A 142,242-nucleotide genomic window follows, 5' to 3' on the forward strand; every position below is an offset into this window, starting at 1 on the left:
GCAGCTGTGGCTTCAGGCACCAGGATGGAGAGAACAGGATCAACAAAGGATTTTGAAATTTTGATGGTGATTCCTGGCAAGGGGAGGGGTAGTTGACAGCTCTCTTTGTGATTCTGGAGAACAGGACTGTGGGGGTTGGGAAACTATATTTTGGGTTTTTTTGTGTGCAACATTTAGAAAAATTAAAACGTATTAAAGTCTAGAAATCCCCTCTACTCTACATTTTCTCTCTACCCAAGAAAAGGGCATGGTTTAACCTTTAGGTGGTTCATGGGTCATGTAGTTTTTATTTCTTCTCTTGTGTTCTGGACCTAAAGCTATTTTGGTATTCTGCTGAGCCCCTGAGTCATCTGGAAACAGGGTGATGCTTGTGACCTCAGCTGTCTGTCGTCCTGGCTCCCATGGAGGACTTGGGTACTCATCTGTGAATTTCCAGCGCCTGGCATTTGTCACTGGCTGGAGGCATGCCCCTCCAACACCAGAGGGGGCCTTAGCGTTCTGTTGGGAGTGTTGGGATGTGAACTAGTTATAAAAGGCTGTTTAGGTTGAGGGTTTTTATCCGCAGTAGTCTGCCTAGTACACTCCCAAACATAATTCTTTCACTGGTACTGGGCAAGTGGTTTTGAACTTCAATGAATTGTGACATTTGTTAGCTTTCTTGACCTTGAACATCAGGAGAAAAGGAGGGAGGGAGGGAGGAAGGGGAGGAAGGAACCTCTTAGATCTGATAGACAATTTTAGCAACATATCGGTGTTCAAAATCAACATACAAAACCCAGCAACTTTTCTATTTACCAGTAACAACTATTCTGAGAAAGAAATCAGGAAAACAGCCTCATTCACAACAGCCTCAATTCAAAGAGAAGGCACCTAGGGCCAAAATTTATTAAAACAGCAGATGTAGGTGTGAAATTGTTAAAAAAAAAAAAAAAGACTAAATACTGGCTCCTGCCTGAAATTCCAGTACTTGAGAGCGGGAGGCCTGATGAGTGTTAGAGGATTTCTGCTGGTTGGCTCTGGAGAGGGTCCCTGTTTCGAAAACCAAAACGAACAAACAGAAATGACTAGAAGAAAACAGGGAGAAGAGGCAAACACAGCGCTTCTGACCAGGACCCCGTAACTCAGGACCCCAGTGCTGAGAATGGACGGATGGGATGGCCTCTGACCAGGACCCCGTAACTCAGGACCCCAGTGCTGAGAATGGACGGATGGGATGGCCTCTGACCAGGACCCCGTAACTCAGGACCCCAGTGCTGAGAACGGACCGATGGGATGGTCTCTGACCAGGACCCCGTAACTCAGGACCCCAGTGCTGAGAACGGACCGATGGGATGGTCTCCACCACAAGCTTCTGTGAAGCAAGTTGATCATCCACACAAGGCCAGATTGCAGCTGGAGTTCATTCCCACAGCTTCATGCCTTGTCTTCTCAGAGGCTCCCTACAGACTTGTGTAACTCAAATTACTGAAGAGTCTTATAAATAGAAAAACCTGGAGCCAGATATTGGGGTGAATTCTGAAAGATCAGAGAGGCAGAGAGCAAGCCACTCGTTCTTACCCCTATGAAATCCTCCGCTGCCGAAAGAGAGCAAGCTCCTGTTTCCAGGAATCCTCAGACTGAAAGCCTGAGTCTTTACCCTGAGGGTCTCAGTTGAACTGCTGCTTAGTTCCTGTCTCCTCACGCCTTATATACTGTTCTCCACCCAGCCATGTCACTTCCTGGGATTAAAGGTGTGTGTGCTTTCCAAGCAGAGACATGAGATCTCAAGTGCTGGGATTAAAGGTGTGTGCCACCACTGCCTGACACTCTTCCCCACTGCCTGACACTCTTCCCGGTGTGGCCTTGAACTCACAGAGATCCAGACAGATCTCTGCCTCCCAAGTGATAGAATTAAGGGTGTGTGCCACCACTGTCTGGCCTCTATGTCTAATTTAGTGGCTGGCTCTGTCCTCTGATCCCCAGATTTAGGGCGTACAATATATTGGGGTACACAATATATCACCACAGACTTAGGACTCTGTTCCACACTGGCTGGCATCACCACAGGCTTCCACTAAACATCTGGATGCAGGGGCTGCAAAAATGGCTCAGCAGTTGAGAGCACTTGCTGCTTGTGTGAGTTCAGTTCCCAGCACCCTTGTCAGTGGCCCACAACCACCTGTAACTTCTGTTCCAGGTGTCTGGAGCCCTCTTCTGGCCTGTCAGGGCACTCACACACATGCGGCACATAGCCATACATAAATAAAACAATTAAAAATATTTTTAAAAGTCTGGATGCAAGTGCTCATGACCCTGTAAGTCATGCATTCTTTATGGCTGTGGAAAGAGCGCCACGGGGCAAAGCCAAGCACAACCTCTGCTTGGCTTGTGTAGAGTCAGGACTCCTGGACCATAGCTGCTGCGGCCAGTAATGTCTGGAGGAGAGTCAGGGAAAATACTTCCCTGGCAGCCTTGCTCAAACAGCCTGCCTTTTCAGCAATCTTTTAAAATAGAAATCTTTCAAATGCTTATGCAATTTTACACCTTGTGCCGGCGATAAGTGGAGGTCTGTTAATTTCTTAAATGCACTCAAGGGACCCTTTCTATTGTACCAGTTTGCTTGACCTTTCCTTTTTTTCTTCAGGTTTTATTTTATGTGTATAGGTGCTTTGCCTGCATGTGTGTATGTGCACCATTGTGTGCAGTGCCCACAGAGGCCACAAGAGGGTGTCAGATCCCCTGGAACTGGAGTTACAGATGGTTGTGAGTTGCCACGTGGATGCTGGGAATGAACCAGGCTGAGCTATTCCTCCAGACCACTTGGCTTTTTCTTTTTTCTTATGTGCATTGGTGTTTTGCCTGCATATATATCTGTGTGAGGATGTCAGATCCCCTGGAACTGGAGTTACAGACAGCTGCCATGTGAGTGCTGGGAATTGAACCCAGGTCCTCTGGAAGAACAGCCAATGTTCTTAACCACTGAGCCATCCCTCCGGCTCACCTGGCTTCTTGTTCATGGCGGCAAACTCTTTAACACTGAAGTCTTCTTTGTCCACCACTTCAAACAGTTCCCTTTCTGGCTGAATTAAACCTTCCCACTTCTTTCTGCATCACAGTTTGCTGCTGACCATCTCTCTAGAATGCGGCTAAAGGACACTGGTCGCCTTGCCACAGCCTGTGCTGTGTGCTTGAAGTTTCCCCCATCAGATTAATCTACTACCTTTGAGTCACCTTAACTCAGGATCTCAGGACACAGGCAAAACAGAGGCTGTAAGCTGGGACTCAATAAAACAAAACAAAACAAAGCGAAAATCCGTCCATCCATCCATCCATCCATCCATCCATCCATCCATATGTACACACACACACACACATGTACATACGTACACACACACATACACACATACACATACATACACACATATGTACATACAAAGCAGAGCACCAGCATTCACTGCTCTCTGCTTCCTGACTGAGCACACACGGTGACCACCTGCCTCACACTCCTCCTACCATCCTTTCCTATCCTCTTGCCTTCTTTTCCTGATGCTGTGGTAAAATATTCTGACAGAAGCCACTCAAAGGACAGAGGGCTGATTCTGCTCGGGGTTCCCAGGTCCATCATAGCAAGGAAGTTGAGGTGGCAGGGGTTTGGTCTCACCATATCCACAACCAGGATCAAGGAGCACACACCGCTGCCCAGCCCCTTTCGCCACCTACACAGTCCAGGATCCCAACCAGGGAATGGTGGTCCCACTGGCCCCACGGTGAGCAGGTGAGCATGTCTTCCCATTTCCACAATCAAGCTAACCCCTACAGCCGTGTTTGGGGGCTCCTCCCCCACGTGGTGCCTGTTCCTGTCAAGCTGACAACACTGAAACTCACAGCCACCGTGCTGGATTGTGCCCACACTGGGAACCAAGCTCCTTCCTTACCATTGCATTTGTCTGTAGATGTAACCAACCGTCTTATCAAATAAGATACACAGAGCCGATTCAGAGAAGAAAGCCAAGAGGTCAGAGCTAAGACCCTCACCCTTTCTGCTTCAGTGATCCTCTTCAGTCAAGAGAGCTCTCCGAAAAAAGACCTACTTCCTGTGTGTATGTCTTTATATAGTCTAGCTGTTCTGCCTTCTCATTGGTTGTAAACCTAAACACGTGACTGCCTTGTCACTGCCTGTATGTACCGCCCTCCAGGTCCTTAAAGGCATGCGCCACCACCACCACCACGCACTTGCTATGGCTCTAATAGCTCTGACCCCCAGGCAACTTTATTTATTAACATACAATTAAAATCACATTTCAGTACAAGTAAAATACCACCACATTTCCCCTTTTCTATTTTAATAAAAAGGAAAAAAAAGAAAAAGGTTATAACTAACAAAAGAAAAACTATATACAAAAGTACAATAACTATATACAATATATACAAATAATAAATGTCTAAACAATGTCTAGTCCATTTGTATTTGACAAATTCGGAGATAATTTTATTATCCTATTTTGTTAAGTCCAAAATGTATCTAATTCACTTTCTATCCTAATTAATCTTCAACTATAACTAACTAACCTTCAACTATAACTAACTAATCTTCAACTCCCTCAGAGACCCAAGAAGGAAATAATATTAGCTAACAAAAATAAAAACAGAAAGTGCATGCAAGCAGCTTCCAAAAAATTTGTGAGTTGACAGAAACAGCCAGCTGCCTGGACAGTCACCTGAGGTTTCTCCGCAATGCTGGGGCATCATCTTCAGTCTATAGGCTTAGCATATCTGACAGACTCATTTGTGAAGTAGGATGTACACAGGGTCAACAGTTCAACCTCCCATTGGGTGAGAGCAGTCCATATACCAGAAACACCTGAATTCCACTAGTGTCATGTCATGATTCAGGATTTTAAATTCTGGAAATTGTTGATGGTTTTTTAATTCAGCTTGGCTGTGTACATATGGCTTCATCTCAGCATCCCGTTCTTCTCCACATCCCTCTATCAAATGCCAGTCTACTATTGAGAGGTGTGAGCTTAGTTACTCTTCAAGAATAACTGTTTCAGCTGCTGTTCCATTGCACATCAGAAGCCATCGGCCCACTGCCTGGTCAGCTGCCTTCGAAGAAAAGGGCACTGTACCTTTTCTGAGTTGTGAAGGCCATGTCAGGGATGGTGCCATATTGTCCTGGCCTCAGAAGATGCCTTTTGATAAAGCCATAACCACGCTTGTTTAGGCAAGAATCAGTAGTCCTTTGTTTCATTTCCTGTCTGTCCATTTTGTCAGCAGTTGATTCGAGGATACTTTGTTGTCCAGTGGCTAACTTTTGCCATAATGAAAGCTAACTCCATACGCAGTTTCTTCAATGCCCATATTTTCTCTGAAGTAGATTGGTACTGCCAGGAGCCGACATGTCTCATAGTCATAACAAAAAAGAAAATTTTTCTAAGTTATTAAAACATTTTAAATGCCATATTCTGTAGTTCTCTGAAGGGCTTGAAGATGACCTATCTAAAATATATCTGCTCAATTTTTAAAACATATCTAATATGACTACAAGTTCTATTGTAATGTCTAACTACTAACTATCATTTCTTTATATCCTAATAGTTGGTAATAATAACATTCAAGGATCAGAAAATTGCATTGTTAAATGAACGGTATAAGTACAATTAGAAATATACATATAGCATTTTCTAACAATATCAATTTCAATATATATAATTTGTATACAATATAAAACAATCCAATCCAATGTAAAGTATTTAAAACTAGTAATTGTCTTTTTCTTCTTTTCTTTTCTTTTCTTTTCTTTTCTTTTCTTTTCTTTCTTTCTCTTTTTTTTAAAACAAGAACCTTAAATCTAATCTGCTTAGCCTTTTTCCTAACCCTTGACAACAACTTGTAACCAACCCCCCTAAACAATGAAAATTATCCCAGACCCAAAACCCATTAAAAAGACCAAAAAACCACCCGCCCCACACAACCTCTTTGGGAATATGGGCGTCATATTTTTAAAATTGCTTCCTGCTGGGTATGGGCGAAGTTATCTTTATCTTGAAAGAAAAATTTTAGGTTAATTGTCAAATTCTAGGAAAGGTAACTATATCCTTCATTATCCAGTCTGTGTATAATGCCAAAGTTCAGGGTTTATCTCAAGTCCTTATTCAAGTAGTCTTTGAGACTGGATCATCTCAAAATTGCTCTGAGCACCTTGTAGTTCAAAGCTGATCTGTAGATGATGTTTGTCAGCTTAGTGATGTTATTATTGTCCACGTGGAATTGTTGTTGTGGGGCCCCAACTTCTTCCTGGAGACTTCAGTTGATGTTAGGCCTGGCCGTGATTTCCTGCAGAAAACCATACGCCGTTTCACTCTGCTTCCTGGGATAGATGATTTGTCCCTTTTCTTCAGTTGTCTCATGTGTCCAGTGTTCTTCAGATTCCTTAACCTTCATTCTCCTAAAAGACAAAAACAAAAACCTTTCCCCAAGACTAATTTTGGGGATGTTCCTTTTTGACAAGTTATTATCTGATTAAATGAAAAGACGTGTTACTGGTATAAGTTAGTTTAAATTGGATGTTCATGCTGGTTGAAGAACTATCACCTCCTCTAATTAAGAAGTTTCTCTTGTTCAAATCGAACCTTTATCAATTTTGATGGTACCCACAACTTATCTTCTCCTGTAGAAACAAAAGCAAAACCTCATCCCCAACGTAACACATACTCTGGTTTCCATTCTGAGGTCAGCACATCCTTAAAGTATATAGGCTGATTTAATTCTGTAGTTTTTTCTATTATCCAATGTGTCTCTCTGCAGCTGTTGTTCCTTTCTCATTGGCATTAAGAAAATTCAAAGTTAATAGAGCATTATGCAGTCTGTTTCTGGGGGTTTTTGTTACCCCTTTCTGTTTATTTAGCATATCTTTTAGAGTTCTGTTTGATCTTTCTATAACTGCTTGACCTGTAGGATTATGTGGTATGCCTGTAATATGCTTTATATTGTAATAAGCAAAAAACTGTTTCATTTTAACAGAGACATATGATGGAGCATTATCAGTTTTGATTTGTGCAGGTATACCCATGATGGCCATAACTTCTAGCAAATGAGTGATTACAGAATCAGCTTTTTCAGAACTCAAAGCAGTTGCCCACTGAAATCCTGAATAAGTATCGATAGTGTAGTGTACATATTTCAGTTTTCCAAATTCTGCAAAGGGAAACACGTCCATCTGCCAGATTTCATTCCTTTGAGTACCCTTTGGGTTACATCCTGCTGGTAATGGCATTTGATTGTAGAAGGAACAAGTAGGACATTTCTTTACTATTTCTTTGGCTTGTTGCCAGGTTATGGAAAAATCCTTTTTTAAACCTTTACTATTGACATGATGTTTTTTATGAAATTCTGAGGCCTCCAGCACATTTCCTATTAATAACTGTTTCACCTGAGATAATGTCCCAATTCCTAACAGTTGAACGTTTACCTCCTGAAGAGGCCAAGTTGGATGCCAAAATTCTGGTGCAATTATGGTAACATCCGCACCTGTGTCTACCAGACCAGACAACAAAACACCATTTATTTTTATCGATAATTTTGGTCTTTGTTCATTAATAGAAGTTTGCCAAAAAATTTTCTTTATGTTTTCTCCTGAATTTTCTATTCTCTCTGTTTCATCATCCTGACCAGCATGACTTATTCCAATAGGCATTTGATTATTTAATTGCTCTGAGTAGGGGTTTCCTCTACGACTGCAGGAAAGGTTTGAACTGGATTTGCTATTGGGGCCTGCATGAGGCCCCTCTGGGAGTTTCCCGAAGACTGAGGCAAAGGATTACCCTGTCTGTCCCTTGTTGATCTACATTTGTTGGTCCAGTGTTTTCCCTTACCACACCTTTTGCATACTCCAGAAGGAAGGGGCATTCTGTTGCCATTGTTCCTTGAAGAAACATTGTTTCTAGGAATGACCTGTTTACAGTCCCTTTTCAAATGTCCTTGCTTTCCACATCCAAAACATCTAACATTCCTCAAACCTTTTGAAATTGCTTCTCCTACCCATGTATCATCATGCTCATGAGCTTCAACATTAACCGTGTCTCTAATCCAATCTTCCAAAGGTGCAGATCTTGCCATTAATGGCCTGATTATTGTTTTGCATGCTGCATTCGCATTCTCAAAGGCCAAAGATTCAATTATTATCTTACTAGCTTCTGAATCCGGGACCATTCTCTTTACTGCTGAAGCCAGTCTTTGTAAAAAATCTGTGAAAGATTCTTTTGGGCCTTGTACAGCCTTTGTAAATGACTCAGTTTTTTTTCCTGGTTCCTCAACTCTGTCCCATGCATTCAAGGCTGCTGTTCGACATAAAATTAGGGTTTGGACATCATATAAACATTGTGTTTGTGCTGAAGCATATTGACCTTCTCCAATAAGCTGATCCTGGCAGACTTGTATTCCTTTATCCCTCCACTGTTTTTCTATGTTTTTTAGCTTCATCCTTGAACCAAGTTAGCCACTGAAGCCTTTGACTGGGTTCAAGAACAGCTTGTGCCAGCTCCCGCCAGTCCTGTGGTACAATCCTATTATATGTTGACCAAGAGTTTAACATTTGCTTTACATATGGGGAATGCATGCCATAAGATACTATTGCCTCCTTAAACCTTTGTAAATCTAACATTTCAATTGGAGCCCAAATATTTTGTGTAGTCATTTGATCAGGCAACTGCTGTACGGTTACTGGACAAACTAAGGGTGACTGTGTGAAAACAGGCTTTCTTTCTGTAACCCTATGATCCAATCTTGAAGCAACTTCACTGTTAGTTTCTTCTGTCTGAGTTTTTACAGGTTTAACAGGTTTTTTTAAAGCTGTCACCCTGGCACTTAAATTGACTATCTTTTAAATAGTAAAATGAGGATAAGCATAGTAATAAAATGCATAATTTGATCAACATTAATCTTCTCATATAGCTGTTCCATTGTCAGACTGTCTAAAATTGCAAACAAAGCCCAATTTTCTTCCAATGTACACAGAAAACCCATTTTTTTTTAATGTGGAAAAAAATTTTTCTTTTAAATAGTTTCCTTTAAAATATCTGATATGTTAAGTGACTTACCAAGTCCTTGTAGAACAGTACCAATCCGAGGGAATTTCAAAACAGCCACCTAGTGTCCGAGGTGTGAGTCCAGAGAGAGAGAGAGAGAGAGAGAGAGAGAGAGAGAGAGAGAGAGAGAGCAAGCGTAGCCACAAGTTCTGCCTAAGAGCTTGAATCCAGCCACGTGTTCCCGCTTGAGCTTAGTCAAGCCTTGGCTCTGGCTACCTTAAGCTCCAACCACGTGCGTTGGCTTTACAGGCAGGAGCCCTGTTCGGCAGGGCAGGCCTGAGTTGTTTGTAGCACTGGCTTTAAGCAAGTAGCTCAAGGTTAGTCCGGCCTGAGGCCAAGCCGACGTGGGCCTGGGCTAGGGAGCTGGCCGCCCTGGCGGGAAACCGGACCTGCCGCCAAGCCAAGTTAAGCGGTTTTTAATGGATTCTTGTCACGTTGGGCGCCAAATGTAGATGTAACCAACCGTCTTATTAAATAAGATACACAGAGCCGATTCAGAGAAGAAAGCCAAGAGGTCAGAGCTAAGACCCTCACCCTTTCTGCTTCAGTGATCCTCTTCAGTCAAGAGAGCTCTCTGAAAAGAGACCTACTTCCTGTGTGTATGTCTTTATATAGTCTAGCTGTTCTGCCTTCTCATTGGTTGTAAACCTAAACACGTGACTGCCTTGTCACTGCCTGTATGTACCGCCCTCCAGGTCCTTAAAGGCATGCGCCACCACCACCACCACGCACTTGCTATGGCTCTAATAGCTCTGACCCCCAGGCAACTTTATTTATTAACATACAATTAAAATCACATTTCAGTACAAGTAAAATACCACCACATTTGTCAGTATTTTATCACAGAGATGATAAAGGAGCTAAAGCCAGGAGGACTCACCCAGCACTGCGCACAGAGGCATTAAGATCACTATCACTGAGTTTCAGCAGAAGCTGTTGTGTGGGTGCAGGCGGGGAACAGGCAGAGCGCGGTTTTAGGGGAGTGGGGGAGTGAGATGGCAGGAAGTGTGGAGTTCCCTGAATCTCTTGTGTCTCTTCTCTGCTCTCCCCAGTCCTTTGTCAATTGATGGCTCTCAGTGGAGCATGCCTTCCCTTTTATCAGCTCCTCTTCATCTCACCCACTCAGTCACCACTCTGGGCCTCAGCCTCCCTCCTCCTCTCTCCCTTCCGCCTCTTCCTCCAGTTTCTCGGCTTGCCCACAAGACAGTCCAGACAGACAAAGCTAGTCTTGGAACTTCAAAAGGTGCCATCTTTGTGGCTTTCTCTTTTGAAAATGATTCTGCCTGCATGGTGAGGCTTGGGATGGCTTTCTTGAGATGCAGGCTTGATCATCAGACTTCAGTGGCACCAGCAATGGAGAGTGAGCACAGAGTGGGGAAATGGAGTTGTTGAGGGTTATTACAAATTCTTCTTCTCCTCAGCTCTTCCACCTGCTGCCTAACAGGGTGTGGTAACTCAGAGCTACAACCCCAGCGCCGGGAAGGCTGAGGTGGAAGGGGCTCTGGGGCTCGCTGGCCAGTTCTAGGTTCAACGAGATATTCTGTCTCAAAAAATAAGGTAGAGATTGAGGAAGACACTGGACCTCTGTCCTCCACACGTGCGCGCGCGCGCGCACACACACACACACACACACACACGGAGGTATGTGCTTGCATACACACATACACACATACACACACACATGCACACACATGTTGTTCCAATCTAGATGGTCTTTCAATAAAAAAAAAAACCTGGTACCAGATATCAGGGTGAAAGCTTAAAGATCAGAGAAGCAGAGCAGCAGCCACTAGTTCTTAACTCTAAGAAATCCTCAGCCTTCCTGTTTCCTCATGCCTTGTATAACTTTCTCTGCCCAGATACCACTTCCTGGGATTAAAGGTGTGTACCACCACTGCCTGACCTCTATGTCTAATCTAGTGGCTGGCTCTGTCCTCTGATCCTCAGACAAATTTATTAGGGTACACAATATGTCACCACAAACATGTACATGCACACACACATGCATACGATTCCAGAGAAGCTCAGAGATTCAGACTCCATCCATCTGGAGGAGGGGACCTCAGCACCAACATTTTTAACATTCTTCATGATCCTAGAAATGGATAAAATTAAGAAACCTTGAGAACATGTTTGAGTCATAATTGTTATATATGTGTAGAATATAAATCATGAACAAAGCCATTGGATTCTCTACACATGCAATGAAGAAAAGCCATTGGCTTAGTACCACTTCCCATCTGCAACCCTGTACCTCACACCTCTTGATAAAAGCATCCTTCCACCCTAACCACCACCATCCAGCTGTGAGACCGCTGAGCCAACATAAAGGCCAGGACAGACCTTACAGAGTGTTGTGTGGCTGTTTTGAAGTATCTGCAGACAGGGAAGGTTTGTGTGCAAGGTGCATGCACGAGAAGCAGCTGTGCATTGTGGTGGAGAGCCTGGGTGGACCCTCTCCTGAGACACTCACAGACAACGAGACCAAAATCCCCTAAAGTCTCACAGCTTCTTCCCTTTGGTATAATCAACAGTGGCGAGAACTTGAGACCAAGCCTCCGAAAGCTCCCCGCTGTAATTATTAATGAACATTAACTGCACAAAACAACAGGCTCTCCGAGTCTCATTCCTCGTCCTTGGTAGTCCCTTCTTATCCTTGCTGGCTCTTGACATTTTTATTTTTATTTTATTTATCTTTTGTTTTATTGAGACAACGCCTCACTATGCAGCCTCTGCAGTCCTGGAACTCCCTCTGTAGACCAGGTTGGGCTCCAACTCCCAGAGACCCACCTGCTTCTGCCACCTGAGTGCCAGGATTAAAGATGTGCACTGCCATGCTCGGCCCTTTTTTGTTTTAAAGTTTCCATATGTGACAGGAAATGCACATTGCATGTAGTTCTGTGTTTGGTTTTATTTTTGAACTGTGATAGAATCCTGTTGCCTTCATTTTCTTCCAATTGAGATAATACAATTCTATCTGTATGCATAATATTCCTATTGTGGTTTGGGCAATGCTTAGACACAAAGAAAGGTGGGAGCGTAGTTTCCAGCAAAAAATCAAATAAAGGTACTCTGTTATGGGCAGCTGGTAACCCTAAATTGAATGCCGAGAAAACAAAAAAAGACATTACCAAAACAATTGGTAAAGGGATGAAGGAACATGGAGGAGGTACCTGTTATTTTTCTCAAATGACTCAGAAAAATCTCTATAGCACAGAGAGAAAATAATGAAGCAAGATCATGAAAATGTTACTACTCGGTCAGTCTGGAAGCTGAGGTTACAGCTCTTTGTGTGAGCATTCCAGTGTTTCTTTGTGTGTCCTTCTAGAAGCATAAGACTTTCACCTACAGGAATTCGGAAGGTCACCTCGGGGTAAGATTTAATGCGCAATTACTGACACATACTCAGTTCTACATCTCTTGAGAGGAGATGGCTCATCTTCTAAACAATCCTTTGGCGTGGAAATTAGCACACTCCATGATTCCTGACCATTTCACCCTGGGATGTGCAACAACACACCCATGCCTGGTACAGACACAACCGTAGTACTCATGACACCTTAATCTGAAATTTTTGTTTGTTTGTTTGTTTAAGATAGCATCGAGCTACACAGTGTAGGTGGAGAGGTGGAGAGCCCAAGCTCCTCCGAACTTGAAAGCACTCGTCCCAGCTTCCGAGTGCAGGGATTATAGGCATGTGTCACCATGCCTGGTTTTAATTAGGTATTTTTTACAATAAATATTTTTCTGGGCTTTGAAATGGTCTTCCCTCTTTTATTCATTACTCTTCCTTCTATGATAAGAAACTGCTTAAGGGCTAACTATACAATTTCATCTCTTTTACTCTCTGATCATAAGCGTTAGGGAAAAGAGGGGTTGTGTGGTGGCTAGCTTTATTGTCAACTTGATACAACCTGGAATCACCTGGACAAAGTCTCTGTGAGTATTTGTCCAGACCAGGTAGGCCTGTGAGCATGTCTCTGGGGAATTGTCTTTTTTTTTTTTTTTTTTTTTTTGGTTTTTTGAGACAGGGTTTCTCTGTGTAGTTTTGGTGCCTGTCCTGGATCTCACTCTGTTGACCAGGCCATGAACTCACAGAGATCCATCTGGCTCTGCCTCCCGAGTGCTGAGACTAAAGGCATGTGCTACCACTGCCCAGGGGAATTGTCTTGATTGCCTTAACTGATATGGAAAGACACAGCCCACTGTGGGTGGCACCATTCCCTGGGCTGAACAAGAGAAGAACGCTAGCTGAGCACAAGGCAGCAGCATGCATGCACCCGTTTCTCTCTCCTCCTGGTTGTGATGTGACTAGTTGCTTTAAGCCCATCACTGTGACTTCCCCACAGGGATGGACTATGGCTGGAACTGTGAGGCAAGCAGAGCTCTTGGTCCTGTGGTGGTCTGAAGGACAATGGCCTCCGTAGGCTCATATATCTCAGTGCTTGGCTCTCAGCTGATGGAACTGTTTAGGAAGGATTAGAAGGCTTGGCCTTGTTGGAGGAGGTATGTCACTAGAGGTAGTCTCTGAAGCTTCAAAAGCCCATGCCAGGTCCAGTCTCTGTCTCTGTCTTTCTCTCTCTTTCTCATAAAGCTCTCAAATACTTTCTCCAGCACCATGCCTGCCATGTTGTAAACTAATCCTCTGAAGCTGTAAGCAAGCCCCCAACTAAATTCTTTCCTTCCTAAGAGTTGCTGTTGTCATGGTGTCTCTTCACAGCCATAGAACACTGACTATGACAGTCCCCTAGGCTGCTTTGTGTCGGTGTATTATGTCATGGTGACAGAAATAAAACTGAATCAGAGTGTTAGGAGATGAATCTTGGGAATAAGTGAGTGTCAAAATCTCCCCTCCTCAGTTTCTATCCAGGCCCCATGAAGGACGGGCACCAGGTACCATAGTAAAGTCCACTATGCTCCACCTCAAAGGTGAGAGATGTAATCAGTATTGTTATAAAGCTCTTGAAACAGTACCTAAAAATATAAATATCCTGCCATTAATCGCGTTTTTCCCCATTCAATCTTGTAATTTTGTGGTCGTGTCTTCAATGGTTAGTGGCAATGCCCCTGTAGACGGTAGTTTCTCAGGCTGTGGCTGTAGAGCCTCTATAACTTTTGTGGAAAATTAAGGCAAAGACTCTCCTGATAGGTTGGTTTTACTACTGACAACACATGAGCTTTTCATTGTATTTTATTTTTCTCCGTAAGAGCTTTTGTTAAATAAAGGTTTTTGTCTGCAAATTCTGGTAGGCAAATGCTAATGAATTTATAGTTGGAAGGTGGAGTGTCATTGTAAATAGCAAACAGAGAGGCATACGCCAAAGAAAAAGAGTGCTTATCTGAGAAGAGCAGACTGTCACAATGTGGGGCATGATCCATGTCAACCACCACTTTATACAACAAGGTTGAAGCATGGAACATTCTGAAACACAAAAATGAAGTTATGTAAGATACTTTAAACAGTAATCCCTGGCTCCAAGGATTAATCCTAATGATGGTGCCAGTCTGAGGCCGAACCCATAGTTGATGGGCAGGTGTCCTGGTGGATGTTTTCTATGTAAGGTTTGGGGGGCATTATGTGAAATGTGATTTGGGCAGAAGTTTATTGTTAAGGTTCATTTTATTTAGAGCTGAAGAGATCAGTCAGCCATTAAAAAGGCTTGCCGCCCTCTCAGAGGACCCGAGTTCAGTTCCCAGCACTCACTTCATAAGAGTCTGTAATTCCAGCTCCAGGAGACCCTATGCCCTCTTCTGGCTTCTGTGTATACTACACATATGTGGTAGTCACTCTTAGGTATGAATAGATAAAAATAAAAATAAATCCCTTTTAAAAATAGTTTATTTGCGTACGTGTGGTGTGTGGTGTGTATGTATGTGTGTGATGTGTATGTATGTGGTGTGTGCATGTGTGTGGTGTGTGTGTGTGTGTGTGTTATGTGGTGTATGGTGTGTGTGTGTGTGTGTGTGTGTGTGTGTGTGTGTGTGTGTGGTATGTGGTGTATGGCGTGTGGGGTGTGTGTGTGTGGTATGTGGTGTGTGTTGTGTGTGACTGTACGTGTGTTTGCTAGTTTGAGTATTGATTGTGTAGAGGTCATACAAGTGTATCAGGTGACTTCTATCACTCTCCACCTCCTCCTCTGAGGCAGGGTCTCTTCCAGAACCTGGGACTTGTGATCTCTGTGGTGGGCTGACATCAGTCCTCTCAGGGCTACAAGCTGTTTCAGGAACATCAGCTTGTTACTTGGGAGCTGGGATCCAAACCCTGGTCCTCATGATTTTGGAGAGAGCACGCTTACCTGCTGAGACATTTCTTCAATCTGTGGCAGAAGTTCTGTGTCAGTGGTTTGGGGATAGTCAGATGTAGTGAGAATGCTTCCTCCACAGCCTCGTGGCTCATTCATTCATTCATTCATTCATCTTTCCCAGATGGTCCCCAATGTTTATATGAATGGATGTTCGGTCTGCATGTCTGTCTGTGCACCACATGCGTGCCTGGTGCTGGAGAAGGCTGGAAGAGGGTGTCACATCTCCTGGCCTGGAATTGAAGACAATTGTGAGCTGCCATGTGGGTGCTGGGAATTGAACCCAGGTCCTTTGGAAGAGCAGCCTATGCTCTTAGCTGTTGAGCCATATCTAGCCCTTTATTTTTCATCAGGATTGGCATAAGTCACTCCATTTCAATTCTGAGAATTTTCATTACAGAAAATTCTAAAGGATTTTCCCAGTGTCATCTGTGTCTTTTCTTGATGTTTACCACATGACGGGTTTGAACCCAGAACTTGCTGCTTCTGCCAGAATGTCTGGCTGCAGGACTCCATGGATCCTCTAGCTCTGCCTCCTCCACAGACTGGGATCACAGGCAGATGCTCTGTGCTAGTCCTTTTATGTGGATTACGGAAATCTAAGCTGAGGACCCCACACTTGCTCAGCATGCATTTTGCCTCCTAGCCCTCGCCTCAACCTACTGTGTTATTGGAGTGATTCATTTCATTTCTGTGGACTTAAACACTCAGAATGAGGGAGTTAGTCTTTTCCGACTTACGGGTTTATCTTTTAGAAGCATCTTCTGGCACTTGAATTCATACCTATATAATTCTCCTCACCAAGAGGTTTTAACCAAGCTTGGGGAAAGCCCCAGCCTTTAAGACAGCATCAATTATGATGAGAAAGAATCAGTGTTGAGCTGACTGGGAACTCAGGACTCACTGCTGCTGCTGATACTTGTCTTGACAGGTGGAAACTACGAGTCCAACCTCATCAGTGATGTGCCAGGGTGAAGACAACTGGGTCCCCTCCCTAGCCCAGCAGGACCTTGTACAAATCTGTCCGTTAGTTGGAGAATTAGATTCACGAGTCATGAAACAGAAGCCGAGAGGACGGCCTGTCACCTGAAGTGGCATCTAAGTCCTGAGGCCAGAGAGAGAGAGATGTGGTAGAATGCCTGCCATGCAAATACAAGGACCTGCATTTGGTCCCCAGAACTCATGTTCAAAAACAAAAATCCAGGCATGGGAGCACATGCCTGCAATCCTAGCTCTCTGGGAGGCAGAGTTAAGTGGACCCCTGGGGTCACTGGCCAGCCAGCTTACCCAAATGAGGGGGTTCCAGGCCAGGGAGAGACCACCTCAAAACAACGGAAACAAATGGTAGAAGACACATTAAGAACAAGAGTAGTCAGGTATGGTGGCGCACGCCTTTAATCTCATCACTCAGGAGGCAGAGGCAGGATGATCTCTGTGAGTTCGAGGCCAGCCTGGTCTACAGAGTGAGTTCCAGGACAGCCAGAGCTACACAGAGAAACCCTGTCTCAAACAAACAAACAAACAAACAAACAAACAAACAAACAAACAAGAACAAGAGTAGATGGAGCTGGAGAGATTGCTCAGTGGTTAGAGCACTGGCTGCTCTTCCAGGAGACTGGGGTTTGATTCCCAGCACCCACATGACAGCTCATAATGGTCTGTAACTCCAGTCCCAGGGGATCCGATACCCTCCACTGGCATAAATGTGATGCATAGACATACAAACAGACAAAACATGCATACACACAAAATAAATAAGTTTAAAAATACCTAATAAAAACAGAACAGTAAAGGTTGTCCTCCTGCCTCCTCACGCACATGCGCATACACATAGGCACATGCACACATGCACACAGACACACACACACAGACACACACAGGCACATGCACACAGACACACAGACACAGACACACACACAGACACACACAGGCACATGCACATATGCACACAGACACAGACACACACACAGACACACAGACACAGACACACACACAGGCACATGCACACAGACACACACACACACAGACACACACACACACAGACGCACACAGGCACATGCACACAGACACACACACAGACACATGCACACATGCACACAAACACACACACAGACACACACACAGGCACATGCACACAGACACACACAGACACACACAGACACATGCACACATGCACACAGACACACACACAGGCACATGCACACAGACACATACACAAAGACACACACACAGACACACAGACACACAGACACAGACACATGCACACACACAGACACACACACACACACACACACACACACACACACACACACAGGCACAGTGTGACCCATCCGAGGGAACATCTTACCTTCCTTGTTACTGGTATTTATTAGCTGCTTTCCTCTTTGCTATGGCAAAACAACTTTAGGAAGTGTGGAGGGGCTGGGGATTTAGCTCAGTGGTAGAGCGCTTGCCTAGCAAGCGCAAGGCCCTGGGTTCAGTCCTCAGCTCAGGAAGAAAAGAAAGTGTGGTGGTTCATCTCCATCGTTAACTTGTGAGATCTGGAATTACCTTGATTAGGCTAATCCAGATGAGAAGACACCCACACTGTGGGAGGCATCATTCCCGGACTGGGATCCTGGACTGGATAAAAAGGAGAAAGTGACTTAGCCCAGCATGCATTGCTTTCGGCTTCCTGACAGTGAACACAGCCACCACCGGTTTTCTGACCTCTCTATAGAACTGACTGAACCAGGGCTGTGAGCCCAGTGAACACTGTCTCCCTCAAGTTGCCTTTGTTAGGGTATTTAACCACAGCAACAGAAAGGTAAGGTCCCTAAGACGGGAAGAAAGGGTTTGTTTTTGGTTTTGTCTGTTTCATTTGGTCCAGGATCCCAGGACACTTAGGATGAGTTCCCACTTCAATTGATATTACCTAGAAAATCTTTCAGAGACAGGTCCAGAAGCACTGTCTCCTCAGCGATTCTGATCCTGCCAAGTGGGCTGTTAGAACCACCCCTACTCCCACCTCCACTCCGTGAGTCCAGCGCCTCTCTTCGCCTTCCCTGCTGCTCCTCATCTGTGATTGGCAGGATGGGGAGAGCTTATCATTTGTTATCTGTTATAGCAAGTCAGCTAGAGGGATGGGCAAGGCTTCTGTGGCCTTCTTGGGTCACCTGCCTATCTCTGGGGTAGGTTGATCGACGGTCTGGTTTTTTTGTTTGTTTGGTTTTTGGTTTTTCTCTCTGTAGCCCTGGCTGTCCTGGATCTCACTCTGCAGACCAGGCTGTCCTCGAACTCACAGAGATTCGCCTGCCTCTGCCTCCTGAGTGCTGGGATTAAAGGCATGTGCCACCACTGCTTGGCTGATCAAGGATCTGTTTATGTCCCTGGCTCTTGATGGCCAGGCAAGACATTGTCGTCCATGCTGGTGGCTGTTACCCCACTGGCCTGGGTACATGTTCTGTCCCTGAAGAGCCAGCGATTGTTGCTTCATAGAAGAGAGCTCAGGGGTTAGGACGGATGTTGACTATTCAGATGCCACTGTGGAATTAAGCAGCCTAGGGGCATAGTAGCATACATTTATAATTCCAGCTATTTGGGTTGTCTGGGACTAGAGGGCCACAATGCTTTAAAAACATTATGTGTGCCGGGAGGCAGAGGCAGGCGGATCTCTGTGAGTTCGAGACCAACGTGGGCTACAGAGCGAGTTCCAGGAAAGGTGCAAAGCTACACAGAGAAACCCTGTCTTGAAAAAAAAAAAAGATTGTGTGTGTGTGTGTGTGTGTGTGTGTGTGTGTGTGTGTGTGGTGTGTGTGTGTACATGGAGGCCAGAGGCTGACATCAGTGTCGTTCTTGTTTGCTCTCTACCTTCCATTTTTCTGAGGCAGGAGCTGAACAATTCAGCTAAACTGGCTGAGCAGCAAATCTCAGGGCTCCTGCTGTGTCTGTACCAATGCTGGGATTACAGATATATATCACCACACTTGATGTTTTTAACCTGGGTCCTGGGGAACAAAGCTGGGTCTCCATGCTTACACAGCAAACATTTTACCAATTGAGCGATGTCCCAATGCTGTGGGATGGTCTGTATGTCAAGTGTGTTGCTGATTGGTCAATAAATAAACCACTGATTGGCCAGTGGCTAGGCAGGAAGTATAGGCGGGACAAGGAGGAGAATAAAGCTGGGAAGTGGAAGGCTGAGTCAGAGACACTGCTAGCCACCATGATGACAAACAGCATGTGAAGATGCCGGTAAGCCACGAGCCACGTGGCAAGGTATAGATTTATAGAAATGGATTAATTTAAGCTGTAAGAACAGTTAGCAAGAAGCCTGCCACGGCCATACAGTTTGTAAGCAATATAAGTCTCTGTGTTTACTTGGTTGGGTCTGAGTGGCTTCAGGACTGGCAGGTGAGAGAGATTTGTCCTGACTATGGGCCAGGCAGGAAAACTCTAGCTACATCCCAGCTTTTGTATTTTTTAATTTAAAGTCTGTAACTGCTTTCTGAATAGTCTATTATAAATGATATGGTGTGGTAGTTTTTTTGTTTGTTTGTTTTTGGTGGTGGTGGTTGAATGAAAAAAAAAAGAAATAAAAAAGGAAAGGACAAGGGTGTTCCTAGGTATGGAGAAGGACAGAGTTTGTTGTTGACAAAAGGGAGAACCTAGCAGAGAAAGGGACAGAGTGGACATGACCCTGAGCTGGGCCATGTGAGGAGAAGGAGGAAGGGACGGGGGGTGGGGTGGGGGGTGGGGTGGGGGGTGGGGTGGGGGGTGGGGGGGTGGGGGGGGTGGGGTGGGGGGTGGGGGGGTGGGGGGGGTGGGGTGGGGGGGATGGGGTGAAGGGAGATCAGCTGCCCACTAAGAGCAGAGGCCTGGGCAAAGAGACTGGCCTAGAGAGTAGATGGAAAAAGACCAGGTAACCAAATGGCTGGATTATATAGGGAAGGTAACTGGGGAAGGGCAGCCCAGCCCCTGGGCTGGAGAGTTAAGGTAGAGGGTGGGGTATGCCAGCCAAACCCTGTAACAGGTAGGGAGTGAGGGATGCTGGGAGAACACCCAGGTCTGCTTTGATATGTTACATAGGCACCCCAGCGTTTGTCCCAGGGTTTGAGATCTAACAGTGGTGGCTTTTCTTTCCTGCTTTATTCTAGAGAACAGCCTTAGGGCTTTTTCACTTTTACAGGTGTTATTTTAATCATCTGTTCTGGACAGATCCCTCCCCCCACCCCACCCTCCACCCCCACATCACCGTTCTGAGGAGTCTGATGACCTCTGTTTGTCTCTGCCCCGGATCTGAGGTAGAATCAACCGAAGCTTGAAAGTAGAAGAGCACCTGCAGCCTAGCACACTGCAGCAGCACCCTGGCACACTGCAGCAGCATCCTTGCAATGCCACCACTCTGAAGGCTGGACAGAACTGTCCCAAAAACCAGAGATAGTTCTGACTCTCACCCTTCAGACTGGCTGAAGCAAGACATACAGGTGAGCCAATGAGACAGAGGAGTCGACACATGGCAGACACGCAGCCTACGGAGAGTGGGCAGCTCTGAAACCTCAGAACCGTCCTGGGGTGAGGGCACAGAGGCAGTGCAGGGGTGCTTTTACCTCCTTAGAGAGAGGTCAGGAGAAGGCTAATATTTTCCAGATCATTTTTAAAAAATTTGAATGTTTCCAAAGACTGAGCCCATACTCTGGTGTATGTTTTGGTGGCTGAGAGGAGCATGCATACCCCTTGCTCTCTCCAGGACACAAGAGGAAGAGAAAGCTCGCCTTTAATCCCAGGACTTGGGAGGCAGAGCCAGGCAGATCTCTGTGAGTTCAAGGCCAGCCTGGTCTACAGAGCGAGATCCAGGACAGGCACCAAAACTATGCAGAGAAACCCCGTCTTGAAAAACAAAACAACAACAATAAAAAGGGTGGAAAGTCAGGCAAGACAAGATCTGGGGGTCAGCCCTTCTACATAGAAGGCTTCCTTTCAATCACACTTTCTTCCAGTGAAGTTTTCAGATTTGTGTGTAGTGGTGTTGGGGATGGAACCCAGGGCCTTGTGCTTGTTAAGCGTCTGTTCTGCCAGTGAGGTACACCCCAGGCCCTATAATTTTATTCTATATTGTTTTGTTTTGTGTGTGCCTGAATATGTGCATACGTATGCATGTGTGCCCATATCAGTGAGAGGTCAACCTTGGTGCCATCCCTCAGGTTTCTTGAGATAGAATCTCTTGTTGGCTTTGTGCTCACCAAGCAGGCCAGGCTGGCCAGCGCCTCAGAGACCTGCCTGTCTCTGTCTCCAGAACGGGGATCACAGGGACCCACCACAACACGTAAGTTTTGGTTGAACTGAGCTCTCCACGCTTGCCCAGCAAGCACCTTAAAGAACTGGCTCTTCCCCAGCCCTGGTTTGGGTTAGGGATGAATTGTAGCCTTTATTAGGTTTACTTCTGGCAAACCTGATGCTTTTCATTTTTAGTGTAGCTGGGATCATTTTTCCTGTTGCATTTTAAGTTGTTTCTGGGGTCAATGAAAGAATGAACTAAATTCATGGATACCATGGGATACATCTAAAGTGAAATATAAAACCATTTATGTAACTTATGAATTAATACACAAATATTATATTTGTATATATATATATATATATATATATATATATATATATATATATATATATGTTTGAGACAGGGTTTCTCTATGTAGTCCTGGCTGTCCTGGAACTCGCTATGTAGACCAGGCTGGCCTTGAACTCATAGATTCACTTGCCTCTGCCTCCCAAGTGCTGGGACTAAAGACATGTATCACCACATCCTGCCTGTATATTGTTTATGGATATATAACATGAAAGAGAAGCCAGGCATAGTGGCACATCGCAGCACTTGGAAAGCAGAGGCAGGTGGAGCTCTGTGAGTTGAGGTCAGCTTGGTCTACAGAGTGAGTTCTAAGGCAGCCAAGGCTACATAGTGAGACTCTATCTCAAAATTATAAAAATAAATAAATAAATAAGTTAAAATAAGGGAGAAGGGAGTGAGGGAGGGGGGAGAGGAGGGAGAGGGGAGGGAGGAAGGGAGGGAAGGAGAGAGGAGCCAAGCAAGGTGGTACATGGTACAGACCTGTAATACCAGCACCAGGGAGGCTGAGGCTGGAGGCCAGCCTGGGCTATGTAGCAAGTTGCCCTGTCTAAAGGAAGCAGGTCTAGGGAGAATACAGCTTGGTGGTAGAGCATGTGTGCCTCATTAACACCCTGATATTGAGCCCCAGAGAGGGGAGAGGGGGGTGCTAAGGGCTTCAGCGTATGAACACACTCCTCAGCATCCCTCCTATTCCTCTTTGGTCAGGTCTTCCTGCCGCGATGGATTACACCCTGGAACCCAATGTCACCATGACCGACTACTACCCTGACGTCTTCACCATGCCCTGTGACACAGAGTTCCTCCTCCGAGGCAGCAGGTTGCATCTTGCCATCTTCTACTGCATCTTGTTTGTGCTGGGCCTTCTGGGAAACAGCCTGGTCATCCTGGTCCTTGTGGCCTGCAAGAAGCTGAGGAGTATTACAGACATCTACCTCCTGAACCTGGCCATTTCTGACCTGCTTTTTGTCTTCTCGTTCCCCTTTCAGACTCACTACCTGCTGGACCAGTGGGTGTTTGGGACTGTCATGTGTAAAGTGGTCTCTGGCTTTTATTATATTGGCTTTTTCAGTAGCATGTTCTTCATCACCCTCATGAGCGTGGACAGGTACCTGGCTATCGTCCATGCCGTCTATGCCATCAAAGTGAGGACGGCCAGAGTGGGCACAGCCCTGAGCCTGGTGGTGTGGCTGATTGCCATCACGGCCACCATTCCATTGCTGGTATTTTATCAAGTGGCCTCTGACGATGGTATTCTACAATGTTTCCCATTTTATGACAATCAGTCTTTGAGGTGGAAGCTCTCTGCTCACTTTGAAGTAAACACCTTGGGCCTGCTGCTCCCCTTTGCCATCCTTCTGTTCTGCTACACCAAGATCCTGCACCAGCTGCGCGGATGCCAGAACCACAACAGCACCAGGGCCGTCAAGCTGGTGCTCACCGTCGTCATTGCCTCTTTGCTCTTCTGGGTCCCGTTCAACGTGGTTCTCTTCCTCACGTCCCTGCACGACATGCATGTCTTGGACGGATGTGCCCTGAGCCAGAGGCTGGCTCTGGCCACCCATGTCACGGAAGTCATCTCCTTCACACACTGCTGTGTGAACCCTGTCATCTACGCCTTCATAGGAGAAAAGTTCAAGAAGAACCTTGAAGATGTGTTTCAAAAGAGTTGCAGCCACATCTTCCTCTACATAGGGAGGCAAATGCCAGCGGGGGCATGGGAAAGGCAGCTGTCCTCACATCCGCGCTCTTCTCACTCCTCTACCCTGGACTACATCTTGTAGGAGGGTGTGCACAGGTGCAAACTCCATCACTCTTCCCAATCTCCCTCCCCCGCCCCTGCTTCTCCTCCTCCCTCTCCTGGTTTACCGAGGCAGAATCTGGCTGGCTTTGAACTCTCAATCCTTTTGCCTCAGCCTCCTAAATGCTAGAGCACCACCCTTTGTTTGTTTGGTTTTTGGTTTTTCGAGACAGGGTTTCTCTGTGTACCCTTGGCTGTCCTGGAACTTGTCTTGTAGACCAAGCTGGCCTCAAATTCTGAGATCCGCCTGCCTCTGCCTCCCGAGTGCTGGAATCAAAGGCGTGCACCACCATATCCGGATAGCACCATCCTTCTTTAAAAGAGATAAAGTACTTTTGTTTTCCTTGAAAAAAGTAACCTCTTAGTTTTGGGATCTTTGTGCTTGTGTTCATGAGAAACAATGTTTTGTAATTTTTCTCACTTTATAATGGTCTGGCCAGGTTTGGTTTCTCAAAATGTATTGAGAAATATTCCCTTTAAAATCTATTCTCTGAGCCGGGCGGTGGTGGCGCACGCCTTTAATCCCAGCACTTGGGAGGCAGAGCCAGGCGGATCTCTGTGAGTTCGAGGCCAGCCTGGGCTACCAAGTGAGTTCCAGGAAAGGCGCAAAGCTACACAGAGAAACCCTGTCTCGAAAAACCAAAAAACAAAAACAAACAAACAAAAAAAACTATTCTCTGAAACAGTTTCTGTTTAAAAAAAAAAAAAGGCATCACTTCCTCTTTGAAGGTTTGATTTTTGTACAAAGATTTGCATTTGATATACCAGACAGAGACATTCAGCTTTTCTACTTGCTTGTGATTTGTAAGGAATTTTGTTGTTCTGTTTAAGTTCACAAATACATTAGCATGAAATCTTCATAATTAATATTGTTGAACATCTTTTTAGTATGAGGATGTCCTTTTCCGGTCCTGATATGATCGTTTGTGGGTTTGTCTCTCTCCTAGGTGAGTTTTAGGGGACACACCAGTTGGTTAGTCTTTGCAGGGAGCCAGCCTTTGGCCACAGCGACTTCCGCTCACTTCCTGCCCACTGATCTCTATTTTATTTTCATCTGTTTCCTTTGGGCTTTATTTTCTGTGGGCTCCCTGGGGTGCAGTTTTCTATTACCTAAATATTCACTTAATGCTACAAAGCTCCCTCTGAGCACTTTGTTTTTTGGGGTGCATTTTATGCATTTTAAATTTGATCTTAGCCAGAAATCTGAGCAGCTGTCTCACTGTTCTGTTGCTGTAAAGAGATGCCATGGCCAAAGCACTCATAAAAGAAAGCCTTTAGTTGGGGTTGCTTATAGTTTCAGAGGGTGAATCATGACCATCACAGAGGGGAGCTGGGGAGCAGGAAGGGAGGCTCGGTGCTGGAAAAGTAGCTGGGAGCTTTAGATCCTGCTCTGAAGGCAGCAGGCAGAAAGAGAGAAAGAAGTGGGCCTGGCATGGGCTTTTAAAACCTCAGTGACACACCTCCTCCAACAAGGCCACACCTCCTAGTCTTTTCCACACAGTCCACCAACTGGGGACTAAACATGCAGACATATGAGCTTTTGGGGGCCATTCTCGTTTAAATCACAACATTCATACAGTATCTACTTCAACTGTTCCCAGAGAACATGCATCTAAGATTTCATTTCTTTGAAATTTTTGGAGAATTATTTTATGATGCAAGATCTGGTTTTCATTCACACATGAAGATAACAGGTAGCTAACACACTGCTCAAGGCTTCTGTGAAGATAACAGTGACTGATCACACTGCTCAAGGCTTCTGTGAAGATAACAGTGACTGATCACACTGCTCAAGGCTTCTGTATTCTCTCTCTACTTTGGTCTACTTCCTTCTGGTTGCTTTTATGAATCAGTGAACTTACAGGGATATGGGTCTTCTTTGCAGAAGCATGGGCAGCTAGCTACCAGTGGCCACATTAATGAAGAAAATGTCAGTCCACCAAGAGTTGCATGAATCTTTTTTTTTCATTCAAATATATATATATATTTAATTTTAAATGCCGAATGTCATTTATTGAAGGAGGGAGGAGGTCTTAAATACAGGCTTACAGCACAATGGGAGAACCCCCGGAGGGCAGAAGTTCACTACCAATGTTTACAATCTTGCATCTAAGCTGTTAACACCCATTATTCAGGATACACAGACAAGGAATTTCCCTTAAGCATTCAGGAGGGTGGAACCTGGCAGGGAATTAGCATAGGGAGGATATCAAGGTCAAGATCCAAAAGCAAGGCAACAGTTACCCAAAACGGGGGCCAGGGACTTACAAGCCCTCCTTTTATTAAATAATGAGCTTCTGTCTTGGGTTGCATGTCACATCAGCAGGTCACCTTACCTGTCATGGAGATGCCTGCCCAGGCCCCACAGGTGCTCTGTCTTAGGTTGGTGAGTACCCCCCAGGAATTACCCGTCTCTGAATACTCATTATCATACAGGCTCAGTCGTGTGTGAGCTGCAGAGTTAACTGCTGCCAAAGATCTCAAAGTGGCACTGGGCTTGAAATCTGTGTGTTCGACACAGAAAAGACCAATAGAGGTCCTATCTCACCCATAGCCAGTAGGCTAAAGGCAACTGAGCCATTCCCTTCCTTAATGAGCCATACTGTATGTTGGAGTCCTTGTAAGATAGTATCCCAAAAGCAACTGAAACTTGAGTTTATAAATTTATAATTTTCAAAGCCAATCTAGATGTATATAACTACTGAATTAAATTTATCATGCCCAATAGAATGGAAGATTAACTAACTGTGGTAGCTACTTTTGTTGCCAGGGTCTCCACTGTGCTAGCTGTAGTAAGCAATTATGAAATGGTAATCCCAGACACAGTAGCAGCAGTGGCCGCCATTGCTATAACAGCAACAGCGGCAGCAGCAATGTCAAATTCTCTTCTGGAGCGTGTAGACATCCACTGGCATGGATACAACTCCAGTAACACGAACCGCCAAGGCCCATTTTTCTTGATCCCAGCACGACTTTAGCTGGCAGCTCTTCTGGAGAATCCAATCTCATGGCTACAGTTCCTAGGCTTACATTAATGCTTGCCAGAGCTGGCGATATTGGGCTCTTAATCTCCATTGGCATCAGAAGGGTAGATTTTTTTCATGAAGACCCATTAGGTCTCTGTCATGTTGGACTTCAGCAGCAGCCACAGGGCGAGTTCAGTGCTCAGGAATCCAAAGAGGAACCTCATTGTCCTGAGGAAAGACATAAACAGAACCCCGGGGCCACACCAACACTAGATCGGGTCTCCTCCACGTACTAGTAGAAAGATCCTTCCATCGCTCTAGAGGGTGATTTGCAACAGGAGTCCTCCAGTGCTTATCTGCATCGGATACTCCAGCAGAATCTACTGATAAACTCCAGCAGAATCTACTGATAAAAAATTTAAAATATATAAAACAAGGGAAAGAATAGAATGTGGAGAGGAATGATGAGTCCCTAGTTCTCCCTTTTTTTTACTTTAGTAAAATGTTTGTTTGTTTGTTTAATATTTCAAATTTTTATTTTATTTTTTTATTGTTTAAAATTAATTAATTTATTTATTTTTCTATTATCAGCTTGATACAGTATGTATTCTTATCTTAATAGTGAGATGTTTCATTGAGGCTTGCTCAGTAATTGAGTAAAACCAAAATTATAAGCCACAGTCGTCCTAGGGACCTCCATGCTATATATATAGCCTCCATGGTTCTGTGGGTTGTAGTCTGATTGATCTTTATTTTATATCTAGACTCAACTTATGAGTGAGTACATACCATGTTTGTCTTTCTGGGTTTGGGTTACCTCACTCAGGATGATTTTTTTTCTAGTTCCATACATTTGCCTGCAAATTTCATGCTTTCATTGTTTTTCTCTGCTGAGTAGTACTCCATTGTGTATATGTACCACATTTTCTTCATCCATTCTTCAGTTGACGGGCATCTAGGTTGTTTCCAGGTTCTGGCTATTACAAATAGTGCTGCTATGAACATAGTTGAACATGTATCTTTATGGTATGAATCAGCATTCCTTGGGTATATGCCCAAGAGTGGTATGGCTGGGTTTTGAGGTAGTTTGATTCCTAATTTTCTGAGAAACCGCCATACTGATTTCCACAGTGGTTGTACAAGCTTGCATTCCACACCAACAGTGGAGGAGTGTTCCCTTTGCTCCATATCCTCAGATAAGAAAATGTCAGTCCACCAAGAGTAGCATGAATCTTAAAGAGTCCTATTAATAAAAACAAACCTGGAGCCAGGTATTGGGGTGAATTCTGGAAGATCAGAGAAGCAGAACAAGCCACAGCCACCTCACCTTGCCAATTCCTGATTCCTGTTTCCTCAGACTGGAAGCCTCTGAGTCCTCATCCAGACTGAATCTCAGCTGAACTGTGCTGCTCAAAATCCTAAAAGTTTAACTAGGCAAAAGCTTCTAGTTTCTGGTCTTCACACCTTATATACCTTTCTGCCATCACTCCCTGGGATTAAAGGTGTGAATCACCATGCCTGGCTGTTTCCAGTATGGCCTTGAAATCACAGAGATCCAGATGGATCTCTGCCTCTGGAATGCTAAGATTAAAGGCATGTGCTGTCACTGCCTAACTTGTATGTTTAATATTATGGCTGTTCTGTTCTCTGACCCCCAGATAAGTTTATTGGGATGCACAATATATCAACCACATTTAAGCCAGGTGGTGGTGACACACACCTTTAATCCTGATCACATGACAGGCAGATCTCTGTGTGTTCAAGGATACAGCCAGCATGGACACACATGCCTTTAATCTCAATACCAACCATAGAGACCTAGAGGTCTGTATAGACAGGCAGTGACGAGGAGGTCATGTGGTTGGGTTTACAACCAATAAGAAGGCAGAACAGAAAGTCAATTAAAAAAACAGACACACAGGAAGTAGGCCTCTTTCTCAGCGGAGGGACGGCAGTGGCAGCGAAGGGTAAGAAGGTGGTTTTAAGTCTCAGTGTCAGGGACCAAACATGGACCATGGAAATGTACTAGCTAGGCCAGAGAACAAGCCCCTGCCCTAAACCAGATGCCCCCAAAGATAAAGAACAGGTCAGGTAGGTCAGGTAGCATAGCAACAGAACAATGGGCCTTATCACCTAGCACAACATCCTGCAACCTCACAAATTGCACGTCTTCCTTCACCTGCACATCTCCCCTCAACTGCACCCCTTCCCTCCTTCCTGCCCCCTCCCCCTCCCATGCTATATAAGCCTTGCTGAGGAGAATAAAATTTGCAGCTTGATCAGAACACTGTCTTGCTGTCTTCTTTCGTGTCTCCCCATCCCTTTCATTCTCTCCCGCAGGTGGGTTGTCCCCGTTGATACCCTGCTGGCCGGGGCATCTCAGCTCTTAGCTACTGCTCTGACCTCTTGGGCTTTTAACTCTGCATTTGGCTCTGTATTTCTTATTTAATAAGACCGTTACATCTACAACCAAGACTTCTGTATTCTTTGTTTTCTTAAAACAATTATTACTTTTTAAAAGTTATTTACTCAGAGGGCAACTCGGAAGACTTTGCACTCTTCTTCCACACACAGGTCTCAGGCGTCGAATTCCGGCACCTTTACCTGTTGAGTGGCCGTCACAGGCTGAAGCATTCATACTTTTTTTCCCCCTGGTTGTTTACTCTGTGAGTCACCAGGAGAGGCACATCAAAACACCCAACTTTAATTATGGCTTGTTTATTTTTACTGTATATTTTACTGTTTATTTTTACTGTATATTTTGAAGCTATTATTGGATACAGACAAATAAAGGATTGCTCTCCTTGGATTTTAATTAAACAGTTTCTTTTGTTACTATGTTATATTTTGTTATATTCCCTTCCTGCCCAATAATACTTCTTTCTGAGGGAGCGGTGGGTGTGAGACATGATCTCCAACTCACAGAGATTCACCTGCTTCTGCCTCCGGAGCACTGAGATTAAAGGCGTTTGAGGTCAATAGTGTTAGGATTCTGTACATGCGCAGCTCGGGGTCTTGTCTGGTGCCTTATTACATCATCAACGGGCAACTGTGTCCCAGCCTTAAAGCTGGATGTGCACCCCCACGCTCTCTCTGTGCTTCTTTCTGTTTCTTCTCTGCCAGGCCTGGTCTACCCATCCTATCCCCTTTTCTCTCTAATAAAGCCCATTCTAACTCTGGTAGCCATGGCTTGTGACTCTTCCACCAAACAACCAGAACGCAGCAGGGAAGTGATCCATTTCTTTCCTTCTGGACACCAGAGCCACTGACTCAGTCCTGGGAGTTTTGGGGTCTCACCTCTCCTCATTTCCAAATTGTCAGGGTAGGGAGGACAGCCTTACCCACTTCACCAGATTTAATTGCACTTTCAGGGTTACTTAATGGGAAAAGATTTCCAGCTAAGACAGGAGCTTTCATTTCATTGCTCCCTTCCATGTGCCTCACTTGAGACCCACCCGCCTGTGGTTACAGGGCCCTGATCTTTGCCTTGTCCCTAATTCCAAAGAGATAAGTTCTCATGTACCACAAGCTTTTCTCTTCCCAGTTCCCTGTTCTAACTCACTGCTCAGGGGTTGGGGATTTAGCTCAGTGGTAGAGCGCTTGCCTAGCAAGCACAAGGCTCTGGGTTCAGTCCTCAGCTCTGGAAAAAAAAAAAGAAAAGAAAAAAAGGAAACTAACTCACTGCTCAGCTGATGGTACAGGACCACCACAGAACCAGAGTCCAGAGATCATCAAGTAAGAAACTGTAACAGCTGAAAGGTATTTACACCCCAGACCCAAAAGTGTCTGGGCTCTACAAAAACAGACTTTAATATAACCATCTATTACTGTTAAATGCTTTTAACAATTGATCACCTGTCTCCTGGATGCCAAACTAGTAAAGGAAACAGGTGCCTTAAAATAATCTCTCTCGGATAAAGCTTAACATATTCCAATCTCTCTGTCTCTTCCATTAACACTAACCAATACAAGCAGAGTACTAAACACCACAAATGGTCACTGATTTTCTCATGGCTGCTTCTTAACACGTTCAAAAATTTTCCCACGCTCCAGAAACCAGCTTAAATGCAACTGGACAGGTCAGATCTCCCTCAGGCCTTTTCTGTCTCATCAGCATCCTGTCAGACACAAAAGCGGCCAGGGTGCCAAGCCAAGAGGGATGCATGGCTCCAGAGTAACGGACTACGACGACGGACAACCCATCATCCCACAATGCCTGTCTACCTTGGAAGACCCCCTTCCTTATTCCCCCTAAGAGCCAGCCGACGCCCACCAAGTCAGCTGGAAGCAGTTTTTCCGGGAGAAACGATGCCCCATTCCTATTTACTTGCTTTTTTATAATAAGCAAAAGTCTGGAATGTTAGGATTCTGTACATGTGCAGCTGGGGGTCTTGTCTGGCACCTAGCGTCATCAACGGGTGACTGTGTCCCTGACTTAAAAAGCCGCACACGGACCCCCACCCTCTCTCTCTGTGCTTCTCCTCTTTCCTGTTTCCTCTCTGCTCTGCTCCTGCCATCTTTCTGTCTCTCCAGGCCTGGTTTCATTCTAATAAAGCTCTTTCTAACTCTGGTAGCTTTGGCCCGTAACTTTTCTGCCACACCCACCAACCCACCAGTGCCGTTTCATCCTTTCAAATAGGGGATGCATAAGACCCTGTCTCAAAAATAAAAAAAGGTTTAAGGAAAAAATAATTATTGTTATGAGAAGAGGTTGCCAAGCTTAGAGTAGAATGCCACCAAAGCCACAGCTCTTAACCCCATCACCTGTATGGTTAGCAAGGCCACCATTCTCTTCACACAAGCTCCGTGCTTCTCTGAAGGGACCCCTAGCCCTGTGGGATGACACCATGCTGTGTGCAGTGGGTCCAGTAACTCTGCAGTCAGTGTGAGAGTTGGGGAGCAGAGCAGGGGTCCCAGACCTTTTATCAGGCTATAAGCTTCCAGCATTCCCCTCTCTGCACACCCCCCCACATGCTTCCGAAGTCAGATTCACTCTGTTATCTTGAATCACGCCAAGCTTTCCTGATGGGACACAGCCAAGTACCTTCTGGGTACATCTGGCCTGAGATAAGTCCCCTGAGTTTCAGGAGGCCAGAGTCAGACTGAGATGGGGTGAATGGAGATGGAGGGGTGTAACGCAAATCTTAAAAGGTCTTATTAATAAAAAACAAAAAACAAAAAACCAAACCCGGAGCCAGATATTGGGGTGAAAGCTGAAAGATCAGAGAAACAGAACAAGCCAGCCACGTTCTTACCTCTATGATATCCTCAGCCTCAAGAGAGAGACTTCTTGTTTACTCATGCCTTATATGCCTTTCTATGCCCTGCTTCCTTCCACTGGGTTTAAGGGGTGTGCCATTACGCCTGGCTCTGTTCCCAGTGTGGCCTTGAACTCACAGAAATCCAGATGAACCTCTGCCTCCCAAATTCTAGGATTAAAGGCATGTGCTACCACTGCCTGACCTCTGTTTAATATTGTGGCTGGCTTTGTCCTCTGATCCCCAGGCAAGCTTTATTGGGGTACACAATATATCACCACAGAGGGGGTCATCTGTCCCGCCTGCCCACCCAGCTGCCTGAGATCTTTATGTAACCGTCGGCTCCTTTTGCACACATAAAAGGTAATTCTTACTAGTGTAATAAACTAGACAGTAGATAGCCTTTTTTTAAAGTTATCAAACGGTGTAACTGATTTAACTGTTTGCTGCTTCCAATTCCTTCCATGGTAAATGGAGCTAAAAATGAAGCAAGCACAGGGTGAGGATTTGGTCAGAGCAAGGAGGCTGTGCTCTGGCGCCACCTGCTGCTCATCGACTAGCGGTACCACCAGAGGCCAAAGGATTGGAGTTCATTTCCCTCAGTGTGCCACTGTGTGCCCACATGCCAAGCCATTCCTGGAGTGCCAGAAAGCTATATTCATCCACCCCTCCCAAACACTCCAACTAAACAAGACAAGTCATGGAGCTGGAGAGATGGCTCAGTGGCTAAGAGCACGGACTGCTCTTGCAAGAGGGCCTGAATTTGTTCCCGGTATCCATGTCTGGCAGGTTGGTCTGGCAGTTCATAAGTGCCTGTAACTCTAGCTCTAGGGAATCTGATGCCTGAGCACATACTGCACCCACCCCAGACACATAGCTTTTTTTTTTCTGAGACAGGATTTCTCTGTGTAGCTTTGGAACCTGTCCTGGAACTCACTCTGTAGCCCAGGCTGGCCTGGAACTCACAGAGATCTGCCTGCCTCTGCCTCCCGAGTGCTGGGATTAAAGGCATGCACCACCACCGCCGGCCACATAGCTTTTTTAAAACCGAGAAAAGTCATAGAGAAATGCAGAGGTTTATTCAATGTGGCCACATTGGGAAGAGGAACAAATAAAGGGGCCCAGGGACCCCAAGTTCATCTCCAGGGTCTGACATAGGCCTGGGTTTAAACAGATGGAAGCAGTGTGCAGAGCTCAGCAGTCCTGGTCAGGGTGTGGTCCCGCCCACCATCACTGTCTGGGCTCTGTCTCTCTGCAAGGTGGTCTGGCAAGTTGCAGAACTGTGTGCCATCTCTTGCTGGAGGCAAGTTCAAGTCTCTCCTCTGGCTGGCATCGGTCTTCAGCCTTTCCCTTCCCCCAGCATGAGATGCCTGGGGAGTTTTAATTCTCTAGAGTCTGTTGTTGCCATAGTCTCACAGTCAATGGGAGGGGCACAAGTTCTCTCCATTACAGTGGTTCCAGTATGTGAAGAACATGTCCGTCAAGGGAAGGCTGAGGAGCTGTCCTAGACTCAAGGATGGCTTATTGGAACATGCGACCTAAGAAATGTATGGAGGATGCTTTGGGGACATCTGGTAACTTACATTTGGACTATGGGATTGAACATATGAAAAAGCAAAGCAGGGCAAACATGTCCAACAGTGTCTGTGATGCAGCTGGAGTCATCTGCCTGCCTGTTGGATATGACCCCCAATCTGTTTTGCTCATTGACACATCCCAGAGCCCAGGCTTTGCTTATCTGCTGGGCAAATGAGGAAGCTGGACCCCTTCAAGAGAAGGGTGTTAAGAACCAGGGTGAGCCGGAGCTGGAGAGGTGGTTCAGCAGATAAGAGTGCTTACCCCTCTTGCAGGGACCCAGGTTTGATTCCCGGCACTCACCTGTTAGCTCACAATCACCTGGAACTCTGGCTACAGGGGATCCTGTAGCAGGAATCTTAAATGGTCTTATTAATAAAATCAAACCTGGAGCAGGTATTGGGGTGAATGCTGGAAGATTAGAGAAGCAGAACAAGCCACAGCTTCCTCACCTTGCCAATTCCTCAGCTGATCCTGTTTCCTCAGACTGGAAGCTTCTGAGTCCTCATCCAGAATGAATCTCAGCTGAACTGTTGCTCAAAAGCCTAAAAGCTTAACCAGCCAAAAGCTTCTAGTTTCTGGTCTTCACGCCTTATATACCTTTCTGCTTTCTGTCATCATTCCCTGGGATTAAAGGCTCACTTTCTGGGATTAAAGGCATGTATCACCATGCTTGGCTGTATCCTTGAACACACAGAGATCCAAGTAGATCTCTGCCTCTGGAAAGCTAGGATTAAAGGCGTGTGCTACCACTGCCTATCCTCTATGTTTAATATTGCGACTGTTCTGTTCTGTGACCCCAGATAAGTTTATTAGCGTGCACAATATTTCGGGGAGCACAATACCACCACAGGATCCAATGCACGTGATACAAATAAACTCATGAAGGTACATAGGCGTACATTTAACTTAAAAAAAAAGAACTAGAGGTGTTCAGCACCAAAGGGACCTCAAATGTGGGTTCAGGGGACACTGAAATGGATTGTTGGGACTAAGGAGTTTATTAGAAGAGTTATTAATGCCGTGGACAGACAGACAGACAGACAGACAGTATTGTGGCAGGGGCTCTCAAGGGAGGAATCCAGGCCCACATAGAAGTGGGGAGTTCTTCTTGCACCTTTCTGAGGATAGGTGAGGATTGATAGCTGTCTTATGATTTTTACTGTTGCAATGAAACACCACGACCAAAAAGCAAGTCAGGGAGGAAAGGGTTTATGTGGCTTACTCTTCCACATCACTGTTCATCATTGGAGTAAGTTAGGACAGGAACTCAAACAGGGCAGGAACCTGGAGGCAGGAGCTGATGTAGAGGCCATGGAGGGGAGCTGTTTACTGGCTTGCTCCCCATGGCTTGGTCAGCCTGCTTTCTTATAGAACTCAGGACCACCAGCCCAGGGATGGCACCATCCACCATGGGCTGCTTCCCTTTCCCCTCATTACTAATTAAGAAAATGCCTTAGAGCTGGATCTTAAGGAGACATTTTCCTGATTACGGTTCCCTCCTTTCAGATGATTCTAGCTTGTATCAAGTTGACATAAAACTAGCCAGAACACCAGCACAAGCCTGCAGCCAGGCTTTCTGATTTCCAGGTAGGAAGCAGGGAAGGGGTTTGGGAGCTGGATGTGTGGCCACCAACATCCCTTTGATGTAAACTCACTTCCTCCCATGAGGTCTTGACACTGGAGGTCTGTTAGTTAGGGACTAACAGACAGGGTATAACCTGCGAGGGGCAAAGCCTGCTGCAGGGGCTGTGCCTGAGCAGCAGGTGGGTTCTGACACCGCATGTTTATAAGTTCAGATTTTACTCTCCAGATGGCCAGGCGCTGATGCTATGTGCATGCATTTTCAACAAGGACATCAGGATCTCTTCCACAGGTCAACTACACAGACACATGGGAAGTTGGAAGCCAAAATGTGGGAGTGAGCCACAAACCATATAATTTTAGATGTCTAGACTGGTAACATCCAACAGAAATATAATGCAAACCAATGTGGTATGTTAAATGGTCTACTAGTCATAGTTTAAAAAGCACAAAGAAGAGGCTGGAGATATGGCTCAGCAGTTAGAACACTTGTTGCTCTTACAGAAGACCAAGGTCTGGTCCCCAACACCCACGTGGCTCACAACCATCTGTGACTACAGTTCCAGGAGATCTCATGTCCTCTTCTGGCTTCTGTGGACACTGCATGCACATGGTGCACATACATAAAGGTAAAATACTTACACACATAAAATAATCCCCCAAAATTAAAAAAATTAAAAACCAGAAACAAGTGAAATTAACTTCAATAATAAAATTCATTGATCCCAATAGATCTAAAGTATCATTTCAACATGACAAAAATTACTAATGAGGCAGGCGTGGTGGCACTTATCTTTAACTCCGGTACTAAGGAGGCAGAGACAGGTGGATTTCAGTGAGTTTGAGGTCAGCCTCATCTACTTGGTGAGTTCTAGGCCATCTAGGGGTGTATAGCAACATCCTGACTCAGATAAATGAATGAAAAAATGCATGCATGCATGCATGAATGAATGAGTGAATGGAGCCAGGTGCAGTTCAATGGTGTAGTGCTTGCTGCAAGCCTGAAGCCTTGGCTTCCATCTCTAACACAAAAACTGAATAAGAAAGTAATGATATATTTTATCTTATGTAAATCTTAGATGCCAAGCATGCGATTGACATACAGTGCGTGTCATTTCCCATTTCAGATGCTCAGTGTTCAAAGAGAAATGTGGATGGTGGTAGGGAAGAAATTGGAGGGGAGGTGTTAGTATTTTGACCCGTCCCTTGGGGAACCCGCCCAGCATCCTCTGACGCTGCCATTCTACGTTCCCTTTAAGAAAAAACTCCTCCCCCTTTGCTCGCTCGCTCTCCTCTTTTCCCCCCTTTCCCGCCATGAGGTGTGCACACCTCTGCTTTCCATTCTCCCTCTCTCCCTCTCTCCCTCTCCCTCCCTCCCCCTCCCTCTCTCCCTCTCCCTCCCTCCCCCTCTCCCCTCCCTCCCTCCCTCCCTCCCTCCCTCCCTCCCTCCCTCCCTCCCTCTCTCTCTCTCTCTCTCTCTCTCTCTCTCTCTCTCTCTCTCTCTCTCATAATATCTCATAATAAACTCTCTTCACGAGCCCCACCGCCCCATCTGCCTAGCATGTTTCCCCCAGCCATGGGACACCTTGGCCTGGCCAGCCAGGGCCTCCCGCTCGCTGTATCATTATAGAGGGAATGGGGGTTGGATTTGATCAGACACATTATATGCATTTAGAAATTCTCAGGAAATAAAAAAAGCGATGTAGTACTGCACCTGCGGTTGGTTCTCAGCACCCATGTGGGCAGTTCACGCGCCGGGGATCTGATGGCCCTCTTCTGGCCTCTACTGGCACCACACTCACATGTATATACCCACACACATAATTAAAAATAAAATCTACAGCCCGGCGGTGGTGGCGCACGCCTTTAATCCCAGCACTCGGGAGGCAGAGCCAGGCGGATCTCTGTGAGTTCAAGGCCAGCCTGGTCTCCAAAGCGAGTTACAGGAAAGGCGGAAAGCTACACAGAGAAACCCTGTCTCGAAAAACCAAAAATAAATAAATAAAAAATAAAATAAATAAAATAAAATCTACAAAATAAATTTAAAAAGCTGGGCTGTAGTGGCACACACCTTTAATCCCAGCACTCGGGAGGTAGAGGCAGGTGAATCTCTGTAAGTTCGAGTCCAGCCTGGTCTACAGAGTGAGTTCCAGGACAGCCAGGGCTATACAGAGAAACCCTGTCTCGAGAAACAAAAATAAATAAATGGAGAAATGTGAATTCTATTTTTAAAAAGCCGTGTCTAAAAAGAAGGCATCACAACCTGCTTCCGTTCTTAAATATAATTTAATTAAAATTAAATACAATTAAAACTCAGCCAGTCACACATTTCGAAATGCCCCAAGAAGGCAAGCCCTTGGTTCTCCAAGAACTGCGGACTCTGCAATTCTGCATGTAACCACCAGGTGGCGATCAGAACGCTACCAACATCAACGGAAGCGGAAGTGGAATCTCATCTTCCTGACTGGTTCCTTCTATTTTCTCCTCCCCCGGAAACACAGACCCTCTAGACTCGGGTACTGAGGCTTGCCTGCGGCTGGCGGACTGGCGGGGAGGGATGGGCGTGAGCGCGGAGCCGCGGAGCCTCGCAGTCGCCGGGGCCGGGCTCGCGTCCCCCGTGATCGAGAAGGCGCGCTCTGCGCTGTTGCCGCCGCAGGACGTAGAGGACACGGTGGAGACGCTCATGGTGAGCTCCCGGGGACAGGGGGACCGGGTCGGGAACTGCCTGTGCTGGGGGACAGTGCTTCTAGAACATTCCAGATCTAGAACCCTCTAGCGGTAATGGATAGGAGCGCTTCGGGTCACCCCGGGCCTCCCGCAGGCCGCCGGGTGCAGGCCGCCTCCCTTGTCCCGCTTCCCCGCGGGCTGCTGCCTCAGCTTCCACGGCTCGCGAAGGCCACGCCCCCTCAGTCAGATTGGCTGCGCGGCCGGGCGCCGGGCTGCCATTGGCGGGGGCGGGGGCGGGGGCGGGGCGGGGCGGTGTCTCCCGCGGCCTGGGCGGGGCCTCGCCAACCATAGGCGGCGGCGGGGTGCGTCGGGAGGCGGGGCGGACCTGGGTGGCGATGCTCCTTAGTGGGAGGACGACGCACTCCTTTTGGGATGTCTTTAACATTTTTATCCTTTTTTGAGACAGGGTCTCACTGTGCAGCCCTGGCTGGAACTCGGAGAGATTGGCCTGTCTCTGTCTCCAGAGTGCAGATACTAAAGGCGTGTGCTCCCCTCTGTGTGGCTTTTTGGAAATCTTTAAAGATAACCGTGGCAGCTCCAGGATCATGTCTTTCAAAATTGCATGCCCTTTCTCCCTGGACTGCCATCTTTCCCCTTCTGTTGTGTATTGGACGTAGGGATTCTGTTGGTTGTGGTTTTGTTGTGAGTGGTTGAAATTGTGGAACTGATTGGCTGTTGAAATGATACTCGACTTGTGTTTGTGTGTAGTCCTACTTGCTGATTATGCTTTTAGTTGTTATTTATTTTTATTTATGTGTGTGTGGTGGGGGTATGTGCACAAAAGTGCACGTACCCACGGAGGCCAAAAGGGTGTTGGGATCCCCTGGAGCTGGAGTTACAGGTGGTATGGGTGTTGGGAACCCCATGGCCTTCTGGGAGAACACTGCTCACTTTTGACTGTTCTCCAGCCCCTTCTGATTGTTTTTGTCTGTTCTCACGCTTAGAAAATTGCAATATTCAGCCGAACGGTGGTGGCGCACGCCTTTAATCCCAGCACTCGGGAGGCAGAGCCAGGCGGATCTCTGTGAGTTCGAGGTCAGCCTGGGCTACAGAGTGAGATCCAGGACAGGCACCAAAACCACACAAAGAAACCTTGTCTCGAAAAACCAAAAAAAATAAATAAATAAATAAAAAAACAATAATAAAAAATAAAAGAAAGAAAGAAAAGAAAAAAAAGAAAAGAAAATTGGAATATTCACCTTTCTTTAAGCCGTGAAAAAGGTTGAGCTACTAAAATAAATTAAATCTTAAAATTGGAGGTGTAGCCCTGTGGTAAGGCACCTCAGCAACAAATAAAACTAAACCCAGGACCCTGCCCAGTGACTCCTGTAGAGAGGCAGATCTGTGTGATAGTGAGATCCTGTCTCAAAGCAAGTATGGCAGTAGACCCACAAAAAACTCAATCCACTCAAAGGATATGCAGTACACACACAAAAGTCACGGTGCTGTTTACGTTACTTGCTTTTTTTTTTTTTTTTTTTTTTTCTTTTAGTTTTTGGTTTATCTATTAGAATCGACATTGTGGCTGGGTAGTGGTGGCACAGGCCTTTAATCCCAGGAGGGCAGAGGCAGAGGCAGACAGATCACTGAGTTCAAGGCCAGCCTGGCCTACAGAGTGAGTTCCAGGACAGCCAGGGATACACAGGGAAACCTGGTCTTGAACCCCCCTCGCCCCCCTCTCCAAAAGCTGTTGTCTCTTTTTGTTGATTCAGTGAGTATTTATTGGGCCAGTGATGTTCTCAGTCACTGTGCTGTGAAGATAAGACATTTAAAGTGCAGTTTCCGCCATCAGGCATGGAGGTGAAGGACGGCAGCCTTCAAATAAAGTGGGTGCAGGGCTGGAAGTGTCTCAGTGGTAACATGCTTGTTCAGCATGCCTGAGGAACAGATAGATAAATAGGGTGTGATGCCTTTGAGAAGCAGAGCCTAGGAGAACTGCCCAGAAGCTGTATTACTGTTCCTTCTAGTAACCTTGCTGGGAGTGATTTTATCCTGTTCTGGGATAGGACATTCAGGAGCCACTGGGCCTTATCCTGTGGGTTTCCGCTCAAGGGAGAACTGAGTACAGGTTTCCTGTTAGGAAGAACCATTCATCTGTCTATGTTGCACACTTTCTGAATACTGGTTCTTGTCTTGTTTTGTTTTGTTTTTGAGAGAGAGAGTCTCTCTATGTAGTTCTGACTGTCCTGGATCTCAATATGTAGATCAGGCTGCCCCTCAATCTCAGAGTTCTCCTGCCTCTTCCTCTGGCTGCCTTGCTTCCATGTCAGTTCTTGACAGGACCGTGAAGGAGACGGGGTTGTGTCATAAAATGATGGCCACAGGGGGCTGCTCCAGGTGTCAGGGAGACACACGGGACCTGAGATGGAGGGATAATGTCTGAGTGTTCAGAGCTGAGAGGGAGGCGGGGAGAGCACCTTATAGCACTAGCGGATGGTGAATGTGTGGGCCAGGGAGGTGAGGAGGGACCGTGTGCTGGCCGAGGGCCTTGCGGCAGTAGGTGACACTGTCTGGGAGAGTTAGGGGGCAGCTGAATCATTTTTGATTTACTGTGGATGAGTACTACTGACAGAGTTGTCGTGTTTAGTAGTTTCTAGTACATTTACCATTACGTATAACCTTTGTTCCATCCTGTTTGCTTGTGTGAGTTGGTAATTTATACGTGAACAGAACACGTCTCACTGAGGCTGCAGACTCCAGTCTGCAGTGTTTAAAGACGACCCTGGCTTTAGGATAGGAAGTAGATTGAGGGGTCAGAGTTGAAGTTGAAAGGTTGTGGCAGTCAGCAGGGAAGGAGAGGTGGACCCTGGAGCCTGGATGGGTCCAGAAGATGGGTTGAGAGCTGACGAAGAAGCAGAGTGAGCAAGTGTGGAGAGGCCCAGACCAGGATGGACAAACAGCAGGGTGTTCACTTGGATGTGGCATGCAAGGGGCAACAGGTTGGAGTAAAGGAGGGAGCTGAGTTCAGGTTTACAAATGTCGTCTGAGGTGACATCTGAGCAGTGGCAGTGTGGGTCTGTGTGGAGCCCCACAGAGCAGTCGTGTGTGGATGAGAGGCGAGAAACTAGGGAAACTGACACTGGCTGAGGGATGTGAGAGCTTGGCTCAGTGGGAGAAGAGCCGTGAATGGTGGCCAGAGAAATGAGGGCACGGGGCTCACTGCTGGGCTGGAAGGAGGGGGGCTCAGGAATATGGGATCTCTCCTGGCCCACACACCACATTTTCAAGCCCCTGCTCGTTCCCGAATAAACTCATTCTTTAGAGAACCTCTCTGTTGCTTAGGTTGGAGGGACAGACAGGGCTGACTGATGGGTCAGTCCTCAGGACATACTCAGGAAGCAGCAGGCAGAGCAGAGCGAGTCTCCAGAGACTGGGGAGGAGGCAGGTGTGGGGGACCATTGCCCAAGTTTCCAGTTTGAACTGTTGGGTTTGAGACCCCTGTGGGCCCCCATGGGCAGGAGGGACCCTGGGATGGCAGAGAGTGGCTGGAGGTGAGGGCAGAATGGGAGTGTGTGTGAAGCCCGGTTGTGGGTGGGGCTGCTCTGAAAGGCTGCGGGCATAGGAGATAAGAAGTGCAGCCGAATGATGTACAAGTAGAGGGGAGAGACCTGTAGCCGGAGTGGGGTGAGGTGGGGGGTAGGGCGTGGAAGGAACCAGTACGAGAGAGAGGTGGTCGCTGATATCAAATGCACTTAAGTAAGTTAAGGACAGGGGCGGAAGAGGAGGCCTGGGATGTGCAGGCCCCAGTGAGTCCGAAGGAACCTCCAGAGGAGTTCTGACTAGATGGCAAGCCCGAAGCGTGACAGGCACAGTGTGGCACTGGAAACAGGCTCTGGAGCAGGTTTCCCGGCAGAGAAGAGATGTCCAAGGAAGAGAGGGACCTCGTATATGAGGAGGTTGAACCCCCCAACACTGCAAGGGCTCAGGTGAGGCTGAGGAGCAGCTTTGTGGGGAGTTTTGCTTAGCAGAATAGTTGGCATCTCTGGAGAGAGGGCCCTGGCTGCCAGTGCAGATGTGCTGAAATACACACACCACCTGGTTTTGCCTGATGTCTTCTGAGAGCCCTGCTGGCACCCCAGGACTGTCGTCCCATCCAGTATTCAACTCTCAGAACTTCTTTAGTCCCAGTGGTCTTGAAACCAACTCCAGCTGTATTGGATGGAAGTTAGGGTGGGCTCTCTTCTCTCTGAAATGGGTGCTTCAGATAACATTTGGGTTCCTGGTAATTTGACGTAACAGAGACCTCATAGTCATTCTAGTAAGCCGTTAGAGCCACAGTGTGTCAGTTATTTTAAAAGTAGTCTATGGCGACACCACCTGGAATGCGCCTAATCTTGTCTGATCTCCGGAGCCGGCCAGGGTGGGGAGTGCAGGTGCCTCTAAATGGGGGAACAGGAGGTCTCCAGATGGGCTCCGCCAAGCCTCTTGTTTGGAGGAGAGAGAGTTGTGAAGTGTCTGTTCGTTGTCATTGGTGATTCCGATGCATTCCAGAAAGGGGACGCTGTCATGGAAACCCAGTACCCTGCAGTGGGGGTGCACTCCTGGGGTGTGCCTGAGGGAGGTACTTCAGTGTCTGAAAGGAGTGGAGCAGAAGATAAGCCTGCGTGGCAGTGCAGGGCTTGAGGGAGGCCCGAAGGCCAGAAGGACTGCTCTGCACAGTGTGTGGTCTGCTTGGCTCCGTGAGATGGTGGGTAGAAGAAAGGCAGAAGGTTTTGTTTGTTTGTTTGTTTTTGTTTTTGCTGGTTTTCCGAGGCAGGGTTTCTCTGTGTACCCCTGGCTGTCCTGGATCTCACTCGGTAGTCCAGGCCGGCCTCAAGGTCACCTGCCCCTCCTCCCCGGTGCTGGGGTCAAAGGTGTGTGCCACTCCCGGCCTTGCTTGAAAGGCAGAGTTTTAATGGAGTACTGGAAGCTATACATAGTGGCCAAGCTTTTGCTCTCGTGGGTGGGTTTGGACTTGTTCCTATAAATCCCTGCAGCTCCTCCGACCCAGAGCTCGGGGAAGCGCTGGTCAAACTGCACTCAGCATAAGGACAGATAGGGAAGCGTGCCATGAAAACGGACGTGTTGCCGAGTGGAGCCAACATTAGAGCAGGAAATAGTGAGACCAGAGAGGTCCCTTTTGCTGTGCACATTTCAGTACTGGCTGTAGACTTTACTTTCCCCGTGTTGGTGGGAAAGGCGTGGCTATTGGAGTAGCTCCCAACAGCGTTGTGGGAGGGGCATGAGGCACGTGGTCACAGCTCAGCAAATCAGGAAGCAGAGAGCCCAGCTAGAAGTAGGCTGGGTTGGGGTTGTGACAGGTCCTCAAGGTCCTGAAGGTCCTCGGAAAAGCGTGGCAGGTGCCATAGTGGGGAAAGGAGCTGGGCTTGGTGGGTAAGCCTGCCAACGCCACCGTCTCTTGCAGTTACATCCGGTGATCAAGGCTTTCCTCTGCGGCTCCATCAGTGGGACCTGCTCCACCCTCCTCTTCCAGCCTCTGGATCTCCTCAAAACCCGCCTGCAGACCCTCCAGCCCTCAGACCTACGGTAGGCTGTTGCCCTGCCTCATGGCCGGGTTTAGCAACTTCTCAGACACAGGACTAGCCTTACAAGTTACATCAACTTCATGACATTAGAGAAACACAAGCCAGACTGGAAGTCCTTTCTGTTGTTGTGTTTGCTTCTGACAAGAGTTTTGCTGTGTATCCTACACTGACCTTGATCTTGCAATCCTCCTGTCTCAGCTTCCTGAGTGCTGGGTCATGTGCTTTGTGGATACTGTTTTCTGAAGAAAAAAAAGCTGGTACAGTTTTATATACCTACACATTATAATTTGATTAATTGGGGTCCTTTTGAAGAGCGCCAGAGGACCTTCTTCAGTAACATTTGCATTGCTCCTGTGCTAGCTTGTGACATTATGACTGTGCTACCTGGTCCTGGGTTGTTTTTTTTTTTTTTGAAATACCATCCATTCTGAATGAGTTTGTGTCTCTCAGCACTATGGGAACTACACAATGTGTATGTAAAGTGGAGTTTATCCCATTGCTTGTGGTGTGAATAGACAAGTAAATATGTGTATGTGCCAAACCATGAATGCATAGCAGTCAAGAAGAATTCTGGGTCTGGTGAGACGGGTCAGCTGGTGAAGGTGCCTGCTGCCAAGCCTGACGACCTGAGGTTGATCCCTAGGACCGACTTGGGAGGAGAGAACTGATTCCTGCACGTTGTCCTCTGACTTCCACATGTGTGCATGTACACACACACACACACACACACACACATACATAATAGACTTTTAAAAGAGCAATTCTAAGATGCAGTATAGAGATCCCTGTGTTTTAGACAGTCTTCGGTGGGAACCCCGCTGTGAGGGTGCCGACTAACATTTGTTTTCTTCCCCTGTCCATTCGTCTCCTTCAGTTCCAAGCGTGTTGGGATGTTGGCGGTGTTCTTGAAGGTGGTTCGCACGGAAAGCCCTTTGGGCCTTTGGAAAGGGATGTCTCCTGTAAGCTGCCTTTTGGTCTGGATTCTCCTCCACCTCACCGGTTGTTGCTTAGACTATTTGGCTCCTCCTCAATCTGTGTGTATTAGTTACTTTTCATTGCTGTGACCAAATCCCCGACAGAAGCAGCTCAAAAGAGGAGACGCTTGTCTGGGTTTGTGTGGGGATGGAGTCCATCTTGGTGGGAAAGGCATGGCAGCTGGAATAGCTCTCCACAGCCTTATGGGAGGGCCATGAGGCAGCTGGTCACATCTCAGCAAATCAGGAGCCTAGCTGGAAGAAGGCGGGACCAGGACATACCTCCCAGCTGTCATCCCTCCTACTACTGACATTTCGCATCTCTCAAAACAGCACCACTGTCTGATGACAAGGTGTTTAATCACATGGTTTGTGAGGGACGTTTCCTCACAAACCATAATCTCTGGTTTTAGTTCCCTGCGGTCAGCCCTGCTCCAGAACATTAAATAGAAAGTTCTGTAGATGAACAGCACATAGGATTTCAGTGGTGCATTGTTCTGAGTGTGAGGCATTACTCACACGTCGGACCTGTGCTCACCACTCACCCGTCAATCACTCAGTAGCTGTCAAGTGATCAGCTCACCTGCTGGGGAACCATGAGGTTACCCGTATCTTACTTACTGATGTCCTCAGCACACCCTGGCACTGACAGTGGGACCTGCCAAAGGGAAGCCGTACAGGGGAAAGGTGGAAGAAGAAAAGAAAAAACACTGTGGTAGGAAGGAGCACTGTGTCCATGAAGTGGTGGAGAAGGAGGAAGAAATCCAGGCTGTTTTTGTTGTCATAGTTCAGATTGCAGAAGTTAACAGCCCCGTGTGATCACAGCCATGGCGTGTGGAAAGTGCTAAGGTGGATAGTGCGCTGCATCTGTGAGTGGAGACAGGAACAGAAAATATGGTCTAATTGATGGCAGTGTGTTACACCAGAGGGCAGGGAGGCCGCTTGAAGACTTCAGCAAGAGATCTCCTGAAATGAGTGACCACAAGCCACTCAGCACACGGCGGGGATACAGTCACCTGCATTTGGAAGCAGCCTTGGGCAGGAACAAGCTATACATGTGTCTGAAGCGGCTGCCACATTCTGGCATGCTGATGTGACTGGATAAAGGAAACTGAGCAAGGGGCCAGATGTGAAGCAATGAGGCTCTAAGGTGCCAGCAAGTGGGACCTACGTCCACAACAGAGCGGGTACAGCTGAGTATGAGATGTGGCCAAGCCTGACAGGGAGTGAGAGAACAGATTTGACGTGCTAATGGACTGGAGGATGGCTCAGTGGTTAAGAGCCTACGTTGAGCAAACAAACCGTGTGTTTAAACCTGGGTTCCATCTCAGCGCCCATATCAGGCAGCTCACAACCGCCTATAATTCCAGGTCCAAGGGATCTATCGTCCTTTTCTGGACTCTGCATTCTCTCATATACATGTACAAACCCATATACAGACACACATCTATACACATAAACAAAAATAAACAATTTTTTTTTAAAAAGGTAACTGCTGGGCATAATCCCAGCACTCAGGAAGCAGAGGCAGGGGGATCTCTGTGAATTAGCAGGCAGCCAAGGCTATATAGTGAGACCCGGTCTGAAAACAAAAACTAAAACAAGCAAGGCATGGGAAGACCTTTGAGTCACGTATCAGAAGAGGAGAAGAAACGTGGATGTTACCAGAATTTGCTGAAGTATTTTAGGTCGCACGTTGAAGGACAAAACCGTAGGGTCAGATGGTCGTTGAGTGCCCTGCAGAGACTCTGCGGAGTTGAACTCCTGGTCTCAGTTCTTCTGAACAGTTTCACAAATAAATCAGCTTTTCCTCTGCCAGGATGTCCTGGCTGTCAGCATCTCCTGCTCCTCAACCCAGCCATGGGGATCATCATGGATGGTCCCCTGTGACAGGTCATCAGGTCAGTAGGAGCCTGACCTCCCCCAGTGCCTGTGTCGATCACCTTGCTTTATCTCCTCCCCCAGGTGTTTCGCTGGCTCTAAATATCACAAGAAGAGGGGGAGCAGGACAGTGGAGTGTAAGGGAAGGGAAGCTGCAGTCATACAGATTTTATTACTATGCTTCGTTTATAAATGAAGCTCTGATACCTGGATTTGAACAGTGGAGACAGAAGGACAGTGTGCATAGGACTCAGTGTCGTCCACTGTTTTGGCTACCCCCTTCCCAACAGATATGAGGGGCTGCTCGCTTCCCCCCGTCTCCTGTACGGTCACTAACGTCTGCACTCATGTGACTGTCAGCACAGCCCCGGCTCCGAAGCTGGCATCCCACTGTCAGTGCAGCCTCACCTTTCCCACCACTGTGAAAGCGGGCTGGGACAGCCACACCTTTATCTCTTTGTCCAAAGGCTTTTTCTGGCCCCAAGACCCACCTTGCTGGAAGTACCAAGCCTTGGTTCCCACCCTCCACCCACAGCAGCCTTCAGCCACTGAAAGATGGGAAGTGATGTTTAACTACACACCTTGCCCCTTCAGCAGAAAGATCACAGGGGTGGGGTGTTCACTGGTTGCTGGAGCTTGCAGAGGGGGACTAACTTAGCCACAGCTGGAGCTGCTTTGATATACTCCGTACTGACTGATGCCTTCCTGTCTCTGCCCCTCCTCCCATTGGTGCTCCCTTCACACCTTAAACAAGCAGCTTGCATGTGGATCACCCTGGGGTCTCCTAGGGATCACCTTCCAGCAGGTATCCTGTAGGTTTGAGTCTTTGGTTTCATCCTTCCTCTCTCTGCCTTTCCCTACAGTCCATCGTGAGGTGTGTCCCTGGTGTTGGAATCTACTTTGGCACTCTGTACTCTCTGAAGCAGTATTTCTTTCGAGGCCATCCTCCAACCGCCCTGGAGTCGGTCATCCTGGGCATGGGCTCACGCTCTGTCGCAGGAATCTGCATGTCACCCATCACAGTGATCAAGACGCGCTACGAGGTAAGTCTAACAGTTTTAGAACCTTCGGGTTCCGGGTTCCGGGTAGTGAGCACGTGTGCCAACCCCAGGAGTGTAGTCTGACTCAGGGTAAAACGTGCTTAGATAACTCAGTTTTGTAGACAGGGCAAGCCATGTGTGAACTAGAGCCTGGTTCCTTGGTGATGGCATGTAACCTGAATTCTGCTTGGGCCGCTGCTCGGATGCCAGTCTGCCAGTCACTAGATGTGCCCTCCCTTTGTAGAGTGGGACTTACAGCTACGAGAGCGTCTACGCAGCCCTGAGGAGTATCTATTGCAGCGAAGGCCACCGAGGCCTCTTCAGGGGCCTGACAGCAACTCTCCTCCGCGATGCGCCCTTTTCAGGACTCTACCTGATGTTTTACAGCCAGACCAAAACCACAGTGCTCCGAGGCACAGGTAAGGGAGTGTGTGGTGGGCGAGAGGAGTCTCTGGGAGACTGGATTTTTGCCTTTTCTCTGGGGTAGTCATAGGAGTTTTAGGAATGGAGCTGTCTTAGTTAGGGTTTCTATTGCTGTGAAGAGACACCATGACCACAGCAACTCTTGTGAAGGAAAACATTTCATTGGTGGCTTACAGTTCATTATCATGCTGCAGTGTGGTGGCGTGCGGGCAGACATGGTGCTGGAGAAGGAACTGAGAGTCCTACATCTTGACCCATAGGCAACAGGAAGTGGTCTGAGACACTGGGTGTGGCTTGAGTATATATGAGACCTCAGAGCCTACCCCCACAGTGACACACTTCCTCCAACAAGGCCATACCTACTCCAACAAAGGCATACCTCCTAATAGTGCCATTCCCAATAAGCTTGTGGGGGCCAGTAACATTCAAACTACCACAGGAGCCATTTGGGGGCTGGGTAATAGGAGGCCCTATAGAGTGCATGTCTTCTAAAGGAGAGAGGGTAGGCTGGGTGAGAAACAAAGTGTGTTTTGCCAAGGTTCTGCAATAGCATGCCCCAGACATGCTCAAGGAACCCAGGGCAGAAGCTTTGGGGGTACAGCCTGCCAGTCTGTTTTTCGGTGAGCTCATGGTGTGGTCCCCAGCAGGCCAGCTGGGGAGCACTGGCTGGTTGGGGATTTGAGGAAAAGTTTTCACTCCCCCTGCTGTGTCCCTGCTGCTGTTCTGCTGAGCCCTCCAGATGGGTGGGGCTAGAACTACAAACTTGAGGTGCTTGTGCAGACCCACCCCCCAGCAAGCTTGTGGGCCACCCGTGAGCCAAGTCTGTGGGTGGTAAATGCTGATAGAGCAGAGTTGCTTGAAACCCATTCTGCAGAACAAGCTGTCGGAATAATTGGGGAAATGGGAATGGAATACCACCCTGGTGACTGATAGCTGCAATTGTCGTGTTTGGGGGGAATGGCTCCTTCCTCCTTCCTACGTGGGGACAGGTGTGACCCTGCAGGTCACAGCCTTGTTTTGCAATAGAAATGTAAGACAATAAGGAAATGTAGAAGTGGTATTTTGTTTTCATTTTGAAACCAGGCCTTATGTATCCCTGGTTGGCCTAGAACTCAACTATTGTAAACCAGACTGGCCTCAGACTCCTAGAGATCAGCTCACCTCCGCCTCCAGAGCACTAGGATTAATACAGGAATCACCAAGCTTGGTTTTTTGATACAGGGTTTCTCAGTGTAACAACGCTGGCTGTCCTGGAAATTGCTTTGTAGACCAGGCTGGCCTTGAACTCACAGGAGATCTGTCTGCCTTTGCCTCCCAAGTGCTGGGATTAAAGGCATGCGCCACCACCATCTGGTGTATATTGAATCTTTAAAGCCAACAGTGTCCTTGATGAATAAAAACTCAAGTTTTCCTACCTAGAGCCAGTAACAAGGTGAGAGTGTCTACACCTGCACTGTCCAGTCAGAGGGTGTCCACACCTGCACTGTCCAGTCAGAGGGTGTCCACACCTGCACTGTCCAGTCAGAGGGCGTCCACACCTGTACTGTCCAGTCAGAGGGTGTCCACATCTGTACTGTCCATTCAGAGGGTGTCCACACCTGCACTGTCCAGTCAGAGGGCGTCCACACCTGCACTGTCCAGTCAGAGGGTGTCCACACCTGCACTGTCCAGTCAGAGGGTGTCCACACCTGCACTGTCCAGTCAGAGGGCGTCCACACCTGCACTGTCCAGTCAGAGGGTGTCCACACCTGCACTGTCCAGTCAGAGGGTGTCCACACCTGCACTGTCCAGTCAGAGGGTGTCCACATCTGCACTGTCCAGTCAGAGGGTGTCCACATCTGCACTGTCCAGTCAGAGGGTGTCCACATCTGCACTGTCCAGTCAGAGGGCGTCCACACCTGCACTGTCCAGTCAGAGGGTGTCCACACCTGCACTGTCCAGTCAGAGGGCGTCCACACCTGCACTGTCCAGTCAGAGGGTGTCCACACCTGCACTGTCCAGTCAGAGGGTGTCCACACCTGCACTGTCCAGTCAGAGGGTGTCCACATCTGCACTGTCCAGTCAGAGGGTGTCCACATCTGCACTGTCCAGTCAGAGGGCGTCCACACCTGCACTGTCCAGTCAGAGGGTGTCCACACCTGCACTGTCCAGTCAGAGGGCGTCCACACCTGCACTGTCCAGTCAGAGGGTGTCCACACCTGCACTGTCCAGTCAGAGGGTGTCCACATCTGCACTGTCCAGTCAGAGGGCGTCCACACCTGCACTGTCCAGTCAGAGGGTGTCCACACCTGCACTGTCCAGTCAGAGGGCGTCCACACCTGCACTGTCCAGTCAGAGGGTGTCCACACCTGCACTGTCCAGTCAGAGGGTGTCCACACCTGCACTGTCCAGTCAGAGGGTGTCCACACCTGCACTGTCCAGTCAGAGGGTGTCCACACCTGCACTGTCCAGTCAGAGGGTGTCCACACCTGCACTGTCCAGTCAGAGGGTGTCCACATCTGCACTGTCCAGTCAGAGGGTGTCCACATCTGCACTGTCCAGTCAGAGGGTGTCCACATCTGCACTGTCCAGTCAGAGGGCGTCCACACCTGCACTGTCCAGTCAGAGGGTGTCCACACCTGCACTGTCCAGTCAGAGGGTGTCCACATCTGCACTGTCCAGTCAGAGGGCGTCCACACCTGTACTGTCCATTCAGAGGGCGTCCACATCTGCACTGTCCAGTCAGAGGGCGTCCACACCTGCACTGTCCAGTCAGAGGGTGTCCACACCTGCACTGTCCAGTCAGAGGGTGTCCACACCTGCACTGTCCAGTCAGAGGGCGTCCACACCTGCACTGTCCAGTCAGAGGGTGTCCACACCTGCACTGTCCAGTCAGAGGGTGTCCACACCTGCACTGTCCAGTCAGAGGGTGTCCACATCTGCACTGTCCAGTCAGAGGGTGTCCACATCTGCACTGTCCAGTCAGAGGGTGTCCACACCTGCACTGTCCAGTCAGAGGGTGTCCACACCTGCACTGTCCAGTCAGAGGGCGTCCACACCTGCACTGTCCAGTCAGAGGGCGTCCACACCTGCACTGTCCAGTCAGAGGGTGTCCACACCTGCACTGTCCAGTCAGAGGGCGTCCACACCTGCACTGTCCAGTCAGAGGGTGTCCACACCTGCACTGTCCAGTCAGAGGGTGTCCACACCTGCACTGTCCAGTCAGAGGGTGTCCACACCTGCACTGTCCAGTCAGAGGGTGTCCACACCTGCACTGTCCAGTCAGAGGGTGTCCACATCTGCACTGTCCAGTCAGAGGGTGTCCACATCTGCACTGTCCAGTCAGAGGGCGTCCACACCTGCACTGTCCAGTCAGAGGGCGTCCACACCTGCACTGTCCAGTCAGAGGGCGTCCACATCTGCACTGTCCAGTCAGAGGGTGTCCACACCTGCACTGTCCAGTCAGAGGGTGTCCACACCTGCACTGTCCAGTCAGAGGGCGTCCACACCTGCACTGTCCAGTCAGAGGGTGTCCACACCTGCACTGTCCAGTCAGAGGGCGTCCACACCTGCACTGTCCAGTCAGAGGGCGTCCACACCTGCACTGTCCAGTCAGAGGGCGTCCACACCTGCACTGTCCAGTCAGAGGGCGTCCACACCTGCACTGTCCAGTCAGAGGGTGTCCACACCTGCACTGTCCAGTCAGAGGGTGTCCACACCTGCACTGTCCAGTCAGAGGGTGTCCACACCTGCACTGTCCAGTCAGAGGGTGTCCACACCTGCACTGTCCAGTCAGAGGGTGTCCACACCTGCACTGTCCAGTCAGAGGGTGTCCACACCTGCACTGTCCAGTCAGAGGGTGTCCACACCTGCACTGTCCAGTCAGAGGGCGTCCACACCTGCACTGTCCAGTCAGAGGGCGTCCACACCTGCACTGTCCAGTCAGAGGGTGTCCACACCTGCACTGTCCAGTCAGAGGGTGTCCACACCTGCACTGTCCAGTCAGAGGGCGTCCACACCTGCACTGTCCAGTCAGAGGGTGTCCACACCTGCACTGTCCAGTCAGAGGGTGTCCACATCTGCACTGTCCAGTCAGAGGGTGTCCACACCTGCACTGTCCAGTCAGAGGGTGTCCACACCTGCACTGTCCAGTCAGAGGGTGTCCACACCTGCACTGTCCAGTCAGAGGGTGTCCACATCTGCACTGTCCAGTCAGAGGGTGTCCACATCTGCACTGTCCAGTCAGAGGGTGTCCACATCTGCACTGTCCAGTCAGAGGGTGTCCACACCTGCACTGTCCAGTCAGAGGGTGTCCACACCTGCACTGTCCAGTCAGAGGGTGTCCACATCTGCACTGTCCAGTCAGAGGGTGTCCACATCTGCACTGTCCAGTCAGGTGCTGCAGAGCTGTCAGATATTTTTTAATTAACTGTCAGATATAATTAACATATTAATTGTTTTAAATCATTATACTGAATAATGCATTTTGCTGTGACACCATCATCCAGACACATCCCAGGACTCTGGTCAGGCCTGCCCTGAGCACATTGGTTAACCCTGCCTCTTTACCATCTGTCAGAGAATGTGAGTTTTGTAACCTCACCCTGCCCTTGCTGTTTCAGACCAGTTGGCTGCTGCTCTGATGCCCCTGGTTAATTTCAGCTGTGGGGTGTTTGCTGGCATTCTGGCTTCGCTGGTGACCCAACCTGCAGACGTGATCAAAACGCATATGCAGCTCTCCCCAGTGAAGTCTCAGTGGATTGGCCAAGCGGCCAACCTCATCTTCAAGGTAAGACTGCAAAGTGTGTGCTGCTCTCGTGGTCAGGGATGTCTGTAGAGCAGCAGCACACTCCTCCAGTGTGCTAGCAACCCTGGGGAGCATGAGAGTTGTGTGTTCCCAGGGGCGCAGAGATGGCTCAGCAGTTAGGAGTGCATGCTGCTCTTGCAGAGGACGTTATGTCTACCAGCTTCCAATGGTAACGCCAGTTCTGACCGCCTGATCCAGATCCTGGCTTGGCAAGCAGCCCTAGTCTGTATTTCCTATGCTGCTTGGCGCTTCTTTGCCATGTATAAATGGTGCAGCTGGCTGAGCATAGTGGTGGACACCTGTCACCCTAGTTCTGAGGTCTGTGGAAGGAGGGTCATGAGTTTGAAGCCAGTGTTGTCTGGGCTGCAGTAGTGAGTGTCCCATCTCAAAGCAAGCGAACAAACCAGAAAAACGTAAACAGAACCATATGCACACAAACCAAACTGCACACACCAACCCTGCATAAGGGAGTTCCCAGTATAGAGAGCTTTTACCCCTGCCTGGGTCTGGTTCCAATCTCTGGCACCCCAGAAGAATCTCGTAATGTTCTTTTAAAAATCCCTTCAATTTTATTTATGTGTATGTGTGTACATGTTAGTGTGTGTGCTTGTGGAAGCTCGAAGGGGCGCTTCGTCCCCTGGTGCTGGAGTTAGAGACGATTGTGAGCTGCCGATGGGTGCTGCAGAGCAAACTCTGGAAGAACAGCAAGTGCTCTCAGCTCCTGAATGTTCTGGAACTTGTTATGTAGACCAGGTTGACCTGGACCTCAAGAGATCCACCTGCCTCTGCCTCCGGAGTGGCGGGGTTAAAGGCATGCACCACCGCTCTAGGTTCTAAATGTCCTTTTTAAACTAAGAAGTGTCCCTAGGTGGTGCAGATCTAAAGACGTGGCCCCTCACAGTTACAGGGAAATTGGAGGGTCATTGGTTATCCTCGTGGGGCCATAATCCACAGGTTTGGCGCACAGTTGAAAACTACGATTCTAAAATGAAGAACAAACTGTCAGGTGATTAATTAGCTGCGTTGAACTTGGCTTTTGAAGTTTTGACACTGGTTTTCATCACAGAACCATGGGCTGCGTGGCTTCTTTCAAGGCGGTGTTCCCCGGGCCCTCCGTAGAACTCTGATGGCTGCCATGGCATGGACTGTCTATGAAGAAATGATGGCCAGGATGGGCCTCAAGTCCTGACAAGAGAGGGCCGGGGAAGGAAGATCTGCTGTCTTGCCTGGTTCCTGCCATGGGCCGCTGCAGCTTGCTGTCCTGGAGTCAGGTGAAGTGCTGTCTGAGGAACCAGGCATAAATGCTGTTGCCTTTAGTCCCCCATTCAAAGACTGGAGGAGTGCTGGAGCCCCCAGAGCCTCTGAAGTGGAGTGGCCAATGCCCACAGCTCCAGACACACTCCCAGCCAATACACACAGGGAGCTGGGAGTCGAGCTTGGTTGCCCCACAAGGCTACTTGAGAGGCATTTCTAGAGAGACCTCTGCCAGAATGCTCTGTTTCAGCCACCTACCTACGTCATAGGGCACCTTAGATATGCCGGTGAGCACGGAATCCCACAGTAGAGAAGCTGCGGCCTCCTGCCGTGTCTGAAGGCAGGAGTCTCAAGTTAGGGAAGACTGGACCGAACGGGAGCTGTCGTGAAGCAGTGAGGTGGCTCAGAGACTTATGGCACTTGCCTGCATTGGATGCCCGGACCCACAGGGGAGGAGGAGAACCAACTCCTGCAAGTTGTCCTCTGACTCCTCACATGCACTGTGCAAGCACCCATACCCAATGAGGAAATAAATGTAATGTTTTTAAATAAAGACATCAACAGGCTGGATACTGTTTGAGGCGATAAAAACAAAAAACACTCCCAAAATAAGATAGAATTAATTTTGCTCCTGGGGAACCTCCTGAAGGCCCCAGAGAATGGACACAATCACTTCCTAGGCTTCAAATGTACTGTTTTATTGTTTGGTTTGGTTTGTTTTTTGAGATAGGGTTTCTCTGTGTAGCCCTGGCTGTCTTGTAACTCACTCTGTAGACCAGGCTGGACTTGAACTTAGAGATCCGCCTGCCTCTGCCTCCCAAGTGCTGGGATTAAAGGCGTGCACCACTACTACCCCCAAATGTACTGTTTTAATCTGTGTTATTCTCACATTTTCCATAAAGTTCAGATGGAAAAAGTAAAGACCTTAGATTGAGATCTGTTTGAAAAACAGAAAAACAAAAATAAGCGTAGCAGATTGAGGAGAAGCATGCCATTAATCCCAGCACTTGAGAGGGAGAGGCAAGTGGCTGTCTGGGAGTTCCAGGTCAGCCAGGGCTGCATAATCAGCCTGTCTTTATTTAACGAAAGAAAGAAAGAAAGAAAGAAAGAAAGAAAGAAAGAAAGAAAGAAAGAAAAGGAAGGAAGGAAGGAAAAGGAAAGGAAAAAGTACTTCTTGGTAAATCTAAATAGTATGTCTTACTCCCTGAGGATAGCAGAGGAATTTTGAGGTGACTTAATTTTTGACGTGTCATATAAGTCCTTAAAACTTAATTTTAAAAAAGCAGCTTTAGAGATGGGTATGGTGGTGCACACCTTTGATCCCAGCACTCAGGAGGCAGAGTAGGCAGATCTCTGAGTTTGAGGCCAGCCTAGTCTACAGAGTGAGTTCCAGGACAGCCAGGGCTACACAGAGAAACCCTGTCCCAGAAAACCAAAGGAAAAACAAAGGCAGCTTCAGTTTACACACTAAACAATGTACCTGTGTGAAGTACACAGGCCAATGGTTTGGAGCTTGATGTATGGCTGAGTGGAGTACTAATACATGCAAGGTCCTGGGTTCGATCCCCAGTACCTGTCATAGGAAACTCAGTCACCCCTGTGAGACCCTGTCCAAAAAGTGCAGCCGTGACCCTACATCAGTTTTAGAACACCCCTTTGTAAGATCTCATAATCCTCACTCCGAGCCCACAACTCATTTTCTGTAAGTTTGTCTTTCTGAACACATCATTTAATAGATTCTAGAACATTCTGTATTCTTTTACTCATCAAAATATTTTGAAGTACATTCCTGATGTGGAAGTTCAATACTTTGTTCTTTTTAGTTTTAGGTTTTTTTTTGTTTTTTTGAGACAGGGTATTAATACACCTTCAAACTCACGATCCTCTTGCCCCCACCTCCAAAGTGTGAATTAACAGGGGTGTACCACCATACTCAGGCCAGAGCCGATTTTCCTCTGAAGTTCTCGGACCTTGTGAGGTGAGGCAAGCACTCTACCACCCAGCAGTACAAACAGCATAAAAGATGTGACTGGATGACCATCCAGTCTCTCCACATACCCTTCAACACTTTGTCATATCTACTGGGTGCCCATCTTTTTTTTTTTTTTTGTGGTGGTCTCAAGTTTAGGAAGGAGCCATTACTTTCTACAAAAAGCAGAGGGGTAGGTGGGTATGTGCTCCAGTGTTTAAAAAGCTCTGACACAGGGTTGGAGAGATAGCTTAGAGGTTAAGAACATTGGCTGTTCTTCCAGAGGTCCTGAGTTCAATTCCCAGCAACCACTTATGATGAGATCTGGCGTCCTCTTCTGGAGTGTAGGCATCCATGCAGGCAGGATGTTGTGTACATAATAAACCTTAAAAAAAAAAAAAAGTTCTGACACAGATGACCCAGGCTGTGTCAGGTAAGTGGGGAGAGGAAGACTGCACATGCCCTAGGCAAAAGACCACCATGGAGACCGAATCCTGCACATGAAAGCAAAGAACCTTTATTTCAAGTTCTGGAGCTTGGTTCCAATACAGAGCAGAGAGCCCCGAGCTCAGGTGGGATGGGGTTTTTATTGTAGCAGAGGTTGGAGTGAATTTGTAAAACAAAAAAAGAGATGTGTGCTAGACTCAAGGACATCTGGCCACCTTATCTAATGGGGGAGGGTGTTAGATCCTTCCTCACCCCTGGGTGGATCCCTGGGTGGTATGCTTTTCCTGGATCTGGGTGTTGCCTGCCAGTAAGCCTGTCACAGAAGCTGTGTCTAGGCCCTTAAGCCTGTCATGGCTGCTGTGTGGTCAAGCTATTTTGGGGCCCCTCCACAGCTGGTTGTGAGTGGTTAGTAAATGCATTTTGTTTTACTGACAGTCTAGTTTTTATTTTTACAGCCATCTTTCTACATAGGTGTCAGTTTTATATTTGTAGTTATTAGGTTCCAATGCTTTTGTACTATGGGACATATTTTATCCTCAGATGGCTGCATAGTATTTTACTGAACATAATAAACTTGTTAATTGCGCGTTGGTAATTCGTCCTCCAGAGAGCACGTGCAATCCTCCAGGTTGTGCTTGCTGTACCCAGACCTGATTTCCAAAGACCTTCCAACAAGACTAGCGAACCTTGCACCCCGGTGAGGCAGCTACTTCCGGTCCGCGTGCGCTCTCCAGAGCAGGGCCAGGCGCGGGCCATTTCAACTTCCGCTCCTCGGCTTTGTAGCCTCCTCGCTTGCCGAGTCTGCGCATGCGCCGCTGCCTCCCTCTGAAACGAAAGGTCTGCCCTCTTTTCGCTTAATCTGCTTTGCTATTGGCTGGCTGCGGATTATTTAAGAACGTCATTTCCGGCCGCCAGTCCTTTCCGCGCTACTCTGGGACGGGTCCATACGGCATTGTTCTTGGTGAGTCTCTCGTGGGCTCCTCGGTGCCGCCCGACGCCGCGGGCTCGGCCGCCCCGCCCCGTGCCGGGTGCCCAGGGTGCCGAGGCCGCGTCTCCCCGAGCGGCTTCGCTCCCGGCGGTGGCGTCGCCACGTGGCGGCCTCCAGTGAGGTGGGGCGGGCGCCGTCCCGAGGCCCTGTCGGCAGGGCGCTGGGGAAGTGCTTGTGAGGCGCGGGGAGATGGGTCCGGAGCTGCCGGTCACATCTGGAAACATAACCCGGAACACCCCAGACAGGCTTGGCCTTGCACTTTCCCTTAGTTCCCGTGTTCCTGCGGAAGCGTTAACTCCAATTGGCTATTTTCCCTGCTACCAAAGCCACTTACTTGGAAGGCCTAATGCAGTGTGATAGGTGGCCGGAGAAGTTGAAAGCGATAGGAATAAGAATACACCCCACTTCAGCGTCACCTGCCGAGCCTGGCGGCACACGCCTCTAATCCCCGCTCTCGGGAGGCAGGGGGACCTTTGTGAGTGCTAGGACAGCTCTGGCCACATTGAGACCCTAGTCTCAGAAAAGGAAGAGAAAACCCAGATGAATTATTTCTTTTTCAGATTCCCGTCGTAACTTAAAGGGAAACTTACACAATGTCCGGAGCCCTTGATGTCCTGCAAATGAAGGAGGAGGATGTCCTCAAATTCCTTGCTGCAGGAACCCACTTAGGTGGCACCAACCTTGACTTTCAGATGGAGCAGTACATCTACAAAAGGAAAAGTGATGGTCAGTTACCGCTTTTGATAATTGGGGTAAATTTCTTGTAAGCTTCTGACTACACTGTTGTGGCTGGTGCATGCCTTGGGCAATACCGATCCTGAATGTTCTGAGGTCGTTTGGAGGGATACTACAATTGCTAGGTTGGGGTTGGATCCTGGAGGGTGTGTAAGAGGTCGGGTAATATTATTTCTTAGCGTGCGTTCTGTATCACAGACAGTGTCATAGGCATCGACTATGTGGGTTTAGTGGGAAGTAGAATGAGATGTGAGGATAACCTGAGAAAGATTGGCGGGATGGGTTGTGAGAAGCGGAGGGTAGTGAGTTCACCAGTTAATTGAGATACTGGAATGTTGTGAGGGGTTGGTAGGATGGATTGAATCTGCATGTGGTGGTACCCGATGGAACTGAAACTGCACACTATTAAAGCTCAGAGTGGAGGCCACGCTTGGCCAGTGAACTTGTGAGTGTCGGAAGTGTGCTACATTGAACGAGGCAGGATTTTCGCTAACACCAGTAGAGCGTGCCTCTATGACTGGAGTTGATAGTAGTCACTGCCACATATACAGTCTGCCTTCCTACAGAGTGTCTATTTGCTCAGCTAGGCTGTTAGCAGACCTATCTGGGCCACTGGGGTCAATCCCTAGCCCCCCCTTTAAAATTCCATTTGTTGCCAGTAACATATGGAAGGCAGGTAGATTTTTGAGTTCTAGGCCAGCCTGGTCTTCAGAGTGAGTGCCAGGGTGACAAACTCTTCGTTCTCACCTAGGTATCTACATCATAAATCTGAAGAGGACCTGGGAGAAGCTGTTGCTTGCAGCCCGTGCTATTGTTGCCATTGAGAACCCTGCTGATGTCAGTGTCATCTCCTCCAGGAACACTGGGCAGGTTTGTAGAATGGAGGTTAATCCACAAAAGACATTGGAAGTATGTAGAAGAGTAGAGGCGTTCCAATGTGGATATCCCAGGAGGTCACTCTACCTGGGCTCTGTCCTAGTGGCGTGGGGGAGCATAGGCATTGTCCAGTGATGTACAGTCCCTTTCCACAACGTTGGAGATGAAGCTGGGCCTGGTGCCTGCGCCTGCATATTCCTACAACTTCTCAGAGTCCTATGGACAATGAATGAGGAGGCAAACCATGCAGGAAACAGTCCTATGCCCCTCAGACAGTGCTGTGTGCTTAACAAATTGTTTTTGGCTGGGTGTGGTGGCGCACACCTTTAATGCCAGCACTTAGGAGGCAGAGCCAGGCGGATCTCTTGAGATTGAGGCCAGCCTGGTCTACAGAGTGAGATCCAGGACAGGCACCAAAACTACACGGAAAAACCCCATCTCAAAAAACAAACAAAAAGTTGTTTTTGTTACTTCTGATTTAAAAGAAAGGTAATGAACCTGGTCCTTGTAAAGGTTTGTCCAGGTTCTTCAGAGTTCTTAAAATTACTTGTTAACTTAAGTGTCTCAGTTGTAAAAAGTGAGGTAAAGTGTATCTTTTCTGTTAAGGAAATTGATATTTTTGTTATATGTAGGATGGCTGAGTCAGTGAAAATGCAGTTCATAGGTTTTGAGGGGACTTAAATTCTAGCCAGACTTTTCGGTTTTAATGTTGCAGTAAGGGTCCTGTGAGTGTGCTAGCAAGTGGTTCCTCAAGAGTGGACTTGACTAGACCTTCTGTGTTACGGAACAGGATAGAATATACTGTTACCTGGCCAGGAAGTGTTTAGGTGCTTGAATAAAGCAAAAAGGATCATCTCTTGGAGGGAGTTGGGAAATCACTGGGATGAGAGGTATAGGCATTGGGAATATCAAAGCCACAAAAATGGGAACCCTGTATACCCCTCAATGGGGACAGCTGCCAGCACTCACATTCTAGTTCAAGGGGATCCAACACCCCCTGATCTCCATGCTCATGGGTGATGTACTTGTATACATTGCAAGTAAACCACTCAAATATAAGACAAGAGGGAAGTGTTTTCTAGAGGAAAAGGAAGATGTGCTTGCCTTGTGTCCTGATAAAAATTAAATGAGAAGCTAGAGGTGTTTGCTGCACCTGTCACTGTCCTTTGAGAGACTTGGAACATGTAAGGTGACTTGAAATCACCAACAGTGACCTGCTGCATAGATGATTTGGGTTCCTCAGACTAGATGAGGAGATGGGGTGTGCAAGTGTTGCAGTTAGCCTGAGAAGAGTGTGTTCAAGGAAGTGCTGCTTTGGTGTCTGAAGGGTGGCATGTGACTAGAGTGGGTATCAACAGTTCCTACGAAACCAAGCTTGAAAATGCTGACTCAGTCTCCCTTCCAAGCGAGCTGTGCTGAAGTTTGCTGCCGCCACTGGAGCCACTCCGATTGCTGGCCGCTTCACCCCTGGGACCTTCACTAACCAGATCCAAGCAGCCTTCAGGGAGCCGCGGCTTCTAGTGGTGACTGATCCCAGAGCTGACCACCAGCCCCTCACAGAGGCATCTTATGTCAACCTGCCCACCATTGCGCTGTGTAACACAGACTCTCCTCTGCGCTACGTGGACATTGCCATCCCATGCAACAATAAGGTACTTGCTCTGGTGGAGAGTTGGTGAGTGAGCACTCTGGGAAAACTCTCAAGTTCCTCTGCACATTGTTAGAGCTTGGAGTTGAGGTCCTAAGCTGGCCGATGAACTCCCAAGTGTAGGTAGTGTGCTAAACGAGCGGCAAGGTTTTCGCTAACACCCCACTCTGTTCCTGTGAGTGGGGTTTGATAGTAACCTTTGCTACAAGTGTGAGGCCTGTGCTTTCTCGTGAATGATTGTTTTTAAGTAATTTGGGGGTTTATTATTTTGTGTATGAGAGTTTTGCCTGCATGTATGTGCTCCTGTGCCCTCGGTAGTGAGCTGCCTGGTGGGTGGGTACAGGGCAAGTGAAGTGAGTGGGGACAGGTTTGTGTTTGTGCTGACTGGTGGTTAATGACCCTCCGCTCTTCCAGGGAGCGCACTCAGTGGGTCTGATGTGGTGGATGCTGGCCCGGGAAGTACTCCGCATGCGTGGCACTATCTCCCGTGAGCACCCATGGGAAGTTATGCCTGATCTTTACTTCTACAGAGACCCAGAGGAGGTAAGGCTTACTCTGCAAATGCTTATTGCCACTAAGTGAATGGGGTGCTTTGATCTGGTTCAGTGAAGCTAAATTTGTATTTTTAAAAACTAGATTGAGAAGGAGGAACAGGCTGCTGCCGAGAAGGCTGTGACCAAGGAGGAATTCCAGGGTGAATGGACTGCACCAGCTCCTGAGTTCACTGCTGCTCAGCCAGAGGTGGCAGACTGGTCTGAGGGTGTACAGGTGCCCTCTGTACCCATCCAGCAGTTCCCTACTGGTAGGTATCCAGGCCAGGGCATCGGGCTGCTAGGGAGCCCGAGGATGTTGTCTGACCTTGGATTGTGGGCTGTTCCTCCCTGGGAGGATGGATGGATGCATGTGTCTTCACACTTGGCAGTTAGGTTGGGTTGGGGAAAGTAGTACTCTGTTCCTAGAACTGATGGTTTTTTTGTTTTTGTTTTTTTTTTCAATAGAAGACTGGAGTGCCCAGCCAGCCACTGAGGACTGGTCCGCAGCTCCTACAGCGCAGGCCACCGAGTGGGTTGGAGCCACCACTGAGTGGTCCTGAGCTCCTCTGCAGACACCTGAGCAAAGGGAAAAAAGGTGGAAGGAAAATAAAGTTCCTACAAGCTGTCTCTTGAAGTCTTTACTCCATACTGGGGCCGGAGTGGCTTTTGGAGTGTAAATACACAGGCTTGGGGGAGGGGCTAGTGACCTGGTCTGTGTTACATACCTCAGCTTGTGAACAGGTTCTAGGAGAGTGTTTGTAAGATACAGTTAGAGCACATTCATGGTCCACTTTAAATCTAGGTTGCTTTGAGGTTGTCTTTAGAATAACAAGCTGCTTGGGGCCTGTGTGGAAATTGGATAGGGGAGATCTATCTGGGTGTGGTGTTTGAGTGGAGGCATCAGATCCACTGTATTTGGAGTTTCCTAACTTGAGTCCTGGGAACAGAACTCTGGTCCTTTGGAGAAGCAAGTGATCCTCAGCATATCTCCTTAGCTTTTTTCTCTTGCTGGTGTAAGCTTTGAAGAATATTAAGTGCTGCTTATGGTATGCCGTAATTGACTCAGCTTACCACTGACACCAGGCTGGGTGTAGACGTCTGCCCCACAACAGCCTAGACTTGCATTGGTTTTATGATCTTGAGCAATGCTGGCTGTTTAACAATCTACAAGTTCTGCTTTTGTAATTTTGATGTGGAGATTTTCTGCACTTGACTAAATATTCATAGGTACTTGAGACAAATTTTGCCTGTAGAAGCACATCTAGATGGGCCTGGTGGTAGTCTGTAAGTGCAGCACTGGGAGGCTGAAGGAGAAGAACGTAGATAGGTGGGGTATACAGGCTTGTTCTACTTCCTGTCCCATGGTGAACTTGGAGTTTCTGACCTAGATTTAGGAATAGACCTATAGTGATCCAAGAATCTCAAATTTTTACACTAGACCTATTAAGCACCCAGGATACAGCAGTGAGCAGAGGTGTGGAGATGGAGGCATGAGTTACAGACATCAGGCTGCAGAAAAGGAAACGAGATGAGAAAATCCAGTGGGAGCCAAGAAAATCTAGAGGATCCTCCTTGGACTCCACAGTACAGCTTAAGCATCTGCTGCCTGGGTGACCAGTGGTTCCTGCTGGAGCAATAAGGATTCCCAGAAGTTCTCAGCATGTCCTCAATGGAAGACATTGTACCACCTAAGTATTGACCCCTGAATTTGATAAAAGAAAGGCATACCCTTAAGTAAAGTCCAAAGGTTCCCCCTGACCAGGTCTGCACAGGTGTGAGGAATGCTGGGCCATATAATGGCTGCTTCAAAATATGTAAAACTAGCAATTTAGGTATGAATAGTAGGATCAGCATGCTGGAGAGGGGTTTTGTGAACTAGAAAATAGATGTTGGGATGGTGGCCCAACCTGTAAGTTTAGGGGGCTGGAGAGATGACTCAGCGGTTAAGAGCACTGACTTTCAGAGGTCATGAGTTAAAATTCCCAGCAACCACATGGCTCACAACCACCTGTAATGAGATCTGTAAAGTGCTCTCTTCTGGCCTGCAAGGATACATGCAGACAGAATACTGTATACGTAATAAACCTAAAAAAAAAAAAAAAAAAAAATCCAAAATAGAGGGGTGGCCAGGCAGATCTCTTGAGTACAAGGCCATCCTGGTCTGCAAAGAAAGATCCAAGACATCCTGAGTTTTGCCTGGGCATAGGCTAAAACGCCATGCCTCATCAAATGGAGGGCTTGCACTGCTATAGAGTGGACCACTGTTAGACCAAACCTTAGTGGTGGTAGGGGAATGGAAGGATTGACTTGTGTTACCTTTTCCTCGGCTGCTGGGCAGTGTCCTGTAAGAGATAGGCATTCCAGCCGGATTGAGCTAGCCTGCAGAAACTGTCCAGCTAGGTAGCATTAAGGTGATTATTAAGGGCTGTATTACATTGCAAATCTGCCAGAAACAAAAAGCTGGGTAAAACCAGACTATAGGAACAAAGGTCTCTCGTACGTAGTCCCTGGTGGAGGTAGAGATTGGTACAGTTTGGCATTATTTAGCAACACAAGTGTCTGTTTTTTTTTTTTTTTTTTTAAGTGTGCACATTTGTTTGAGGGTGTCAGATCCCCTGAAACTGGAGTTACAGTTGTGAGCTGCCATGTGGGTGCTGGGAATTGGACCTCAGTCCTCTGGAAGAAACAGCTGAACCTTTTCTCTGGCCCCTGAAATATAAGTTCTTAACAAAATTTTAACTTAGGATCTAGGCAAAGAATATACATTTATTATGTCTACAGTGTTCTGTGTGCATGCATGTATGCAGGCCAGAAGAGGGCACCAGATCTCATTACAGATGGTTGTGAGCCACCATGTGGTTACTGGGAATTGAACTCAAGACCTGCAACAGCTGCCAGTGCTCTTAACCCATGAGCCATCTCTCCAGCCCCCTAGAAAATACTTTTTAAAAATGGACATGGGGGCTGGAGAGGTGGCTCAGAGGTTAAGAGCACTGGCTGCTCTTCCAGAGGTCTTGAGTTCAATTCCCAGCAACCACATGGTGGCTCACAACCATCTGTAATGGGATGTGGCGCCCTCTTCTGTATACATAATAAATAAATCTTAAAAAAAAAAAGAAAAACTTCCCTTAAAAAAAAAAAAAAAAAAGGGACATGGATACATGAGACAGCAAAAAAGGTGGGATGATGCATTCTGAGGAGAAACCAGTGTACCAAAGACAAAGTATTTAAATACCCGCTTTAGAATGTAAGAAAGGCTCACATCCTGCCTGCCTCACAGAGGAGGACTCTGTTCCCTCCTTTTTATGGCTATAGCCTTGTGATTGTCTTTACTAATAAGCTATGGTGGAAGTGATGCTACACGACTTAATATAGACACACTGTCCACCTTGGTCTGGACTTTCTGGGACATTTCTTCTTGATGCCATTGTTTCACAGTTTGGAAGGAAGCCAAAGCAGTTGAGAGAGGCACATACTGATGTCCCCATTCTACAGCCACCTCCCTGTTCAACAGACAGGAAACAGTACTGAGTTGCTGGCCAACACAGCAAACTATTAAAGGTGTACTGTCCAGTCTCAAGTTGAGCCATGTTGGCAGATGCCACAAGTCACAGATACAAGTCATTCCTGTCAAATTCTTTGATGAGCACAAGAAGGGGGCTGCTGTGGTTTTCATTAAAAAGACAATGGGAAAGTCCTAGAGATGTTTTCTTTATTGAGAAACAAGGCATGGATGTTTATCAACACTTTCTGTCACAGCAATAAACTTCAGCAGGGAATGTAATCAGCAAGAGCAGCTAATTCCATATTCAACATGTTGCCAACCAACTGCTGCCTTTAGAGTTTACAATAAAGCGTCTCTCCATGGTATTATAGCTTTTAGAACGAGCTAGTAAGTGGCTATAAGTAGCTTACTTAGCTTCCTAATTTTAACATTTTACAAGGTGGTTGTGATAAACGTGGATAAAATGAACATCCTTGTACTTAATGGCATTAAAATGGGGGACTTCTTTTAGTAAAGATTTATTATGTATACAGTGTTCTGCTTGCATGTATGCCTGCAGGCCAGAAGAGGGCAACAGATATCATTACAGATGGCTGTGATGCACCATGTGGGTTGCTGGGAATTGAACTCTGGACCTCTGGAGAACAGCCAGTTCTCTTAATAGCTGAGCCATCTCTCCAACTCAAACATGGGACATTTTAAGACATTAAAATTTTGCATCAAGTCTCCAGGTTCCACCTGACCACTGCCCATAATCACCAGGGGTCTGAGTATTTTCCTATCATCTGTTTCTGTTCCTATTAGGTGAATGAATGGCAAGTGCCATTTCACACAACACAAATAGAAGCAAAATGCAAGGTGCTTCCTTCAGGATCTGAAAGGCAGCCCTAACTGGAGAGCCAAAAGAAACCCAGCTGACCTGGTGGCCACGCCTGCCACCAGCTGTCCCACTCACCACTCACTGGTCAAAGCCTGTGAGAGCTAGCTGTATTTTTTGTTTAGTCTATTTGATGAGAAAGTATAGAGCTTATCTGAGGTCTGGCTGGAGTAGTCTGTGAAGCTAGACCATCTGAGATAGCAGCTTTGAAGTTGTTCTGGATGCAGAATTTTGAGGAAACTAACAGGCACTTTGAGAGGCTGGATCACCTGGGTTACTTATCTGTCCATGCCATATGAAAGGATGGTATGTAATAAATCATAACTCTGTAGCTAACAAGGTTTATCATGTCTCATCTATTCTCAGAGCTGTTCCCATGCAGAGGGATCAGCATATAAGTCACCTGTCCTGTAGTCTTTTTTGGCTTTTTCCCACATCTCTAGACAAGGTCCTCAGGAGGTTTCCCCCGATCAATTCTGGTCTATTAATTCTGAAGGAATCCACAGCTTTTCGTTTTCTTTTGAAACAAACATAACCTCTCCCCCAACACAATACGTTTTCTGGCTTCCATTCTAAAGTTAAGACATCCCTAAAAGTATGTAGTCTGGTTTAATTTGGCAGTCCCTCCCACAATAAAATGTCTCTCAGCAGTTGGTGTTTTCTGTTCATTACCATTCAAAAAATTAACAAAACACCATATAAGGCCCAAACTCCCTGTGTTACAGTATTTCCCATCCTTATGTGACTTATCCTTTTTATATTACTTTACTCTTTATTTATAAAGACTTCACTTTATTATTTTAAAACTATTTTTCTATGACTGTCCACACCCATTTTCTTTCTTCAGCATCTAAGCACATTTTTAAGCTTACTGTACCTGTTTAGAGGTTTAATCAGTCTGGACCTGACTTTTTGTATCTGCAGCCTTTTCTGACCATGAGCCAAACCTTTCACTGCTAGGTGGTGGCTAGGCCTCTGCTATGTGGATCTGCTTAGCATGTGGCCGCCCACTTCGGGTCAGTGAGAGAGGAGCCTCATGCCTGTGGCCCTGGCCTGGAGCCGGTCTATCTGCCCCAGCTCCTGTAGGCATTTCTACCTAGTCTACCGCCACCAAGTAGTGCACCACCTGCTGCTCCTAAACCCCATTCAAGTGCTTGGTAGCCACGCCTGTGTAGGCTGTAAGCACTGAGCCTACTTGGAACCTTTTTTTTTTTCAAGCTTTCTCAGGCCTTATGTGGATTTACATGACATGCATTGGGAACAAATGTAACATAACAGGTCTTTCTTTTTTTTTTTTTTTTTTAAAGATTTATTTATTATGTATACAGCATGTATGACCAGAAGAGGGCACCAGATCTCATTACAGATGGTTGTGAGCCACCATATGGTTGCTGGGACTTGAACTCAGGACCTCTGGAAGAGCAGTCAGTACTCTTAACCTCTGAGCCATCTCTCCAGCCCCCATAACAGGTCTTTCTATGTTCCTTCAGCTCCCAAATAATGGCACAGAGACTTATTTATTATGAAAGCTTGGCCTATACCTTAGGCTTGTTTCTAACTAGTTCTTATAACTTAAATTAACCCATTTATATTAATCTACATTCTGTCACATGTCTCATGGCTGCTGTTACCTCTCTTCCTGCTTGCTCTGCATCTCCTGGCATGTCCACCTTTCATCTACCCAGAGTCCTCTCTGTCCCTGGAAGTCCCACCTATACCTGCTGCTTAGCTATTGGCCATTCAGCTCTTTATTGCACCAATCACAGCAACACATCTTCACATAGTGTACAAATATTCCGCAGCAGTACAGGAATTTTCTGTCTACCCATATTCCTAAGATTTAGCTAATAGACTGTGACCATAAGGGTCAAGCTGCTCCTATCAGGAGCACATAAACAATTAACTCTGAGGGGGAAGAAATGAGAAAATAATGGGTAGAAGGTAGTGGGGAAGGAATAAAGGCAAATCTTTTCTGGAGGACACTGACTTAACAGGAAGGAAGTCCCTGGGGCAGTTCTTCCTGCCTTTCACACTTTCTAGCACAGGGTAGACCTCAGACTACCTCAAGCAGGGCAGCTAAAATCTGGGTAGAATGTGATGGCTCTCTAGTGCAAAGCACCAGAATGGACTGAGGACAAGCTGCAAAACCCACTGCCAGGAGCAAGTACATTGCTTCACCATGTGTTCCCAGATTTTGTATTTCAATTAGGCAAACAGCAACGGCTGTTTAACATGGTGCTGTAATTGAAGAGAGATAAACACTTGGGAAATGGCCAAAATACATAAAAAACTAGAGAACTAAGAAAAGCTGCTGCTGAATTTGACTCTGGACCCTTCACGGCTTCTACCGTAGGATCTACCCAAGGTTCAAGGAGAAAGGATGCCACTTTAACCTGCCAGCCCCAGGGCACAGCTTGGGGTGGGCACACAAAGCTGCCAGCCTTTCTCCTTGTTTCTCAGAAACACAGCAGCACCGTGACTGTCCGCTTACTTCCTCTTGTCCCTTCTCTGAGCTTGGGATTGTCGAGTAAAACAAGAATTGTCTGTCCATGGGTGATGGTCCCATAAATACGGAGCAGAGAGACTTCAAATGTCAGGAAATCTTAAGGCCCAAGTCATTGGTAGGCTAAAGATAAAAAATGTGTAAGAACAAAACAGTTTAGTTCTATGAGTTGGTCATAAACACGGAACTGTGGATTTCTGTTCACATACCCTTCGCCAGGATGAAGAGCCAGTACTGGGAAGGGCAGGGAGCTGTGGGCTGAGTCCTTGTCTAGGAATTCACTTCCTGAAGAAAGGAGGTGCCAGGCAAAGGATGCTGAGGGGCCTGGACAGATTCTCTTTAGGGCATGAGTTCTGGGCCCTTTCCATGTAGAAAGCAAACCAGGAATAGCACTGTGGGGACCGAACTCTTGAAAACTTGACCATCTCCCTCATTAATTCCTGAATTCAGACATGGCAGGGCCACTTCCCACGGCCTTCCTTCTGCAGCACTGGCCCTGGGGTGTGAGGGTCAGAGAGAAGGTTGGTCCTGAGTCCCCATAACCATCTTAGGTCAAAGGCCTGGAGTGATGCCTGTGGATGGGAAAGGAGAAGAGTCAGAGAGTGTGGGAGAACAAAGCAAGAGTTTCTCATGCTGTCCCCAAGAGTGACTCTTTAAAGGGGGGTCCATGTTAAGAAATGTGTTGACTGGGCCACTGAGATGGCTCAGCCACTAAAAGTACCTCTCATCAAGCCTGGGGACCTGAATTCCATCCTTAGGATTGTACGGTGGAAGTAGAGACTGGATTCCTGCAAGTTGTCCTCTCACCGCTTCACAGGTACCCACAATAAACTTTTTAAAATTCCTTTTAAAAGTTGGACAACTTCTTTAGAAATCTCACCGGGTCTTCTCCAACTCAGTACTCACAGTATGGTCAGGTGAGAGACGTGGGGGTGGGAAGGAAGAACAGAGACTTGAGCCAGGTTTGTAGGTTATAGATCTTCCCAACATCCAATCTTAGCTCAAGCTTCCCTCAGGCTTAGCTCTCCTGGGGTGGGCTACATGGCTGGGGGCAGGAGGCAGCCTGGCTGGGAGCTGCCGAGGGCACCTCTGGTGTTTTGGGGGTGGTTTCTGAGTCATGTTATCAAGACAGCCAGGCGTTGATTTTACAGAAACACCACATAATCCACCACTTTCTAATCGCATTGTCTTTGCTACTGTCACATTGGCCTCATTGTCGTCAGCCAACAACAAGCCTGGCATCAGGACCTCAGAGTCCACCCAACAGTGGACACAGAGAAGCTCATGAGCCGCTCTGCAGCCTAGGGAACAAGGATAGCATTTCTGAAAGGCACTGCCATAGGATCAAAGGGAGGTTCCTGGGGCTGGGAAGACGGCTCAGTGGCTAAGAGCACTCGCTGCTCTTACAGAGGGCTGTAGGGAATCTGATACCCTCTACTCGACTCAGCGACCTCTAGCACACATGCTTAATATACACACAAACACATGTACACACACGCATGCTTAGCTCAAACTCGTGTACATACATGCACACTCCTGACATGGAGCAGCACTGGCCTAGGCCCAGACATGGGGACAAGGCGCACAGCTGTCCCAGCAGGCTACCTGGAGAGGTGATCCGGCCCTGTCCAGACTTCTAATACTGTAGTCTGTGTTCGCACAGATCCGGAAACATCCACAGTACGACAGGAGACTCAGTCCAACCCAAGACCCCGAGTTTCTCCTGTGGATGCAGCAGCCCACTTACGGGGGCTTCCTGGATCTGCGTAGGCGAGCTCCGTGACTTGGGGACCCGCTGAGCCCCAGCAGGTCAGGCTTTGCTGAGTTCCAGGCCTGCCTCTCTGTGCCCTGGATGTTCTCGCCCATCAGCCCGGGCTCCACAGTTGGGTGGGAAGTTGGATTCCTCCTCACCCCTCGAGGGTCCAGGTTGGGCTGAGGCCACCGGGGCAGGACTCTGTGGTGGGCATGTGTCTCTGCTGTGCCTGCTCCTTGGCTCCCATCTTCCGGCCTCTGTGGTCCTGGAGGATCCAACCAAGGCACACGTTTGGCCTCCCTCTGGGTTTCACGCATTCCTAGTGACCCCAACCCAGCCAGCTCCCAGTGTCTCCAGATCGGTCCTAACAGTTCCTGTCTCTAATGGTCACCTGCCAACCCCCAACAGCTCCAACGGTCACCGGTTAGTTTCTGACAGCGCCCAGCCCAATCCAGATACCCTCCAGCCTGTCCCCAAAGGCTGGAAGTCAGTTCCTAGCCACACCCCTCTGTTCCCAAACGTCACGGGCCTGTCTCCAATGGCCCGCAGTCAACTCAGACCCCCGCCTGGGTCCAATTGCCCCGAGTTAACATAAACGGCCCCCAGGCAACTCCAACAGCCTCCACCCTGTCTCCAGTGTCCCCCAGTAAATGCAACACCAGTCCATAATGCCCCCCTCTTGACTTCAAGGACCCTTGGGTTTCGCTCCAGCACTCCTGACCCATCCCCGCAAGGGTCCTCAAATGCCCCCCCCCCACACACACACACAAGGTGCCAGTTAGACCTTAGCCTACCTGCCTTATGGGGCTGGTCTGGCACATGGGCCCAGAAGCCTCCCCGGAGTTCAGAGTGTGTAGTGACCAGTGAAAAGCATGGGTTGAACAAGGAGCCCGTTGGCTGAGGGTAACATGGTGTAAGTACCAGGAAGGAATCCGGGAATCCAGTTAGGGATCTGGAGCTGAGCTGAGGTGCTTACATACAGCTGAGAGGAAAGGAGAGGCAGAAGCCAGGGAGGAGGCCAGCACATGTGTGACCGCAGGAAGCTCTGGCTGTTGTGGGGACCGAGGAAACAAGACCAGACAGTGGAGGCCGGGAGATTTCAAGGGGTGGCTAGATGACCTAGGAAGGAGGGAGGCTGAGTCGCACAAGGGGTGCCTCCTGGAGGGCCCTGGGAACACCACTCACACCTTGAAAGTGCCTCCGCGGAAGGAGAAGGCTTCCAGATACACGTCGAAAACCACCCAGGAAGGGAACTGCAGGCCGCAGCAGCCCCATGGCTAGGCTTCTCCTGGCCCAGCCTCCACTAGGCCTGAGTTTTAATTGAGTTTCCATTCCGATTTCTGTACCCTGTTAAAGCAGGAAAAGGAGCCCCAGCCAGTCATGCTCAGGATGACCTCATCCCCTCCTATAAAAGGAGCATGCGCGTGGGGATCGCAGCTGGAATAAACAACGCTCTTGTTGATTGCCTATGTGGGTGGTGGTCTTTGTTTAGTAGGGTGTTCTGCGGACTCTAACAGGACTTAAAACTTACACCTTAGAAACACATGTGGCTTTGAGGCATGGACCTTAGTATTTCTTAAATCAATTTAAGTAGTTAAACTAGCACCTTAATTTAATTTAATTAATTAATTTATTTATTTTTAAAATTTTTTGAGACAGGGTTTCTCTGTGTAGCTTTGGAGCCTTTCCTGGAACTCACTCTGTAGCCAGGCTGGCCTCAAACTCACAGAGATCCGCCTGCCTCTGCCTCTGAGTGCTAGGATTAAAGGCGTGCGCCACCACCGCCCGGCTAATCTACTGCTATTTCAACCAGCAATTGCAACTCTGCAGTTACCGGCCTGCTTCTCTAGCAGTGGCTTGGCGGAATTCTGTTCCCACAGGCATCTGCAGAGATCCGCCTGCCTCTGCCTCTGAGTGCTAGGATTAAAGGCGTGCGCCACCACCGCCCGGCTAATCTACTGCTATTTCAACCAGCAATTGCAACTCTGCAGTTACCGGCCTGCTTCTCTAGCAGTGGCTTGGCGGAATTCTGTTCCCACAGGCATCTGCTCTGTTGCTGCTACTAAAAGTAGCTTTAACTAAATTTCTGTTGTTCTATTTATAAATAAGACTCAAGATTCAAAGGCTGGGGTGAAAACCTGCTGGCCCAGAGAGGCTGGGTCACAATTAGCTGACCTCCTTGCCAGCATCTCCAAAAGACCTATGCTTCTGCTTCCCCAAACCAGGAAAAGCTGTGCCACTCCAAACCCCACCTTACTACTTCCTGTGTCTGTCTCTCCTGGATACTCTCTGATGATCTATGATTCCTTTCTGCCAACTAGTTGCCAACTCAGCCTCCTGACCCAAGGTTAATTTTATTTAATTAACACAAATGCAAACTCGGGGTTCACAGTGTGATCGAATATCTCTCAACATTACTATGTAGCTCAAGCTGGCCTTGAACTTGCAGACCTCCTGTCTCAGTCTCTTGAGTACTGGAGTTGAGTTGTACTTGAGTCTGCCTACCATACCTCATCATTTTCTGCCTCCTCTTTAATTCAATTGCATGGCAGCTTTTTTTGGGAGGGGGAGGTGGCTAATATTTGTGGCGTTTCTTTACCACTTATTTTAAAAAGTATATGCTTTTCTTTTTTCTTTTCTTATTTATTTATTTGGTTTTTTCGAGAAAGGGTTTTTCTGTGTAGTTTTGGTGCGTGTTCTGGATCTTGCTCTGTAGACCAGGCTGGCCTCGAACTCACAGAGATCCGCCTGGCTGGGATTAAAGGCATGTGCCACCACCATCAGGCTTTTTTTCTTTTTTAAAATAGGCTTCCACTCTGTAGCCCTGACTGGCCTGGAACTCACTTCGCTATGTAGATTAGGGTGGCCTTGAACTCACAGATATCCACCTGCCTCTGCCTCCCCAGTGCTGAGATTAGAGGTGTGTGCCACCACACCTGACTTAAAAGTTATAGGAACTGATTGTGTGTTTGTGTGCGCACAGGTCAGGGGACAACCCAGGTGCCACTGTCCTCATACCACCCACTTTCTCTAGGTCAGTAGTTCTTAACTAGTGGCGTGGCAATCCCTTTAGGGGCCAGACAACCCTTTCACAGGGGCCACCTAAGACCATTGGAAAACACAGATATTTACATTATTGTTCATAACAGTGGCAAAATTACAGTTATGAAGTAGCCATGAAAATAATGTTCTGGTTGGGGGTCACCACGACATGAGGAATTGTATTAAAGGGTTGCAGGGTCTCAGCTTAGGAAAGCTGAGAACCACTGCTCTAGGTAGTCTAGATTTCTCCAAACAGGTTAACTAGACTGACAGTCTCCAGGGCTCCTCCTGTCTCTGCTTCTCTTATGTTAGGATTACAAGTGTGGACCACTGTGTCTAGATCTTTTGTTTTGTTATTTTATTTTATTTTGAGACAGGGTTTCTCTGTGTAGCCCTGGCTGTCCTGGAACTCACTCTATAGACCAGGCTAGCCTGTAACTCAGAGATCCACCTGCCTCTGCCTCCCAAGTGCTGGGATTAAAGGTATGTGCCACCATGCCCAGCTAGAGTTTTTTTAAAAAAGATTATATTGTTTGGGTTTGGTTTCCAGCACCTATGTCTGGCTGCTCACACCCATCTGAAACTCCAGCTTCTAGTGATCCACTCTTCACTTCTGGCCTCCTCAGGCACCTGCACACACTTGGTGCACATGAACCCACACAAGCAAAGTGTTCATACATAAAAATAAATAAGATTAACAAAAAAGAGATTTATACAACAAATGGGAAACACACACATACACACACCTCATTAAAAATAAGTTCAAAACTACTTGGAGGGAACCTTAGTCTCTGGAACTACCTTGGTGGAGGGGGCTGACAGCCCTGTGCTGTTTTCCCACTGCTCCCAAGGGCAAGTGTACTTTGGGAATTATCCACCACTTAAAGAGCCAATCAGCCAGGCTTGAGACCTGGACGAGAAGGACACATCAATCAACATAGGAAATAGGGAAGCACCAGTAAAAGGGTTCAGTCTGAATAACAAGGTCAAGAGGGCTTTGGTATCACAGACAGAGGTTCCAGTGTGAAAAACTGCATGTTTTCTGCATTGCTCCCAGAGCGAGGAAGGCTCATTAAGATCCAGGAAGTAAATACACAAGTCTCAGGAGGTTCCTGAAACTTACAAGATTCACGAGGCCCCTCCCAAGGTTATACAGTCAGCCATTATTGCTGGACAGTTACTCTCAGACAGGCTGAGCTGTCTGCAAATTGTGCTGGGAGCTTCAGACATGCAGGCTTTGTGGGTTGTTGCCTATGCTGGGTGATGCAGCTGCTCTGGAGTCATCCATGCTCCTGTAACTCCTCACCCGTACTCTTGTAACACTCAGAAACTCTTTAGTTCACTAAACTAGATTTGGGCAGAATTTATTCTCTGTTGTTAGTGCCTTATCTACGTGAATAATGTTTGTTTACATCTCCTGAGGGAAAAAAAATCGTACAACAGCCGTCCTGCTGGTTTTTATTCAGTGCTTGGATAGAACCCAGAGTGTTGTGTATAGGAAGTAAGCACTGTACCAAAAGTTACATCCTCAGCCTTCCTGGTGGGTTTTGTTGTTTTGTTTTTTAGACAGGGTCTCAGTATGTGGCCCTGAACTCACAGAGACCTCCTGCCCCTGCTTCCTGAGTGCTGGGAAGATAGGTGAGCATCACCTTGCCCAGCTCATCCTGGGTATTTTAATGCAGTGATTAGGAGCAGTTCTGTCACAACATGGAAAATCTCGGACAGTCAGTGAACTGGAAGGGACACAGGGAACAGAGACATAAAGAGCTTGGCCCAGATTCTGGGTAGTTTCTTACCTCTGTCAGCATGGCAGTCATCTGCTGTGGGACCTGGTAGGGTGTGGAAATTGTGTTGGTTAATATCACAGCCTTCAGCGGCCATAAGGAAGCTGCAGGGACAATCCAGGAAGAGCCAATGTGTAGTCATTCTATGCCCTTCAACTGTTGGTACTGACTCACTCTGGCCACCAGGGGGCAGTGTAGCACAGCGGTTGCCAGAACAGACCCTTTCTTACTGGAATTGGTTCTTTTTCCAGTGGACTTGGTGGAACATGCCTGTAACCACAGTTGAGGCAGGAGGAGTTTCTAGGTTTGATTTTTGTGGCTGCTATTAAAACACAGAACAAAACAACAACAATAAAAGAGTAAAAGCAACATGGTGGAGAAGGGCTTTACTATTTCAGGTTACTGTCTCATACTGCAGGGAAACCACAGATGCGGGAGGAGACAGTGTGCCACAGCGAATCCACAGTCAAGCTCAGAGAGAAATGAATGCACCCATGCTGCCCACTGCCTGCTTGCTTGCTCACACTCAGACTGTCCATGATTATGCAACCCAGAACCCCCTGCCCAGGACCTCGGGCTATCCACAAAGGCTGGTCAATTAGCCGTCCAGACCATCTCTCAGACATGCCCACAGGCCATGATGATCTGGACAGCCCCTCAGTTGAGACTCCCTTCTTAGGTGATTCTTAGTTGAGTCAACTAAACAGCCCAAACTAACATGTATGAGCAACGTCACCTTGAGAGACTGACAAGACCCAGTCTTAAAAATAAATATAAGGCCGGATGTGGTGGCACACACCTTTAATCCTAACACTTGGGAGGTAAGGTGGGCAGATCTCTGTGAATTCAAGGCCAGCTGGTCTATATAGTGAGTTCTGGGACAGCCAGGGCTACACAGTGAGACCCTGTCACAAACAAACAATAAATAAATGAAACAAAACAAAAACCAAACCAAATCAAAATAGCCCCCCCAAAACAGAACAAGTTAACAAAGAAAGAGACAAGTGCATTTCCCTCCCCCTAACTTTGTGATTTTGAGGAATTCTTGGCTGGGGCTAGAGATGGCTCAGGGGCTAAGGGTAAACTGCTCTTGCAGAGGACCTGAGCCTGGGTTCCAGCACCCTTGTCAAGCGGCTCACAACAGTCTAAAACTCCAGCTCCAGGGATTCAAGGCCCTCCTCTGGCCTTTGAGGGTAATGTGCTCACATGCACACACACACACACACACACACACACACACATGCATACACAGGCACGCACATAAAACACTCACACACATGCTCACACTTGTGCACACACACACACCCCTCATTGAAAATAGGTCTTTGGGGGCTGGAATGATGGCTCAGTGGTTAAGAGCACTGACTGCTCTTCCAGAGGACCCAGGTTCAATTCCCAGCACCCACATGGCAGCTCACAACTGTCTGTAGCTCTAGTTCCAGGGGACCCGACACCCATGGCAAAAAACACCAATGCACGTAAAATAAAAATAAAAAAAGAAAGAGAAAAAAAGAAAATAGGTCTTTTAAAAAGTTTTGGTGTCATCTGCTGTAAAGTGGAGATCATTATTCGGGTGGCTCTGGGGGACCAGGCAAAACAGAGTTCTAGGGGCACAGGAAGACTTCATCTGCTTAGAAATAGGATCCTCCATTCAAAGTTAACAAAAGGAATACAAACGGTCTCCTCTCTGCCCTTCTCTGTCTTTCAGTGTGAGAGCATGCAGTTTCCCTGCTTTCAATAGCTTTCCTGAAGAAAATCTGCTGTGGGAGTTTGGGGGCCCAACACACTTGGTGTGTGGTAGTAGAGGACGTCAGTTTTTCATGTCCATTCTGACAGTTCTTCCCTGTGTCCCTCTCCTTCTTTAAACTCAAGCATGTTGTTAAAAGGAAAATGCAAACTCCCTGTATCATGCCAGAAGAAAAGAGCCATCTTCTGCTATGGGACAGGAGAAAAGCCAAATTAATTAAGGGACTATTCTATTACTAATCTCAACTCTTTGATTCTATTCTGATTCTTTAAACTTTTCTTAAAGTATGAATTTTATATCAAAATTTACAAGACTAATATATATATATATATATTTTAAACTTTGTTAAGATATGAATGGTCATATAGAGTACTAACTAATTCTAGAAAGAAAAAAAGGCTTCAATTAGCTGCATATATATGTCTTTGTGTTCGAATCTCTTATCAGTTTTCTGCAGGAATTCACGGCCAGGCCTAACATCAACTGAAGTCTCCAGGAAGAAGATGGGGCCCCACAACAACAACAATTCTACGTGGACAATAATAACATCACTAAGCTGACAAACATCATGTACAGATCAGCTTTTAACTACAAAGTGCTCAGAGCAATTTTGAGATGACTAGCTGAGATGATCCAGTCTCAAAGACTACTTGAATAAGGATTTGAGATAAACCCTGAACTTTGGCATTATACACAGACTGGATAATGAAGGATATAGTTACCTTTCCTAGAATTTGACAATTAACCTAAAATTTTTCTTTTCAGGATAAAGAAACCTTCGCCAATACCCAACAGGAAGCAATTTTAAGAATACGACGCCCACATTCCCAAACAGGTGGTGTGGGGTGGGTGGGTTTTTTTTTGTCTTTTAATGGGTTTTGGGTCTGGGATAATTTTCATTGATTAGGAGGGTTGGATACAAGTTGTTGTCAGGGGTTAGGGATTTAGCTCAGTGGTAGAGCGCTTGCCTAGCAAGCACAAGGCCCTGGGTTCGGTCCTGAGCTCTGGAAAATTAAAAAAAAAAAAAAAAAAAAAGAAAAATGTAAATACTTTACATTGGATTGGATTGTTTTATATTGTATACAAATTATATATATTGAAATTGATATTGTTAGAAAATGCTATATGTATATTTTTAATTGTACTTATACCGTTCATTTAATAATGTAATGCAATTTTCTGATCCTTGAATGTTATTATTACCAACTATTAGGATATAAAGAAATGAAAGTTAATAATTAGGCATTACAATAGAACTTCAAGACTGAGCAGATGTATTTTAGATAGACAGGTCATCTTCAGTGCCCTGCCAGCCTGTCTCCCTCACGCCTCCTCACCCTCCTCCCACTGCTCCCCACTCTACTTCACGTCCGCACATCTTGTGTGCTGTATGTGTGTGTGCTGTATGTCTCTGTGTATGTGTCTGTGGGCTGTGTATATGTATGTGTGGTCTGTGTTCTGTCTGTCTGTGGCTGTGTGGCTGTGTTTTTCTGTGTGCTGTATATATGTGGTCTGTGTCTCTGTGTTGTTTGTGTGTCTCTGTGTTGTTTGTGTGTCTCTGTGCTGTTTGTGTGTATGTCTCTCTTTGTGTGTGTGTGTGTGTGTGTGTGTGTGTATGAGTGTGCTCTGCCCTCCTGTGTGTGTGTATGAGTGTGCTCTGCCCTCCTGTGTGTGTGTGTGTGTATATGAGTGTGCTCTGCCCCCTCTTACTCTGTGTGTGTGTGTGTGTGTGTGTGTGTGTGTGTACCATAGTACACAGTGTAGAGGTAAGAAGATAGCTTCTGGGATTCAGTCCTCTCCTTGACCATGTGGGCTGTGGGTTGACTTAGTTTGTCAGGCATGTCCCGAGCATCTTTACCCATGGGGCCATTTGGGCGCTTTCTTAACAACCCAGCAGACACTGCTTAGTAAGCACAGGGTTAGAACACAGAGATTTGCTTTTTTCCAAGATGATTTCCATCTGTAGAATCCCGTCCCACTGCACACGTCTCTAGACAGCTGACATCAGCAGTCAGCATCACTGCAGCAGACTGGTGTCTCTCGGGCACCGCCTTCCTCTGGGGCTCTCGTGTTGCTAGACCTTGCAAGTGCCATTCCACTCCACGACTTCTTTCTCCAAAGTAACAGTGAATGAAATGAGTGGTTACATGACTTGGTTATAAGTCAAGGGACTTCTAACAAAGCAAAATAGGGGAAAACAGTCCCCTACTTAGGGAACATGGTGTCCATTTTCACACAGGTCATCACTGACCACAAACAATTGTGACTGGGCCCTCGCAGAACATGGGGAGGCAGATAGTGACGCTGGGCGTGGAGCTTGGGGACACACAGGAGCTTTGTGTGAGCGGCTGGCAGTCCAGCTGGCACCAGAGTCCTCTATTTACCACACAGTCAGAGACCCAAGAGGCAGTAAACCTGCGAGGCAGAGGTCAGAGCTGTAGATGGGCCAGACTTAGCCCTGAAGCAAAGACTGAGGGCAAATGAGGAGAAACTTGGGCTTGTTTTTCCCGGATTTGAACAGTCCATTCATCACCATTGTTTACCCCCAATAACTACAATGGCCTGAGAGCTGTTTATAAAACAAAATGCTCATTTTCATATTTATACAACAAAACATATGTAAATGTTGCCTGCCTTTTGTCTGTTGCCATCTGATGAGATTGGACACAGTCTGGGAAGTACAGTGGTAGACTCCCTTAAGTCACTGTCTTAAATCATAAGACTTTTGTTTTGTTTCGTTTTGTTTTTTTGAGGCAGGGTTTCTCTGTGCAGTCTTGGTTGTCCTAGAACTAACTCTGTTGATTAGGCTGGCCTCGAACACACAGAAATCCATTTGTCTCTGCCTCCTAAGTGCTGGGATTAAAGGCATGCACCACCAGAAAACTGTGGTGATAGTTTATTTGTGCTTCAATAAATAAAGCTTGCCTGGAGATCAGAGGAAAAAGCAAGCCATTTTAAGTAAACAAAGAAGTCAGGCAACAGTAGCACATGCCCTTAATCCTATCACTTGGCAGGCAGAGATCTGTCTAGATCTCTGTGAGTTCAAGGCCACACTGGGAACAGCCAGGTGTGGTGGCACACGCCTTAAATTCCAACACTAGTTAACCATGGAGGTCTGGAGGTCTGTACAGACAGACAGGAAGTGATGTAGCTGGACAGAGAGAGCAAATCAGATGGCAGAACAGCAAGGCATATAGGCGTGGGTAGACAGGAAGTAACTCGCATTTGGAAGCTGCGGAGTTGCTGAGGTGAGGTTAGCTGTGGCTTTCCCTATTTCCCTGACCTCTCAGGCTTCCACCCCTATATCTGGCTCTGTATTTTTTATTTAATAAGACCATTTAGAAATTTGTCTACATAAAACAATGTTAAAAATTTAAATTACAATCCAGGTGTGGTGCCACATGCCTTTGATCCCAGCACTTAGGAGGCAGAGTCAGGTAAATCTCTTGAATTCCAGGCTAGCCTGGTCTACATAGCAAGTTCCAAGGCAGCCAACACTTCATAGTGAGATCCTCTCTCAAAACAGCAAAAATAAATAAATAAATGCAAAATAAAAACAAGAACAACAAAACCACTAGTATATTATTTATTTATTATGTATGTATGTGGTAGGTACATGTGTCTCCAATCTTCACACATGTGGTGATCTCACCTCCTTCTAGTTGGCTTTGTCAGCTTAGCACAGCCTAGAATCATCTGAGGAGGGACTCTCAATTGAGTTAGCTGAGCATGAGCCCGGGAGTGACCCAGCAAGCAGCGTTCCTCTATAGTCTCTGCTTCACATTAATAAATAAATGTTACCCCCCTTCCCCGCGGTAGTTTGAATGTAATTGGTCCCCATAAGCTCATAGGGAGGGGCACTATTGGGAAGTGTGGCTTTGTTGGAGTGGGTGTGGCCTTGCTGGAGGAAGTGTGTTACTGTGGGTGGGCTTTCAGGTCTCTTTTGCTCAAGCCACTTTCAGGAATGAGATATTTACACATCTGTGCTTCGTAGCCGGGACTGGACAGGTGGTGTTTCTGTGCACACACGAGAGCCATCTGGCCTCTGCGTTTGCACTCAAAATGGAACCAAAATGCCACCAGTAAGGTGGAGCCACCCAGGGTGAGCAACAGCCCCAAAGCCACAGTTCCATACAACATGGAGTGACTGAGAGCAGGGCACAGCCGATCTGCACACAAACCACAGGCCCACCAACATGCCCGATGCCACAGTAAGCATACTGCCTAGCACACCACAGCTTGCCCCCGACACTCCAAGCCACATTGCAATGAAAGTCACACTCAAAATTCCTGTCTTCATATTCTGAGTAGATTATTCTTACACACACACACACACACACACACACACACACACACACACACACACTCATGCACACCTGCCTTTATACACAGGGTTTCAGCTTAGCATGTTCCCCAGTGCTTGACAAGGCTCAGTCAAACTGCCATCTGCCTGTCCATCATCTGAACATCAATCTGTCCATCCATCCTTCCAAATGACCCCCACCTCCATGGTCCCAAGCCTCAGCTGCTGTGCCCTATCGTTCACCTTTACAGGTCTCTGGAAGCTCTTCATCTGAATTTCTTGCTACTTACGTAACCACCTTGTCCTAGTTAGCTTTATCTGGCAATTTGACATGCCTAGAATCACCTGAGAAGGAAGTCCCAACTGAGGGACCACCTAGATCAGATTGGCCTGTGGGCATGTCTGTGGGGGATTTCTTTGATTATTAGTGATATAGGAGGGCCTACCACTGTGGGCAGCACCATTCCCTAGGTAGGTGGTCCTAGGCTCTGTAAGAGAGCTAGCTGGGCACGAGCCTAGGAACAAACAATATTCCTTTATAGTTTCTGCTTCAAGTTCTCACAAGTTTCTGCCCTGACTTCCCTCATGATGGATTGTAACCTGGATGTTTAAGCTAAAATAATTCCACTCCCAACTCCCCCACCACTAAGTCCCTTTTGACCAGAGTGTTCTATTAGCAGCAGAAGGAAGCTAGAAGACACCTGTAGTGATTCTGTCTGTCTCAGCTTTGCCTAGAGTGGGGCCTCTTTGGCTCTGAATCCTTTTGGACTCACTCTCCAACCTGCATAGATATAGTTTACAGTGTGACGTGTAATGTTTGATCTGAGAGCCAACACTGGTCATTAAATTTGGCATAAAAACCCTGTGTCCAAGGGAAGTCAGGGTTACCCAGAACAGCCAACGGAACCTTGGAAACGTTTTGTTAATGCGTTTTGACATTGTGGGAAGGTGTAAGCATATCCCTCTGTATCTCCAGCATAGTGGGCTCATGGCCATTCCGTGAGATGAGCAGCCGTGTGGTATGGAGAGGTGTGGCACGTGTGCAGAGTGGAGAGGGATGAGCCTCGGTGAGGGGGAGGCTTTGTGCGTGGGTGTTGACTATGTGGTGGTGGGATGCTGGAGTGAGCATGGGCTGCAGTGTGGATGCGGTGTGCTCGCATGCGTGTGTGCGTGGTGTGGCTTTAGCCTTTGTTCAGATTTTTCTTTCACTCTGTTGGCCTTTGTCCCTGTCTTTGTTTGGCCTTTGTTTTCTTTCTTTCACTCTTTGTTCCAACTTTCTTTAGCTTTTGTCTGGTCGTTCTTTAGCCTTTTGTTTAGACTTTGTGTGGCCTTTGTACCATCTTTGTGTGGCTTTTGTTGGAAAGTACGTCTTGGCTGAGGACCCATCAAAAACACTTTCTGTAACGAAAACCCCGACGTATAACCTCTCCCTATATATTCTGCATGTGTTGAGGTAGCCCAGTTCCACAAGGGCCTGGTATCCACAGGAATCTGTTTCACACAGCAGCTACTACTACCTGTAGGTAAGAGGACTCCGGAGGCTCTCGCCGCAAGGGCACACATTCCGGGTCGCAGGGGAAGCCTGCCACGATGGCAGTGGAGGATGGGAGGTTGTAAAAGAATGGAGCTAGCCGAAGAGAGAAAGAATAGTCCTTTACTCTTACCTGGGCAAAGGGGCCTCAGACATGTCCCTGTTGGTATCTGGGTTTGCCAGTCCTAGGAAAGATGCTTGTATTTTCTTGGTTTTACACCTGTGCTGCTAGAGAGAGGTCAATGGTGCTGTTGGTGTCTCTCCCAACCCTATTTCTTCTTTTATTTATCGTCATGACTTAAAAATGAGTTTTTGTGGGGTCCCACCCCTTCCTGAGGATTTATGTACAGTTACTGGCTAACGGGGAAGAGAGACACTGTCCCTAGTCATGCAACCAGGTAGCACTGGTTAGTTGCCCATGTTCCTGTAAAGAACCCTAATGAAACTCATTGGATTTTACCCCTCCCCCAGGGACGAAAAACCGTGAAAGTAGAAGGGGAGGCTAGTTGGGAAGAGGAAGGGGATCTTCAGGAGTGAAAGGAGACAGGGGAGGGTTGATATGGCATAGATATGACTGAAATAATTATGTACATGTGTAAAAATGATATATCAAAACCCACGATTATGTACAATGAATATATGCCAACAAAAACATTTAAAAAGGAGTAGATGGAGTTAAAGTTAAAAAAGAAATACAAGTGAGTTTTCCTTCTTCCTTAGGCACACAGCTGGGTTTGTAAGTTGGGGTGTGCAGCAGTGAGACCTAACTGGAGTGATGTTAATGCTCTGTCTCATTCAAAGTCTCTCAGAAATCATGGGAGTCTTCAGTCCCTGGCTGAGGGAAAAACTGAAAGAAAGATTTGGGCCAGGGGAATAAAGCAATGAACTTGGCTATAGTATTAGGGAAAGAAATGGAGAAAAGGGTTTGAATGCCATGTGAACAGACAGGTAGGCAGGAAATGGGCTAAAGCCAGGTGCACAGATCTGCTGTTTGGGGAATATTTAGGATGCAGGGGATTGCTGGTGAGTAGATCTCAAAATTGCTTCAGATCTACGGAAAAGTTGCGAGCAGTATGAAGATTCCAGCTGTGCCTAGTTCATGCAAATGCTAATGCTCTCCACGTTTGCCTGATTACTCTTTCTGTATGTGCAAACACCTGCACCTTACCCCTCCCCCAGCCATTGAGATGAAGTGCACACATCATGAATGTCAACAGGGAGCATACTAATCTGCTGTATAATCTAGAGCCCCACCCCTCACCCCACCCCCACCCCCCAGCTCACTGATGCTTTTAGCAGCCTGTCCAGACTCACATATTGCTTTTGGTTGTCTCGTCTCTCCAGATTCCTTTAACCTGTGAATGTGCCTAGGACAGCCATTCTCTGACAATCTTGTTTATTGGTGGTGGTAGTGGTGATGTTTGTGTGTGTGTGTGTGTGTGTGTGTGTGTGTGTGTGTGTATTACGAATGAATGCCTAGACTCATGTGTGAATGTGTAGCGGTTAGAAGCCAATGCCATGTGATCTCCTCTATCACTTTCCACCTTAGTTTTTGAGACAGGGTCCCTCATTGAGCCTTGTTAGTTGACCTATAAGGGTTTCCTGGAAGCTCCAGGGATGTGCCTGTCTCCACTCCAGTGCTGAGGTTAAAAATGTACAGTGCCCATGACGGGTTGTTATGTGGGTGCTGGGGATCTGAACTCAGGTCCTGCATAGCAACTACGTTACCCACTGAGCCATCTCCCCAGTTAAGACATTGGCAGCTTTGAAGCTGTTGTCAAATGTCCTTGAGTGGTCTGAATGAAGCTGAGAGGAAGCAGCTTTTGATAGAGTTATATTGGCTGATGCTATGACCAGGCTCCTGACCAGTCAAGACACTTTCTCCCATGGCTCCAGCACTTCCACTCAATACAGATCTCACCCTCACTGGGAAAGCATGGCATTAGGGACCGTGACTGCTGTATCTAAAGAGTCACCTGTAGTTTGATGAGTTTTATGCTTAAAGGTTTATGGGGCTGGGAACGTAGCTCAGTTAGTGCCTGTCAAGCATGCACAGAGCCCCAGGTTCAATCACTGACACTGGATGAACTGTATAGTTGCGGTGACACATACCTATGATCCCAGGACTCAGGAGGATCGGAAGTTCAAGGTCATCCTCAGATATACAGAGAACTGGAGACCAGGCTGAGCTAAAGATCCTGCCTCCAAACGGACAGATAGACAGACAGATTATGTATTCCTATGATGAATCATTCAGGGGTGTTAAATGAAGGTGTTAGACCCCTCCTTTTTCTCAGTTAAAACAACTGAGGATCAGGGTAGAGAGGGCTTAGGAGGCAGGGGATCTGGGAATGGCACCTGCTCCTGATGATCTAGAATTCTGCTGGGCTGGGACTGGACTAGGGTGATTGTACCTACTGATTATGTAAACTTTTAATCCAAGCTCCGTTGAAGAGTGACTAGGATTTTAAGGGAATACCTAAGATCTCCATACATGGAAATTATAAGAAACTCATAAACATTTGCAGCTGAATTGCCCTTTGATATGAATGAATGCCACAGTTGTATATCCTTGAGTTTAGTGGGTTTGAGACCAAGCATCTCCATGTGTTCCAACACCTACTCCCAGCATAGACCTCTTCCTCGGTGGGAATTAAAACCTCAAGATGTTTCTAAGGCCAGTTATGTCGTCTTACTCTCAAAACCTGTGAGGCAGAATATACACACATCTCCCAGGAGAGAGAACAGAAAGAGGCCACCCTGTGATCACACTGACCACACCACTCTGTGATCACATCCGTCACACCACCCTGTGATCACACTGACCACACCACTTTGTGATCACACCTGGCCACACCACTCTGTGATCACACCTGGCCACAATGAATAAATCCTTTCCTGCTTTTCACTGACTAGTCTTCTTTAACTGTCTATGAGGACAGAAGGCCACCTTGTTTGAGCTGCCAGGGTCCCGCTCTGGTAACAGCTTTAGGTATTCTGTTTGCTGTGTTAAGGCCATAGAAGTTACCACGTGGCTTGGCAAAGGCTTTTATTTTGTGTTTTGATTTCATGTGTATGGGTGTTTTGCCTGCATGTACATATGCGTACCATGTGTGTGCCTGATGCCCATGGGGGTCAGGAGAGGATCTTGAGTCCCTGGATCTGGAGTAAGGATGATTGTGAATGACAATGTGGTTGCTGGAGACCAAACCCACACCTCAGCTGGAGCAGATAGTGCTCTTAGTTGCTGAGCTATTTCTACAACCATCAATAAAGTGTTTTATAATGAATTAAACGTTCCCATGAAGAGCCATCTTGGTGTGGAAAGGAGACACAAAGTCCCATTTTTCTCAGTCAAAAGAATTGTAGACCAGGATATGCAAAGTCTGGGAGGCCAGGAAAGTCTCATGGTTGAGAGTTAGTCTGCTTCTCACAACGAAAAAGTTGGCTGGGCCAGGTCCCTTGGCTTAGACCACATCAGCTGGGCTCTGAAAGTGACTCCTTCTGCTGGCTGTGCAGCTTACCCTGACTCCTGCTGTTCCTGTGATCCTTAAAGCATCTAATAGTAATTCCGCAGCATCTGTGCACAGAGTGACCACAGAACCAGCCTGCTTAAAAACTAACCTGGATTTTGTCACTATTCTGATAGGAGGAAGCCAAGGGTTGACAGAAAGATTTGTTATTTGTAGTTCCCAGGAGCATCTGCACCTTGGGGCCTCAAGGGAGGCACTAGCTTCCTGAGGGACAAATGAAAATCAGGTGTCAGAGCCTATATTTATATTGTCGTTATTATTGTTATTATCATCATTATTATTGTTGTTGTTGTTGTTATTGATCTACATTTAAAATCTTCCTGGGGGCCCAAGTTCACTGAAAAAACAGACTACATCACAATGACTTAGTCCTTCCATAAGGCAATGACAGTCTTACAAGTGAATAACCCACTAAATCATAGATTTTGAGTGAGTTGGGAACTCCAGAACCACAGTGCCTTCCCAGCACTGAGGATATGCAGAAGTGGTTTTCCTTTATGCCTCAGTTTACTTGCTACCACATGGAGCTTTTCATTGGCATCCAGGTTCCCAGTAGTCACACCTGGAATAGTCTTGGCACCACCAAATACTATTGATTAACTGATGCTAACCAGTCACCAATGTGTAGTTAACTTAGTGTTAAAACTTGATGTCATCAAGAGGAAGTTAAAGAATTCTGGGGCTATGGTATGCATGTGACCACACACAAAATAATTAAAAAAAATATGAACAGATAATTTAAAGAATTCTGAATTAACTGGAAGTTTACGTTCAGGCATTCTTCCTGTTGGTTTTTATTTTTGATTTTTTAAAACTTGTGGCATGTTTTATTTTCCACTCATTCACCCATTCAATTAACAAATATTTGTTGGAAGTCCCCGTGGCCAACACTGAGCTAGCACCTGGAGATCCAAGTGTGTGCCGAGCTCAGGCTTCACATTTTAGTGATAACATTCAAAGAACTGCACAGGAATGATATTAAATGTGGAGGAGAAAAGACACCTGGAAAGGTGTAAGAAGGGACGTCCTATCAGTCCCAGGAAGTTCTTCCCTGATGAGGAGGCCTCTGGCTACACCAGGCCCTCACGCCTGTACAACAGCTGCCTTATCAACTGAGCTGTCTTCCCAGTCCTGACTTAAGGCTTTTTACTTAAGTTAACAGATGGGTGTCATTTTTTTCTCCATAGTGATAAGATGGTACACAATGTCCTTCCTCCATCCTCAGACTTTCAGACAGTGTCTAGATCCATCACACTCCATCTTGGGACTGGGAGAGCAAGCCTCCATGTGAAACACACTTGACTGAATTGCAGCCAAGTCCAGCATGCTAACTGACCAGTGTGTGCTACCACCTCATTCCTAGGGCCAACGACGAACCAAATGAGAATAAAGACAAGCTGGGAACAGAGTCCTGGCCGCCGGATGTGTGCGGATGAAAAAACAGGTATGGGTCTGCGTCTAAATTGTCACATAAATGACTGCAGGTATTCAGAATGTCACAGAAGAATGTAAAATCAGCAAGAGACTGAGTAAGGGCACTGTCCATAGGCACTCTCTCTCTCTTATTCCTCCCTCCGTCCTTCCCTCCCTCCCTTCTTCCCTTCCTTTCTCTTGAGATGAGGTCTCACTATGAAGCCCTTGCTGGCCTGAACTCCATATGTAGACCAGACTGGCCTCAAACTCACAGAAATCCACCTGCCTCTGTCCGGGTGCTGGGATTAAAGCTGTGAGCCCTCATGCCCAGCAGCTTAAACACTTTTTATAGCTGTCAGTTCTCTTCTGGTATTCTAGGTCCAGAGAACAGAAATATGAAAACAAATTCTCTGTGTTAGAGAAAGCGTGGCCAAGCCACCATTTATCCACTTACACTCCCCTGTACCACACGCAATAGCCGTTCAATGGAAAGAGTGTTCTCTCTCAGACCCTCGAACTTTACTCAGGGGCTGCCTCTGTGTCTTTGTCTGAGCTGGGTCTTCCCAGTCTTGTTGGAAGGAAGTTTCCTTGTCTCTCCAATGGGGGCTATTTTGTACTTCACATCCCTCCAGCTTTGAGAATGAAGTCAGTATCATCCTTTCCTTTACAGCTCCTTCCTTCTGCCGTTAAACCAGCATTCAAGCTTGTGCTCTGTTCCCAGGGGGGTCTGCAGCTGGCTTCCCACTCACCCTTTCTCCACTGATGGTTTTTAAATAAAATTTCCCTCTCTCTTTCTGCTCCAAATCCATCTAAGGATTCAACACTCCAGTGTATTATCACCCCGTCTCGTCCGTCCGTTCCGTGCTGTGGACCTAGTCAGTACCGTACCACACTTCAGTGTATTATCACCCCATCTCGTCCGTCCGTTCTGCGCTGTGGACTAGTCAGTACCGTACCACACTTCAGTGTATTATTACCCCGTCTCATCCGTCTGTTCTGCGCTGTGGACCTAGTCAGTACCGTATCACATCAACAACTGGGCAAGCAGCCGGCTCACTCTGTCTTCCTTCCTTGCAATTTGTTCTCCTAAGTATCCATCACAGTCATTCTTTCTCAGGCGTTTCTAGTCTACATGGTGCTCACTCCTCTGTTTGTCTGTGAGTCCATACATCTGTTCATCAATCCCTCTTTTCTAGCTTGTTTTTGTTGTTATTGTCATTTGAAAGATTCTAAATTCCGTCATTGCAGTCTTGCAAATTCATTGGCAAATCTCAGCTCAGACAGAAGTGTCTCCTCATGTATACATCCTGCTACTGAGAACAGCTGGGTGCAAGCGCAGTGGAGCAGGTTGGGAACACTTCAGCCTTGTGGTCTGGGTTTCCTCCAGACCTGGAAAGCTGCTGATGGACTGCTGTCCACATTGCTGCAAGATTTCCTTTGCCCTCTTTATCCTCAAATTTTCCCCTTTCTTGTTCTCAGCTGATACCCTGGTGTAGCTGGAGTTTTCTCCAGTCCTTCCTGGCCCATGTCAGGACAAATCTCTCTCACCCGCCAGTCCCACAGACACTCAGACCCAACCAAGTAAACACAGAGAGACTCATATTGCTTACTAACTGTATGGTCGTGGCAGGCTTCTTGTTATCTAGTTCTTCTATCTTAAATTAACCCATTTCTGTTAATCTATATGTTGCCACGTGTTCCATGGCTTTACCTGTTGCCTTTATATGCTGCTTCCTGGATGGCAGGCTGGTGTCTCCTCCCACTCTGCCTTCCTGTTCTCCCAATTCTCCTCTCTGCTAGTCCCGCCTATACTTCCTGCCTGGCTGCTGGCCAATCAGTGTTTTATTTATCAGTCAATCATCCACAGCACCCTGGCTTCCCATTTCACTGGACAAATGGATGTGAGTGGATGAGAACTTCATCCAGCTCCATTACCCTTCCTCATTTCATTAAAAAGTGTGTGCATGCACGTACTGCCCACAGAGGCCAGAAGAGGGCACTAGATCCTTGGGAGGTGAAATTACAGGAGGTTATGAGTCACCCAATATGGGTGCTGGGAACTGAACTCTGGTCATCTCAGAGCAGCAAGAGCTTTGATCCGAGTCATTACTCTTACTTTTGGTCTCTTTTTTTTTTTTTTAAACAAAGGGCATGCATTCAGCCTCCCCCTTCCCATGTGCTCTACATTCTCACACCTCAAGTTTTCCCTCAGGAATATTGTTAGCTTTCTTCTGATTGTTTTACCTTCTTTCCTTCCGTAGATGTTTTGGACAAACACATTTGCATATTCTCACCTCTCTCATTATGCTAACTAAACAAATCAACAGGCCAACACTCACCCAGACATCAGCACCTCCCCGCAAAGCCCCTGTAAACCACACACCCTCCAGGAACCACATTCTGTTCCCTCTATTCTCCAACTTCTCTCCTGTTTTACTTATGTTTTCTCTGTCCAAATCCTTAGCTGAAATTCCCTCCACAAACCCTCAGATCTGGCTTCCATATCAACCACTCCAAGGGACAACTCTTACTGTGGTCACCATCATTTCTGTGCTCTTTAGAGTAAGCTGCTCTTGGAATTATCCAAGACACGTGACCATTTTGAAGCCCTTCTTTCCTCTGGCTCCCATGATCTCACCGCTCTGGGACCCACCTCCAACTCTTGGCTTTTCTATTCAGTCCTTCACCTCCCCTGAAAACATGGACTGCCCTAAGGCTCAGGCAGAGCCTGTATTAGTTGTTTCTCGAAGCTGTGACAACACACTTGACAAAATGGACTTGGGGAAAAATGGTTTGTTTTGGCCCACAGTTTGAGTGTGCAGTCCACCACGGCAGGAAGGCATGGCAGCAGGAAGGCATGGTGGCAGGAAGGCGTGGCGGCAGGAGTGTGACCAGCTGGTTACATCACCATGGCTGTGGGAAGCAGAGAGAGATGACTGTTGTCGTTCAACCTGCTTTCTTTTTATTAATTTGAGCTGCCAGTCCAAGGAATGATGCTGCCCACATTCTGGGTGGATCTCCTCTCCTTAGGTAAACCTCACTGGAAATGCCCCTCTGGACATGCCCATGAGCAGTCTCCTAGGGGATCCCGAATCAAGAGTGATCATTACACAGTCTTTTCTCTTTCCACATTTAGCCACTCACGTGGCTTCAGTCATCACCTTCGTACACTTTATCTCCAGCCATACTTGTCTGAACTGTCTAAGAGACACATCAATGGTGCCTTCAGCTCCCCAGCTGGACTTTTCCCCAGCCATGAACCCAGGATGATATGTTTATCTGTTCTCTTTAAATCTCAATGGAGATTCCAGTGTCCAGGGGCTGGAAAGTCAGCTCAACATTTAAGAGCACTGGCTGCTCTTACAGAGGACCCGGGTTTGGGTCCTAGCACCCATATGGCAGCTCACAACCACCTGTAATTCCAGTTCTAGGAGATCTGATGCCCTCTTCTGGCCTCCACAGGCACTGTGCACACAGGGAGCACACACACACACACACACACACACACAGAGACAAAACACTTATACACATAAAATAAAAATAAATCTCAAAAATATTTGTGTCCATAGATGATAACACATTGTATCATTTTAGCGTTAAAATGGTGTATTATTTATGTAATAATTTAGATTACCATACCTCTTGTTTATCTTGCTCCATTATAGTAACCAATGTTCACACCTAAAAATTTGCCTCATGTGTTATCTATGTGCTTGAAATGGCAAACTTGGGTTACAGATGTTCCTCCTCTTAGAGTTGCTATGAGCAGAGAGACTTTGTTCATCAAGAAGTAACTCTTGCTAGGCAGAGGTGGTGCACGCCTTTAATCCCAGCTCTCGGGAGGCAGAGCCAAGCGGATCTCTGTGAGTTCGAGGCCAGCCTGGTCTACAGAATGAGATCCAGAACAGGCACCAAAACAACACAAAGAAACCCTGTCTTGAACCTTTCCCCCCGCAAAAAAAAAGGTAGTAGTAATTCTTATGTAGCCTGTGAGACAGTCATCTGTGGAGCAGCCCACACTCAGTTGTCTTTGTTGCCTAAAACAAAGCAATACAACAAGACATTTAACATAATTTTGTTTGTGTTCCCAATGGGCGACTGCCTCTAGGATAACTGGAACCCTTTTATTCTGTTGTGTTTTTCATAGTCTCCAAATCCCTGTTGGATTTTGGCATCTTGTGTCTGTCTGCAGAAAGGCTCCTAATTCAAAATAAATGCTTTTATCATTGTCCATTACCTGGTGCTGGTTTGTCTCCAGTGACCAGCTGTTCAGTTTTCATTGTATTAATGTGCAACACACTCATCATCAAGGGGACACATGGAAAAAAATAACATCCCTGGAGGGCATGAATTCATAGCCTTCCGGCCAGTGTTGGCTTCCTTCTCTTTTCTCTTTTGGTTGCTGTGGATTGATGAACACAGAAGCTGCTGTGTTTACAGTGTAAATCTACACTCAGAGGGAAGCATTAGCCTCTGGCCCAAGAGAAGATTAGTGGGTGCTAGATGCTGCTAATGTTCTCTAAGGGAGCTGGTGATTTATTCTGCCCCGTGATCATTGTTATCACAGTGGAGACACTGGATGTGTACCAGCATGTGCATACGTTCCTTCCTTACAAGGAGTCAGGGCTCTTTGACAACCCAGGGATGACTGGTCTAAGTGTCTATAAGTCAGTGCCCTGCCCTGTGCCCCTCCCCAGCACCTCTCATCGCTGCCCTCTCCTCTCCTCTGCTGATGCCACTTTTTCCTTTGCTGTGGGCCCATCGGGATGGAAGTGAGCTGATATTTCCTTGCTGCTAATTCTTTTTCTCTGAGTACTACAGAGTCAAGCATAACTACCAACTGGTCCAGGAAGGTGGGTTAGCAGGTGCAGGCACTCGCTGCTAAGTGTGGCAGCCTGAGTGTGATCCCTGGGACACATGCAAGCTGGAGGTAGAGAATCAAGTCTGGTAAATTGTCCTCTGACCTTCACATGCACACTGACATGTACACCTCTGACCTTGTAGCTTTAAGTCATTACATGACTAAAGGTTTCGTTCATATCTTGGTGAATGCAATGCCATAATAAGCCCAAGCGAGGCATGAAAGAACAGAGGAAGATTTCTTACCAGCCACAGGCAACGAGAGCTCTGGAGTCATGTCCAAAGCCATGTTGTCCTTGAACAAAGGAAGCCTGGGATTTTATTCAGGGAGTCTACAGATCCATGCAGGGAGGGCCCATTGCTGGGCATGCTCAGTTAAGGAGCACATTCATGAGCATCATGGGCTAAGGAGTTCATTCCTGAGCATGCTCAGTTAAGGGGTGCCCTCTTAAGGATGCTCAGGTTAAGGCCATGGAGCACATGTTTAAAGATTAAGGGGGGGGCTTGGGGATTTAGCTCAGTGGTAGAGCACTTGCCTAGGAAGTGCAAGGCCCTGGGTTCAGTCCTCAGCTCTGGAAAAAAAATAAAATAAAGATTAAAGGGATAAACAGGAGTACTGCTGGGCATGATCTGCATGCACCACGTACCATCATGTTTTGGCTGAAAATGAATGAAGGTTGCTTTGAAGGTGTGTTGATGTGGGGGTCATTGCTGAGGGTGCCTGTCTCCCTCAGTGGGTGACGACATCACAGAGTGAATTTGTTTTGTTCCATGAAGCAGTCTGTATGATTTGTCTTCTTTCTTCTCCCGCCATTTCTCTTTCTCCTCTTCTTGTTTCCTGTGTTAGAACGAATATGGTCTCGGAGTTTAGAATCCACTCTAGTCCACCTTGGTTGGGGTCCTGGCACCACTTTCCCCAATTCTCTGCCTTCAGGTGACTTCTCTGTGTCTCCCATTTGCAAAGTTGAGTGACAGTGATATCATGAGGGCAAAGAAAGTTAAAGCACTCAGCAGTGCCCGGCTCGTACTCCACACCACCTGTTTGCTGTCACCTCTCCAGGACCTTTGTCTGAGGCATTTGGTCACATCATACTCAGTCAAGAGCACAGAGTGTTGATTAATTCAGGTCTGCCCGTGTCCGGCTCACCTTTTCCATTTTCTTTTTGGTTTCAGAATGCTTTTTACTATTTCACGTAGACCCATCTTACTTTTATCCCCAGCCACAAAACATTGCATTGCATGGCTCAGTGCTGTTCATCTGATCAGCCACTACCGATGTATGGCATTCAAATTAGACTACACCAGACACGGCAATGCACACCTGTAACCCCAGCACTTGGGAGCAAGACACAGAAGGACCATGGGGTTGAGGCCACCATGGGCTATACAGCAAGACCCTGCCTCAAGAGGGACAAAATATGAACCAAATAGCAAGACAAAGAAATGACAGTTAAGTTGGCATGATTCTGGGCACCAGGTACACACATGGTGCAGAGCTATACATGTAGGCAAACCACCCATACACATAAAATAAAATTATTTTCAAATAAATTGTTTTTTGTTTTGTTTTGAGACAGGGTTTCTCTTTGTAGTTTTGGAGCCTGTCCTGGATCTCACTCTGTAGACCAGGCTGGCCTCGAACTCATGGAGATCCACCTGCCTCTGCCTCCTGAGTGCTGGAATTAAAGTCGTGCACCACCAACCGCCTGGCTTTATTAAAATTTTAAGAACAAATTTGTTCCTGGCTTAAGTTTTCCATCTTTATGCAGGCTGGAAGCCATGCCACGAAGGTTGCCATGGCCACGAAGATGCACAGCTTCTCCACACACCATACACTATGTAGACCAGAATGGCTTTGAACTCAGGGATCAGCCTGCTTCTGCCATCTGAGTGCTGGGCTTAATACTTGCTCGCATCTTATTTATTTTCATTGACTTGTTTACTTTTATGTTTATTTATATATTTATTTAATTCTATCAGTGTTTTGACTGCATGTATGTCTGTGCATCGCATGCATGGCTGATGCCCAAAGAGGCCAGAAAGGGCATCCGATTCCCCTGGGAATTGGAGTTACTGACATTTAAGAGCCACCGTGTGGGAAATCAAAGCTGACCACTGGGCTACCCCTCCAGGCCCTCCAGTGCTTGTTTTAGTACCTTTTCCATTTTCTTCCTTCCTTCCTTCCTTCCTTTCCTTTCTTTCTTATTTTGGAGATAGGTTCTCACTCTATATATAGCTCTGGCTGTCCTGGAACTTACTATGTAGACTAGGCTAGCTTCCAACTCAGAGAGATCTGCCTGCTTCTGCCTCTTAAGTCTGGGATTAAAGGTGTGTGCCACCACTGCCAAACACTTTTTCCTTTCTTATACAGACCATGATCTCCTGCCTAGGGAGTGTGCTGCCCACAGTAGGTGGGTCTTTCCACATTAATTAACATAATCAAGATAATCCCCACAGACATGCTCAAATGCTCAACAAGATCTAGAAAATCCCTCATTGAGACTCTCTTCCCAGGTGTTTCTAGATTGAATTAAATTGATAGCTAAAATTAACCACCAAACCGTCCACTGATCATTTTAAACAATCTCTCTGTTATAGATCATGCCACTATACATATGTGGAACTGCCTCTGAATCTCAGTCCTGTTTCATTGATCTATGTCCTTTTCCAAACTAATATGTGGTTAGTGTAGTTCATAGTGAGTGTTGATATTTGGTATGGCATAGGTTTCTTATTCAAAACTATCTCAATTATCCTTGGGTCTTCATGCTTTCAGAAGAACTATGGGATGGCCTTGTCAGTTACATGCAAATCTGATATTGATCAGAATTATATTAACCATGTAGATTTACCTGGTGATAGTAAGCATATTATGGTATTAAATATTTCCTTTTAAGCCTTCAAAATTTTTTAGTTTAAAAATGTTTAATTTATTTTATGTGTTTGTATGAGTACCTGTGTGTATGCAGGTTGTAAGCTGTGGGTGCTGGGAATTGAAACCACATCCTTTGTAAGAGAAGCAGGTGTCTTTAATTGCTAGGCCATCTCTCCATCCCTGATTGTGTACATTTCTTAAGGAAAGTTTTTTATTTCTTTGTCTGATATATTTCTATCTGTCCAGTGGTCTTATGGTCAGTGTGAATAGCATCTTTTATTTTATATATTATATATTATGTGATATAATATATAATATATTGCCAATGTTTCGATTCTTGTATATTGACCTATGTCAAGGATTTTTTGAAACATACTTTCAATGTATTTATTTATTATTTTTATGTGTATGGGCATTTGTCTGCATGTATGTCTTGGGCACCATGTTTATGCCAGGTACCTGCAGAGGTCAGAAGAGGCCACCAGATTCCATGGAGCTGGAATTACCACAGAGATGGTTGTGAGCTGCCATGTGGGTGCTGGGAATCAAGCCTGGGTCTTGGGAAGGGCAGCCATGCTCTTAACCACTGAGCCGTCTCTGCAGTCCCTGCGTCAGGAGTCTTGTTGGACCTTCCCTGTCTGTCTGTCTCTCTCCCTCTCTCTAATGGCTTGTAGAGTTTGATAGCACCAGAATACTTTTGGTATGCGTATGTATATGTGCATGTTCATGTGGGTGTATGTGGAGACCAGAGGCCAGCCTTGAGTCTCATTCCTCAGGACAGTGTTCACACTGTTGTTTGTGACAGGGTCTTTCACAGTTACTTGGAACTCCTGGATTAGGCTGGAGTGACTGGCCAGCAAGCCCTAGAGATCCTTTGGTTTCTGCCTTCCCACTGCTGGGATTATAGACACATAGCTACACCTGGCTGTCTTTTTATTTTGTACTTTCAAAATGCGAGTTCTAGGGGGTTAATTCAGGTCTTTATGTGTGTATGGTGAGCATTTTACTGACTGACCTAACTCCCCAGCACAATTTTTAAATTAAAAATGTACTGACTAGGATTTCAAACACAACATTGGTTGACAGTGGTGGTCAGTGGTGTCCTTCTTCAGGTGTCTGACTAGAATGCCAAGCTGTTAAGACGTCACATTCTATTCTTACTATACTGAGAGATTAGTCAGGAGTGGACACTGAGTTTCACTGAGCAGTCTCTTTTTAATTTATTGTTAATAGTTAATTTGTGTATAGATGGTGGTGTGTGTGTGTGTGTGTGTGTGTGTGTGTGTGTGTGGGTGTGTGTGTTAATATGTGTGGATATGGGCACTGTGGGCTTAGAGGACAACCTCAGGCGATGGTCCTCACCTTCCACCCTGTTTGAGACAGGGTCTTTTTCCTGTTCTCTGCTGTCCAGGCTAGCCGGCCCATGACCCTCCAGGGACTCTCCTGTCTCCATCTCCCATTTTGCTGTAGGACTGCTGGGATTACACATACACACAGTAGGCTCTGGGGATTGAACTCAGGTCCCCAGGTCCTGCTGAGCCATCACCCAGTTCCCCCTAGTGGAGCTTCCTTAATATACCACTGCCGGTAATCAAATCATCCCTCTCATTTGTTGATACAGTAAGTTATACTTACAGGGTTTTCAAATTTAAACCATTCTGAATTTTAATTTACTTTATCCAGCCTGTATTGCAAAATACTTCACCTCTCAGACTGGCAAAAATTAGAGACTTTGGGGGCTGGAAAGATGGTTCAATAATAAAGAACACTGGCTGCTCCACTGGGGGCTTCCCATTGGACTCCCAGCACCTACATTGTGGGTCACAACCCTCCACAACTCCAGTTTCAGGGAATCAGATGCTCTCTTCTGGTTTCTGTGGGTACTGGGCATACACATGGTGCACATATATACATGCAGGCAAAATACCCACGAAAAATGAAAAAAAGAAATTCTTTGTATATTATATGTGCTGTATTGTTCTGAAGTTGCTTCTCTTGACTGTGGATATTGGGTTTTTTGATGTGGAGTAGTTGTTTTTTTTTTTTTTTTTTTTAAGATTTATTTATTTATTATGCATACAGTGCTCTGCCTGCATATGTCCCTGCAGGTCAGAAGAGGGCACCAGGTCTCATTACAGATGGTTGTGAGCCACCATGTGGTTGCTGGGAATTGAACTCAGGATCTTTGGAAGAGCAGCCAGTGCTCTTAACCTCTGAGCCATCTCTCTAGCCCCTGATATGGAGTAGTTTTAATTTTGATTCCTTTAGTCATATCAACTTGTACCAATTATGTTAGCTCTCTTCACAAAGAATCCCCTCCTTCACCGGGTGGTGGTGCACGCCTTTAATCCCAGCACTCAGGAGGCAGAGCCAGGTGGATCTCTGTAAGTTCGAGGCCAGCCTGGTCTACAGCGCAAGATCCAGGACACTCAGGAATATACAGAGAAACCCTGTCTTGAAAAACCGGAAGAAAAAAAAAAAAGAATCCCCTCTTTCTGATGTTGATTTAGGACATCTTTGCCACACACCAAGTTTTCCTGTATATGTGGATCTGCTTTGGAGTTCTAGTTTTCTACCCTGCTGTTCCATTTGTCTAGTTTTAGGCCATTGCCACACTATTTTATGTTCTTTATTTTAATTAGTTAAATTGTTGTAAATTTATGGTATTTGTTGTAGTATGTTGTAATATATAATACAAAATATGTTGTAAAATATGTAAACGAGTCTCATGTGGCCTGAGCTGGCCTGGAACTCACTTTGTAGCCAAGGATGACCTTGAGTTTATGATCCCCATGCTGCCTCGTCACAAGTGTTGACATTACAGTGTGTCAGATTATTTTAAATTCTGACTCTCAGGAATGCATTTCTATACATGGTATAAAAATAGTTGTCACTCTTTTAGGACTTTAAAAAATAATTTACTCCATTTTTTAATTTTTATTTATTTTTGAGAAGTTTATACCATGTATTTTGATATATTCTTTCCCCTTTCCCAACTCTTCTCCGCTGCCACCAAAAACATGGAGTCTGATTTGTGTTGGCCGCTGCTCCTGAGCACGAGGCCTGCCTTTAGGTGTGGGTGACATACTTGATGTCACTCCATGCTGCCCTCCAGCAGCCACTGATTCTTGGCTTGGGGCGGGGGGGACTCTGTCCTCCCTCACTCTTCCTTCTCCATTCTGGGATTTGGGATTTTAGACTCTTCTCCATGACTCCTTGGGGTTTGCTCCTTGTGAGTGCCAAATGCTAACTGCATCACCAGAGGTTCTCATCTGCTCCATCGGGTCAAACGGAAACTCTTCATGCAAGATCTTTGGTGGTTTTAGTAAGAAGGGCACAGCATCCATGAGTTTATTTTGGAAAACTCTTGTCTTTACAGTTCTGTAAAGACTGAAAGGAGCCTTCCCTTTGAGCAGGGTCTCGTGCAGGCAAGGAGTGAGCTGTGTAGTTGTTGGATGGGAAGGGGACAGGCAGAAGCTATGTGGTGAGGCCCAAAGGCTGGAAATAATCCTATTTCTTGGAGCTGGGAACAGGCATGTTGAGTTGGATTCACCGTCTCTGCAAGATAGAGCCATGATCCAAGATAACTACTACACCCAGGAATAGATTGTTAGGTTACAGTTGGTGTGCATTAAACAAAATCTTTACCACGTGTATGACTTTTTTCTCTTGCTGTGATAAAACACTCTGACCAAGGGCAGCTTAAGGAAGTAAAGGTTTATTTCAGATGCCAAGTCATAGTCTGTCATTGAAGGAAGTTGTGGCAGGAGCTCAGGCAGGAACTTGAAGCAGAAACCATGGAGGAATGCTGGTTGATGGCTTCCTCCCAGGCTTATGCTTGGCTAGTTTTCTTGTACAGCCCAGGACCACCTGCCTAGGGAATGGTGCCGCCCACAGTGGTTTCCTGTAGCAATGATCAATCAACACAATCTCCACAGCATGCCACAGGCGATCTGATCTGGGCAGTCCATTCATTGAGTCTCCCTTCTTAGGGACTCTAGTCTGTGTCAAGGTGACAGCTAAAGCTAACTAGGACACTAGACAATTGCAATGTTTTAAATCAAATATGGAACTCTTAACAAATACTAAATACACACTGGGCCAGCATCAAAGAGCTGGTCATATGGTTACTCTTCTTGGCTGATGTGTTGAGATCAGACAGCAACATAACAAAAATACTTTATATGTTTGGAAATTTGACAATGGATTAAAAAATCATTGATAAACTTAAGAACTCACCCACATTGAAAAAGAAATGAAGCTGAAAAGCTGACCGTGAACTTTGTGGTGTCCAGTTGGAGCTGTCCTTGCTAAGGCCGACATGGGATGCTTCCGAGTCAAACAAACCTAAAGAAAAATCAAAGGAAATAGTAAGTCTGCATGGAAACTGATGGACTGGGGAAAGCAAAGAGCTCCCTGATGAAGAGAAGCGAAGTGTTGAACTAACAAGGTCACTCAGAAGAGGAGGAGAGATGCTCGGTGCTCAAAGTGCTTTTCCATACGAAGAGGGCCGGAGTTCAAATCCCCAGAACCCATGTTAATGCCGGGTGAGTGTGGAGGCCCACCTGCAGTTCCAGTCATGAATGGCAGAGGCAGGGGACCCCAGAGCTGGCTGGCTGGCAATACTAGCCATCACCTGCAAGTTCTGGGTTTGACTGAGTGAGCCTGCCTCAGTGAATAAGGTGGGGAAGTGTGGAGGATGAGTCCTGACATCACCCTTGGGCCTCTACATGTGTGTGTGCATGCATACACACATAAAACTATGCATACACACATACACACACACACACACACAAAAACCACGAATACACTCATGCATGCCACACACACATGAAAAAGCAAAAATGATTTCTCAGATATATGATATAAACTATAAGTGGGTTTATAAGTTTACATGTACTACAGGTTTTATAAAACATTAAGAAAATACTGCAGGTAACATTGTGTCTATGACATTAAACTAAAAGGTAATAATGCCCAACTGTAGTGTATAAATTCCTTTCTTTTAACTGTGTATTTTTTAATTTTTAAAAAATTACTTAAAATTTGTTTCTTATGGGTATGGGTTTTTTGCCTACATGTATGTCTATTACCATATGTGTGCCTGGTGCCTGTAGAAGTCAGAAGAGGGCATCAGATCTCCTGGAACTGGAGTTACAGATGGTTGTGAGGTGCCATGGGTGCTGGGAATTGGACCTGGGTCCTCTAGAAGAGCAGCCAGTGCTCTTAAGTGAAGAGCCATCCCTCCAGCCCTTCACTGTGTCTTCACACATAAATATCCTCCAGGGATAAGTGTTCAGAGGTTTATGGTGGTTCACTGTGAAGCAAGACTCTCAGAGTTCATTATTTTCATTCATCCAGGTTTTCTAGGTTCCAATACAGATTTTTTTGATGTTCTGTTGTCATGGTGTGAATTGCTGTACAAAGCTATGGTGTGCTTCTGTTTCGCCTGTACTTTACATATGATAATATGATAGGTGTGCACCGCCATGCCTGGCTTAAAACCTTTTTTTGAGACAGAAACACAGGGCAACTTCTGAAAGTCTCTCCTGTGGTTTCTTGGGATCGAACACAAGGTCATCAGACTTACTTGCCAAGGGTTTTAGCTGCCGAGCAATCTTACTGCACAATTACTGGTTTTGTTTGTTTTGTTTGATTTTAGTTCAAGACAGGATCTCTCATATCCCAGGCCTTGAACTTCCTATTCTGTCAAAGATGACCTTGAAGTCTTGATTCTTTTTTCTATACCTCCTGGTACTGGAGCTATGTATTATAGTGTGTGTGTGTGTGTGTGTGTGTGTGTGTGTGTGTGTGTGTGTGAGACCTTGAGTGTGCTGAGACCTGGTGTGTTTCCAGTGTCCAGCACAGGCCCACTACCTGTGTGTATCTTTGTCAACTCTTGATGAGGTCGTCAGAGCTCCCGTGTGCTGTGTTAGTACTATTAGTATTCCTGTGTTAGTGTCTCCTTCCTGCAAAGAAGGTTTTCAGCCCTGCGAATCTCAAATGCTTCTGCTTCCTGGCGCCACAGGTCAGTTTTGCTTATTTTGTGACCCTGTATAAAGAGAAAGGCAGCGTTTTCTCTGTGCCTCTGGTTTCTTTTGTTCAGGGTTGTGCTTTGAGAGCCATATGTTGATCTAGCTGATGTTTTTTCTTTTCTTTTGTTTGTTTGTTTTTTAGACAGGCTTCTTTGTGTAGCTCTGGATGTTCTGGAACTCACTCTGTACACCAGGCTGGCCTCGAACTCATAGAGAGCTGCCTGCCTTCTCCTCCTGAATGCTGAGATTAAAAGCATGTGCCACCACCACCTAGCAAGATGTTCTTTTCATTGCTGTATTTTATTAATTGTATCAAGGGCTGGAAAGATGACTCCGTCCGTATAGCGCCTGCTTTGCAAGTGTGGGGATCTGAGTTCAATTCCCAGAATACAGATTTAAAGAACCTGGCATGATGGGGCATGCTTGTAATTCCAGGGTTGGGGAGGCAGAGACAGGCAGATCCTTGGGGCTCACCGGTAGCCAGCCTAGCCTACTTCATGAGTTCTAGATTAGAAAGAAACCCTATCTCAAATATAAATAAATGAAGGAAGGAAGGAAAGTAGGAAGGAAGGAAGGAAGGAAGGAAGGAAGGAAGGAAAGAAGGAAGGAAATAAAAAAATAGATGAATTGCCCTTGAGGACAACACCTGAGGGTGTCTTCAGGCCTCCACGTGCTTGTACACAAGCACTCACATACACATGCACATCACCATAAAAACATACACACACACACACACACACACACACACACACACACAGAGAGAGAGAGAGAGAGAGAGAGAGAGAGAGAGAGAGAGAGAGAGAGAGAGAAACACGCACAGATAAGTGTTATTAAACGCCGTCACCAGAGCTCTGTATCTTTGTTCCACAAAGCAATGTGGAATGTGGACTTGAAGCCAAAGGGCCCTCTCTGACCCGCTGTTTTGTGTCTCCTCCCACCCCCTCATCGATGGTTTCCAGTGAGATGAGTCAGAAAATGGCCAAGGAGGGCCCCAGGCTCTCCAAGAACCAGAAGTTCTCGGAGCACTTCAGCATCCACTGTTGCCCACCCTTCACCTTCCTCAACTCCAAGCGTGAGATCGTGGACCGCAAGTACAGCATCTGCAAGAGCGGCTGCTTCTACCAGAAGAAGGAGGAGGATTGGATCTGCTGCGCCTGCCAGAAGACCAGGTGAGCGCGGGCTCTGGGCCAGGTCTGCGCCACGTTCCCCTGTGACTGTCAGCTCTCTGTTAGGAAGGCAGGAGGGTAAGCAGAGGGCGGGCGGGCGGGCAGGGCTTTCCTGCTGTCTCCAGCTCCTGCCAGCATCCCTTAAGCAACGGTGCAGAGCCCGGGCTGCAGCCTCCAGCTTCTTTTGGCCCTCTCTGCACCAGCCGCCGCCGTGCCACGTCCCCTCAGAGGCCCAAGCACCAGCCAGCTGCGTCCCCCGTGGTGGTCAGAGCGCCGCCAGCCAAGCCAAAGTCCCCTCCGAGGCCAGCCAAGCCAAGGTCCCCTTCGAGGACTGAGCGCCAGCCGCGTCCCCGCCCAGAGGTCCGACCACCACCAGCCAAGCAGAAGCCCCCTCAGAAGTCCAAGCAACCAGCACGCAGCAGCCCCCTCAGAGGGCCAGGCGCCAGCCGTGGGGGGTCTCCCACCAGAGCTCCTAGGTTCTGGTAACACCATCTCTTGCCTTTTGTCCCCCCTAGCCTAAGGTCAGTAGCGGCTCTCTGCAAGTACTAACATGGGGGATCTCTCCACAGTACCAAGGCTGTGTAATCCACTCCCTTCATTAAACCCCCTCTGTTTGAAATACCGGCGTGGCTTCTGTTTTCCTCCCAGATGTTACTGTCCGCACTTTAGAAGGCTGCGTCTGTGCCATCCCACAGGACTGCAGGCCACTCACTTACCAGCTCATTCTGTTGACCACAGTGGCAGGCTGACATATGAGTCAGCCCTTCCCCTTCCTGTGCCTCAGAGAGGAGGAGAGGTGATACCCACGAGCCATATCTGTGCATGTGTGAAAGGAGAGGGCCGCTCACCCTCCTGACACATTCCATCATATATTAGCCTTGGTGGCAATGCCACCCATTCGTTCACTCGGTCAGTCACTCAGCAAAGCATACTGCCTGTCTGTAAGGTTTTATATGCTGTACCGGGGAGAGAAATGTAATTTGTGACTTCTGAGTACCAAAGAAGAGACTAGCTGGTCATGGTGTACAGAGTAAGCACTCCAATACTGCCATACTCAGGATGTACATGGCCCATGGGAGCCCCAAACAGAGATGTACCAGCTGGTCATGGGAGTCTGAGGTGTCACAGAAACTTGTGAGTGGGCAAACTGGAGGATGGCCAGAGAGGCATCTGTCCATGTGCTCTGCCTCAGGTGGACCAGTTTCTTGTCTTCTTTTTGAGACAGGGTCTCACACCTGGCTAGCCCAGCACTTACTCTGTAAACCCACTAAGATCCTACTGCTTTAGAGCCCCGTATGGTTGGATTATAGGTTGGCTGCCATGCCTGGCAGTCACAACCCCTCTTCCTCCTCCTCCTCTCCTCTTCTCTCCAGACCCACATCATCTGTGGCAGCTGCCATGTTTGTGATACCCCCAAATGAAAGCATTGGTGAGGGGTCAGGTCAGATGATTTACCTAGCAAGGGGACTAACTGGCTACGGCTCACTAACACCTTAGCAGAGAGGTGAATCCAGGTTGACTGGTCACTAAATCCCTCCAAGGGACTGCAGTAAACGGTTGGTTCAGCCGGCTGACTTCTGATACACAGAGAACATAGGGAGCCCAGGACGTTGATTTATACAGGAGAGGCAGTCCTTCATGGAAAGTCAGGCGATGGCATTTTGAGTGGTTGGAGTCCAAGCTGGAGTGGAAAGGATGAGAATAAACTCCATCCCAGACACAGGTTTGTTTGGACCCAGCCTCGCTCATCATATTTAGCAAACTCAGAGACATCAGCCAAGGTGTCTCCACAGACTGTGCTCTCCCACCCTGGACAGGACCAGCTCCCCAGTGTCCCGTGGCTCTCACGCTCCCTCTGAGCCCCACCCGGCACACTCATTTTCTTTTCTCTGATCTCAGAGGTCCTAAGGCAGTGCACCAGAACAGATATTTAACCACTGCATTGTTTATTTCCTTTATTGACCTGATTGACTATTTCAAGTCGGGGGCGTAGGAGGCACATTAACAGGGAAGAACTTACAGTCCATCGGAGCAGCTAGGGCAGACCTTTGAAAAGGGTTAAAGAGCCGACATGCTTTCAGATAGGATGCTGTTCCTGAGGTATTGTGTGGAGAGGTCAAACAATTTAGACAAAGGACTTTTTGGATCTACAATAACTCTTTTGAATAGGTCTTTTGCAGAAACCAGAGAATAACTTGGTTTTAGAAATGAATGGGCTTAGTTTTCAGAATCTTTAATGTCAGGATCCTAAGATTATGGAGCTGCCACTGAAAGACACTGTCACTCTGTGAAATCGGATCCACAGCCCAGAGAAATCAGGCCACAAAATTAAAAAGTACCTTTTTGTAACTTCAATTTCCACTGTTCGTTATTACTATTGAAGATAATTTACTTTTGCACATTGATCTTATATATTGTGATTTTACTTATTCTAGCTTTTTTTTTTGGGTAGAGTCTGGATTTTATACATCATAATCATGTCCTTCAGTACAGACAGTTGTGCATTTTTAATTTTTTTTTGAGACAAGTTTTCTTTGTGTAGTCCTGTTCTAGAACTCATTCTGTAGACAAGGCTGGCCTCAAACTCACTGAGAACTGCCTGGCTCTGCCTCCCAAGTGCTGGGATTAAAGGCGTGCACCACCACTGCCCAGTGCATTTTTTGTTTCAATCTGTATACCTAGGTGTGTATGCTTTGACCTGCTATCTGTGCTGAAAACATATTTTGAGGTATGGCTTGGTGTCTTCAAGGTTTATTGTCAAGAATGGCCCCAGACATGCTTTGGATTACTGACAGAAGTTCTAATCCCTGCTAGACTTTCTGCGGCAGCAATTGCCAATCATTAGATACTGACATCACCCTGGTGTTCAATGAGAGACATGCACTGGAGTACTTAGACTCAGTTTATGTGATAAATTCAACTCTGAGATGCATTTAGAGGCAGCCTGTTCTTGGAGGGAGCCCACACTGCTGTGCAGACCTTCCGTGAGTGGATTTAGGGCATATCCTTCCGTGAGTGGATTTAGGGCACGTGCTTCCCCAATCCCCACGGTCCTGAGCTGTTTGTTTCTTCTGCTCTGCTCTGTGGGAAATCTTTGTAGCTTTAAACTTTGAAAGCTACAGCAGAGCGAGATGGGGGTGTTTTACATGAGGATTGACTCTTGTGGGCCACCACCCTCTAATCTTACAAATGATGTGTCCGGGATCTCCTGGAGGCAGAGCATTCCTCTTTTGAATCTAGGGAGTTGCCAGTATCATCAGTGGTGAGGAGCCCTGGCACAGCCCTTTGTCTCATGACCCCTCACACTTCCTGCTGAGCAGACATCTGTCTTCTGCTGGGCTCTCTTGACACACCTACCCTCATGCATGGATTTGTTTACCTCTGTGTATCCCTTGCAGGACTTGTGTGTAGTCAGGCTCAGGCAATCTTACACTCTTCTCTCCAGAGCCTAGCTCAGGGTTTGGCTGACGTTAGTGACTGAGACCAAATGATGTACCTCACAGTCTGACACAGCTCAAGGTGAAGGACTTCAGCATCAGATTTGAGTCCAAGCTTTTAGATAAACTTGCGACCAGTGCATGTCTGGGGCCACATACTTGTAATCGATTTATTAAATGTTGCTTATCTTTTTCAACATAGTTCATTCCTATCAAATTAGGGACACACCAACCTGGTCAGAATTTTATAACAGAGTTCATATACTCTACACATATGTGCACATATTTACATCAAAGTCCGTGGTATCAGTTACTGTTTTCATTGCTGTGATGAGATAACTGGGAAAGCGACGTTAAGAAGGTTCATTTTGACTCACAGTTTGAAGGGACATAGTCCATTGTGTGTCAAGGTATGGTGCCAAGAGCATGAGGTGGCTGGTCACATTGCATCGTCAGTCAGGAAGCAGAGAGAGATGAAAGCTGGTGCTCAGCTCACTTTCTCCTTCACATTCAGTCCCAGGGCCCCAGCCCATGAGCCCCCCACATTCAGGCTGAGCCTTCTCATTTAAACCTTTGTGGGAACACCTCCCTGGACACAGAGGTGCATTTCCTTGGCTTCTCTTAAATCCAGGCAAGTTGACAGCGAAGCTCAGTCATCACAAGTTGTAAAATGTTTTTGTTTCTGTTCTAGGAGCGGAATGCACTGTCACTGCTATTGTGTTCTGTGTTGCAAATTTGCTTACAATGAGTAGTCAGAAAACCAATTATTATGCATAGAGACAGGAGGACTTAAAAAAATATATATTTCCTAGGCTCAATCCAGAAAAAAAAATTGTGTCCATTTTGACGAGAGACTACAAGAGTTGAGAAACCAGAGAGAGGGCTTCTAAAGCTGGATTTCTGAGGAGAAAAATAAAGTCATAAGCTTTTACTCAGGGTTCAGTGGTTAAATGCCCTTCTTGCTCTTGGAGGACCTGAGTACAGTTCCCAGCATCCCACATGGGGGCTCAAAACTATAACTTCAGTTCCAGTGCCCTCTGCTGGCATCTGTGGGAACTGCATGAATGTGGTATACACACACACACACACACACACACACACACACACACACACACACCCCAAAATAAAAATAAATACATCCTTTAGAAAGGTCCATGAAGTCACAGTTGTATTAAAGACTGTATAGGAAGTACACATTACCACTTACCAGTTTGTGAAACTTTCTTTTTCTCTTTGTAAATCAGATTGAAAAGGAGGAGCAGGTCAACCCCAAGAAAAAAGTGACAGAGAAGGGATTTCCTGTGAATGGACGGCCTCCGCCTGTGGACTTACTGCTTCACAACCCATCTGCCCTCAGACAAGTTACCTGGCCTCAAGTATGATGCAGGGTCAGACACCTGCTGATTCAACAGCTACAGATACCCTCAGTCCTCACGGTGTGGGAGCCTCAGGGCAGCCTGCCTGGAGGTGAGGAGGGCCTCTTTGTACCACACTCCAGTCACTGAGTCCTGAAAGGACCCCTTGGGCTCCAGAGCTCAGGAAAGGGGTCTTTTGGTTTCATCTGCAATCCTTTTCTCTCTGGCAGTGCATGGGCCTCCAGGGTCTTTGGCAAAGGTCTGCAGAGCAAATCCACACATATTCCTCCTGCTTTCTATTCCCTCTACCCCTGCATCTGGTGGCTGAACCTGCCTCTTGATCCTTAAACCTTTCTCTTCCTACTTCTCTGCCTGGGCCCCTCTTCTTCCCATGCCATTTGCTCCCTGTTTAGAGAACCCCCTTTCTCAGCAGCTAGAGCCAGAGTGGACGCTGGTGAAGGTCTGTGTGATTTTCAGAGTGAGATACTAATTGTTGTATGATCCTTAAGTGCTGAGATGTTCCTAGACAAAAGGAGTTGTGTTTAATTCCCATGTCAGATGTAGCTAACTCGTACAAGAAACAGAAAAGATTAGCATCAGCAGCCTCTGTCCCCTCCGCAGGCCTGTCTCCAGCCTCACACAGGGCTTTGAGAGCATCAACTCCTGGCCCTGTCTGGGTGAGAACAACCCCTTTAAAGCACTGCTTTTGAAATCTTGTCACCTGTACAGTTAACACTCATCCGGATAGTTCTGTATCATGGCTCTGTCACCTGTACAGTTAGCGCTCACCTGGATAGTTCTGTGTCTTCTCCATGGCTCTGTCACCTGTGCAGACTCACTAGCACAGCTCCAACCGCTTTCAAATTATAGAACTTGGAAAGATCATATGGCGTCAGCCCTGTTGTCCCATCCCGTTTCCCCCTGTGAGGGATCCTGGACCTGATTAGATGTCCCTAGGCACTTGCGTAGGTCTAGAAAGAGAGTTGGGAAAGTTTCTGTTTCCCAATCAAAATTCCCCCAATTCCTGGGGAGATAGGAGGCCTGGTGCCCTAGGGCTTTCCTTGGCTGGCCCTCCGTATCTATGCCTGTGGTAAAGAGAGATCAAGAGAATGGGAAAGGAACTTGATGAGTAAAGTGCATGTGTGTTGGGGAGTAGGGGGCTAGTAATCCAAGACTTCTTGCGTACAAGGCCGTTCCTGGATGAGAGGCTCCGGGCTCAACTGTATAGGCTGATAAGGCTGGCAGTTAACTTTCCATCTCTTTGCTCTGGTTTGTCCCCAAGATCTGTAGCCTCAGACTTCTGGGAAAGAATGATCCTGAGTGTGGGTTCTTGTTCTGGACCCTTAACCCCATCCTCACTTGCTGTGAGGACAGAGACTGGGCCAGATGGAAGAGCCTTGGACCCTAGCGGACAGGTGCGCACGGGGATTAGCTGGGGGAGAACATTTGCCAGCTCTCCTTATCTTGCCCAAGTGTAAATACTAGAGGGCTCCTCTAAGTCCCAAGTTAATTCTTGTCTCCCTGAAGACCTCAACCACAGAAGCTCACCATGAAAGTCCACACTGGTACATACACCACTTCAGAGCCCCGGCCTAAACTCAGGGTTCTACTGCGTTCCCATCAGAGGCCATGTAGGCGCTCCGTTTGGGCCACTTTCCCTACTCAGGCCAGACTGGTGGGGGTGGAAGGAGAGGAATTGGAGATCCGTCTCTATTCAGGCTCCCTCTGGGTCTGCCCCAGAAACAATTTCAGTGTTCTAAGCCCAAACTTAGGTAAGTTATAGACTCCAAACGCTAGAACCAGAGAGAGACAGCTACAGACAGTAGATGTTCACCCTTGTTACTCCTTGCCCCTCCCAATACTTTTCCAGTTAGGAGGAAGGAGGCCCTGTCTCTACTCATGAGGAAGCCAGGCTCAGGGCATGGCGGATGGCTCAGTGGTTAGAAATGCTTGCCATGCAAACAGGAGGACTGGAGTTTAGATCCCATGACCCACACAGATGCCGGGTGGCCTGGCAACACACCTCTAAATCCAGCTTCAGGAGGTGGACACAGGAGATCCCCAGGGCAACTACCTAGCAAGACTAGCCATATCAGTGAGCTCTGGGATTGATTAAGAAACCCTGCCTCAGTGAATATGGTAGCAGATAGAGGGTGACTCCCCACATCAGCCTCAGGGACTCCAGGCACACGCACCTCTGTGCATGCGTGCCCACACACATATAAACACAAGCACATGCACAGCACACATACACATGAAAATGGAAAAAGAAAAAGAAAATGAAAGAGAACCAGACTCATGGTCCTTCCAGGATGGACCAATCCTGCCCATGATTCAGAAGCCCATTCCCTACCCAGCAAGACCACATGGTTTCTTCTTTCTGTCTCTCCTGTGTACGTGTGAACAAATGAGGCATCTGTCCTCGGTGTTTGTGCTTATCATGGGGCAGTGTGCTTGCTCCCCAGAGCCTCTCAGGCTCTGGCCCACAGTTCCCGAGCACATATGCCCTCAGCTCAAATATCATCTCAGAGATTCTTCCACGGCACCTGACTCTGTAATGCTAATTTTGGTTGTAGTCTTCTGGAATCATCCTGCTCACTTATTTATTGTTTCATTCTTGCACAATGCCTTGGCTAATGCAAATCCCATGATTGCCAGGACTGATTTATGCTGTCTTCAGTTATCTGGCACTAATAAGAATTCAATAAATACTTGTTGACTGAAAGAATGTTTATTTGTTTTTAAAAAACAGTTTTAAAAATAATTTCCAAAAGTATGAGTCCTTTTGAGGAATCTGAGACATCTATGGTAGTTCACAAGGAATTACTGGTGACCTTTGCATGGCCCCTCTGTGTAGAGAAAATGGGAAATGAAGAGTAAGAATTCATGAATGTAAACACAATGCCCTCAGCTTGACCTTGAAGGAAGTCGAGGACTAGCAGGGTGTGGGTTGTTAACTCAGGAGCTGTTTGAGTATATTGAAATGCTCATGGGGGCAGTGGGGGCGCACACCTTTAATCCCAGCACTCTGGAGGTAGAGGCAGGTGGGTCTCTGAAAGTTCGAGGCCAGCCTGGGCTACAGAGTGAGTTCCAGGACAGCCAGGGCTGTTACACAGAGGAACCCTGTCTTGAAAAACCATAACCTTGCCCCCCCCCAAAAAAAACCAAAACCAAAACCAAAAAAAAAACAAAAAAGAAATGCTCTTGGGTAAGAGTTGGCAGAGTGTGTGACAAAGAGGCATGGGACAATTAGCTGATGGAGCTGAGAACCTAGGAGGTGGGAAGGGAGCTTTGGGACACCAGTGAGGGGAATGTCCATGAATAAAGGGGCCTTTTAACTGGAAAGGGAAAGAGGAGAGGAGAATTGCAGATTACAGTGAGTTCTTGAATTCATTGGTGGGGGTTGGGTGGCCCTTGTCTAAAGTGTTGCTTTCCTGTGTGTCTTATGTAGGACACAAGGCAGCTAGTTCACACAGGGTGGTGGTGGTGGTGGTGGTGGTGATGGTGGTGTGGTGGTAGTGGTGAGAAGTAGTGATGTGAGGTGGTGGTGTGGTGGTGGTGGTGGTGGTGGTGGTGATGGTGGTGGTGATGGTGGTGTGGTGGTGTGGTGTGGTGGTGGTATGGTGTGGTGATGGTGGTGTGGTGTAGTAGTGGTGGTGTGGTGTTGTGTGGTGTGGTGGTGTGGTGTGGTGTGGTGGTGTGGTGGTGTGGTGTGGTGGTGTGGTGTGGTGGTGTCAAGGACAGGTTAGGGACAGGAGAAACGACAGCAGAGGGGAGGACTACGGAGAACTGATTCCAAATCACCTCTGTGAAGCCTATCCTAATCTCTCCCCTCATTTTTGAATGAATTTAATGTTTTTTTTTTGTTTGGTTTTTTTTTTTTTTTTTGGTTTTTCGAGACAGGGTTTCTCTGTGTAGCTTTGCGCCTTTCCTGGATCTCGCTCTGTAGACCAGGCTGGCCTTGAACTCACAAAGATCCACCTGCCTCTGCCTCCCGAGTGCTGGGATTAAAGGCGTGCGCCACCACCGCCCGGCTTAATGTTTTATTTTTAAAAATGATTTATTTATTTGGTGTTTGTTCACCTGCCAAGAGGTCAGAGGACAACTTGAGGGAGTCAATCCTCTCCTCTCGTGAAGGTTCTGGGGCCACAAGGCCACGTAAGATGCTGTTTATCCCACAGTTCATTTCATCACCTCCCCAAGTCTCTGTGAAAATGAAAGACACCTTTCCTGCACGTTTATCCCCCAGCAAAGCTTGGGAAGTGGCCAAGGCAGCTGCTTTTTTGATGGCTTAAGCCTCTATGGAGACAACGATGATGTAGGAGGGTCACAGAGTGACTTTTTCATGCAGGGAAAGTGGTGGGCGGCTTGTTTAGCCCAGGGCAGTATTCTTAAATGACTAAAAACAAAATCAGGCTTGTGTGTATGATTTTATTCATAAATATGTAATTCATTTCGTCTCAAGATGTCAGGCTCTTATTTAAAGTCTTTCAGGGGTGAGCCAATTTCTATTTTCACTCAGTTTACAGGAGCTCGTCTGTCTTGGAACCAACCTAGAGCCTAAACACTGTTATACTATATCTAAAAGACAGAATAGAAGCGTCCACCCTCAAGTTCATAGCAAGTTCTACTCACTACCATGTCATTGGTCAATGGGGCCCATGTTGGCTAATAAAACAATAATTTAAATGTACCGATGACTGTCAGCTTGACATGGCAGAGTCTCCAGGATCAGATTGGGCTGCGGGCATGTCTGTGGGGAATTCCTTAATGAAAGTGGCGGGCACCATTCCTGGATTTGGGGCTCTGGATGCTATCAGAGTGGAGAAAGCTGGCTGAGCACTAAGCATGCCTGCATTCATTTCTCTCTGCTCCTGACTGGGTATGTGGTATGACCAGCTGTCTCCAGCTCCTGCAGTAATGGACTATAGCCTGGAATTGTGAGCAAAATAAACCTTTTCTCCCCTAAGGTTTTCTCCTTCCTTCCTTCCTCCTTCTTTCTTTCCTCTCTCTCTCTTTCCTTCCTTTCTTTTTTCTTTCCTCTCTCCCTCCCCCTCCTTCCTTTCTTTCTTTCTTTCTTTCTTTCTTTCTTTCTTTCTTTCTTTCTTTCTTTCTTCTTCCTTCCTTCCTTCCTTTCTTTTTCTTTCTTTCTTTCTTTCTTTCTTTCTTTCTTTCTTTCTTTCTTTCTTTCTTTCTTTCTTTCTTTCTTCAATCAAGATATGTTATCCCATCAAGGGAAATGAAGCTGGGATGCAGCAGGACTTTGCACAGGCCTTTAACCCATCACTTTCTTGACTGGGAGAAGGAGACTGGTGACAACTGTCTTGCCTGTCCCACAGTGCTGCTGTATACGCCAAGGAAGAGCTTAGACTCTAAAGGTTTAGCGTGTCCAAATGGTGACTGACTTCCTGAAGGACATCACGGAAATTGCGATGCTGTGTCCAAGGGAATGGAGGTGACTTCAGAGTTAGCAGATCCAGGCTTTCTCTAAATCTGACACTAACCAGTGGTGTCGTCCCAACAGCTCAGCCTGTGGCGTTTGAGTCATTTACCTGTTCAGTGACAAACTCAGGTTACAGAAACTTCCAGAAAGTCCCCAGCCCTGCAGTCCTGTCGTTCCCACGGACTGTGTTGTCTTTCACCCCAATAAACAGAGCATGTGTGTGCAAGACCAGGACGTGGGGGCCTGTGTGGTTTCTGTGCTCAGGGTGGGAATGCACACAGAGAAATCGAGTCCCTCTATTTCCTGGGTGGGAAGTTGCTGGCGGGTAGGTCTACCAAACTCATTCTCTGAGGGACAATGCTTTGGTACATTGTATCTGGTGGCTGCCCCTCTTTTTATTTTTCACATTGGTTGAGCTACACAGCCAACCTGCCCTCTACCAAGCTTACAATTCCAGTCAGTAAACTAAAAAAGTGTATCTAATCCAGCTGGAACTTGTTTGTGTATGCATGTGTGTAGGTCAGGGGACAACTTTTAGGAGGCAGTTTTCTCCTTTATCACATGGGACCCAAGATCAAACTCAGGTTGACAGACTGAGTCATCTTGCCAGCTCTGTTTATAACCTCTGAAGTTGTACTGTTTTCCTCTTATTTTCTCTGAGTTTTACTTGGCATCTCTTCTTTGGTTTATATCTCAGAAAAGGCTTCCTCTCAGGAAGCTCAGATGTAAGAATCAGAAACATACAAGCTACATCTCCATGTAGGTCATGGGGTTCAGGTGTTTGCCTTCCTCCACAGACATGTCCATCCCTTTCATGAGAATGGGGTACCTGCTTCTGAAGAATGAAGGCAGCCCATGGGAAATGCAGGGGTGCAGCTGCCAGAAGAGCTGGGGATTGAACACCCCTGCTTAGCGTTGTAGTTACAGCTTTTCTCTCCCCTCAGCACTGTGGCGATGCCATTCTATCACCTCCCTCTGTAACTGCCAATGAGAGATCTGCCATCCATCTTCTTGGCTCTCCATGGTAAGATTCTGTTTCCTTTTGTTTATTTAGTCTGAACTTCCACTGTGATGTCACTAAGTACAGATTTATGTCTGTTTATTCTGCCTAGGACTCAGGTTCCTCTATCTGAAGATGTGTGTGTCTTCAGGGATGTGCAAAACAAGTTCATGACGCATAACTATATCCAAACGGCAAATATAAAAAAGAAATTGTCAAGCGCTGGCAATAACGTGAGGAAAGTCCTAGATGCTACTGATGGGAATTTATACGTTGTCATGGTACATGTCATCATACCACTGTACCCTGGGACACTAGCGAGGCAGGGTATCTTAAAACCTCTAATCAAGTGACTATAATTTTAGGCATCCATCCTGGAGAACACTTACACACTTTTAGAGAAGAGGGAAACAAATTTGTTTAAAAGATCATGGTTTGTAGTTAAGAGAGGAGTTAGAATGCAATTAGGCAAACTCTCTATCCATAAGGGAATGAGAGAATCAATTTGGGGATATTTGCAAATAAAGTCCTAAACATCAGTTAAAGCCAGTCTGTCAGGCAGACTGTATCAAGCAGGTGAATCTAGACGGCAGAGACAGGCTATAGAAGGCAAGCATAAGGCGGCAAACCCAGTATGACATCCTAGGTATAAATATCGACAGCCCACAATCCTATATTGGTTATTGCTCAATAAGGAGAAGCCATAAAATCTCATACTTTTTCTATAATGCAATAGAATTTAAAATGATAGCAAAAGACAAAGATATTAAAAATGAATCCTCTCAGAAATAAAAGTATAAGAAATAATTCCTGGCTTGAAGAAATAACCCAGACTAAAAGCTACATAGAAATAGTTTAACAATACTAGGGGACATACATTTGTTTGGAGAGGGTAAATGGGAAATTTGTGAACAACCTGGGATGCTTCCATGGTTATATAAATCTTAAACACCAAACATTTGCTTTGAATCAATTTTGGGTGTGGGATAGAGTCCTTGGCTTGTGAAAAAAAGGGAACCAATTGGAATACAGCTCTCAAATTTTCCTTTAGGGACCAGGTAAGTAGGAGAGGACAACAGGATGTTGGGGAATGTAGAGGGATGTAAAATGGACAGTACTGGGTGGAGGAACACTCAATGTAGGGACACGAAGAGCATCAGGAATGGCTTTGTGCTGGGAGCTGGGGTGGCCAAGCACAGGCAGATGCCCAAAGACTCCAAAGGCCACTGTTACACCCTCACAGTCAGACCTGGTAAAGTTCAGATTGGAGTGCAGGGATGGGGGTCATGTTCAAGGTGTGGAGCTGGAGAGAGAGGAAGACAGCAAGGAGCAAGGAAGAGATGGCTCAGAATGTTGTGCCTCAGCAAGAAGAAGCAGGCCAAATACTGTCCCAAGATCCCCGAAGGGTCCCGGCTTCCTAACCCGAGGGTGCTATGTGGCCCCAGAAGTGCCAATGCGAAGGCAGGGGAATTTATCTGCAGAACAACTTCATGCAGAAACTCTGGTGCTAAATGAACATTTAAGTGACAACCTCTCTGACGGACAGGTTCTAATGGTAGGCTGCCTGAGGCTGTCACCTTCCTGAGAGTAACGGGGCTGGGAAGAACTAGGGTGACATAAGAGCGCACAGTAGTCCACTGGTGAGCCTCACCCCAGCCCATTAAGGAAACATCATGGGGACTCCATCCCCAGTGCTCGCTCATCTCACCCTCCCCTCCACGCCACCCCCAAGACATAGAGTGCTTGTTAACCCATGCACAGCATTGGATATTAGCCCATTAATGTGAATAACCAGAAACTACTACATTTTGTCTGTCTTCTGTTGAAATAAAACCTGGGGGTGGATCAAGACTGTCTGGAGATTCCTTCAAGCTGGTGGGTCACAGCGTAATGTGCCTTGGGCATCATAGCCTAAGCGCGACGTGATCATTATGTACTGTTTTTCTGTTTAACATGGATTCTGAGGAACATTCCCCAGTAAATACTAGAGAAATTACATGAAACTCCAAAAGCTGTTCTTTACAAGTTTCTTGAGTAGGAATTTATAGCCACAATGTCTGGCATGTGGTAGACTATCCTGGATGTTAATTAATCTTAGGTTTTGGGAGAAATTGAGGCATGTGCCTGGAGTTGTTGGGGTCTTCAGGTAGGAAGCCCTGGGTTAGCATTTGCTAATTCCCATAGTGTGAATGTTCCCACGGTGATGATTTTCTCAGTATGAATGGGAAGAGGTTGCCCAATGGGCTCCCACAGGTAGGATGTTCATCGCTCTCTACTGTCTATCTCACACTTTACTATCATTTAACTATGAACTGGTGCAGGCTGGTGCAAAGCAAGTCTACTTACCTGTGGGCCTCTAATATACAAAGTCACAGACTGGAGAGATGGCTCAGTGGTTAGAGCACTGGCTGCTCTTCCAGAGGACCTGGGTTCAGTCCCCAGCACCCACATGGTGGCTCAAAACCGTGCATAAGTCCAGCTCCTGGGCATCTGATGTCCCCTTCTGACCTCCATGGGCACTGTACAGACAGGTGCACATACATATGGGTAGACAAAACACTTGTACACATAAAATAAATAAATGTATTTATTTTAAATGTAAATGTATTTATTTATTTTATGTAAAATAAATGTATTTATTTATTTTATGTATATTTAATACATAATGTCACTACCAAAGAAAATCTATATGGGATATATAAGATAAATTCAGTTTGTGGAGCTTCAGTGGAAAAATTTGACATGGGATTAAAAATTATTATTGACAGGGTCTCACTACATAGCCCTGGCTGGCCTAGAATTCCCTGAGTAGACCATGTTGGCCTTCAGCTCACAGATATCTGCCTGTCTCAACATGGGATTTTTTTTTTAAACTTGAAAATGGTATTTGTTTCTATTTTACATTTTACTACTGTTATTCTTTTGTTTTGTTCTTTGTTTTTTGTCTTTTTGTAGCTTTTTAAGTTAGCACACAAAGCAATGAGTGTCAGAGTGGTGTTTCCATGCACATATGAACTACAGCAGGTACCCCGTCCTTCCTTCTTATCGGCCCCTTGCCATTCTGCTCCTTAGCCACCCCTCATGCCCGTTTCCTTCCTTGCGGCTGACAGTCCCTTCCTCTGCTCTCACACAATGGTCACATACATATCATTACCCTGGTTGTCCCACCTTAACTGTCATTATCAGTCAAGAAGCTAGCTGATCTCGTGCTCAAGGTCCTAAGCTCTCAGTTTTAAAGTTATTAAATACATTTATTTACAGAGAGAGAGAGAGAGAGAGAGAGAGAGAGAGAGAGAGAGAGAGAGAGAGAGAGAACATGAGCATATGTATGGGTGTGTGAGTGTGTATGAGCGTGAGTGTGAACACAAGCATGTGTATGAGTGTGTGTGTGGGCACGAGTGTATGAGTGTGTGTGTGTGTGTGTGTGTGTGTGTGTGTGTGTGTGTGTGCGCGCACACACATGTGGCAGTCAGAGGACCACTTACAGGAGCTGATTCTCCCCTTCCCTGTGAGTCCTGGGGACCGAGCTCAGGTCGTTTTTGGCAGCAGGTACTTTACCACTGAACCATTTCTCCAGCCCCGAGCTCTTTGCTTTTGGGGAGATTCCCTAAGAAGCTGGGGCTTCTTTCCTGTCTGATGTTGGTGTTAGAGTGCCAGAGACCTGAGGATTGGTAGAACCGGATGCCAGTTTTGGGATAGCTGAGCATAGATAGATACGTCATGAGCTGTGGGTGGGATGGGGCAGTGGGCAACACTGGGATGTGGACCTATGCTTTGGTGGGGTGAGAGACAACATTTCATGGTCCCTAACAATCTAGAAAATGAGAAAAAAGCTGCTCAGAAGTTAAAAAATTAGACGAATAAACTTCTTTACTAAAGTTGAGGCTAAGGGACTAAGACAGATGACGTGGAATGCCCAGCAGAATCCAGCAGCCTTTTATTTTTCCTTTTGAGCCAGAATCTTGATAAATAGTCTAGGCTGGCCTTGAACTCATGACCTTCCTGCCTCATCCTCCTGAGTGTTGGGTTGACAAGTCTACACTTCTAACTCAAATCCATGGATGTGTTTTAGAGGTTTTATCTGTTCTGTCCTTACAATACTTTGCACTACTGTGTATTTTTGAACAATTCTATTTGGAACATTGACCAAAGATGTTTGTGGGCCCCGTGCCTCTGGATTCTGAAGTGATTCTCTCCGTGAGGGACAGCTGAGTCCATATCTCAGGGCAGGGAAAGAGTCAGAATCAACCTGTGATCCTGGATGCTGGAAGAAGGCAAGGTTGGGCAGAGTCACAGAGTTCATGTGACTTTGGGCTCCTAAGATGGGCAATGGTAACTGAGGATATTGGCCACAAGCAGACACCTGGAGAGGCTGATGAGGTGTCCCATGGCTGGGGGTGTCTCCCTTGAGACAACAGGATCAATGAAGTGTGATGTGAGCATCTAAAAGAAGCCCTAGGCCAGGAGGACTCTAGGTGTGGCTAAATAGAGAACACTTGCTCATGGGCTCTTAAAGGAACTTCACGTACTGCAACCAACTGCTCTCTTCCCCCATAGGGCATCATTTGGTGTTTAACTAAGATGAATTCTTCCATAGAATAAACTGAGTATTTCCCACACTCAGCCCAGCTGCAGAACCCATCAGCACAGACCATACTGACACCATTTCCCCCCTCCATTGACTTGTGCCCGAGGTTTATTGTGGTACACCCAATTATTATTTCATAAGATAACATGTTGTCTTATTTAGTCATGATGCAATTCTTTTGAATTTGTTTTTAAAGATTTTTTTATTTTATGTATATGAGGGATGCCTGCATATATAGCTGTGCACCACTTGTGGGCAGTACCTACAGATGCCAGAAGAGGGCTCTAGATGCCCTGCAGGTGGAGTTACAGATAGTTGTGAGCCATTATGTGGGTGCCGGAACTCAAACCCACCTCTCCTGGAAGGTCAGCCAGTGCTCTTAACACTGAGCCATCTCTCCAGTCCCAATTCTTGAGGTCGTCTCTGGAAGGCAGCAGGAGAGAAAGAAGGCAGATGATATAATCAGCTACAGTAGCAACATAATAGAAATGTAAAATGGCTGCCATCTCTCAACACACAGATAGAGCAACACCAGGTTGTTTCATCTTTAAGAAAGGGTACACATTTGGGTGACATTGGCTAACAACTTACAGGATGAAAGTTTCACCTTGGGTATTGTTCACTGGTGTATGCCTGTTCCTTTGGGAGTGAGGTGACATCCTTCTTGTGGTTAGGCACCTTGAAGATGTCTGTATCAAGGGGATATTGGCATGCATGCTTGCTGGAATTCGAGCCTGCGTGGCTTTTCCTGGAGACAGAACAAAAGAAACCCAGGGTATTTACAAACATCAGATAATGAGAAATTAAATTCAGGGGTTGGGGATTTAGCTCAGTGGTAGAGCGCTTGCCTAGCAAGTGCAAGGCCCTGGGTTCGGTCCTCAGCTCTGGAAAAAGAAGAAGAAGAAGAAGAAGAAGAAGAAGAAGAAGAAGAAGAAGAAGAAGAAGAAGAAGAAGAAGAAGAAGGAAAAAAAAGAAATTAAATTCAGTGTCTTTGATTTACCTTTAAATGTTTTTTGTCATCAATGAATGTATTCTGTGCTGTCTTCAGACTTGAATAAAGATTTTTCATGGAAGTTTATGAATAAAACTGGTGAAATTACTGGCAATTGCTCCAATGGAAAAAAAAATCCTTAGTGTTTGAAGAAACAAATGCAAACTTGGTTGATCCTGAATAATCTCCAAGCTGCAGAAGTGAGGAAAGCGAGGCCCAGGGAGGCCAGGTGCCACCGTTACACCAGTGGCCACTTACAGGCTGGTCCCTTGCAGCTGGGTGACACTGATGACTACCTTTCTCCTCCAATAGTGTGCAGAGAGTCTTCCAGCACCATGGACACTAGGCAGTAGGGATGAAGCTCCTGCTGTGGGTACCAGCTCAACTTCTCTGCGTTCAATGACATAAACAAGTGGTTTCTTCAGCATTAGAACCTTATCATCAGGTTGTAAAAAGCAACTAATAGCCTTGGCAATGGCCTGTGATGTTTGAGGATTTCCATGGGACCTCTTTGGCTAATGACAACAAATTGTTGAGTTCTGGAAGTTTTACTTGGTGGCGTGAGATGTCTAGTTGGGGAATTACCTCACCTATTATTTGGTGGTTCCATTTAAATTATTTTCATATATGTACACATTTTAGGAAACTTCTACAGTAGTAGGTTTCCATATGGTATTACAAATGGCCTTTGGTATTAGTTGTCCCTCCCCAGATTCCCTCTTTACCCTTCTCTCCCATCCCCCTCCCTATTTAATCCTCCTTTTCCAGTTTCCTGCTTGTCTCTGTAACACTGTGGTTCTACTTCCCATTCTTGGGAGTCTTCTACTCCTGCCTGGTCCCTTCCTAGGTACCTAAACTCTGTGGTTATTCATATATAGGAAGTTTAAAAGCTAACATCTAAATGTAAGAGAAAACATACAATGTTTGTCCTTTTAGGTCTAGGTTACCTTACTCAGGATGATTTTTTTCCTAGCTCCATCATAATTTTATTTTTTTCTTAACAGCTGAGTAATATTCCATTGTGTAAACATGCTACATTTTCATTTTCCATTCATCAGTTAATGTACATCTAGGCTGTTTCCAGTTTCTGGCCATTATGAATAGAGCAGCTATAAACATGGTTGAGCAAGTATCTCTGTAGTAGGATGTAGGGTCCTTTGAGTGCATGCCCAAGAGTAGTATAGCTGGATCTTGAGGCAGATCTATTACCAGTTTTCTGAATGATTTCCACAGAGGCTGTACAAATTATACTTCTACCAGTAATAAATAAGTGTTCCCCTTACCCCACATCCTTGCCTACACAAGCTGTCATTTGTTTTATTGATCTTGGTCATTCTGACTGGTCCAAATGTTGGTGCCCTTTGCCATATGGAAGCTTTTCAGCTTCATGAGGTCTCATTCATTGATTGTTGTTCTTAGGGTCTGTGCTATTGGCATTCTGATCAGGAAGTCTTTTCCTGTGTCAATGAGTTCAGGCCTATTCCCCACTTTCTCTTTAATCAGGTTCAGGGTATCTAGTCTTACATTGAGGTCCTTGATCAATTTGGAGATGTTTTGTGCAGGGTGATAAGTGTAGATCTATTCGCATTCTTCTACATGCAGCTATCTAGTTTGACCAGCACCATTTATTGAAGATGTTGTATTTTCTCCAGTGTATAGTTTTGGCTTTTTTGTTGTTATTGTAAAAAAACTAGGTGTCCATTGGTATGCAGAATTATGTCTGGGTCTTCAATTTGATGCCATCAACCAATGTGTCTGCTTTTATGCCAATACCATGCTGTTTTTTATTATTATAGCTCTATAGTACAGAAATTGGGGCTAGTGATACCTCAAGTGATTCTTTTATTATTCAGGATTATTTTAGATTATCCTGGGTTTTTCGTGTTTCCATATGAAGCTTAAAATTGTCCTTTCAAGTCTGTGAAGAATTATGTTGGGATTTTGGTGGCGATTGCATTGAATTTGTAGATTGCTTTTGTTAGATGGTCTTTTTCACAATCTTAATCCTGCTGATCCATGAGCATGGGAGATCTTTCCATTCCCCAGATTTTTTTTGAGGCTATTTTGAAAGGTATCATTTCCCTGATTTCTTTCTCATTGTGCCCCAACACTGCTACCAACTGTGGACTAGCAGGAACAATGTCTCCAGATTATCACTTTTTTTTTATTCAAGCTCCTTGAAGTCAAATGTGTTTGTCAAGCTTCTCAGGATATAGAATCAATCTGTTTGTGTATAGAGATATTTATTATCAAGAACTGGCTTGTGCCAGGAAGTGGTGGCACACGCCTTTAATCCCAGCACTTGGGGGGCAGAGGCAGGTGGATTTCTGAGTTTGAGGCCAGTCTGGTCTACAGAGCAAATCCTAGGACAACTAGGGCTGTTACACAGAGAAACACAGTCTCAAAAACAAAAACAAAATCCCAAACAAAGAACTGGCTTGTGAGCCTGAAGGCTGAGAAATTCTAAGATCTATACTTGTAAGCTGACGACTCAGGACATGAGAGCTGATGGAGAGATTTTCTTCTGAGAGAATCCAAGAGCCTGAGGCCAGGGAGACTCTATTGGTGTCAGTTCCAATCCAAAGGCTTGTAAGCTTGTAACTCTAAACAAGCTTTAAGTCTGTGGTGGTTTGAAAGAAAATGGCCCCCAAAGGGAGTTGCACTATTAGGAGGTGTGGCCTTGTTGGAGGAAGTGTGTCACTGTGGAGGCAGGCTATGAGGTCTCATATATGCTCAAGATACCGCCCAGTGTCTTAGACCACTTCCTGTTGCCTGCAAGATGTAGGACTCTCAGCTACTTCTCCAGCACCACCTCTGCCTGCATGCTGCCATGTCCCACCATGATGGTAATGGACTGAACCTCTGAAATTGAAAGCCAGCCAATTAAATGTTTTCTTTATAAGAGTTGCCATGGTCATGGGGTCTCTTCACAGCAATAGAACACTGACTAACACAAAGTCCAACAGCAGCGAGTGTCTCGGTAGATGTAACTGTCTTATTAAATAAGAAACACAGAGCCAATACAGAGATGAAAGCCAAGAGGTCAGAGCAATAGCTAAGAGCTAAAAACCTTACCCTTCACTGTCGCTGTTGTCCTACCTCTCCAAAAGAGACCTACTTCCTATGTGCTTCTGCTTTTTGTTGACTTTCTATTCTGCCTTCTCATTGGTTGTAAACACAACCACATGACCTCCTCATCACTGCCCGTCTGTACAGACCTCCAGGTCTTCTATGGTTGGTATTGAGATTAAATGTAGGCATGTGTCTACATGCTGGCTGTATCCTTGAACACACAGAGATCCGCCTAGCTCTGTCTCCCAAGAGCTGGGATTAAAGGCATGCGCCACCAATGCCAGGCTCTGCTATAGCTTGCTATTAGCTCTGATCCCCAGGCAACTTTATTTATTAACATACAAATAAAATCACATTTCAGTACAAATAAAATATCACCATATGTCTCAGATGCTCCCAAGGCAGGGCAGTCAGCCTTTGCCCATGATGTGGGCCCTAAACTGATTGGACAAGGCCCATGCTCTCTCCACTCACTTTACCTCTCCGTCATATCAGGCCATACTTAGACTTTCACCCGACCCGGAAACATCCTCATAGAAACACACTAGCATGACTGACCATGACGCCCCATCCAACCAAGTGTCAACAAACAAGCTTTGTTTTCCACTTAAGCTGAAAAGATTCTTTTCCCCAGAATTTCTAAAACTCACAGAGTAAGGGGGATAAAAATCATCTAGTTACACACACAAACCATGACTCATTAAACAGTAATAAAAGCAGACATTCTCTTTCTTCTTTCTTCTTCGAGGATTTCATACAATGTACTTTGATTATGTCCATCCCTTCCCCACTCCTCCCGCTTCCTCCCAGATCCATCCCTCTTCCCTACCCACCCAATTTAGTGCCCCCCCCATCAAGCACAGTTGGTACTGCCCACGTACTCTCGGATGTGTGCCCACTGGAGTGTGGTCAGTTACCAGGGCCCACACACAGAAAACTGACTCTTCCTTTCCAGCAGCCGTTCATTGCCAAGAGCTCCTCATCTAGGGGTGCTTCCCCTTTCCAGGCTGGGGTTTGATCGGCTGGGGTTTGCACAGTGTGCATGCTGTCACAATCATTGTGAGCTCATATCTGCAGCTGTCCTGTTGCGTCCAGGTGACATTGTTCCCTTGTCGTTATCCACTGCCTCTGCTCTTGCAGAGGTCCCAGAGCCTGATGGCGATACCACGTTACAGCCAAGCACTCTCCAGAGTCTCTCACTCTCTTCACTTTGCCTAGTCTATGGGTCTCTGTGTTAATCGCCATCTACTGTAAAAGAAGCTTCTCTGACGAGGATTAAGAGACGCTCTGATTTATGGGTAGAAGTCATTAGGAGCTGGTTCAGTACTAGACCACTTAGCACTGCCCCCTCCTCACCCTTCTCCCACATAGCTTTTCTCAATTTCGAGCCTATTTTCCAAAGACCTTGACACCTGAATGAACAGCCACTAGAGGGAGTGCTGGATGCAGTTTCACATTGAAGTTCAGCTGCCTCCCCATTGAAGATGTTAACTTGGAAGGCCAAGTTCACCTACTTTGATAGAAGCACATAATATGCAAGCCCTAGAAACACTGAGTAGTATATATCCTTTCACAACACCCTTTGTGAAGCTGAACTGAGGCCAGATTTACTCCATGATGCAACAGATGAATGCTGGGAAGAGCGAGCTGTGGGGGTGGAGCCTCCAGCCATGTCTTGAATAGCTGGAGCCCCCTGAGCCAGTGGCTTCCTCTTTCTGTCTCTCCGGCCAGTCTCCTCTCTGAACAATGACAGTGGCAGAGATGCTCACATTGGAGTCTTCAGATGTTTCCTAGGAGACCTAGAATTAAAAAAAAAAAAAAAAATCCAAACCTCTTCTCCCCTCCCCGCAAAGGGCAACCATCTCGGAAATATTACCTAGTGGTCCTGAAAGATGGTTTGAACCCTATGTTCTCAGTTATGTGGCTGCTGGTGTTCACAGGAGCTTCTGCCTTGAGGTTCCAGGACTGTTTTGGTATTTGTGTTGACAGTTTCGGTGCTACTGGGCCATTGTGTCTTGCTTCGGCTGAGCTGATGCCAGTGACGAAGGCTGACTTCTACTTACCATTGTACTCATGTTATAGAGAGATTTCTCTCTTCTTCAGGAGTAAAAGGCAATTGGAAGCTTCCTCAAGGAAGCCAGCTTTCTGAGTGAGAATTCGTCTTGACTCTGATGTGAGGACATGAAAATGACTTTGAGGGGAAACACACTTACTGTTTTTCTTTTCTGGCTAACGGGGCCAGAGAAACGGCACACAGCTTGCAAATGCAGGCTGCATGGCAGTGTCGGTACAGCCTGAGCCACAGCCAAGTTCTTGTTCCAGAGGAGGAAGGGGAGGGTGCAGATGGTAGACACGCTGCTCTCAGAGACTGAGGTCACCCGCAGACAGAAACACGGGAGGCAAAACCAAGGCACGGGCAGACCTTGTTTTTGTGATATCTACCAGCTCTGAACAGTGGTGTGAGCTGGGATGATTATCAGGATGTATGTAGCAGAAATCTTAAAGGGTCTTATTAATAAAATCAAACCTGAGGCCAGTTATTGGGGTGAACGCTGGAAGATCAGAGAAGCAGAACAAGCCACAGCTACCTCACCTTGCAATTCCTCAGCTGATCCTGTTTCCTCAGACTGGAAGCTTCTGAGTCCTCATCTGAATGGCTCTCAGCTGAACTGTGCTGCTCAAAGCCTAAAAGCTTAACCAGCCAAATGTTTCTAGTTCCTGGTCTTCACGCCTTATATACCTTTCTGCTATCTGCCATCATTCCCTGGGATTAAAGGCTCACTTCTTGGGATTAAAGGCGTGTATCACCATGCCTGGCTGTTTCTAATGTGGCCATGAACTCACAGAGATCCAGGTAGATCTCTGCCTCTGGAGTGCTAGGATTAAAGGTGTGTGCTACCACTGCCTATCTTCTATGTTTAATATTGTGGCTGTTCTGTTCTGTAACCCCAGATAAGTTTATTAGCATGCACAATATTTTGGGGAACACAATACCACCACATTAATTTGGACCTTGGAGTCTCAGTGATTGGTGTGTAATAACAATATATGAGAAAATATTTGTATACCAATGATTCAGCGTTTACGTGGCTAACAAGCAAACAGAACAAACAAAACCCCAGTAAATACACCCTTTCGTTATCAAATCTACATTGACACTTCAGGGCTTAGTGAGTAAAATGCTTGCCATGCACGTGTGAGAAGCTCGGTTTGGACCCCAGGAACCCATGTGAAAGGATAGGCCAGTAACCCTTCTGCTCCTACGGCAGAGACTCAAACAAAACGAAAGGTGAGGATGGTCACCTGAGACGGTACTCAGATCTTCACATGTGTGCCGTGGCACATGTGTCCCCGCACTCCTACACAAACACACACATACAGAGATGAAAGCAGACAAAATCCCTGTTTCAGTCTTAGGGAAACATTGTCATTATTACGTTGGTTGAGCTCACTTCTGCTGCAGATGCTCCCCTGCCTGGAATTGGACAGTGCATGATTCCCAAGGGGAGGGGGTCACCCAGTGATGCCAAGTCTGAGTCTCTTTGTAGCCTACCCAGAGTCCACTTGGCACAGCTTCAGAATCCTCACTCTGTGATCTCAGCATTCTCCAGCTTCTGGAAAGACATGAAGAAATCCTGAGGTCAGCAGAAGAGGCCTGCCGAATGGTTAATCCACTTACAGAGCACGTGCGTGGATTGCGGTATGCTAACTCAGCACTCTGGTGTCACTCTGAGGATGCAGCTGGAGGTGTTCCGCAGGCAAATGGAGCTTTGAGCTCTCTTGTGAGTTTGATCCAAGTCCAGGAGGTCTTGATGAACATGAAGACAGAAGGAGAGGACATGTCATGAGGTGTTAAGTAAACCTTGCAGAAAAAGCAAACTCTCCTGTCGGGAGGGTGAAAGGGAGAGGATGTCATGGGAGCCATGGCACGCAGGGGCCACGGCACACAGGGGCTGCAGAAACCCCCCCCCCCCCCCCCCCAGTGATTACATTTTAGGAAGAAAGAACCTCTCTGTCTCCACTACTTTTATTCTTCCCCATAAAAATATCCCATGCATGCATACATAGATAAATGCACATATACATATATGTACACACTTGGAGGCAACAGCTCATGTGTGGAGGTGTGGGGGTCAGAGGATAATTTTCAGGAGTCCATTCTTTTATTGTTTTGTGTCTGAAACAGCAGTTCTGCCTTGGGCTTCCAGAGTTTTGGGCAGATGGTTACAGACCCCTTGATCAAGTAGATTGAACCTGTTTATTATGTCCTCTCCATTTAGACTGAGCTTGGAGAGGAAAGCGAGAATCACACATGGCTCCAGTTGTAATTTCTCACAGAAGCAAACACGTGGTTGGGAACACTCAGTTGCATGGCAACGGTCAGATGAAATCTAATTCCTCAATAACTGGTTATCAGCCAGGTGCGACCCTGCAAGATCGCACTAGGGGAATTAGGTCGCTCCCTGGCCATGAACACGGAGGCGTCAACCGATGTGATTATCCCAGGAGCACGCCTGCAAGCCCTGCCCACTTTAGCTGTTCCTTGAGGCTCAGGCTGATTTCACCAGCTGCGTTTATGTGTGTTTGCTTTGCCTGAACACAGCTCTTGCAAGAGAGTCGGCTCAGAGCTTCCTTCAAGGGCAAGAATTCCTCACTTCCAGCCTGGTGTGGTGGCCCAGGCCTGTGATCCCACTGCTCAGAAAGCGAAGGCAGGAGAATCAGGAGTTCAAGGTCACCCTTGACCACACAGTGAGTTCAAAGCAAGCCTGGGCTACATGAACCGTGTCTCAAAACACAGACCAACAAAAAAGGGCTGGAAATACAGCTCAGTGGTAGAACAGGTGTCCTAGCACACAGGAGGCCCTAGGCACCACAAAAAGATAAAACAAAACAAAAAACCACTCAGCATTTTCTATTAGAGTTCTCTACTCAAATATATATGCATATATGTATATGTCTGTGTAATGTCTATTTTTAATTTCCAAGGGATGATAACATATGCATAAATTCATTGTTCTGTAAATACAACTCAAGTTTAAATTGTCTAATTTTTCACATTAACTGAAAGGGAGAAAAAAGACACACAAAGAAACTTACAAAAACTTTAAGTGTCTTCTTTTTCTTTTTGGAAACAGGGTTTCATGTAGCTTAGGCTGGCCTCAAACTTATGATGTAGTGGAGGATAACCTTGAGCTTCTGATCCTCCTGCCTCTACCTCCTAAGTCCTGTTTTATGTAGTGCTGTGGGAGACATACATGACATGTCAGGTCTTCAGCTCTCTAGAGTCTGGAGTGTCTTATCATTGTCTTTAGGGTTGGGTTGCATTGCCCTCAGCTGAGTGATTTGAACTGGAAATCTACAAGGGTAGGAAATATCAGACAGTTCTTGGGTGTCTGTGTGCAAATGCAAGTGCAGGTGAGCACATGTGTTCGGGTGGAGGCCACAGGTCAGCGTCAGGTGGTGATCCTCAGTAGTCATCCACCTTGCGTATTGAGACAGGCTCTCTCGCAGGGACTCGAGGCTCATACAGTAGACTAGACTGGCTGGCCAGAGAGCCCCAGGGATGCTCCTTTCAGCTCCAGTGCTGGAGTATAAGGGCATCCCACTACACCTAACTCTTTATTTGGGTGCTAGGAATTGAGCTCAGGTCCTCATTCTTGAGCAGCACTTACTGAGCAGGCTCTGACTCCATAGCCCAGACTGGCCCCAGCTTCACAGCAATCCTTCTGTCTGTACCTTTGCCTTAGTCAAGGCTACTCTTGAAGGTGTGGTCATAACTGGTGATCTTGTCACCGGAGGCCGCTGAGAAACAGAGGCAACGGACATGACTTAGATCTTTCAAAATGTTGGCATATCTCTCAGCTAAGCCAATTTTTATGACTTTCTGTGGCCAAAAGTGAATGTGGGTGGCATCATCCCATGGGGGGGGGGGTCCTGGCCCGAACAGAAAAGAGGAAGCAAACAGAGGACCAGCATCCATCTCTCTGCTCCCTGGCTGTGGGAATGTGAGCAGTTGGCTCATGCTCATGATACCATGCTGTCCCTGCCATGATGGACTGCACCCTCAAGCCAGGACCCTTCCTCAAGGTGCTCAGGCATTTTGTCATGGCAACGAGAGAAATAACTAATACAGAGTCGGTGTGGTTTTTCTCAGGGTTACTAGGTATTAAGGAAGAGAGACATGATTCAGCTCAAACCAACTGAATTGGCTAACTTAGGCTCCATATCCAGTGGAGTGGGCTCGCTTCATTTCTCAATGAGAAGCTCATCCTTCAGAAAAGAGCTTTAGCAAAGGACACTTCAGGCCAGTGGAGCTGAATGCAAACCTCTGAGCTCCATCCTCAGAGTTGGAATGTTGGGTCCGGGGTCACTCAATAGTGGGGGACAGACCATCAAAGTCTATTAAACCAGAAGCAGAATTTATTGCAGAAGAAACCGAAGAAGGAAAAGAAAATCACCGAGGGACACAAAAGCTTATCAGCTAGTTGAGACCACAGTGAGTTCGGGATTCTGGGGCTGTGGCAGTTGAAGGGGGTTATGAGCTCCTTTTATAGTAAGGGGAAAGCATTAGGCATGGACAAAAGAATTTTACAATTTCGAAGTTAAACTTTTAGAGAAAATTGCTTTTAGGTTTTCTTATTAACAAGGCTTTAGAGGGTTTCAGCTAAACGATATTTGTATATCCCTGCAGTCTTTCCTTACACAGCTAATTGATGTTTGCCCAAACCTGCAAGTCCTCCTGACATAGCTGGGTTCCCATAGGGAGGAACACGAAACAACCCAAGGCAGGTTGTCACATAGAAATCATTAAAAGTTAACTTTGGCTTTGGTAGTGAGTGGTAGGAACTTACCAAAAAAGAGCTAACCCCAGGGCTACAGAGGGCACTCTTTAGTAAAAACCTAACATTTGGGTTGTTGACAGAGCTGCCCATCATAAAACACAGAAGGGCCCAGTTAAGGGTTAATCTCTTTTTGCTGGCCAAACTGATGGCTGTCAGTTTCCATCTCTTAAGCTTATTCCTGTATTTCTATCTTATTTCTATATTTCCATCTTATTCCTATATGTCTATCTTATTCCTATATTCCCATCTTATTCCTATATTTCCATCTTAATTCTACATTTCCATCTTATTCCTATATTTCCATCTTATTCCTATATGTCTATCTTATTCCTATATTCCCATCTTATTCCTATATGTCTATCTTATTCCTGTATTTCTGGACCCTTCAGGAGGAGCCTCGGAGAAGGGGAAATGAAGGGAGGCCCGTGGCTTGAGGGCATGGGGCTCCTCCTGGCCTCACTGCTGTCTGTAGTCATGGCTACCTCTTGCCAAGTGCTGTGGGGAGTGAGAAGCACTCTTCTGTGTTCTGTCCCTAGTTTACTTTCTGCAAGTGAAAATTGCTAGAGATGCAAAAACAGTTGCTCAGAACACTTGGTTATGGCAGAAAATTTAGAATTGTGAGCAATTATAGGAAGCAGAGGAAGAATTGCTGTAGTCAGCGCTGAGGCTGGGAAATGGGCTAAGAATGTGCACACACACACAGTGGGATGAGTGAATGGGACCACACGTGGCCTGAATGCCAGAGCTGGTCCTGTCTCCCTCAGTCAACCTTGAGTACCAGCACTGAGGGAGGATAGGAAGGCTCACCTCACATGTCCTAGTCAGCTTTCTGTGTCTGTAACAAAAGGCCTGAGATGGGATAATTGATAAAGAACAGGGCCATGCTGTGTAGCAGTTTCCATGGAACTGAAAAGCTCCTCCCAGGAGGGAGGACGGGGCCCTTTGAGAATTAAGTAGACAAGCTTCCCAAATTAATGAAGATGAAACAAATTTCACTAGACCCCTCCCCAAAGTTATAGAAGCCCAGACTGTGGAGAGCAGAGCTACCTGGCTGAGGCTCTCCAATCTATCCAGTCAGGTAGTTTGCCCCCAGGTTTCAGCTCTCGTGGGTTATCACCCATGCTGGGGTGGGAGTTCAGATGCAGCTGTCTGAGTAGTGCACGCTCCTGTGAGTGACCCCTCACACCTGTACTCCTGTGTGTAACCCCGATGTACCATTGTTCACCATGGTGGACTGTGGGGTAATCATTACTTTGGTCTGTCGTGGGCCCCTGGTCTTCATTACTTTTCTATTGCTGTGATAAAACACCATGACCCCCCCACCCCCAGGCAGTAGAGGCACATGTCTTTGATCCCAGCACTTGGGAGGCAGAGGTAGGAGGATCTCTATGAGTTTGAGGCCAGCCTGGTCTACAGCGTGAGTTCCAGAACAACCAAGGCTACAGAGAGAAACAAACAACCCACTGTACTGGCTGGTTTTGTGTGTCAACTTCACACAAGCTAGACTCATCAGAGAGGAAGGAGCCTCAGTTGAGGAAATGCCTCCATGAGATCCAGCTGTAAGGCATTTTCTCATTTTGTGATCAGTGGGGGAAGACCCAGCTCATGGTGGGTGGTGCGATCCCTGGGCTGGTGCTCCTGGGTTCTATAAGAAAACAGGTTGAGCAAGCCATGGGAAGCAACCACCCACCCCTCCAAGGCCTCTGCATCAGCTCCTGCCCTGCTTGAGTTCCTATTCTGATTTCCTCTAATGATGGACTATGATGTGGAAGTGTAAACCAAATAAATCCTTTCCTCCCCAACTTGCTTTTTGGTCATGGTGTTTTGCCACAGCAATGAGAATCCTAACTAAGACATGTCGGTACCAGTGTACTGGGGTATTGCTGTGACAGACCTGACCATGTTTTAGGGAGGATTGTAGAAGGACTTTGGAACTTTGGGTTAGAAAAGCCATTGAGTGTTAAGAGCTCTTTGTGTTGTGTGGTGACTTGGAAGATAACATTGAGAGCAGTGCAGAGGACGGAGGCCTGGCTTGTGAAGTTTAAAGACTATCAGGACCATTTGTTATTCTGCATTAAGATTCTGTGGTTCTGGTTAGCTGGGGCTGAAGAATCAGCTGTGATTAACAAGATACCAGAACTACTGAAACAAAACTTTGGTTCACTAGGATACTTGATGCTGATTGTTGGAGCTAAGAAATTAGCGGTGATTAAGAAGAGACCAGCATCACTGAGGTGAAATCTTCTGGGAAGTGTTTCCTGAGAGAACAGAGAAGCTGTATTCCAGAGATGGCCAAGGTTGTACCTTGTGCTGGCAGCCAGACTTGGTACTGTGTAAGAGTCACCCAGGTGGTACTGGTTTTGAAGGCATGAAGGGATCATGGAGAGCAGCTGAAAGGTTGGCACTGAGAGGCAGGAGAGGCCAGTGGTGAGGGTGCAGCCTCAGTGGCAGTTGAAGGCCCAGGTCTGAAGGAGTCAGGCAGAGAAGTTGAGGCTTGGCACTGTGAAGAGAGCCTAGGAGAGGCTATTGGTGAAAGTGCAGCCCAGCTGCAGCAAGGGACCCCAGCATTTTGGAGATGCCAGTACCATGTGAAGACCATTAAGAACAGCAGCAGCCGTGAAGTGGAGCCAGCTGGAGCCTAGAAGACAAGCTGTGTGTGCTGCAGAGGGCAGAGCCAGAGAAGAATCCCAAGCCCTTTGGAGAAGTCTAGACCGTAAGTGAATCTCAGATAATTGGACAGTGAGTTATTTATACTGTTGGAGTTTGGTTTTGCTTGGTTCAGATTGTGATGGTGCTCTGGTTCTTCCCTCTTGAAGAAGGTATTTAATTTTGATTTTGGTTTTGAAAGGAGCCCACAGATGAAAGACTTGAACTTTTAGAAGAAATTGGATATTTTATTTTTTAAATTTATTTTAATTAGCATTTTTCATTTATTTTACATGCCGACTACAGTTTCCCCTCCCTCCTCTCCTCCTGTTCCCCCCACCTGCCTCCCATCTACCCCCTTGCCCATGCACTCACTCCTCCATCTCCATTCAGAAAGGGGCTGGCCTCTCATGGGCTTGAACAAAACATGGCACATCAAGTTGAGGTAGGACCAAGCTCCTCCCCCTGCATCAAGGCTGGGCAAGGTAATCCAACGGGGAACAGGTTCCCAAAAGCCATCTAAGTGCCAGGGACAGGTCCTGATCTCACTGCTAGGAGACCAAGCTACAGATTGTCACATACATGCAGAGGGCCTAGGTTGGTCCCATGCAGGCTTCCTAACTGTTGGTCCAGGGTCCATGAGCTCTGACAAGCTCAGGTCAGCTGTCTCTGTGGGTTCCCCCTATGATGTTGACCCCCTGGATCCTTCCTTTCTTCAGGAGAACTCCTAGAGACTGGCCCAGTGCGTAACTGTGGATCTCTGCATCTCCTTCTATCAGTTACTGGATAAAAGCTCTGATGACAGTTAGGGTAGTCACCAATCTGATTATAGGAGAAGGCCAGTTCAGGCACCCTCTCCACTATTACTAGAGGGTCTTAGGTGGATTCCTGGGAGTTTCCCTGACACCAGGCTTCTCCCTAACCCTGAAATGGCCCCCCATCAAGACTTCTCTTTCCCCCTCCATCCCACCTCCCGTGCCCAGCCCACCCAACCCACTCCCTCAAGTTCCCATCTCCCCACCCCAGTCCTGCCCCCAGCTTACCCAGGAGATCTCTGCAATCTTGCCTACCCAGGGTGTGTACTCACTCATAAGTGGACATTAGGAGTAAAGTATAGGATAATCGACCTACAATCCACAGCCCCAGAGAGGATAGATAACAAGGAGGCCCAAAGAGGGATGCATAGATTTCCCTGATACTGGATATTTTAAAGAGATTGAAATTTTAATGTGTTTGAATTTGTAAAGATTGTGGAACTTTTAAAATTATTTATTTTAATATGAGATCTTGGGGATTAATAAGAAAGGATAGGTTGTGGCTTAATAGTGATGTGTTGATGTATCAAGTCGACAAGGGGTCAGTTGTACTGGCTGGTTGTGTGTGTCAACTTGACGCAAGCTAGAGTCATCAGAGAGGAAGGAGCCTCAGCTGAGGAAATGCCTCCATGAGATCCAGCTGTAAGGCATTTTCTCAATTAGTGATCAATGGGGGTGGTGTCATCCTTGAGCTGGTGCTCCTGGGTTCTATAAGAAGGTGGGCTGAGCCGGGCGGTGGTGGCGCACGCCTTTAATCCCAGCACTCGGGAGGCAGAGCCAGGCGGATCTCTGTGAGTTCGAGGTCAGCCTGGGCTACCAAGTGAGTCCCAGGAAAGGCGCAAAGCTACACAGAGAAACCCTGTCTCGAAAAACCAAAAAAAAAAAAAAAAAAAAAAAAAAAGAAGGTGGGCTGAGTAAGGCAGGGGGAGCAAGCCAGTAAGCAGCTTCCCCTCCATAGCCTCTGCATCAGCTCCTGTCTCCAGGTTCCTGCCCTGTTTGAGTTCCTGTTCTGACTTCCTCCAGTGATGAACTATGATGTGGAAGAGTAAACTGAATAAACCCTTTCCTCCCCAACTTGCTCTTTGGTCATTATGTTTTGACGAAGCAATAGGAACCCTACTAAGACACCCACCATGACCAAGGCAACTTAAAGAAGAAAGAGTTTTTTTGGAGCTTAAAATTCTAGGGAGTGAGTCCATCACCATCATGGCGGGAGCATGGCAGCAGGAGGGCTGGCATGGTGCTGGAGCAATAGTTGAGAGCTTATACCTTGAGACACAAGCATGAGGCAGAGAGCTAACTGGGAAAGGTGCTATTCTTTTGGGGGAAAGAAAGCCCACCCTAGTGACACAGGTCCTCCAACAAGGCCACGCCTACTAATCCTTCAGGGTATGTGCTGTGACAACAGAGGAATAAGATTGCTGAATGGTGCTCTCCACTCTGTATGGCAAAACAGAAGGCCTTTGCAGGAGGCCATAGCACGCTTTGTAGACTCCTCAGCCTCTGGAACTGTGAAAACTAAGCATTTGAGTCTTTCACCAACTGGGATCAAGTACTCAGATGTGTGACTGAGCCTGTGGGAGCCATTCTCATTCAGACCACCACAGTCTGTGGGGAGTGAGCAGACATGCTCGTTTCTCCCCAGGAACAGCGGCACTCTACAGGGCTGGAGGGGTAGCTCAGTTAGCAAAGAGCACAAGAACCCAGGGACAAAATCCAGCAGTAGTGCTGTACGCTGGTGATCCTGACTCCGGGGAGGCAGAGAGAGGCATGTTCCTAAGGCTCAGAGGCCAGCCAGCCTACTTGGTGAGTTCTAGGCCAGTGAGAGATCCTGCTTAAAAAAAAACAAACAAAACAAGGGGCTGGAGAGATGGCTCAGAGGTTAAGAGCACTGACTGCTCTTCCAGAGGTCCTGAGTTCAATTCCCAGCACCCACATGGTGGCTCACAACCATCTGTAATGAGATCTGGCACCCTCTCCTGTCTACATAATAAATAAATAAATAAATCTTTAAAAAAAACAAAACAAGATGGATGTTATGCTGAGGAGCAAGGTTGACTTCAGAGCCCTACACACATTACATACACACACACACACGTATACATACACACATTCTCACACATGTATACACACATGCACACACACACACACACACACACACACACACACACACACACACGCGTACACATCTGCAGTGGGAGAGAGAAGAAAACATTTCCCTTTTGAGAAGAACTTTTAAAGCAGAGCTAGTCCATGACATGAAGGAACACGATTTACTGACTTTTTCCATAGATTTGCCTTATTCACTGAATAAAGCTGTGTGCCTGGTTTTCATAGTTGGTTACTTGTCAGATTCTGGCTTCTCTGAGTTGTTTCTAAGGTCAGGGACTACTGACAGGTGGGGAGATTCCTAGGTGTTCCTAATTAGATTTCCTCACAAATGGAATTGCCAGTCCAATAGCATGTTCTCGGCTGTGGCTGCCACATCCTGTAAATGGCAGAGTTCTCTGTCCCATCCACCTGATCCCAAATACCCGGCAGCTGCTTCCCAAATTACCACACAGCAGCTTATATTAATTATAAATGTTTGGCCAATCACTCCGGCTTATTATTAGCTAGCTCTTACATTTAAATTAACCCATTCCTATTAATCTATATGTATTGCCATGTGGTTCATGGCTTTACCAGTCCTCTGGCATCTTGTTTCTTGGAGGGCTGGCTTAGGTCTCTCTCGACTCCACCCCTCTTCATCAGAATCCTCAGTTTGATTGCACCACCTAACCTTACCCTGCCTCACCATAGGCCAAACAGCTTTATTAACCAATGAGAGCAACGTATATTCACAGCATACAGAAGGATCATCCACAGCAATGTTGAACCCTGAGACCACCGACACAAAAGACCCTGTATTCTGGATTCTCTGTACATGATGAGGCTAGTGAAGCATGGACACAGCCGTGGTTGCTTGAGATTCGATTAAATGAGACCATTTCATGAACAGGGCTCTAGGAAATGTCAGTATTCATGCTGGTGACATTGTAGTGTCTGGGACTGTCAGGTTAACTCTCAGAATCCAAGGGACAGGTCACGTTTGATATTTGTAATTATGTCAGGCTGTCTCATGGGAAACAAAGAATAAAACATTAAAGGCGAATGTTTGCCGATGCATTCTCAGGGCAATAGCTTTGGTGGAATTTGTCCTCCCCGCTCTTTGTTTTAGGGCTTCAGTGTGTGAGGCACTGGGGAGAAGCGGTTCAGAATCCGTGGGATCTGGTCCAAGGAGCCTGGCAAACTGACTTTCCCTGTCTTTGAACTTCATACTGTTAACTGTAAAGAAGGTCTGATGTCGGGACTGGAGACTTAACACAAGACAATTTGTCAGCAAATGTTTATTCTCTTTCAGAGTCTCGGTCTTTCATCTTGAGTCATTTTCCATCTTTGATGCTTCAGTCTTTCAACCTCGAGTCTTTTTCCAGTGATGCATTGGTAGTTGACTCGGGATCTCCAACACAAGATGTTTCCTTGTGGGAAGATAGATGATCATGAGTATGGACATCTTTCAAACATTTCCTGACCTGGTAAAAGAGACTGCAGGTCATTTAAATATCTTTGTCATATAGGTCTGAAACATTTATCCTTCATGTGATCACCTGTTCTCTCTGTGCACACGTGTGCAGTCAGAGGACAACTTGTAAGTACTAGTTTTCTCCTTCCCCTCTGTGGGTCCGAGGGACGGGACTGAAGTATCAGTCTTGGTGGCCAGCACCTTTACACAGAGCATCTTCCCAGACCCAGCTTAGTGTTTGATGAAGGGTCTCTCACAGAACCATGACCTTGGCTACATTGACTGGCTGGTGAGTTCCAGGGTGCACCCATCTGCAATCCCCAGTGCTGAGGTTACAGGCACGCAAGCATGGCCAGCTTTTTTATGTAGGTGAGGGGGGATCTGATCTCGGGCTCTCGAGTTTATGTAGCAAGCACCTTACTTGTTGTTTCCCCAGACCTGTGACATGTGACTCTTTAAGCTCCTCCCATGTACAAACTTATTTATCATCTCATTTAATTTAACTTGACCCTGGACACCTTTCTGGCTATGATTTGATCCCTTAAAATTTGTTTAAAATTAATTTTTGTTTATTTGTGTGTGTGTGAACACGCACACGTGCACACATATGTACATACACATACGGTGGCATGCAAATGGAGGCCAGAGGACAACTTTCAGGAGTCGGTTTTCTCCACTGAGTCCTGGACCTGAACGAAGTTGTTAGGTCTAGGTTTGAGGACAGGTGCCTTCGCCTGCTGAGCCAGGAGATAGATCCTTTTTGTTCCTGTGCAGGGAAACTGAGGCCCACAACACAGGATAGTGTCTTACCTGTAGAATGTCAGGCTCTCTAGAACTGGACAGGCCCCTCTCCTCTTGAGAGAGGTGGACACCAATTAAGTGCTACTTTGAATAGATAGTTACACCTGGTCTGTGTGACTCTCATCAGTAGGGATGCTCTGAACGGCATGGTGGATTAGGTGTTGCAGCACAACAGGCCACACGCTTATTATCCCCCCCCCCGTCCCCCGACCTTTTAAAAACCAATTCACAATATGCAGCCAATAACTGTTTCTTTACAAATGGATTACAGATGCTATTAGAATCATTTCTACCTGTGGTGACCAGATTCTTGGAGATCCTTTATTCTCAATGCTTTGAAAGGCTTGAGACTTTCTTAGCATAATGTGAATTAAATAGAACTAATTAAAAATGGTGACTGTCATATGCTAGTGACTCTCAGTTGCAAATGTATGTTTCAGAGCTTATATGTCCTTTGAATGTTACTATATCTTAGTGACAAATATAAACATATCCTTAATCCAGCCTTGAAATCAGAGGTATCTAGTCAATTTACCCTATACGAGTTCCTAACCCAAGGCCATACACTAACATAAAGAAGTGACCTGAGGCTGGAAAGATGGCTCCACGGTTAGGAATGCTGGCTGCTCATATGGGACCCTGGTTTGATTCCCAGACTGTAACTTCAGCCCCAGGGACCTGGTGTCACCTTCTGGCCTCTGTGGGTACTGCATACATGTGGCACACACATAGACAAAACACTGGTGCACATAAATAAAAGTGAGTACAATCTTAAAGAAGGAGAATAGACTTACATTTTCTTACTGGTGTTGAGTGTAAATGTTATTGGGACATCACTAGCATTTCCCAAAGGAGAAGATATTCTAAGAATAAGAAACAAACCCATGTGTTCAAACAAGCATGGAAAGTTTTCCCAGTAGCTGAAGAATGTAATTGAGTCTTCGTCTTCGGATTTCCCTCTAGATTTCTGTCTGGCAACAGGAAGAGAACACTAAATGCCTGCAGCTCACAGAGCCCTCCATGGGAGAAGTGTACCCCTCTGCCAACAGGCATGGAAGACGGGATCTACCTGCAGGCGGTAAACTCTTTGGGGAGCTGAAGGACGATGTTTGCAGATGAGAGGCTCTCAAACAGTGCATGCCACAGTAAGGCAAGCTAAGCTCCGAGGGATCTGACTACCCTGTGTTTAGTTGAGTTGTGTTGAGGGATAAACCATTTTTGCACATTTATCTCAGAAACAATGTACAGTTTCTTTCCCTACAAGGTTCCTAAAGTATTTAGTTATTCATTTGAAAAAAATACAAAATAGCAACAATTCCTTCAACAATAAATATGCCTCATTAATATGTGAGTCTCATGTGTCCCAGGTTGATCTCAAACTCACTTTGTGGCTGAGGATGACCTGGAACCTCTGGTCCTTTGGCTTTCAGTTCCTAAGTCTGGTACCATGTGCTCCACCACAGGAGATGCTGGGGATTGAACCCAGGGTTTCTTGCATGCTAGGCAAGCACTCAACCATCTGAGCTGCATGTCCAGCCCCCAGATATAAATCTGGCTGCTCCATTTCCATGCACAAACACAAGGGTTTGTCTTCATTGTCAGGTTGGCTGGATTTGGAGTCACCTAGGAGACACACCTCAGGGTGTGCCTCTGAGGGTGTTTCCTGACACTATCCCGTGGGCTGGGATCATGGGCTGAATACAAAGGAGGAAGCTAGCTGAGAACTAGTATTTATATCTCTCTCTTGGCTTCATGATGACAGACATGATGTGATCAACTGTGCCACATTTCTGCCAACATGCCTTCTCTACCATGACTGACTGTATCTCTGCAAACCTTGAGCCAAAATCAATTCTCCCATCATTAATTTGCTTCTGTCAGACATTTTGTTACAGTAACAAAGGTAACTCATACACACAATGATTGTGTGCTGAATGTACAGGTTTGCATGTGCATGTGAGGGTGTGTAAGTGAGTGTATGTATTTGTGAAGCCGACATCAATTATCCTCCTTAATGATTCTCTATCTTATTTTTTGGTCAGTGAATCTCACTGAACCTGGAGCTTGTTGATTCAGCTAGGCTGACTGGCCAGTGAACTCTAGGGATATGCCAATCTCCTAATCCTCACCCCACTGCTGGGTTACAGATCCGGAGGTCCAAATTCTATGGTGATATTTTATTTGTACTGAAATGTGATTTTATTTGTACGTTAATAAATAAAGTTGCCTGAGGGACAGAGCTAATAGCAAGCCATAGCAGAAGCCAGGCAGTGGTGGCACACACCTTTAATTCAGATCACATGACAGGCAGATCTCTGTGTGTTCAAGGATACAGCCAGCATGGAGACACACGCCGTTAATCTCAATACCAACCATAGAAGACCTGGAGGTCTGTTTAGACAGGCAGCGATGAGGAGATCATGTGGTTGTGTTTACAACCAATGAGAAGGCAGAACAGAAAGTCAATAAAAAGACAGATACACAGGAAGTAGGTCTCTTGTTGAGGGGAAGGATAGCAGCAGCAGGAAGGGTAAGAAGGTGGTTTTAAGACTCAGCTCTTAGCTACTGCTTTGACCTCTTGGGCTTTTAACTCTGGATTTGACTCTGTGTTTCTTATTTAATAAGACTGCTCATCTACAAAATTCAAGTACTCATCAGTTTGCATGGTGGCTGCTTCATGGACTGATCCATCTTCTAGTCTCCACATAATGAATTTTTTTTTTGTCCCACTGCTAAATCATATGGAAATTCCCCTGAAGTTAGTCTCAATATATTGTAGGTGTGACAGTGTATACAGCTCAGTTGAAGTGACATTATGAACAGCCATGGCTGAGTTTCCTAATGAAACTTCAGTGATTTTGTTTGTTTAACAGTGATTGTCACATATCCTGATATTCACAACTGTTGAGCTGTAAAAGAGTATGTTCAAATCAGTGAAATAAATTGATTCATTTCTAACAGTGTTACTTTCCTTTCATGAGCAATTCTACCACAGCACTGCCTATCATAACGGCCTTGTCTCCAGCATGCCCCTGTGTGTCTGCATCCCTGTGTGTGCCCATGTGTGTGCCTGCACCCATGTGTGCCTGCCTTCCTGTGTGCCTCCATCTCTGTGTGTGCCTGCAACCCTGTGCACCTGTACCCATGTGTGCCTGCTTCCCTGGGTATACCTGCATCCCTGTTTGTCCCCGCATCCCTGTGTATACCTGCATCACTGCGTGCCTCCATCCCTGTATATATCTCCATCCCTGTGTGCCTGCCTCCCTGTGTGTCTGTAACTCTGTGTGCCTCCATCTCCTTTGGTGTCTGTGTCTCTGTGTCTCAGGGATGCAGCCCAAGGCCTGGGACAGTGTTTGTTCAGGCAGTCTGTGCTCTCAATAGCCACACTGTTGTTCTGTTCTCCACCCTGCCATCTTTGCACATTCACACTGAGGACAGGAGTGTCTGCCTCAGGGCACTAGGTGCAGCCAGAGGTAGAATGAGCTACGTGCAGATTCAAGAAAAGGGGTTATGCTGGCAGGCTCCACACAGGAAGTAGTCTGGCTGGGCTTCTGGGTTCAAGTCCTTTGCAGAAGGACTTGAAGTCTTCAACTCTTAGGCGTATATATCATTCCTGCTCCCTCTACAGAACCACTAGGATGACAAAGCCTCTGGTTCTTTATGTAGGTAACTACATATCCCAGGATGTAAGCACAGGCTATTGTTCTGGTTCTCTCTATGTGGCTCACATGATCTTGAATTCATAGCTGTACTACCTCCATCTCTGAGCCCTGGGGTCATAGATGTGTACCACCATGACTGGCTTCTGGGACCTTGGCTTTATAATTCACATTCTGGGTAGAGAAACCTGCCAGGCTCACCAACAACAGATTGTCTTTCCACCCTACCCAACTTCACCCAACTTCACCCTGGGCTACAATGTCCATCTTTAGTCAACTCGATCTACATTAAACTACCCAGGGAACTTGGAATGGAGTCGTGCTCTCTACCTATGATGAGAAGAACAACTAGTCTACCCAGGCCAGGAGTAGTGTGACTTAAATCTTAATTAGAACCCTTGAAAGATGCTACATTGTCTTGGTTCAAGAGTGTCAATCTCAAGGAAGAACTTGACTTCCTTTGGAACCTAGTTAAGCATGGGGACAGCACCATGTCTTTTGTGATATTTTGATTGTGTTCTGACAAATAAAGCTTGCTTGGAGTCAGAGGGCAGAGCTAGTCACTATCTTAAACCATAGAGGTTTGGAGGACTGTAGACAGAGAGGAGACAGGAAGTGGTAAGACGGGGCTGAGAGAGGACCTTGGCCATTTTGGACGGAGGAATGGAAGAGTTAGGAAGCAGCTGGTGGCTGCTTCCAGTTCTCTGATCTTTCAGGTTCTTACCCCAATATTTGACTCCTGATTTTTTAATTGATAAGATTAATTAGATTAATTTTTCAATGTCTAGCTGTCCAGTTACAAGAATGAAGACAGAAGAAAGGACATGGGTCAAACATTTATAATTTTAATGCTGTTGTTTTCCTTGATGTGGTCCTGCATGAGCCTGTCATGCTCAGGACAAATTCCCAATGAACCACAAAGGTGCTTGAAGGTAGCTGTTGGCAGCCCCCATGCTGCGAGCACTTCCCTTGGGGACTTTTTATACTAGAAGGGATAAACAGTATCAAATTCAGAGTGTGATAGATGTGAGAAGGTGCTGTGGGTGGCTGCGAATCGCTGTGTGATCAGGGAATTGATCAGAAGGATGAGCCAGGCACCATCTAATACTTGCAATTCTGGTGCTTGGGAAGTAGAGGCAGGAGGACCAGGGGTTCAAAGTCAGCCTGGGCTAAACTAGACCCTGTCTCCAAACAAACAAAAACAACAGAAAATTAATTAGAAGGTCTTTTAAAAAATTATTTTGTTTTTATTTGTGTGTGTGTGTGTGTGTTTTTGTGTGTGTTTGTGTGTGTAGTATATGCACATTTGTGAGGCCAGAGGCATCAGATCTCCTTAGAGTTGGAGCTAGAGGTGTCCATGAGTCACCTGATATGGATTCTGGTGACCAAACTCAGGACCATCTTTCTGGCTCCCTGAGGGTCTCTTTAAGTTAGTACATTTTTATGATGAGCCATATCAACTGAAGTCAACCATGTCTTTGCAAACCTGTGTCACAGTGGCACCTGTAATGACCAAAGGCAGGTATTGTAAATGGGATACTATTGTAGTCTATAATGTAAATAGGCCTATTGGTGGCCTGTTGGAGACCAATGATATGACCTTGGTTAGAGTCCTGAATGTGTCTGTGGTGTGTGGGCTGTGGCCAAGCTGGCAGGGTCCTTGCATACAGAAAGAGCAGCATTGGAGAGACAAAAATACTGCACTATTATCAGCTTCCAGTGTGTCCTGGCTGACAGCCTGGCCCATCATAACATTTCTGCAGCAGCTACGCAAGGCATTCTCTGCCCAAAGACCATTTTGTATTGACAGCACATTTTGCTGCTGGCAGAGACAGAACCTGGCCAGCTGTCTTTGGCCTCACACACAAAACAGCCATGTGTTTTCTGCCTGTGTGTAAGTGTGCCAGTGTGCTCAGCTAGGCACTCGAGTCACAGTTGGCCCTCAGATGTTCACCTATGGGGACTACAGGGTTAGAGACACACGGTCAAGGACCGGTGAGATTGGTCAGTGGGTGAAGGTGCTTGCTGCTCAGCTTGACGGATTTTGATGACTGGGATGTACAGTGGAAGGAGAGAACTGGTCCCTACAAGTAGTCCTCTGATCTTCACATGTGCCAGAGCATGCCAGCCCCACCTCCAA

General features: G+C 46.6%; 4 protein-coding genes, 2 long non-coding RNA genes and 3 other non-coding genes across 14 annotated transcripts; 7 read left to right on the top strand and 2 right to left on the bottom strand.

The window, feature by feature from the left end:
* The first annotated feature begins 22,693 nt into the window (after window positions 1-22,693).
* Window positions 22,694-23,755, top strand: Ccr8 (C-C motif chemokine receptor 8). Its single transcript, XM_059267202.1, has one exon. The coding sequence runs from the start codon at window positions 22,694-22,696 to the stop codon at window positions 23,753-23,755; it is 1,062 nt and encodes a 353-aa protein (XP_059123185.1).
* A 13,900-nt stretch (window positions 23,756-37,655) lies between these two features.
* On the top strand, window positions 37,656-54,335 carry Slc25a38 (solute carrier family 25 member 38). Of its 3 annotated transcripts, none has more exons than XM_059268906.1 (7): window positions 37,656-37,841; window positions 43,287-43,408; window positions 44,282-44,366; window positions 47,126-47,305; window positions 47,547-47,721; window positions 52,327-52,493; window positions 53,578-54,334. In XM_059268906.1, the coding sequence occupies exons 1-7, from the start codon at window positions 37,713-37,715 to the stop codon at window positions 53,698-53,700; spliced, it is 981 nt and encodes a 326-aa protein (XP_059124889.1). In that variant the 5' UTR covers window positions 37,656-37,712; the 3' UTR covers window positions 53,701-54,334. The 3 variants fall into 3 exon arrangements, with proteins under 3 accessions (XP_059124889.1, XP_059124890.1, XP_059124888.1); XM_059268907.1 differs by lacking the exon at window positions 37,656-37,841 and adding an exon at window positions 41,588-41,808; XM_059268905.1 differs by lacking the exon at window positions 37,656-37,841 and adding an exon at window positions 41,946-42,569 and having other exon boundaries at window positions 53,578-54,335.
* Window positions 54,336-57,747: 3,412 nt separating this feature from the next.
* Window positions 57,748-61,588, top strand: Rpsa (ribosomal protein SA). Its single transcript, XM_059268908.1, has 6 exons — window positions 57,748-57,895; window positions 58,656-58,774; window positions 60,187-60,432; window positions 60,843-60,971; window positions 61,065-61,230; window positions 61,427-61,588. The coding sequence occupies exons 1-6, from the start codon at window positions 57,763-57,765 to the stop codon at window positions 61,519-61,521; spliced, it is 888 nt and encodes a 295-aa protein (XP_059124891.1). The 5' UTR covers window positions 57,748-57,762; the 3' UTR covers window positions 61,522-61,588.
* Window positions 58,299-58,451, top strand: LOC131915733 (small nucleolar RNA SNORA62/SNORA6 family). Its single transcript, XR_009380389.1, has one exon. It is a non-coding gene; the product is annotated as a small nucleolar RNA SNORA62/SNORA6 family (small nucleolar RNA).
* LOC131915732 (small nucleolar RNA SNORA73 family) lies at window positions 58,837-59,039 on the top strand. The gene has a single exon (XR_009380388.1). It is a non-coding gene; the product is annotated as a small nucleolar RNA SNORA73 family (small nucleolar RNA).
* LOC131915734 (small nucleolar RNA SNORA62/SNORA6 family) lies at window positions 60,490-60,638 on the top strand. Its single transcript, XR_009380390.1, has one exon. It is a non-coding gene; the product is annotated as a small nucleolar RNA SNORA62/SNORA6 family (small nucleolar RNA).
* A 5,976-nt stretch (window positions 61,589-67,564) lies between the features above and the next one.
* LOC131915539 (uncharacterized) lies at window positions 67,565-70,994 on the bottom strand. 3 transcript variants are annotated; one of them, XR_009380355.1, is made up of 3 exons: window positions 70,394-70,994; window positions 69,594-69,864; window positions 67,565-68,418 (listed from the first exon to the last, which is right to left on the bottom strand). It is a non-coding gene; the product is annotated as an uncharacterized LOC131915539 (long non-coding RNA). The 3 variants fall into 3 exon arrangements; XR_009380354.1 differs by having other exon boundaries at window positions 69,452-69,864; XR_009380353.1 differs by lacking the exons at window positions 69,594-69,864; window positions 70,394-70,994 and adding an exon at window positions 68,568-69,444.
* On the top strand, window positions 70,373-102,381 carry Mobp (myelin associated oligodendrocyte basic protein). Its single transcript, XM_059268909.1, has 4 exons — window positions 70,373-70,512; window positions 86,903-86,983; window positions 101,682-101,891; window positions 102,092-102,381. The coding sequence occupies exons 3-4, from the start codon at window positions 101,686-101,688 to the stop codon at window positions 102,372-102,374; spliced, it is 489 nt and encodes a 162-aa protein (XP_059124892.1). The 5' UTR covers window positions 70,373-70,512; window positions 86,903-86,983; window positions 101,682-101,685; the 3' UTR covers window positions 102,375-102,381.
* Window positions 102,382-117,935: 15,554 nt separating this feature from the next.
* On the bottom strand, window positions 117,936-122,796 carry LOC131914547 (uncharacterized). Of its 2 annotated transcripts, XR_009380158.1 has the most exons (3): window positions 122,656-122,796; window positions 118,303-118,459; window positions 117,936-118,134 (listed from the first exon to the last, which is right to left on the bottom strand). It is a non-coding gene; the product is annotated as an uncharacterized LOC131914547 (long non-coding RNA). The 2 variants fall into 2 exon arrangements; XR_009380159.1 differs by lacking the exon at window positions 117,936-118,134 and having other exon boundaries at window positions 118,233-118,459.
* Between the last annotated feature and the right edge of the window lie 19,446 nt (window positions 122,797-142,242).

This window comes from Peromyscus eremicus, chromosome 7 (genome assembly GCF_949786415.1).
Source record: "Peromyscus eremicus chromosome 7, PerEre_H2_v1, whole genome shotgun sequence".
Lineage (NCBI taxonomy): Eukaryota > Metazoa > Chordata > Mammalia > Rodentia > Cricetidae > Peromyscus > Peromyscus eremicus.

Bases quoted from the DNA above. Each gene is read 5' to 3' on its own strand.
- Mobp (XM_059268909.1), top strand. From the start codon at position 101,686: ATGAGTCAGAAAATGGCCAAGGAGGGCCCCAGGCTCTCCAAGAACCAG. The intron at 101,892-102,091 runs GTGAGCGCGGGC...TCTCTGCACCAG, and splicing joins TGCGCCTGCCAGAAGACCAG to CCGCCGCCGTGCCACGTCCC.
- Rpsa (XM_059268908.1), top strand. From the start codon at position 57,763: ATGTCCGGAGCCCTTGATGTCCTGCAAATGAAGGAGGAGGATGTCCTC. The intron at 58,775-60,186 runs GTTTGTAGAATG...CTCCCTTCCAAG, and splicing joins CCTCCAGGAACACTGGGCAG to CGAGCTGTGCTGAAGTTTGC. The intron at 60,972-61,064 runs GTAAGGCTTACT...TTTAAAAACTAG, and splicing joins TCTACAGAGACCCAGAGGAG to ATTGAGAAGGAGGAACAGGC.
- Slc25a38 (XM_059268905.1), top strand. From the start codon at position 42,363: ATGCATTCCAGAAAGGGGACGCTGTCATGGAAACCCAGTACCCTGCAG. The intron at 47,306-47,546 runs GTAAGTCTAACA...CTCCCTTTGTAG, and splicing joins TGATCAAGACGCGCTACGAG to AGTGGGACTTACAGCTACGA. The intron at 52,494-53,577 runs GTAAGACTGCAA...TTTTCATCACAG, and splicing joins CGGCCAACCTCATCTTCAAG to AACCATGGGCTGCGTGGCTT.
- Ccr8 (XM_059267202.1), top strand. From the start codon at position 22,694: ATGGATTACACCCTGGAACCCAATGTCACCATGACCGACTACTACCCT.